The 144,179-nt window shown below is 30.5% G+C and overlaps 6 protein-coding genes across 7 annotated transcripts in view; 5 read left to right on the forward strand and 1 right to left on the reverse strand.

The window, feature by feature from the left end:
- Window positions 1-3,841: 3,841 nt before the first annotated feature.
- On the reverse strand, window positions 3,842-63,136 carry LOC145332120 (cholinesterase-like). Its single transcript, XM_080177063.1, has 24 exons — window positions 63,000-63,136; window positions 62,229-62,296; window positions 61,906-61,961; window positions 59,251-59,344; window positions 58,900-58,975; window positions 58,270-58,373; window positions 57,220-57,266; window positions 56,007-56,136; window positions 55,518-55,600; window positions 55,269-55,340; window positions 54,944-55,040; window positions 54,186-54,307; window positions 53,763-53,828; window positions 53,158-53,269; window positions 51,597-51,653; window positions 50,853-50,921; window positions 50,672-50,748; window positions 50,392-50,448; window positions 49,864-49,980; window positions 47,930-48,031; window positions 47,360-47,414; window positions 7,726-7,814; window positions 6,081-6,158; window positions 3,842-4,974 (listed from the first exon to the last, which is right to left on the reverse strand). The coding sequence occupies exons 1-24, from the start codon at window positions 63,019-63,021 to the stop codon at window positions 4,911-4,913; spliced, it is 1,914 nt and encodes a 637-aa protein (XP_080033189.1). The 5' UTR covers window positions 63,022-63,136; the 3' UTR covers window positions 3,842-4,910.
- LOC145332121 (uncharacterized protein ZK1073.1-like) lies at window positions 25,267-47,071 on the forward strand. The gene is made up of 14 exons (XM_080177064.1): window positions 25,267-25,350; window positions 35,861-35,892; window positions 36,971-37,042; window positions 37,640-37,758; window positions 38,141-38,169; window positions 38,853-38,908; window positions 39,778-39,828; window positions 40,194-40,331; window positions 40,832-40,872; window positions 41,658-41,726; window positions 43,260-43,329; window positions 44,241-44,342; window positions 44,783-44,859; window positions 45,096-47,071. The coding sequence occupies exons 2-14, from the start codon at window positions 35,881-35,883 to the stop codon at window positions 45,166-45,168; spliced, it is 909 nt and encodes a 302-aa protein (XP_080033190.1). The 5' UTR covers window positions 25,267-25,350; window positions 35,861-35,880; the 3' UTR covers window positions 45,169-47,071.
- Window positions 63,137-81,953: 18,817 nt separating the features above from the next.
- On the forward strand, window positions 81,954-116,077 carry LOC145331228 (uncharacterized). The gene is made up of 13 exons (XM_080175844.1): window positions 81,954-82,181; window positions 82,958-83,118; window positions 83,459-83,549; window positions 84,064-84,237; window positions 85,410-85,464; window positions 85,842-85,967; window positions 87,097-87,165; window positions 87,559-87,666; window positions 89,033-89,107; window positions 114,427-114,508; window positions 114,935-115,049; window positions 115,409-115,465; window positions 115,911-116,077. The coding sequence occupies exons 1-13, from the start codon at window positions 82,115-82,117 to the stop codon at window positions 116,075-116,077; spliced, it is 1,347 nt and encodes a 448-aa protein (XP_080031970.1). The 5' UTR covers window positions 81,954-82,114.
- On the forward strand, window positions 95,816-98,429 carry LOC145332122 (uncharacterized). Of its 2 annotated transcripts, XM_080177067.1 has the most exons (5): window positions 95,816-96,249; window positions 96,747-96,805; window positions 97,017-97,129; window positions 97,540-97,599; window positions 98,181-98,429. In XM_080177067.1, exons 1-5 carry the CDS (start codon window positions 96,107-96,109, stop codon window positions 98,211-98,213), a joined length of 408 nt encoding a protein of 135 aa, XP_080033193.1. In that variant the 5' UTR covers window positions 95,816-96,106; the 3' UTR covers window positions 98,214-98,429. The 2 variants fall into 2 exon arrangements, with proteins under 2 accessions (XP_080033193.1, XP_080033191.1); XM_080177065.1 differs by lacking the exon at window positions 98,181-98,429 and having other exon boundaries at window positions 97,540-97,824.
- Window positions 116,078-116,386: 309 nt separating the features above from the next.
- On the forward strand, window positions 116,387-130,572 carry LOC145331669 (putative serine carboxypeptidase CPVL). Its single transcript, XM_080176450.1, has 12 exons — window positions 116,387-116,504; window positions 118,200-118,243; window positions 120,121-120,188; window positions 120,487-120,551; window positions 121,976-122,037; window positions 123,303-123,394; window positions 123,565-123,652; window positions 124,144-124,208; window positions 125,153-125,197; window positions 126,680-126,772; window positions 127,994-128,039; window positions 128,317-130,572. The coding sequence occupies exons 1-12, from the start codon at window positions 116,441-116,443 to the stop codon at window positions 128,350-128,352; spliced, it is 768 nt and encodes a 255-aa protein (XP_080032576.1). The 5' UTR covers window positions 116,387-116,440; the 3' UTR covers window positions 128,353-130,572.
- Window positions 130,573-131,018: 446 nt separating this feature from the next.
- LOC145332641 (interleukin-1 receptor accessory protein-like 1) overlaps window positions 131,019-144,179 on the forward strand; it is a 23,707-nt gene continuing 10,546 nt past the window's right edge. Inside the window, exons 1-7 of the mRNA XM_080177651.1 lie at window positions 131,019-131,081; window positions 131,478-131,525; window positions 134,179-134,248; window positions 134,713-134,760; window positions 142,021-142,085; window positions 143,381-143,405; window positions 143,981-144,005. Coding sequence (XP_080033777.1) covers window positions 131,070-131,081; window positions 131,478-131,525; window positions 134,179-134,248; window positions 134,713-134,760; window positions 142,021-142,085; window positions 143,381-143,405; window positions 143,981-144,005 — 293 coding nt within the window. The 5' untranslated portion in view covers window positions 131,019-131,069. The remainder of the gene's footprint in view (window positions 131,082-131,477; window positions 131,526-134,178; window positions 134,249-134,712; window positions 134,761-142,020; window positions 142,086-143,380; window positions 143,406-143,980; window positions 144,006-144,179) is intronic.

Here is a 144,179-nt window from a genome sequence, read left to right on the forward strand (position 1 = left end):
CACCCCAGAAGCTATGAGAAGCTTCCTTTATAGTGAGATCTCAATCAGTTCGGGGGTAAGCGAATATTTACTATTGTTAGATTGTTTATGATATGCGTTTGATGTACATGATTGTGTTTGTTTGAAATGCCAATTTCCCAGATTATATCAAATAAAATTAAATAAACTAGAGGAAGTGAAGTGTAGTGTAAATGCAGGAAAGTTAAATTGGTACAAATCAAGGTTATAGTGATAGGAAAATTGACTAGAAATTTATCTTCCATTTCCAATTTCCCACATCCCAATTCTAATATTGAAGTGAAGAAGGGGTTGTAATAAACTGTTATGACATGTCATAAACCTTCCTGTAACAAATGTCAGAAGAAAGTGTGTATATTAAATCTTAAATTTGTATTGTTTAAACTTTTCAACTAAAATGTTTGATCTAAAATGAGTAATTTTGTTTATCATCAATGAAGATGTACATAAATTTGACGCTTGTCCCGCATCCCTGTAGATCCCTTGAGGTACCCAATGAAAATTAAGGCTACACTAAATTAAAGTAGATGGTTCATATTCAATTAGAAAATTTGTTTTTAACTTGATGTATGATTGTAAGTGAGTTTTGTACACTTTAAAAGGCGTAGGAACTCTATAATTATTACCAGAAAGTAAGTTATAATTTACATTGCATTGTATTGTATGAAATATTTATTGTGTTCTTTGAAATATTGATTCCAATGACGATTAGGTATGAGCGAAGCATTTCTATAATTAAGTCTTAAAATGTAAGTATTAAGCATCACATATTTCAGTATTTTTGGAATCATATACGGAATTTTCGGAATTTTGTTTGTGTTATTTTGTATAACCATCTGATTTGTGGAGCTTCGCTTTAATGAATGTTTTCATCTTTATTTTTGGTACAAACCTTAATAATATTTATCTACGTTTTCTCTCTCCACTTTCTCAGATTTTTCGGGAAACAATCAAAACTAGAGTCTTGATCAACCAACAATATCCCAAGAACATTGAAAAAGGGAAGGTAGTCCATTCCAATTTATTAAGTGATAGAAGCGTTTTACACCCACTACACCCCCCTACTGCACGCCCTCGGTCATGATTGTATTGGGATTATACAGATTTTCTATTAAGATTGACAAAAAGTCAAATAAACAGTTTAGTTCCAAGTAGAAACCATGTATAATAAGATATATAAGTTGGAAAGAATTTTAATGTTAGAGGGAGATTTGAAATCTGCATCAAATTTTAAGGATTTTTTTTTATAAAATTCGTTTTTGTATAATTCTTTATTTAAAAGCGAGAAGCTTAAGTGTCGTACACCATTCAACCAATTAGAGCGCAGGTAGTTTCCAATCCACCTATCCTATTGGTCAAGATTTATGAACTTATATTGTATTTCCGCATTTAGATAAATAATTATACTAAAACGAATTTTATAAAAAAAAATCCTTAAAATTTTATGCAGATTTCAAATCTTCCTCTAACATTAAAATTCCTTCCAACTTATATATCCTAATGTATAATGTATCACGTTAAAAACAGAAGAGTAACAACAAAAAGTAATTCCCAAATTAGCGGAGCTACCACAGTCAGAATTTATATACAAATTATGAGACTTATAGAGCAGATGTTAACGGTATGAATAACATTTTTCTACTATGAGCGAAATCTGTGCAATTTGAATTTTAAAAATATGCGCATTTTTTGCAAAACCTTAAAATTAATAAATCTTCGAAAATAAAGCCTTTGGAAAAACAGGTTTTTAAGGCATAATTTGTTGAAAGAATCATTTCTAAATATTTGAAACATAAATGTCCCATAACAGGTTTTCCAAATATATAAGGCATTTCATATAATTGTTTTTTTCTATGTATAATTAAGTTTTTTTAAATTATTTCTCTTGAATGACGCTTTATTTGTATTTTCTCGGCTCTCTTATAATTTTTTTTTGAAGAATCCCACCCTATGCCGCGCCGATGAGCAACCAGTACCTAATAAATCAGTCGAGATATATATTGTTTCATTTTATGAATAAGGTTTCGTGATTTTTATATATCTTTACTTCATTGTGCTTTTTCTTTTTGTTATGACAACGGAACAACTGCTCCGAATCTAGATATGTCTATATATTTTTTTGTACTTTGCTGGCTATGGATATTGTCATCATTGTTTAACAAAATAAGAGAAAAGTTTTTCAAAAATCACACACCAACTACGACATATAAAATAGTAAACCTAACAAATAAAACAAAAAAGAATTTATTATTACTTGAATCTTACATCAGATTTTCATGTTCGCTTATAAAGTGATAAAGTTCTCCTTTATCCCCCCCCTCACCTCCTCCCCTCCCATCCTATTAGATGAACGAGCTGACTAATATATGACATGGGAAATAGCAACCATTATTGACGACATTTTTCCCCCTGTAAAAATATCCACTTATATTCTACATCCATAATAAAAGCTATTCATCAGTTATGTTGTAGCCTTTGCAGAGTGTGGATGCTAAAGGGCTTGCTCCCATTATGGCTGTAATTATTCAGTCTTTCTCATACACAGTCAGCTTATATATAATACAGGTTGAAAAAATGTGTTTGAAACCAATTTATGTAAAGAAGTGAGAAAACCAGCATGAAGAAATTTCCACATACCAAAACCATTCAGTGAAGCCAGCTTAAAATATAAGAAAAAATTCTTTTTCTTGTTTCCAAGATGTTTTTCTGTGTTATCTGTTGGGGAATATACTTCCCCACAAACCCTACTTGCAGACCAACCCTCCTCCTTACCCTCCTTATGGAAGAACCTCCCTACATCATTCTACAAGAACCTGTTAACCCCTTCTCCCTCCTCCCAAGCCTGACCGCTGGGTGACGCTTGGCTGTAATCTGAACCTAACTTCGCATCATCACATTGGTAAATATGGGACAAAACAATTTAGCTTGGAGATAACTAATTTGTTTTTTACATAACTCCTGATGTTTCAGTTATTATCTCCTGGTTTTACTCATGCCAGGCAGCTGCCATTTTTTATGGGTAGAGGGTTTCTTTATTGAAACTTTGGCGTCTTGCTGTCGACGACTTGCAGTGATCTCTGACACTTTCCCTTCAATTCAAAGTCATGGTATACACTGCATAAGAAATCAGCACTGAGAAGCATTGATACCTGTCTATGTGGATCTTGTATAAAGTGTAAAAAGTGACAATAGTAAACTTCATTTAAAGCAAAGCAGACGGTTTTCCTCAATCTTTATTTCCGTGGAATCTTGACTACATCAATTTGAAGAACATATCTACTTGAAGAATAACATAAATATATTTAACTACAAATCTATTATCTTGTTGATTATCACTATTATTATCATATGTCTGCCCATGCAGAGTAACATGGGATCATTATTATTTGTCTTGGTATATGCTTACCATGAACATTATTATCCAGTATTTAATAAAAAAAAAATACTGATGAATGCTATATGTTTGTACACACTATAGCCCATTGTGAGTAGCCCCCTCACCCTACCCGAGCCTAGCGGGTCCAATGTCATATATTTTGACAATTTACTAATTACAAATTTTTAACTCTATTATTACTGTGTAGTTAAATTAATGTTTTTATTATTCTTTAAATTGTTTATGTTTTTTTTAAATTTAAATGTATGATAGTTCCTTTAAATTAATATGTGATTTAATTATGTAAAGTTTGTTCTTAAAAGAATAAATTATTAAATAAGAAAAGCTATTCAATATGTAAATTTATTTACAAAATAAAATACAAAATATAAAATTTTAAAAACACAATTAGAAGTAAAACGATAAATAATAAATATATTGCATTTCAATATATGTATCAAGATTTATTAGAAATTCCTGTCAATTAATCTAAAACCAGTGCAATTATTATTTTTTTTGTAGGTTATAGTGAATGACTTAAGATAAAGAGAAAATAATTATGTTAAAGTATTTCAGCCAAACAGCTGATAATAACTTTGGTTCTGAGAACGTTAAATTGAATAAAATATTAAGAAAACAATACAAAAATTATATTCATGTATACTAGCATACAAAATTTTAAACTAAATATAAATGATTTTAAGATAAGTTGAACATAAATCACTTTAAGATGCTGTACGTGAACTTTATTCTGATCAAGGAAGATAATAATTTTTTACTTAACCTTATCTGGAAGACCTACATTTTAATATAAATACTGGCCCTAGTTATAGAGTAGCTGCGCTATGATTAATACAATTACATTAAATAAAGAATGTTTATATTATTTACATGACTTAGTAATTGGAAGTTAGTATTCATACATCATCATCAAATCATTTGGATCATGGAAAGAAAGCTAAGTAGCAGATATAGTAGTATTTTCACAGTTGCTTTTCTCCTATTTCTAGCTCTTGTGGGGGGGGGGGGGCTCTAACCCTGAGGAGCAAACATTAACCTAACCTAACCTAAAATAACCTATCAAAAGCTACTGTGAAAATATGACGAAACCTGCTACTTCGTTTTCTGTCCATGATCCTAACATCTTTTTAAAAAGTTCTTCCCATTCTGTTTCCTGTTACTTCCTGCTTCAAAGGAGGCTAAGGATCAACTTTTTAGAATAGTAATTTTATATCTTTTAAACATGTATGAAACGTCGACCACCTTGTGAAAAGCTTTGCAGTTACAAAATTGGAAATCAATTTTAAAACATCATTGACAAATAAGTTTCAAACTACTATAAATTTTGGAAGCGCTGAAAAGTGTCATGACGTCATAAAAACACGTCTAAAATTATCTCTTTTTTTTAGGGGGTTTCCTTTCTTACTTCTCCTCTCATCCCTCTTTTTTAGACGTATTTTTTTGACGTCACACATAACACTTCTGAATTTAGGTTTAAATTGCATATTTTTGTATTTTATAGTTTGTTAGATGTAAGGGCGTCTCTCCATTTACTTCTTGGGGGAGGGGGTCCTCCATAACTGAAATTTTTTTCAAAAAATTATTAATTTAAGTATGAAAGTTTTTAAAAATATGTAGCAATTTAGGTTTGTTGAAAATTTGAATGAATTCAATAAGTCACTTGTGCCACTTGCATCTATGAAAATTCCTTAAAATCTAGAACTCAATAGGTCCAGTGGTTAACACACCTTCTTAAAGGACAAACAATAAACATACTCCTTAATGTAATAGAATAAAAGATAAAATAAAAATGTAAGTATTGTACATAGGTGTGTACATATATTCCAAATAAGTATGTCTATTATTCAGATCCAGATGAGTTACCCTGTCTAAGCATACCTTAATTTCTAATTTAGACCAATGCAATGGGCTGTTGGAATGGAAAAGTGTTGGAAGCTGACAAATATTACATTGTATAATTGTAATAATACCACGCACCTAAAATCTGGGAATTGTACGTAATATTTCTAGAGAAGAAATAAAAGTTTTTATTTACACACGTCCACAACTTCACAAATATTACAAATATATGTCAAGAACTTTTAGTAATAAATCAGAGAGGGAGGGGAAATTGGATTGTTTATTACACTAGTCTCAAAAGTTTTAAAAGAAGGTTTTATTATCAACTTTGGGGACTTTAGTGAAATTTGATTGATTCATTAAGTTGAGTGTTCAAACGTTTCAACTACTAATTTTTGGGTAATGTTGTGTAACATAATTGGGGATGTGTACATTAATATTTCAGTCATTGTCTTATCCCTTTAGATCCCTTAATAAAAATTACTTCAATATCGGATTTTAATTTTATTAAAAAAATCACGAAACCTTTTATGTTGCTAATTTTTTATTTTGAACCTACATTATAATTGACTTTGTCTATCAGTATTAAGCTGCTATTCAAGCTAGACCTCTTTTCTTGTCAATATTCCTATCATTAAGAGCACATTATAGAATACATATACTATACATACATATATTTTCATGAAGGTTTCGTAATTATCATAATTTTAATAGTTTCACTCTTTATGACTGATCATTTGCTTTGTCTGTCTATCCATGATGTTTTTATTCTTTGCTACTTATGTATGTTATCTTCTTTATCATTTGTTATTATCTATCTATTCACCTGGGTGCTGGACCTTCCACGCAAGAACCAGGAAGGCCGCTGCCAAGAGTAAAGATACTGCTGCTTCGCTGTCTTCTCCTAAGTAAAATTTAGAGTAGCCGTACGATGCTGTACGTATTGGTGCAAAAAATGGGGACAAATTTCAAATTGTTTTGGCGTGTGACGTCATACCCCCATCTCTTATCTAAGGGGTTTCTTTTCTCCTTCCCTTTTCTTTCCCCTCACTTGTGACGTAAATAAACAGCCCCGTCAAATCAATTTAAAAATTGTCCCCATTTTTTGCACCAAAACGTACAGCATCTAGCCGTACTTCTAATAATTCTTATGATAAAGTAAAAGGATCCATATCTGCCTTTGCGTCTGTCTGTCTGTTTATACAGAAGAATCTCACTAACCACTGAATCGATAGGGTTCTCCTTTACAGGGCAGCTTCTCAGAGGTCCTTGGAAGGATTTTATTTTAGGGGAGGGTACCAATACCCTCTCGAAAGAAATCGCCATTACAAAAGGGACAATTTTTTTATGTTATTTAATTTTTTATCTATTCGTTGCATAAGGCTGGTCAAATAAACACCAAAAAACTAATAAATAGTATTTATTTAATCAATTTATATGTTTCAGTAGCAAAATTATCTTAAATTAAATGACAAACTTGAGAAATATCGAGTGCGTATCTTCAGGGGAGAAGTATAACCCTGGGTACAATGATTTATAAAATCGTTTAGAAAATTATCTAATCTTAAAGGACACAAAAGAAAATTGAAAACTTGGTTAGAATGATGGGCTTAGTCAAACATTAAACCACTGCACCATTCAACCGACCCCCCCCCCCCCCTCCCCAACACCAGATAAGTGTTTTCATGTTGGTGGATGGGTTTTAAAACATAACTTATTAACTATTTATTCTTATTTTGGGACCATGTGATCCACTTACAAATCAAGGAACTTTCCTACAAGAGAAAAAGACTATTATTGAGTTCTCATAATTCATTCTGTCTACAACTTTTATAAATTCATCATCTTCAAACGTTCCAATAATTCAACACAAAATTCAAATAAGTTTGCAATATAAATGTTAAAAGTAGAAACCACTTTAGAATTCTATTTAAAAGGTAAGAAATAAATGTTAGCTGTGTATCGGCCTATAATTGGTCATTTGTATTGTAGTACGCACTATAAACAGCTTCTTAAAAGCCTATTTAATAAAGCATCTGTGATTTAAATAGAAGGAGAGAAAACTTTATCTTTTCCTCTTTCGGGATCAGTTCTGCTATGGAAAATTATGGTCGAGGGACAAGTCTAAATTGAGGTATATATGATAGATTATAAACATGGATTCGTTAAGGAAATTAAGTTACTCTTAGAAAGAAAGCTATAGTGCAAATCTTTATAAACTGTAATATAAAAATATAATTTTTGTATCAAAAGAAGAAATTGTATAACAGGCAAAGAAAATTCTTTTCAAAAATGTTTTCCGTTGCTTTCCACTTTTTTGTTTCTTAATTTCTTTTTTCCATCTTTATTTCTGTATTTTTAAAATTCATTTCTTTGTTTTTATTTCTCTCTAGTTCTAAATTTGTGCAATTATGTTTAGCTTATAATTTAAAAAGCTATGAAACATTTAACATAATCATAATAAAAATTACCTTCCATGGACCCATAGAAGAGCTAGAAGAACAAGTAAAAGTAGAACCACAGCTAGCAGCAACCATGTTAACGTTGAATAAACATCGACCTAAACAAAAATATTTGGTAATATTTAGTTTCCCAAAAGAAATTCGCAGAAAATAAGACCTACTATGTTAATCGAATGTTTTGTGAAAGTCAAAGAAACATAATTACTTCGAACACTAATTTTAAATTTATTGATATATGATTGTAGAAGTTTGAAAATTTATTACAAAGACTTTCTAAATCTATAGGATAAGAGTGTCACACAAAATTTAGGAAACATACACACAATCAAGGACGTCCTATGGGGGGAGGGGGGGGGGTAAAGATGTGATACCCCCCCCCCCTCAAAAGAAAAGCCCTTGCAAACAAAGTTTTATTTCTTTGATTTGTTATATTATATTTGTGTATTTCCTAAAATAGTGTAAAAAAGTATTGCTTTAAATCCTTTTTTTAACCAGTTAAATCTGGACTAGACAATTAGGGACCAAGTAGAATAGAATTATAAAACTTGACACAACTATTTAATTTATTTACACTTTGCACATATCTTTCAACCAGAGATATGGGACTTTTGACTTTTTAAATTTTTGGTGCTTTCAATAACAGACAACTAGCTCTATGATTGCATGATATTTTCCTGGGGGTCCCCAATTTAAATATTTATGAGTTAAAACTCTAATCAATGATGAAACTCGCCAGATCTAGCAGCAGTAAGTACAATTTTTAAGTCCAGGTTTGTCTTTCTTTAAATTAAAAGATAGAACACATGAGTTAACTATTAAAAGTAATGTACTAAAATAAAATTGATGATTGAAAGTATACTTCTAATAGGCATGACCCAGAAGGTCTCCAGAAAATTTTTAACAAATTTCTTAGGCGCTTTTCAGAACTAAGTAAAAATTCACCACCTTTTTAAAAACCATAAAATCGGATCCTTTAACCCAGACTTCTTGACAATATTTGCATTGCATGCCGCAAATTCTATTGCAAAAAATATAGGCAAATAAAACATTCTTATTTTATTTTTTTGTATAAAAAATCTACTAGTTGTTTCCGGTTTTTAAATTTTAAGTCAATTCTAAAATCCATAGGCTTAATGGTAAATTTATTGTTAAATTTTACGGACAAATTTTTACTTGTCTCAAAAAATTTTAAGTTTGAAATAATACGAAAGAATTTATCTAGTTCAAGATAGAATAATGGACGATAATATCTTTAATAAGATGGGCAAAATTTATCAAAAAATTTGTATTTTAAAAGAACAGTAAAAATAAACACTAGGAATAGAATAATCAGACATTTTTTTTAAAATCATTAAAACAGAAGGAAGTTACATTGAATTAATTAAGGATCTTATATTGTGATGGGCCGACATACCATAATAATAGAGTAGTTTCTTTACTTCAAAAATACAATTTAATTTTTAATTGATGCTCCATACATAGTGCATTTTACCTCATGTGTTAATAAATGAAAAAATAAATGTGTTTTTTTGCGTCGAGACGAACATTGTGCAATGCGTTTTATGAATTGGCTTCGCCTCCAACACTTCAAAAATGAAGGGAGGAAAAAGAACAATTGGGTAAAAACTTTTGAAGACTTAGATACAAAAATAAAATAGACTAAAATTCCCGGGATCGAAGTGGTTCATCTCCAAAATTATTAAATCATTCTAATTTTCTCCTCATATATACAGTAATCATTTTGAGCATGAAATTTTAGTGACGAAGCCCATTTTGTTCCGAATTTGTATCACTTTTGAAAAGTGCGACTCCAGTTACGTCATATTTTTCTTTCCCGAAAAAGGGAAGGGGGGAAGAAAATCTCTTCAAAAGAGATGGGGAAAACCCCCTTTTCCTCATCTCTTTTTTCTTCCCCCCTTCCCTTTTTCGGGAAAGAAAAATATGACGTAACTGGAGTAGCACTTTTCAAAAGTGATACAAATTCGGAACAAAATGGGCTTCGTCAATTTTAGTAATAAATAACGACATAGTTATTATAATAAGCCAAATATTTACGTCGTTATCATATAATAATCAAGGAGCAATATCCTATAACATAAAGTAGTAAGGTTTTTTGTCTGTAGCTTAAGATCGCAATAACTACTAGGTTATCTAATTTAGGTAAGCTTAACATAGATCCTGGGATGTTTTTTTTTCAGGTTTAAGTCTTGGAATGGTTTTAGGCTATTTCCTAGCCCTTCCCTGTTCTTTCAAATACAGAGCCTCTAGATGCTAGGAGCGAAGCCGCTAGTCTAAAATTGTACAGAAGATACTTATGTATATTGTATAAACACTTAGATTAATTTCAATAATTTGGTCGCTATTATACTAACACAAAAGATTGCCAAACACTTAAAGAGGAGAAGGGCTCTGTTATATAAACATTTATGCATCAGACAATTTTTAGACGTGAACTTATTAATGTATAGTTGTATATTTTACGTGAATTTTATATCGTCATTTAATACTTATATTTGCAGGAATTTTTGTTTAATGAAATCATCCAATTTTTAACATTTACAAAACAGCCTACTTTATTGCATCAAGATCCATGACAGATCTATATAGGAAATAAATGTCTATATTTGAGCTCAAGTTTTCCAAGCGATAAATGATTAAAACTCATAGTGCTCAAATAATCCATAATAAACTCTCATTGACCAAAACGATAAGACCTATTATTTTACTGTATGAAGAATAAATTCATTTTTTTTATTTCATGTTGCTATTTGAATTATATTGAAGTATTAAATTTCTTTCCATAAAACAGAAAATTTAAATTTATAACATAGTAAATAAAAGAAAACTTAGTTTTAAAATAATTTGATACTAGCGATACGTGCATAATGTGGTCAGATATTGAACTAAAATTTAACAGTTAACTAAACATTTTAACCCTCTCAGGACGTTAATTTGAAATAAAAAATATTAAGATCCTAAAATAGTTTAAAGAAAGAAATCGTCAGGGAGAAGATAATGGAAGAAAAGGGTTAATAGTCAGAATTCTGATAACCAAAAGAAAGTAAAACATTGAAACATTGAATAAACCTAGCTAATAGCGAGATAATTATTTCGATCCCAACTCTAGTTTTTATTAGTGAAGAATCTTTGATATCAAAATTTTGTCTGAAGATCGAGCATTTAATTCGCAACTCATGATGAAAAGGAATAATTATTTCTCGCATTGTATTATAAAACACCTTTCGCGGATATAGAATGTACAATTATAAGATTAAAACCAGTTTTTTTAGCCCTGAGGTGCCGTAGGCACGGGCAAAAATGGTTGTTTGTCTTGAATTGTTCAGGTTCTGGCCTAGTTTTGCTTACAAGATGTAAATGATTTGTCCAAGGTGTCAAGGATTCGTGGATAGGACATTAGAAAATAAATTTCATCCCTACAATTTTAAGAATAAAGATTTATTTGTTAGCTTTATGATTATTTGGGAGAAAAAAAAGGATGTAAATTAGATTAATATTTTTTTTAATTGTCCCTCTTTCCTGTAAGAGTCTAGACCTCCTAATGTGTTTTCTCACTTGAAGAAACACACACATAATTAGTATCTCCAACTAGGGTGTGCACAGATATATACAGAGGGGGAACTTTTATAGCATCCAGGAATACAACAATCTCTTAATTTTGTTTCCTTGTTGATTATAATTAAGGGATATCAAATTTCAAAAGGAAAAATGTTATTTTGTCTACTGCTATTTAAAAAAAAATTCTGAATTTTCTAGCAAAGATTTTGCTGACCAATGCGTATCTATACTTTGATTTACTTTTGTAGAAAATGCTCAAATCTAAATATTTTGGAAGAAATGTTTTTAGTAGCGAAGCTACACTATAATTCACAATGTCCGTCCGTCCGTCCGTCTATCCGTCTGTCCGTCTGTCCGTCCGTCCGTAATTAATGAATTGGGGGAAACGTGATTTTCTCGGCTCCTAGAAAAGATAGAAAGCTGAAACTTTTTGATAACATTCTCATCATTAAGGAGCACAATTAACTATAAAACATCAATGGCGGTCGGACTGCTTTTTAGCAGGTTTTAGGCTATTTTTCATATTTTCCAAATTTTCCCCATATCTTTGGTGTTTATGATCCGATTTTCAAAATTTTTTCAGTTAAAGATATCAAAATTAAATTTCCCGTCATTTGAAGAAAAAACAATGACGGTCAGACTGCCTTTTTGCAGGTTTTTGGCTATTTTTATACTTTTCACATTTTTCCCCATATCTTTGGTGTTTATGGTCTGATTTTCGAAATTTTTTCAGTTAAAGATATCAAAATTTAATTTCCTGTCGTTTGAAGAAAACAACAATGACTGTCAGACTGCCTTTTTGCATGTTTTTGGCTATTTTTGTATTTATAACATTTTTACCCATATCTTTGGTGTTTATAGTCCAATTTTCAAAAATTTTTCAGTTAAAGATTTTAACATTAAATTTCTGGTGTTTTAAGAAAAGAAACAATGGCGGCCAAACTGCCTTTGAGCAGGTTTTTGGCTATTTTTTTATGTTTGACATATTTCCCCATATCTTTGGTATTTTTGGTCCAATTTTAAAACTTTTTTGCATTAACAGTTTCAAATTTTTTTCCCCCATTGTTATGTGCATCTAGTATGTAATTTACTTTAACCGTCTTCATCATACAAAATAAAACAAGGTTTCGTGTTTATTTTCTTCAATAAATCTATTCTTGATTTTAATAAATACACTTTAAATCTACTTCTACGTATTCCCATCCACAATTTTTTGTGCTTCGCTACTTATGGATGTTGTCATCCTTGTTTTTTATCTATTTAAATGTAGGCTATGAAAGTAGTAAAATCATTAGGCATCTACTTCACAAATTATTCTGTCCGTCTGTCTGTCTGTCTCTTGTGCCATGCTGTATTTTCTTCCAAACTATGATTGTTCTCAGTTGCAGCTTTAAAATCGATGTTTTTAATTTCTAAAAATATTTCTATGAATAATGTGAACATAATCATATACACTTTAACACACTTTTTCTTCCTTGCTTCTTTATTTAAATGCTTCACTACTTATGGATGTCGTTATCATTGCTTTGAATATGTTAAGATTAACCTCTCTCATATACCCAACAACTCTCTTTCTTTCTCTCTTTTCTTTCCTGTCTATCCCTTTTATATTCAATTATCCTCTCAACTTTTTTGAAGTATTTTGTGAAGAATCCTTTTCTGTAAGAAATTGGAAATCCACTTTACATTTTCATTTTTCTTTTGTATTCATTTTTTCCAGTTCTTGTGTTGTTACTACATAAATAAAGACAATTATGTCCAAATTAACCGACATTTTTAGCAGGCATATTGAGCGAAACTCAATAGTTATGGATGAACATCCGGAAAATTTAACTATAGAGCAGTGTCATAAAAAAATAAACATTCAGCTCAATAAAAAAAATAAAAAACCTTTTATCTTATAATAACATGAAAATCTATTCAATACCTGAAAATTTCATCCGTCTGTCTTGAGTAGAAGTCGAGAAAATCATGAAAACTTGTCAATTTAGGAATGGATTTAGCACCACAACCAATAAGTACATCCAAATGCAACTTATTGGAAGTATGAAGAATGTGAACTTTTAATTCCTGAAAATTTCAGTCGTCTATCTTTAAAAGAAGCCAAGAAAATCACATTTCATACGTAAATACGGATTTTTCAAATTATAGAGTAGCTTCGCTACTAAAAAGTGAACCCATTTCAATATATAAAAACACACTTTATCTCTACCGTTTATTATCCTACTAGCGGGTTTCCCCCTAGCCTCTAGTGGCGTTGCCCCAAGAGGCAGTGAACTGGAATTGATCAACCCCATAAAGGCGAACCATATATAATTCAGTGGTTATCGAGACATCATGTTACTTTATTATAAGGTCAAACCAACTATGCGTCATAACTCTTTTAGATATGTTCTATTTTAATCCCAGAAACACACACATCAACAAACAAAAAAAAACACGAAATACTAAAACAGACAGACAGACAAAAACGCACGTGTAGTTTCCAACCTCTTCCAACCATTGAATGTTAATACAAAATTAAAAACTTTTTTGAAGCAACATCAACATAAAATTTTAGCCAAAATTTTAGACGTATCCGCCCTGAACTGTGTTATGGCAAAAATATTCCAACGGCTATGTCAACTCTAGAAGTAGAAAATAGAGGGATATAAGAAAAAGCCTTTTTTATTATAACAAAAGTACCTTATTATTACTCCAATTTTTAAAGGCTAGTTAAAGTTATCAAATTAATTTTATACTTTTACAGACCTTAAAAGCTTCAAAACTAACTTTTGCTGAAAGTTCCTTATTAGATTTTTTGTAGGGACGTTTTTCTGCTTTCCTATTTTGCGTACATAATAACGACGCAAGAAGATACGCAATAAATCTTATAATAAGATAAGATAAGATAAGATAAGATTTATTTTCCTCAAAGGTACAACATATTTTATTAAATATATATCATACGTTAAGTTACTATGCTTTGATTGGTTTGATTCTTCTTTTTTGTATGTTTGGTACAGATTTGATAGCAATATACATAATAACTATTATTAAGTACCTAGCATGGAATTGGCCGAACTTCGTCTCCACCTAGTTGCCAGGCCAGTTCGAATATGATAAAAATAACATTTTTACAAGAAAAATTCCATGCAACATTGTACCAGATAGTTGGCATAACCCATTTAGGGTTGTGGAGCCACTGGTGTACTTTGACGCTTGCCAAGCCGATACAATGTTATATGTGCAAATAAATAATAAATAATCTTAACAATGATATAATACAATATCTTGCTGTGTATTTCAGACATCCTCCTACTATCAGTTGCAACTTCTCCAAGCATAAATTCGGAACAATTAGGGAACCAAAACCTTCAAAAGAAGTCGCTATTCCCGTTGTGATCCCTTTTCAGCTCTACCTAGACAGTTTCCTTTGTAACAAATTATTTTCATTATAGAGTGGAGTTATGTCCGGGTCTAAGGACATCTCCACACCAATAATTACAGGATAACGATAAATATCGCGACAACGCTGGTCCAATCCAAAAATCCAAAAATAAAATAAGATACTCTAATATATAACTTATCATGTACCTAAGTGAACAAGGTGTAATGATTGGTTTCGATTCCTACGGAATCTGATTTTTGTTTCTTGAGAATGGATATAATAATCCTCTGATGTACAAATGTACAAAATAAAAATAGGTCATGTGCGATTCCTACGGAATCTGATTTTGGTATTTTGAGATAATGGGAATGTATCCCTAGATGTGTAAGGTTCGATTCCTCCGGAATCTGATTTTTATGTTTTGAGAACTGGTCACAGCATAGCTGTGAATGGGGCATCAATATGAGGGGGGTGGGAGAGGGGGGGGGGGGAGGTGAGGGGAGAGTGGTTTGTGCTCGAAAAAAACGTTTACATTAATCCATTAATCTCACTTTTTGAGAGGGAAGGGTAAAAGTGGGTCATGGTAAGATAAAAGATAAAAAGAAGGTGGCGTGCTATTGCGCGCACAATTTTATCATAGCTTAGCTTTTAGTGGAGTTTTAATCTTACTGTTGTTTAGGCACGAAAATGTTTGGAGAGGAAGAATACCAACAAATGTGGCAGCCGCTACGCAATAGATTGACAATAACATATCAACGACTTCTCAATATAGTTAATGGTGACAATGTCAGTGAGGAAGTGCGTCGTGAGGTAGCCCGTCTACTATACCATCAAGGTTATCTAGAAACCGAGTTGGCACTCACTCTGTACAACCCAAACAAGGACTCTGAGTATCATGAAACTAAATTAGGTGAAATTGCTCAGCGGATAACTACACAAGAGGGGGCCTGTCTCCAACTGTAGCTCCAGAAAGTGGCCATTACCGGTCGGGACCAGTTATGGTCAAGTTCTCTGCGACTTCATATACAAGATATCCGCAAAAATATCCGCGAAAACATCCGCAAACATCCACAAAAAACGACAATAATCAACAGAAAAAAAAGCTGCAAAATCGTTACAAGATGTGTCTGATATGGCTATATAAAAAAACTGTTTTGTGAGAAATAATACTTTTAAAATTTGAAAATTTTGAAAAAAAAACTTGAAAAATTTGTAAAAATATAATTTAAATTTACCATAAACTCATCGATTTGTTTTAATTAATAAATAATAAATCCTAGATATCTTGTTATGAACTTTCTTTTTATTATTTGAAAAATGTATAAAGCAATAGGATGTCTGTTAATATGTTAATATGTTGCTATGGAATAATCTTGTATTAGCATCAAAAATAAGGATAAAAAAATATAGGTTGATGAAGTGAGAGACTAGTTAATTAAGGGAGAGAAATCAAGGAATTGAAAAGGTATTGGGGAGGAGGGGGGGAAAACGAAGAGAAGAAAATGGGGCGTGGTGAGTGGTTTGTGCGCGGTCGTGGCTACCAGCCAGACAGACGGAGCGGCGCTTATCTTTTGGTATGTGCATGTATTTGGGGGGGGGGGGGGGGGGTAGAGGGAAATATGGGGTGGGGGGAAGAGTGGTTTCCTGGTATAGCACAGCAGAATAAAGAAAATAAAATGAAAATGAAAAAAGGGTAATGAAAAAAGGGCGGGAGGGAAACAATTGGTTGTAAAGCATAGGGGAAAATTGCGCGGGAAACGGAAGTGGGGAAAGTGTTATTACTAATTAATAATTTGAATTAAAGATTGCATAATGCATGGTATTAAAACACAAAGGGGGTATAAATATGGGGTAGGTAAGGTCAAGGGTCAATTGTTTCCAAGATGTCAGATCAAGAAGAAGAAGTAGGACAAGGCCAAGGTGCTATATCAGACGGGGCGCCGGAAATTCCGGAGGATGCTGGAGGTGAGGAAAATGTTCCCCTCCATGATCAGGTGCAGGAGCTCATCGCTATGCTCAATTCTAGCGATGAAGTCGATGATCCTGTACCCGTGCACGGCGTCCAGCAGCTGCTAAACCTCGCGGCAGTGCCTGATCTACTCCCATTTCCGGGGGTAGACAGGCGCTGTCTGGACCTCTGGTTTATGGTCAAGCGCAGGTTGATGGGCGTTGTGCACGAGGGCGACATGCTGATGTGGCGGAGATTCCGCAACGATGCCATCGATGAGGAAGTCCTCCGCATGCTGTATTCCAACTATGGGTTGGTCGTGAGGTTAATATCAGTAATGCCCACGTACGCCCGTTCCTTCCAGGCCAACATGGACGCCATCGCCACAATGGACCGCCTGGTCACCGTCCAGCAGGACCTTCTGGAGGAGCTGCTCCAACAGGAACCAGACGTCCTCGACGACTCCAGCGACTACGACGAGTAGATGGCTATGCCCACTACTCATGAGCTTAACCAGTCTGCGATAGTCATCATAATAAATTTCGATATCTAAATTTAAATAAATAAAATATATTTTCGGCCAAAATTCAATCAAAACTTTGTTATTTTTTTATTATATAGATAGATAGAGGTTGCGCGATTCTTTAGCTACTGGAAAGAATAATATAAAGTCAAATGTAAAATGTATAACAGTAAAATGGATAAAAAACAAACTATGCCAAGCTACTCTATACTTGGGTATGTGTGTGTCGGTTCCTACGGAACCTATTCGGTGTGATTTGAGGTTAAGGAAATGCAGTTTTAATATATTTTAACAAAATAGTTTAATGCTTACAGAAAGTCGAGGGCTAAAAAGTACTAAAAAGTACGGATAGAAACTTAGTTAAAACAAAATTCAGATTCAAAATTCAAAATTCAAAAGAGCAGAGTTTTAACATTGGAAAAGCATTTGATGAGTAAAAGAAAGAAAGAAAATATTTAGGTAATAAGTAAAACATTTTTGCTTGAAAATATTTTTATTATCAATTAGTTTAATTTCAAGTGGAAGGTTGTTAAAAATAGTTGGGAAAGAATTAAGAGGGGCGTGCAGGAGAAAGTTTCTATTGGTGCCCGGCTCGTAAGCAAAGTTGTTCCTGTTCCTTGTGCCATACGTATGTCTGTCTTGAACAAAGTTCCAAGTGTTTTCAAAGATTTTGGGAAAAATGCCTGATTTGTAGGCGTGCATGAATTTACAAACATTGAATTCAATTAATAGGTTGAATGGAAGTATGCCATTAGATTTAAAAAATTCAGCTGTGTGAGCTCTGCTTGGCAAGTTTTCAATTATTCTAATGGCTTGCTTTTGTAACTTAATAATTGGTGCTAACAGATACATAGGGCAGGCAGTGAACAGGAGACAACAATATTCGATATTCGACTTAATGTAAGACGTATAGAGTAGCTTTAGGTGTTTCTTATCCAACAAATGACGCATTACTTTCATACTATAAATTATTTTAGACACTTTGCTATAGACTTTTTCAAGATGATAAGAAAACTTCATTTTCTCGTCTAATTGAATTCCTAAATGTTTGATACTACCCTCGTTGGTACCGCTCACAAGATCCAACTTAGTGATTTTTGACTCATCATTTTCATTGTGATTGTTCATGTTTACATAAACTTCGAAGTTGGTCTTAGCAGCGAGCTCAGCGGGGGTGAGTATCTCTCGGGGGGAGGAAAAGACCATACATTTGGTCTTGCGGGGGTGTATGAGAAGCTTATTGGCATTGTACCATTGGGTCAGTCTGGGGACAAGCTCCCTTGCAAGGTTAATTAATTGAATAATATTCTGCTTTTCAATGAAGCCCACTGCGTCATCAGCAAAGAGATTGATTAGGATCTCTTCACTGCATGAAACTAGGTCATTGATAAAAATCAAAAAAAGAATTGGTCCCAGGACTGACCCCTGAAGTACGCCAATGATAATGAATTCAATAGTAGAAGAGAAAAGGCCCTTAAAAAATACACGCTGCTTCCTATTTGAATAATAACTACGGAACCACTCGAGTGCAACCCCCCTTATCCCTGAATTCTCCAGTTTGCTAAAAAGGATGTCCCTATTTATCATGTCGAAACACTTCCTTATGTCCAAAAATATGGCCATGCAGGAAGCGTTTCGACTGAGTGCTTGGGTGATCATTGTGCTTAAGTTCAGTACATTGTGAAAGGTTGAGATCCCTTTCATGAAGCCAAACTGGCGATTGCTAAAAAAAGACCTATCCTCTAAAAACTTAACCAGCGTATCACAGACATATTTTTCGATGGGTTTGGAAAAGTTATCAATGAGAGAAATGCCTCGATGATTATCTGCCTCGCTGAGTGAACCTGATTTGTGAAGGACAACTATTTTAGAAGTTTTCATTTTTTCAGGAAAAGTGCCATTTTGAAGTGATAAATTATAAACATGTGTTAGGGGAGTGGCAATGGTATCAGCACAGCGAGACAGAACATACATCGAGACATCATTGATGTCTGTGGAACGCTTAGGTTTGATGCTACGAATAATATTAATAACTTTGAAGGGGTACAATGGTTCAAAGAAGAGGGAGTCTTGACATGGGGGTGGTAAGTATTCAAAGAAATTTTTGGGGGTGGAAGGAATTTCAGGCCTTAGGGAAGACCCAATTTGACTAAAATAACGATTAAACTCGTTAGCTATTTCTTGGTCATTTTCAATTTTGTTAGGGCCTACTTGAAGGTATGTGCACTCAGGGGAAGACTTATTAAACCCAATGACTTCCTTAAGAGTTTTCCAAAGTTTTTTCCCATCCCCATTTGCATCTCTTATTTGTTTTCTATAATAGTCAATCTTTGCTCTTCTCACTTGCCTATTGTAATTATTCCTATAGACATTGTAAATACTTTCATTTTCAATTGTTTTATCTTTTAAAAAGTTGCTGTACAAAATATCTCTATGCAATCTACAACGCAATAAGTAGTCTGACATGAAAGGCTGCTGGGGCTGGGTACGTTTGTTTTTTCGTTTTTTTCTAACTGGACACTTTTCATTATAAAGTCTCAAAAAGGTTGAAATAAAGTTATCGTAAGCTATGTTTGTGTTGTCCTGACTTAAAACGTGATTCCAGTTAGTGTGGTAGAGTGCATAGTTTAAGGCATCAAAGTTTTCATCATTCAATTCTCTTTTTTCAAAAAAATCCGGAAGTTTAGGTTTATTTACTTTGTCTATTCGGAATGAATTAATAATTGGCAAGTGATCGGAAATTTTTGAAGTTAAAACAAAAGATGACATTAGGTTTTGGATAAAGTTACCTACCCCGAACAAATCAAGAAGGGTTGCAGTGGTTCTAGTAACTCTAGTGGCTCTGGTAACAGTATTTATAATACCGTTAAAAGAAAAAGATTCAATAATTCTCATGGAATTACTGTTTATATTACTTATTTTAAAAAGGTCAAAATTGAAATCTCCCACAATGAAGTAAGGTATATTTAATGCTGCTATTCTATCAATCAAGTCTAAAAAAAGTTCAAAAAATTCCTCGATTTCAGCATTGCTTTGATTGGGTGGGCGGTAGCAATTCAATATACAAAACTTTAGACCATTGTAGGAAATTTTTAAGCAAATAGATTCAAGGATATTTTCTTTAAATGAGGACTTATCAAATAGTTTGTCTACTTTATAATATTTACTTACTAGAATACCCACCCCTCCCCCCCTGTTATTTGATCGGAGTTTAACATGCCAATCATAATTATTAATTCCATAGCAATCCATATTTACATCCTTATTTAGCCATAATTCTTGAAAGCACAAAACATTTAAGTGGATATCATGTTGTCTGAAGAAGTCTACAGTGGAGACAATATCATTATATTTAGAATGTAATGACTGACAATTAATACTAAAAATATTGAGAAGGTTTTCATTGAATGTTTTCAGTTTTTGTACGATACCTTGTTCACTTGAAAAAACACAATTTATTCCGAATTCATTTTCGAAGTCGTTAAAGTAGTCACCGTAAATCGGATTCATAAGATTTAGACCAATGTTATCGTTTAAGTTACCGTTATCCTGGTTAATTTGTTCATTAGGGAGGTTTGTCATAGTCGAGCTGGTCCAGGAGCACCGCAGGAGGAATCGTTTTAACGTCAAGTATGGACATCTGAAACACAGTAGATATTAATGGATAAATAAAGATAGTTAATATACAAAATATTATCGTTGAAACGAAAAAAATTACTATATTTACTACGTTTATTCTGATTGCGTTTAGTTTATGTGTGTGTTGGGGGTGGCAACACATTTAAAAGCTAGTTTAGTTCCCCCTACTCATTTTCATACAAGTTCCATATATTTTATATGCTAATCAGCGGAAAAAAAAAAGAGACAAGAAAAGAAAACAGAGGTAATGATTGAGATCATAGTTTTAAGATTAATATGCGACATAGACGCTTTAGCAAATTTAAGTATTGTTTATATAATATTATTATTATTACTATAAAGTCCACGTCATATGGATCAGGATTTACTCAAAAATATTCAAATCGTTCCGAAAAATAATAACTATGCTGAATGTTTTTAGTTAGGTACCTTTTTTCGCTGTATAAGATACTTAACTCATGTTGAGATTACCGCCTTTGTTGCTTTCTTGCTTTCTCTAGCTTTGGCCCTCGTGGCAACAGGATCAGAAGGTGCTGAGTCAACGGTAAATGCCCTCGTGGCAACAGGATCAGAAGGTGCTGAGTCAACGGCAAGTGCAGATGCGGCAGATGCGGCAGATGTGGCGGCAGACGCGGCGGCAAGTGCGGCGGCGTGTGCGGTGGTAGGTGCGGCAATAGATGCTGCAGGTACGGCGGCAGACACGGCGGCAAGTGCGGCAGTAGATGTAGATATGGCGGCGGTCACGGCGGCGGGTGCGGCGGTGAGCGCGGCGGCAGGTGCGGCAGTGAATTCTTCGGCAGCGGCGGCGGCGGATGCGGCGGCGGCAGGTGCTGACTGTGTAGCTGGTGCAACGGCGGCATGTGCGGCACTATGTGCGGCGGTTGCGGCGGTTGCAGTTGCGGCACTACTTGCAGCAGAAACTATGGGAGGAAACACAGCCAGGTCCTCAAGAACAGGGGCAGGGGCAGACGTTAAATTGTGTTGAATCGTGCTGGCTGGGTGGGCAGTAATTGTACTAAACTGCCTTGGGAAGTCATCTTCTGTTAAATCAGCCTGGTTCGAGAAGAATGTTTTCCTTTCCTCAGGCGTTAGCTTGTTGAAATGAAGGATTGGCGGTGCTTCAGACAGAAAAAAATCTTCGCTTCCAGGTATGGGTTGAGCCATTTCCTTCAGGTCTTTGCCAAATGGGTTAAGGCAGCGTATCCAGCGGCTGCCGTTCTTGAGTTGAAATTGGACATATTGGCCAGCGACTTTGGCCCTCGAAATCTGGTTGGTGGCATATACAAAGATCATGGTCTTCCTATTGAGGTCTGACATATCTTGTTTCGCCTGGACTGATCTGTTGGGAAAGAACGGGACCGGTGATGCGTTATTCCTGGGGTTGAACCTCTTGATCTCGGCGTTGTAACGGTCAAGCACAGCCTTCTTATTGTTCATCCACGCGTCAAGGTAGGATCTAGACATAAAACGAAAGATAAAAACGGGGATCTGGCCCTTTGTATATGGGAGCATATGAGCACGCTCAACGATATCACAAAAATGTGAGGGGATATATTCTAATTCCCCTCGTTTAACGGCGGCTTCAAGGGTGGGCCTTATAATGTTTCTGAATATTATAAACTCAGTGATATTTTCACGGCTCCATGGCTGCTGAAAGTTCACTATTCTACAACTCCAATCGCGACATCTTTGCTCTCTTATCGAGTTTTGTAGAAGTTGAAACTTTACGAAATTTTCTCTCGACGATTCGACAGAGTTTAAATAGTCTTTTTGTTGTGTAATCGTGGTCCTAATCGCTTTTTGTTCACTTGCGACAGATTTAGCATCGACGAAATTTTCAATACCTTCGATAGATTGAATTTTAACATTTAAATCTGAGACTCTCAATTTAATATCGTTTATTTCGGTTTTATGACTGGCAAAAGTACTATGGATAAGCTCATCCCTTACCTTGGCTATATTCGCATCGTATTCTTTAAACTTAACATCCAAAGCTGCGTCCAAATTTGTTTTAAATTTTGACCAATATTCTGGGTTGTCACACGTACTACAGGCCATGATGAAGTGAAGATGGCGGATCCGAGGGTGCTGAGTGAGTGTGTGTCAGCTGACCAATAGTGGGACGCGAAAAAATGTTAGCCAATAGGAGAGCTTATTTGTCGGGAGTACTTTGCGCCGGTAAAATGTTGCCAGACCGATAAATTATCAAAAAATTTAGAGAGTGTTTTCACTATAAATTGTTCATTAAATTAAATTAAAGCGATTAGGTTACACATAAAATTAGATTTTTTAATTCATTAATGTTTTATTTTCACTTTTTGTGTTAACAATTGACCGATACGTTAACACATACACATTGCCAGGCCTAAATACGAGGTGCCCTCTGGCTACAGTGTCTTCCCTTTCCTCCAACTGCGGAGTGACCACGGGCAGTGGGGAGAGGGGAACTAGTTGAGAGAGAGGGGGAAGGTAGAACTGAGCTTAACACATGGGGTAGGGCGGGGAGAGCTTGCAAAATGCGTGTTCTCAGCCCGACTCTCTGAACTAAACTAAACTAAACTAAACTAAACTAAACTAATCGCTGTACTACTCTAAAAATTTGGTAAGTCCGTGGTCGTACATTCGAACAGCTTTGGTCAACTTCGTTTATGGCAATGTAGCTTTTGATAATGAACTTATAATTGACATAACTAATTTTATTAAAAATGCAGTCAGCTCGTTATTGCTGAGTAAATTATGGACAAGATTATCCTTCAATATTAAAAGGTCAAATTTTATTGTATATTGTGAAATATGACTAAATTGCCATTATTAATTTTCTCCAAAAATGTATAATTCAATGATATTTTTTAGAAAATGTAGGTTATGTTCAGATTAAGACGCAAAATATCTTCTCATAAACCTTCCTCTTTATACGAAAGAGGGTTTAAGATTTCTCCTTTTCATACCAAAACTCACGTTTCTCTATTTTCATATCATTCTCTTACTTTTCTCTCTCTCTAACTCTCTCTTTCTCTCTCTCTCTCACTCTCTCTCTCTCTCTCTCTCTCTCTCTTCTCTCTCTCTCTCTCGCTCTCTCTCTCTCTCTCTCTCTCTCTCTCTTCTCTCTCTCTCTCTCTCTCTCTCCCTTTCTCTTTCTCTTTCTCCCTCTCATTCTCTCTCTCCCTCTCTCTTTCTCATAACCTCTTTAGAACTTAGATTGCAAATACAGACACACAAACAACCTATTACTATTAGCAACTAGGTTAAAACAAAATTCTTAAAATAGTCTTATAGGTGAATAAATACAAAGTATTATCTATTTAATCTGTCCATTTTCTAGTTTCTTTTAGAGCTAAGCTATCCTTACTTTTAGTATGCTGTCAATTTGAGAAGAAAAAATTCTCATTGTGATATCAAGCCTTACTTCGCTTTGATTTTAGACTGGAAAAAATATAAATTTAAGTTTATGCTTTATTCGATCAAACAAAATCTTTTTTCCCCGTTGCATCATCTGTAAAAAATATATTGGGTTCATCCAGGTATAGAGCAACTTAAACAAGCATTTAAAATAGTCAAAATACTGTATATCTTTTAAAAATACCTAATAAAATATAGGTACCAGGTACGAACTTGCAGATCTGCAGTAAACTTTGATTAGTACCCGTGGCCTCAATTTTGGACATAAAGACATCAAATTTTACACTTTAGCTTATCTTGTGAAAATCTGCCTATTTTATGCCTCCCGCCTACTGTCGAAAAAAAATTATTTTATGTCCAAAGTCCATTCCCTTTAAATGAGAAATGGTTGGCATCTAACCCTGCTCTATTTTGTTCTGTACATGTTATTATGGTGATCACAGAAACCACTCAGACACATTCATTTTAATAAAGACTATATGAATGCAGACAATAGTCAGAGAAAGTGGATCGAGAAAATGGGCTGTTTATTACACTAGTCCCCAAACTTTTATAAAACGTTTTCTTATTCGTTGGATTAATAACTTTTGTGACTTCAGTGAAGTTTGATTGGTTGTTTCATTAGTTGAGTGTTCAAACGTTTCAACCATTAATTTTAATCACCAGAAGGGGTAATTTATTGTACCATCATTGGGGATGTAAATGAATTTTTCGGCCATTGTCTCATCCATTTAGATCCCTGGATAATAGAACTATATGACAACATTCATAAGTAGCGAATCTCAAACAATATTCAGTATGAAAGAGCAGATGTTCAGTGCTTTTGAATCAAAACAACTAAATGGAAAATTGAAAATAACTAAATCTTTCACGTATGTTTAAAAGAAAAACAGAGTGAGAGAAAAGGCTATATAAGAAGAGTTATAATGAAGGATAGAGAGAGAAAGAGCAAATGATAAAAGAGCCCTAAGAGAGAAAGAAATTGAAACAGATAAAGAATGTGAGAGAAAAGAGGAAATAAGAGAGAGAGGAGAGAGAGAAAGAGAAACAGAGGGAGACAAATATAGAGATAGAGCTAAGTAGAGAACTGAGAGAGTATGGGATATTTTGTATAGTAAGTGAGGTGTATGAGTTGAGATTATTTTCATTCAGTTATCTACAATACATTGCACAAGAAAGGTGATCATTATTACTAAAACTACTCTATAATTTAGGTTTAATTGGCTGTCTGTATGTCCATTCTCATTACACAATAAGCAATATCCTAAAGAATAATTCCAAATAGGTACTAAAAAGTGTATTTAACTAGTAGTCTAATTTGTCAATAAGTTTTTGTCCTGCGCAAGTTTTATGCTATTTTTGCAAGGGTTAGTTTATCACACACAGAAAAGGTTAATGTCCAAGGAGGGGGGGGGGGGGGCGTAGATCCTTGTTATGGGGGGTATAGGGGGTGGATTTGCCAGACTTTAAACACACACCCCCTTCTGCTCGCTTCTGTCTGTAACTTTTTATATAGTGGTTTTGGTCAAGTTTTGGGCTATTCGTGTGCTAAGGGGGAAATGTTTCTCAAAATGTGTTACCCTTCCATCTAATTTTTTTTCTAAACAAGCAAGGCTAGAGGTCCAGCTCTACTTTATCAAATTTTAAAGTTATTTTGTAATAAATGCACAAAAACATCTCACATATTTGAGAAAAAAGGGGAAAATAAGATAGTTAACCTTTTAATATATCTGTTTTTTTTAGTAGCGAAGCTACTCTATAATTCACAATGTCCGTCCGTCCGTCTGTCCGTCTGTCCGTCTGTCCGTCCGTCTGTCCGTCCGTCTGTCCGTCCGTCCGTAATTAATGAATTGGGGGAAACGTGATTTTCTCGGCTCCTATAAAAGATAGAGAGCTGAAATTTTTTGACAACATTCCCATCATTAAGGAGCACAATTAACTATAAAACATCAATGGCGGTCGGACTGCTTTAATAGAATAAAACAAGGTTTCGTGTTTATTTTCTCCAATAAATCTATTCTTGATTTTAATAAATACACTTTAAATCTACTTCTACGTATTCCCATCCACAATTTTTTGTGCTTCGCTACTTATGGATGTTGTCATCCTTGTTTTTTTCATTTCTCGCTAAAAACTGCAATACGATAGAAAAAAAAATATATACATATATACACACATAAATAAAAAATAACTACTTTTAGTTCTGAAGTTTTTAAAATTTCGTCTATTTATACAGAATAGTAAATAATCAATGCTCTTTTACGCAAAATTAATTGATATTGAAATATGATAGCAATAATATAATAATTGTTCAGCAATAAATTTAGAACAATTTATTGTGAAGTAGCTAATTATTGTTTTTAATTATATATTAAATATTTACAAATAGCGAAGTAACTCTATAATCTTTACCATAAAGTTCGTACGCCCATTTAAAACATGCTGATTTTTAACTTTTTTGACAACAAATTTTCAGCCCCCTCCCAATAGTTTTTTTGGAGAACGTAGGAGGGGGGGGGGGGAGTGGTTAGCCTGTTAAAGGTGAAAAGTATAACTGAATGGTTTTACATAAGCTTTATCAAAATATTATTATTTTTTCCCCAGTGAGATTTACACGGGGGCAAATATAATATGTCTCTAAAAAGTAATTGTAACCTCTTAGGAACAAGACAGGATATAAATATATAATTAGTTTGACCTATAAAATGTATGTTTTGAGTTAGAAATCATATTTCATAGTTCTGCATTGGGGAGTTAGGAGCTTAACGTCTGGAGGGAATATTTCCCAGGGTGGGAAAAAATTCCAACCCTACACTCATTGTCCCCTACCTACCCCCACCCTTAGAGAAATCTCCTGTGGAGATGTATCTAATCCTTCTACCGTTTTTCTGTAAATTGTTTCTCTCCACAGCCAAAGTCATGAGCTCGCCCTTGCTGTATTGTGTAAAGTCTTATATTTTTGTTGTCGGTCAAATAAAAAAGATTATACAAACTTTCAGAGTGCACAGTAATGAATTAACTCTACTGTAGTTAATATTAGATTTTGAAAATTTAAAGTCTGAAGTTGCCTAGAATTGTGCTATGTTTGCTCTTAAAGATCCCGTAAACGATAGAAAAGAGTTTTAGCTTATTTGGCGGGAAAATTAGCCGATTACTGTTGTACAACCTCTAAAAATAATTTTCTTTGTTGAAATACTATTTCTATAAAGTAAACATAAATATTTATATTGAATTTTTGAAATTTAAAATTGTCCACGTTCAAAATTGTGTTTTACGTGATTTATGACATTTACTGGAGGAAAGGCTTTTCATTTTTAAAATTTGAATGCTTGTTGATAATATTTTATTATATTTAGCTTTAAGTTTTTTAAGTACAGAATGACAATTAGTATGTTATATAGCCAGCGCATCATTAACAAGCTAACAAGTGTTTGAGCAGCGAAGCTACTCTATAATACTTTTTGTCTGGCAGTCAGTCAGTCTGTCCTTAACGCTATGGTGAATAAGATTTACTCATCTGCTCTTAAAACTAGACCTATGATTTTTTTGTCTACATTCTCATCATTATAGGCCATTATAATATCCATAGCAGTCCCAATGCTTTAAAAATTAAAATTTCAAGAATATTGAAATTCATATGACAATGGACGATGAATTAGTTTTTAACACAACTGTCAAAAATTAATGCCTCTAATTTCCTATATCTTTATAAAATACAACTGTCCAGAAAGTTTAGGTCTAGGCCGTTCTTGAGATTTTATTACCCATTTACATTCATACTATTTCGCATCAAGATTTACATATTAAAGATGACATATCTCAAAACTTGAAAATTATTTTTCCTCTAAAATCTCCAAAAATAGATAAATTTTATTTGGAAAACGTCTGAAAAATTTTGCCGCTTGATGCAATTTTAGTTTACAGGGAGGGAGTGGACATTGGCAGAGAAATAAATCTACAACCCTTTCTTATCCCCCAAATAATTACAAAGAATGTTACACCACAATATTAGGCATAAGATTTTGAGATTAATTCTTTTTCCATCCCTGAATTTCAAGTAGACATTTTTATTGTTTGCCCAGCCCCTAAATATTGAGGTGTTTTCACATTGGAACTTTATGTTTATTTTAAAAATTCCTAGCGGCTATACCCATCCATTTCCCATAAAGGCCTCTAGGGGAACTTTGGTGTGTTAGAGCGAGGGAGTCGATCCCCCTATTCAATTTTAAAAAGAAAAGATAAGAAAAATTTTATAGGTGGTTCATTTTTTCTATGGGTGATTTATTTTGGGAAAGTGGTGGCTTTTAAACCTTCCCAGAACTTAAGAAAAGCTACATTGAAAAGGAGAAACATATCGTTTGTGTTTCCGTCATGCCTTATCAATATGGAGGAAATGTGATTTCCTCGGCTGCTATTCAAGACGACTTACGGATGTTGTCATACTTGTTTATAATTCTTTGAACTTGGATTATTCCAATAAAATATGTATTAAGAAATGTAGATTTTTCGTATAGACTTCTATTTAAATTTTAAATGCGTATGATTGTAGTATGTGGAGTTTGGAATATTATGCAATTTATGGGTACATGTTAGCCAATCTTCAAATTGTCAAAAATGCTGTATTTATAACGAAAATTATAGACAAAACGAAATAAGTTAAAGTCATTACTTTTCAAAGAAAATCAAATTTTGCGTAATGCAATTTATTTGTCCTATGTAAATTTTACGCCTTTTTCTCATTTAATGGACAAAAAAAATTGTTTTTCAAAATTATCATTGAAATATATTTTCTTGTTTTATTAAAATATTATGATCTACTATAAAAAAAGCAATTGTTGTAAGTTACCCAAGCCACATTAAATTGCTTAAAATTCAAGTTGTTGTTTCTATGCGTAAAAATTTAGATCTCGGCCTCTTGTCGCTTTTTTTCTTCTGTTACTATGAGAAGCGTCAGTGATTATCTTACAATGCTACTAATTTTTTTAGATTGATAGACAATATTAATTGTAAGTTTAATTTATTATAAAAGACACAAAAAACGTGACATTGTTATTATATAAAGTAGTAATTTCTTTTGTCTTAAGCTTAATATTTCAATAAATACTGATATGATTAGGGAAACTTCTCACAGATTCTGAGATGGTTTAAAAATATTTAATTTTAAAATTTAAGCCTTGGGATGGTTTTAGGCTTTTTTTCTTTGATTATAATATTTTTGCATGATTTTCTTGTAAATCTTCCTTTAGTGATAATACATATTTGGCAGAACTAATTCAAAGCTTCTCAAAAATATTAGGTGGAGTTGAGACCTTATTGTGCATCTGACCACAAGGCTTATGCTTAATCTGATAATTTTTATTTTTATTTTTGTGTAAACATAGCGTCACATTTCTGCGTAACAATTATGAGGAAGGGGCCGGCATAGTAAAATAAGAAAGGCGTAACTGGGCGAAATTACGCATAATTTGTCTGCGTATGTGTGTCTGTCTATCTTTTTGTGCGTAGTGGTCTGCCTGTATATCTGTTTGTGTGTGTCAGTCTGTCTGCAATTTAAATTAGAAATTTACAGACAAGTAAGTTTTTTTATCAGGAAATGTTTTAAAAATAAAAGGCACGTTTTCATTGTTGACAATTTAAACATTTATTGGATAAGTGTAGCCTTGCAGAGTTAGGGCCCCTCTCAATTCAGTAGGACCTCAATATCTTGACCACTATTATAGCTAGAGGTCTAAAAATTGGTGTGTGGTTTTTTTCTGACTATAACAAGGTCAAGGTCGTTTTCTCAAGTATTTGGCAATGTTTGTTTTAGACAACTTTTTTACGTTAAAAAAAAATTTTTGACGACAATATTTACCTATTTTCCTGGCATAACAATTTCTAATTGTCAAAATTTTCATAAATAAAAAAACGAGACGAGTTTTATCTTCATCAAGTAGGGAACAAGTAAAATGTATTTATAATAATAGTAGAGTATTATACAGTAAAAATATAAGGTTTAGTAAAGTAAATACAATTTCTGACATGTATTGTAAATAAATCACCAAGAATGAAATTTTTGTTAGATCAATTATTTAATAATAGACTCTTTGGATTTTCAGTTTTTTTCTAAATCACTCAATAAACAAGACGGTCGGACAAACAGACATACCCTATTTATGCAGAAGCAGCAATTCTTTAAAAAAGGAAAAATGATTTTTTGTTACTATGAAGTGGTACAATTTTTAAAAGCGAAGCTTTTCTATAATTAGGGTAGGTCCGTACGTCCGTTCGAGATAGATAGCTTTTCTTAGTTAATTTAGGCATGTTAGAATTGTCCTATCGATTTCAAACTTTGCATGGTGATTCCTGTAGTAGTTAGGTACGATTTAGAAAGCGTAGCAACTCTATAATCATTACCAGAATTTCCGTACGTCCATTTTAAACATGTTGATTTTTCTACTTTTTTAACAACTAATTTTTATGTGATCTAATTATCCGTTTGAGCTGATTTTTGGTATATTGATTCCTGGGACAACAAAGAAGAATTTTATAAGCGAAGCAACTCTATAATCACGTACTAAAAATGTTAATATGTCCATATAAATATTATCCTGTATCAAGCAGTTTTGCAAAAAATTTACTTACACTTTTACTTCGACTCTTATACTTTTATATTCTGATTATTCAGTTCAGACACTATACAAGTGTTAATGTCCGTTTGTCCTACCGTTTCAGTGCTTCGCTTTTATGGATGTTGTCATCCTTGTTCTTTTGTAAATCAGGAAATTTATAATTTTCATATGCGTTGCATATCTTTTCATTTCTTCATTCTTTGTTGTGCAATAAGATATAATCACTAATCAGGCTAACAAGATATAAAAGTCGAATAATTATTAATGAGTAATCTTTTGGCTTTAAAAGCTAATGTTCCAATGGAGATAAATGGGTTGTAGATTGATTTTAGTGCCATTATCCAATCTTTTTTTTAGCCCTTTCTATCAGGACGGCTGACCAACTCTTACCTAAAATAGTAAATCATCTGAACTAGACCCAATTCCATTACAGTTTTGATTATCTTTATTTTGGTTATGAGACATTTCCGTTCTTGTTTCATGTTACTACGCTTTGAAATGTAAAACGAGATATGTAATTTATTAGCTTAAAGAAGGTGTGTGATAACTTCCACCAAATAATCATACACGTTTATAACATTTTTCATTCAATGCTACAGCATAAATTGCAGAGAGAGAGAGAGAGAGAGTTCATTGGACTGTTTATTATACTAGTCTCTAAAGTTATATAACAACGTTTTCTTATTCGTTGGCTTACCAACTTTGGGAACTTTTAATAAGTATTCATTGGTTACTTCATTTAGTTTAATGTCCAAACGTTTAATTCATCCAATAATTGTAATCTATAGAAGGGGTAATATTGTGTATTAACATTGGGGATGTACATCAATGTATCGGCCCTTTAGATCCTTAATTAATTGACCTTTATTTTTGCTTTAATGTCATAATAATCAGCAACATTTCTAGTTTGTTTAGCTTTATCAATAAAATAAACATCATTAATATTTTTTATATTTTTTTTATTCAACTATCCCTTGGAGAAGCAGAAAACACATAATTTCTTTTTTAAATTCTATATTCCTTTAAAAGGGATGTGTGTTTATCTGCAGGGAGTAAGGGAGGGGACAATGGATCGAATATTCAATTTTTAGGAGTCTCAGACTTTGGGGACTGGCTTAAAGGGAATGTGCAAGAATTTAGCAGTTTCTGACTGAGTTTGGGGACTTGCGCATAGAATGCCGCTACTCGTTATGTATGTTTTGAATATTGCAGACGGGGAGAAGGGAAAAGGGAAGTGGGGGAAAGGGAAATAAACACTCGTTGTGTTAGTTTGGAATGTAGCAGACGGGGAGAAAGGAGAAGGGAAGTGGGGGCAAGGAGCAAGGGAAATAAACAGAATAAAAAGGGGCAGTCATATTCTTGCTAGCAGCTGGCCGGGTCCAATAATCTTTTAATATAAAAATCACACCAAAAAACCTCAATATATTTCATCAAAAACAAGATGTGATTTCACTTTACATGACGCTATGGAAATCTATTATTCAATTAACAATCCCTTTATAATTTCCTACAAATTTATTGGATTAAACTGGATTTCATGCCCTTTCTTTGATAACTCTTATATTGAATTAATTGCCCATTGTCCCCTCCCTTACTCCCTGGTTTATCTGTAAATTTGAATTTCTTATGTCCAGTTTACCCAAACTTTGAAAATAAACCTGTGTCATATCTGCAATTTTAAATTTATCTTTCTTGTTTTTGGATGTATTTTTAAAAATCAATATCATAAATTGCTTTTACATCTATCAGCTTTATCATTTTCGTGATTTATTGACAATATCTGCCAAATTAGGTTATTTTTCAAAAAAGATTGCTTTCACATTTTTTAATAATTCCTTAAATGTTCTGCAAAATTTTTGATTGCATTTGATATTTTTCCTTTTTTACTTTTGCTGGTCCGTCCAAAACCAATAATGTTATTATTTTTTCTGTTCGTTAAGTTTTTCAATTTTTGATTGCATTTGATATTTTTCCTTTTTTACTTTTGCTGGTCCGTCCAAAACCAATAATGTTATTATTTTTTCTGTTCGTTAAGTTTTTCCCAATAAAGAATATAAGCTCTTTTAGCTTTGTTGTGTGAGGCGTAGAAAAATAAATGTTTACGCAAATTAGAAAAAGTCCATTATGTGGACGGCTAACTTTTTGTTAAGATCCAGTTTACCAATGAGCATCCATTATACAACTAACTTAATCCGTCGGTCTATCGTTCAACAATCATTCCAAAGAAGACATTGAAAATCTACAGATGAAATTTGATTTCTTAGCTTTAATCAAATATAGATTGAGGCATTTTACATTCATATGACTTCGCTACTTAGAGATGTTATTATCCTTGTTTCTTTATAGTGAAAAATTTTAAAAGGACTGCTAATTAATTAATATACAAAGATGTCACTTTAGGAATGGAGGGAGTTGTGTCACCTTTATAAAACTGAAGAATAATGCTATTAATGAAAGTATACTTTCTTATTTCTATTGGAGAAACACTGTTAAAAAAAGAATAAAGAAAAACAATAAGTCTTTTCTTGATAACACTTCAAAACTTTCAAACTCACACATAACACATATATGACATAGAAAAATCCAATACCAGCCTTAGCTGATAAATTGTTTACATTTAAAAAGCACAAAAATAGCAACCTATGTAAATTAAGAGGCATGTTGCTTTTTAGTATATTTATCAAGACTTATCTATTGATGTACCTTTAGTAATTACAATACCTATCAAAAATATTACAAAAAGTTTTTTTAGAACTTTTTTTTTCTTCAAAAATTGTCATCCTTGAAATCTATAATCTGTAAAATGTATGGAGTGATGGCATTACTATTACCAGTGTCTTTCCATCATTTCTCAATATTTTAACTATTTTTGGGAAGGGTATCTTCACTCTCCCATGAAAATACATTTTTACTTTTCTTTTAAATCTTAAATTGAAAATGAAGGGAGGGTCGACCTTTCACCTTAAGTACCCTTAGAGTCTTCTAAGGGAGTAACCACTAGTCTTATATTAAATGGTTCACATTGTATTCATACCAATCTATCTTATACATTGTGTGCTGACGTAGTTTTTTTGTGGGCTCTGTGTGAAAAGAAGAAAGATGTGGGTAGGACACATACTTATTTGGAAGCGTAGCTATCATATAATTATGGTGTTACAGTCCTTTCCTTCGTTTAAATGACATGGGACAAATCAACTATATTTATATATTAGAAAACAAATATTTTCTAATATTAGACAAGATATTGATATAAAATGTTGTCCTAATAGTATTCGGTAATTTATAAATAATGCTTGTCTGTTCATTACTTGAGTGGTACTGCTAAGCTAACTAACTATAGTCATAATTATTCTTGTATTTAACCTAAACATCTATATATTTACATAAAATTTCTTTAATGATAAGGAAAACCCAATATTAAATGTCCATTTTGGTTCAGCCTCACAAGATCTAATTATCATAAATGTAACATATTATTTGCCTTTGATGAGAAAATACAAAAATCAAAGAATGTATACAATATTCTTGTAAGATATGATTCCTTATTGGCGGAAGGTTTACCTTGAGGTTGATAAAGACCAATATATCTTACAAAATTTAGTGTGTGATTCTCCAAGGATCTGGTTTTGTGTCATGTCTTTTTTCATTCATTCAATAAGAAAGATAATTTTAAGTAAAGCTTTTTACATATTTTTTGGTGATTTTTTCAATTTTTACTTTGTCTGTGCATCAGTCCGTCCGTAACGCTAGGGGGAAATGTGTTTCTCTGCTGTTATTGAAGATAGACAGCTGAAAATTTTAGTGAAGATTCAATTATACATGCGTATCATACATTTTTTGTCCGTCTGTCTGTCGGTCAGTTCTAAAAGACATCGGTTTTCATGAAAACTTTTCTTGTTTAATGCAAAGATTTTGTACATTTAGGATATTTTGTGAAAACTCTTTTGTACACTTACAGGCTGAGAGCCAAGTAATGTGTCCTAATTATATCAACTACAGAATATATATCTAGACACTATTATAAACAGAATAATAGAATGCCGTGCCTTTTTTTCTGTTTATTTGTGTGTGTGTGTGTGTGTGTGTGTGTTGTGGGAAGGGGTGTAGAGCAAACATGGATTTTAAAGGATAAGACAATTGAGGATAGATTAATGTACATATCCGTGATTTTGAATAAAATTACCCCTTCTGTAGATTTAAATTATTAGTTGAAATGTTTATACGCTTCTAGTTTGAGCTAATTAATTCGTAATTTATAAAAGTACCCAAAGTTAGTAAGCAATAAGATAACTCTAAGTTTACAGTCAAGTGTCCCGTCCCTCTCTTATATTAAAAGATTTTTAAAGTAACAATATCTTAAATAAACAAGAATTTAAATTTATGGAGGAAGTAGAGGTCTATCCTTTCACAATCATTTTAATTCACTAAAGGTAGTAAAAAAACAATTGAGGGGGGAGAAGGGATACGATCACATTCCAATTTTGAATTTTGATCTACTTCTAAAAATAGAAATGTAAGTTTCAAAAAAAGTGTCACTTTCACGAAAAGTTCTCAATATTTACTTTTAGCTAAATAACCACAAATCATAAAATCAAAAACTTTTTTCTAGGAATAAAACACTTTTCTTTACATATCTGACTCGGGCTACTTTGGTTCCTAAATTTGTTTTTTTTTAAACACTGACGATTTATATTCAGCAGCACTAACATAGTTTACGTCAATGATAAGTTTGCGAATCTCAGGAATGTTTAAATAAATTTTAAAATGAAAATCCGTCCGGAATGATTTATTATTTTAGTTAATTTAGACAGGTTAGAATTTTCCTATCGATTTCAAACTTTGTATGATGATTCCTGTAACAGTAAGGTACAATTTAGGAAGCAGAGCAAGTATTATCGTTACCAGCAGCTTTAAAACAAATTTACTTACAAATATGTTTATACTTATACATTTATATTCTGCTTTTATCCGTTCTGACACTCTACTAGTGTATATTTCAGTTTTAAAGCTTTGCTTTTAAGGATGTTTTCATCCTTGTTTATTTATGAAATGTTCCTAATTATAATATTTTATTTCAGGTTGAGAGGAATTTAAAAGAATGGAGAAGAAGGTAAATTTTATATTGAAAGAATTGTCAATGACAATTTTAGATACCTTTTAAAGTTTACACCACATATTTGCATTGAAACTACTCTATAAATGTTTTAAGGTCCTTCTGTCTGTCAGTAATAATAGAATACATACAGAATTACAACGAAAAATTTGAGAGCAATGAAATTAATAAAGGTTATAGGCATAGACAAGGGGGGGGGGGTAAAGGGGTTATTACCCCCCCCCCCAAAATGAATTTGCAAAATTTTGGATTTTCAATTTTTACCCCCCCCCCCCAAAAAAAAAAATATAAAAATTGCCGTAGGCACCCCCAAACTTTTTAATTTCAAAATTTCCCTCCCCCCAAATAAAAAAGCTTGGACGGGGCGTTATAGGTTAACTTTTTAAAAATACTTATAAATGATTTCAGAACAGAAATGCTTCTGGAATATTGAATATTGTTGCACTATTTTAAAATTTGTAAAACATTCTTTGTAACAAGATTCAGAAAGTCCTTTTTGATTTTAGATTTTGTTTATATAAAAAATATTGTTTATAATATAGAAAAATGTTGAGTAATAACATACTTTCCAAGAGAATATTGTTAACATCAAAATATCAAGCAGGGAAAAGGGATACAGATAAATATCTTGATGTTACAATTTCAATAAAATATAAATATTCTCTGAGAAATAAGTCCTTTGTGCATAGATGTTTATTGTTTGAAAACTTTTTAAGTTTTAAAAGATAATTTAAAAGAGTGGAGAGATCATAAAAGGACGTAAACAGTTTTTTATTTAAAATTACAAGATCCATTTTGCTCCCAAGTCTAAAAATATTAGAATATTCATAATAAATACTTGGTCTTTCATCTAAGTCTTTATACTGGCAAATTTTAATTTATGTTAACTTTAAAAGAATTTTATACTTAGATATTATATGACGTCAATAGAGTATTACAATATTTTCTTTTCCTTACAGAAAAAGTAGAATATATAGATTAAGGAAAGGTTTGGTTCAAAGGTAAAACTTTAAGGCTCTACATACATTAAAATTCTAATAAACAAAGCCGTTCTTTAGATCTTATTGTACTTCAGGACGTAATCGGAGATCTGCATCATTATGTGTTTGATTTGGAAAATTGTGGCCCCATCTCAGTTTATATACAGGTAAGTATTTTTAAGGTACACAGCTACTCTATGACTAGGATATGTTTTAGTCCGTACGTCTGTTTACCTAGATCACTTACCATACTAGAATGTAATTAAAAAATAACTTATTAAGGAATGTTGATATGACTACTATCATTAGATGCCATATAGTCGACATAAAATCATTTTTATGCTGACATGTTTAAAATTCTTTAAATTGAAATAAAAAATGAGAAATGCCATATTCCTAGAAATATTTAATGTCTGTATTACAAGGCTGAAAGTCGAGTTTCTGTGTCAATTAATAATTCATTTTAAAAATTTCAGTTTCATTTCATGCAAATATTTGCAAATTTTACATCCTATTGATGTACATTTTAAATATTAAGAAGCGCAGCTACTCTATGAGAATTCCGTCAGTCTGTGAAAGTAGGCTAAGAATAACTGCACAAATTATATTACTCTTTAAAAATTCGCCCGTAAAACTACTTACCAAGTACACAAAAATACTCTTTTATCTCTTTTTTCTTTAAATTTAATAATATTTTAAAATTTTATTAGGTTATTTTTTTAGCCCTATGAATGTATGTTAATGTTAATGATTTATCTGACTAGGGAGAGCTGGAGAAGAACCGTGACGGTGTTGTATTCCTAACTGTGCACGACGTAGGACACAGTTACCTCTCCATGGTGGACTTTGTCAACACTCCAGACATGGAGGAGGTCAGACGCAGGTTGGTCACGCAGCTGGCTGTCCAGACTACATGTTAAACACACAGTAGTTTAGAAGCAGCTTATAGAGCCTAATAAAAAAGACGTCATACGATACAAAAGACCAATGATAGGCATTACTTTTATTATTTTATTAATTGCATAGTTATCAGGCCAAACGTCCTACAGACAACCAATCCTTTGCTTTATATGCCTTTTATAATTATTCAAAGCTATAATCAAGAATGAATTGCGTTTGTTTATGGGCCTAGGAATAAATAAATATAGATAAATTTTTATATTTTTGAATATCTAATTTGTACTTAAATGAAACTTTAGCAATTTAATTAATTTTGAAATAATTTTAAAATCATTTGTTCATATTGTATTATTTTCTCATTTTAGGTGCCTATTTCTACATGTGGTAATTCCGGGTAAATACTTTTTTCTCTAAATTTTTCAAATGTGTTAAATCCTATTATATATGTAGTAAGCTTTTTTTCTCTGTAGCAAATGATCTCACTAAACGCTGAACCGATATGGTTCTCCTTTACAGTGAAGCCTCTTATAGGTCCGGGGAAAAATTTACCTCCCCCCCCCCTCCAAAAAATTACTTTTTCTTTTCAAAACCTAAATTGAAATTGGTGGGAGGTCAACTAGCTTAAGTGCCCAAAAAATGCTTCTAGGGGCGTAGCCGCTAGTATTATTTAAAGAAGCAATCTTAAAATATAAAAACTTAAAATTTATTGGTATATCGTAAATCAAAATACCGTTACTTGCCTAAACTGAAATTTATAAATAGATTGTTTTTGCTGCACTACTAATGAACCAAATTCAATTGTTTTATAAACATTTGTGAAATATACGTTATTGTAATAAACTTCTTCATGCTTTACACTAGAACAGAAGAGTAAAAGTTGAACTTGAACAAACACTTTAAAAGTTGAAATGTAAAGAAAACTTATTTTTTCATGATGGGGAAGGGTAAATGTTGGCTAAAACTTTAAACTTACCAAGCCACTTACAATACTGTGGAAAATTTTAGCTACCAAAGGGAGAAGAAATTCATAAATAAAACAAATTATCTTTCAATGTCCTATCACAGTTATTTATCTAGGCCAAGAACCAAATGCCAGTCCCCTGAACAATGATTTTGTGTTTCCAACTATGCAGGTAGGATATTTATAAAAGTAATATGTAAATTGTCTGTTATGTCATTCGTTTGAGCTTCATCAATGACAAAACTCTTTCAAGATGGTTCCTATACTACTGCTTTAAGTCAAATATTAGAATAAGATGGAGATTTTAAGTCAAATAAATTAATCATAGATTAAGATTTAAGAAACCTTACTAACATAATCAAATGCTTTGTTAAATTCAAACACACACTAATATAACAAAAATGACCTAATGAATTTCAATGAAGTTTACTGAATCAAAATAGGTTTTCGTAATCAGGCAAACAATTTTTTTCTTTCATTTCTATTCTTAAAATTTACGAATTTATCATTTGGATACAAAATAAGGAAATATGATAAAAACGAAGTACTATACTTTATTTATTAATATTACTGTCTAAATAAATAATAATTGAAATATATATCTCCTTGGAGAATAATTATATTAGATATAAAAGATTACATACAAATACTATAATAATCAGATTATATTGATATATACTTTACATATATCTAAAATGAAACAAGCCGCGTAAGGTCATAACACACAAAGACAAAAAGAATAGTAATTAAATTATATTTGAACTGTTTAAGTTAAAAAATTATCACTTTTAAATAATTGCAGATACAAACTTTTATAGAGCATATTTGTGTTATTATTAGATTCAAGAATAAAAAATATATATTTTTTACATTTTCTATAATTTAAACAATTGTTTCTACATTTAAAATAATTAAGAAGTATATTCAAAAGCATTAATTTGATTTAAGTCGACCTTTACGTCCCTAACCAAAGTGTTAATTGATGACTATTATCAACAAACAAAAATGAGAAGCGTTGCTACAAAGAATGAATATTTTTAGGACCTGGGATTGAATTTGGTAACAATTCTTGACCTGCTAAGAATAAATCAGGTACAAACTATTAAATTTGATTGAAATCAAGTACCATTCGGTTCCTAACCAGGGCAAAATTTACATCTATAAATTTTTTTAATGAATACCAGTTAAGTAATCAGAGACGTCCAATCTTTTTATAGTGATGTGGGTAATATAAAGGGTTTCATCGGCATTAAGGGGACAATCTAATTTTTGGGAGTAATTGTTGGAGTAAAATGAGGCCTCATGAGGGGTTAAACGTTTGGGGTGTGTGTGTGTGGGGGTAAACACCTCTTTACTACCATCCTTTTGAAGTATTGTACATAGAATTTTTTTTGACAAAATTACAATTGGAAAGAATATTTAAGTCTTTTTATCTGATTTAAAAAATAAATTTTCAGGTTGTTCTGTTAGGTGAAGGAGCAGGTGCAAATATTCTGCTAAGATTTGCTCTGTGTCACTATAAACGAGTGTATGGACTAATTGCCGTCAACTGTGTCGCTGGACCCAATGTTGGAGCATTGTTTGATGCTATTAAGGTCAGATTTGTTATATATGTTTTTAAAGCAAAGCTTTCCAAAAAATTTTAGTCGACCCGTCTGTAGCAAAAGGGTCTGATATCGTTAATTTAGGCGTGTTTGGATTGTTAATGTTGACGAAGCCCAATCTGTCCTACTTTTGATTAATGTGACGCCATAAAAATGAAGGATTATCCATCTCTTTCTTAGGGGTTTTCTTTCCCACTTCTCCTCTTATCTCCCTCATTTTTACGACGTAACAGGAATCAAAAGTTAGATGTTAGATTTAGTTATGTCATATGAGTTCAGTAGTGTAACATTTAAAAAATGGCATGATGATTCCTGTAAAGGATAGGTACAATTTAATATAAACTGGACAAAGGAATAATTTCAATATTATCTTTAGCATTTTTTTAGCCATTTTCTAGCGATGTATATGAATTTCTAAAAGCACCAATAGTGTAATAAATGTAATGAAGTTAAGTCTTCGTTCTGAGAATAAAGAAAATATTTTTTTACAGGAAAAGTTCAAGAGACGTGGTGACAACTCTTTGAACAAATCGTAAGTACTTCTTATTTAGAAACACGACACAAAATCGATATATAATTACTTAGATATTGCACCATATTTTCGCCTACTCTAAAATATTAGCCATTCCAGCTGGCTAATAAAACGAATACGATACAACCCACTCTACCCCTTTTACCCCATCCCCTCCCCTCCTACTGAAGGAAGATACTGACCAAGAGGAATACTGTTTCAACCTAAATTGGTGACCAAATATCCCCTATTATAATATCCTCGTATATTATATCCATTACTGCATGTAAGCTCAGCTTTACGATGAAAATAAGAGGTTTTTAAGGTGGGGTCTTAAAAAGGTAATAAAATTTTTTTTTATTATGACAAAACTATAAAAATAAAATAAATTGATCGATATGAATTTCTTAGAATATTACATCTGTTTTTTTGTTTGTATATATTTGAATTTATATTGTAAACAGTTTTAGAATTTGTTTATTATGTTTAATCCTTTGATTAGGTGGAAAAAATTATATTTAAAAGAGATTTATATTTGTCGTAATAGCAACGTTACTTAGGTCCCATAAGTTGGTTGTTTGTTGGCAAATTATTCATATAACAATGACATTTGTATCTATAAGGAGAGCAGCTATAACTGGCTATTCATATATATAATACAAAGTAGTGGTTAATGGTTTAGGGTATAAAGACAAATCACATTTATTGTCTTGGAGTGATTATTTCTTTAAATTAAGAAGAGGTTATTATTATTGGTAGCAATATAATCATGAAGTTTGACATTAATTGGACGATTTTTTGTTTAGAAATGTTGACATGTATGCCGAAGCATTTAAGAGAAGAACAGATTTGATGGCCTCACTAGAGAAACTCAAGTAAGAAAGATAGATAAGTACAGGGGGGGTAGAAAGAGGATGTAAAGTAAAAAAGGCACACCCACTTAAAAATAAGGGATTTGTGAAGTAAAAAAAAAATTTGCGCGCTAATTTACTAATCCATTTCGAAAACCTTTGGCATTTATCTGATTTTTTCCACAACTGTTTGTCTGTCTAAATAAATCAATATATGTAAGAATATCTTATAATATTCAGGATATGTATTTTATTTTTTTTTAAACTGGCAAAATCCTGCGCAGGAAACTAGATATATAGATAGATATTATATTTTGTTATATGTTAATGTAGTTGTTACTGTGAAAGCATTTCAATGTATTTTTTTATTTTACTACAAATAAAGTCTAAGCATACATTTGTGTCTTTTAAATGTGGGCAAAAATGAAATTGAAATTTTAAATAGATAAAAGATGGGGAAATTTAATAGTAAATTTTATGTAAGATTTGTTATTTATCCATCCCTTAAACATATAAAAACCTACTCTGACTCAATTTAAATTTTCTCTGAAAATAACAAGCCAATTTTTCAATTGAAAATACAAATTGTTAAAGATATACACTTTCTGCTTTATGTAGTTTTATATCAATTCTTGATATTTAAATGTTAGAAATATTAAGAAAAAGTTGAAGTTTGTTGCTTTTAAAATAATGTCACATAAAACTCCTCACAGCAAAGCAACAAATGAAAAATAAGACATTAAATTTGCACTTCTTGAGAGAATCTCACAAATTGAAATAGATGGATGGTCAGGTACTTTATTTGGCTTTGGGTAACCTAGGCATAAGACAATTTGAAGCAGCGTTTAGCGCCTAATAAAAAATGACGTCATACAATACAAATGACCAATGATAGGCCAGTTTACATTTTAATTGACCAATGGTAAAATGTATACTGGCCTATCATTGGTCATTTATATTGTATGGCGTCATTTATTAAGGCAATATAAGCCGCCTGAGACAATTTTCTTTAATCTTAAAATTTAAATATAACTTCTTTCTCATGCAACCTTTCTTTTATTTATTTTTAATAATTGTGATTTAGAGCATAATTCTGTTTCTTTAGATTTTTCTAAGTTGAATATTTTCACTTTGTGCATTTCCTAGGATGTTTATTTGTCTGACAATTGAAAATATTTGTGTAAACAGGAACGAACTGTCATATATGTTGTAGTAATAACAAAATAACAACACGAGCTTTAACAAAGTAACATAGAAACATTTAAAGGCATTTTTTTGTTTATTTAGTATTGTTATTAAATATTATACAAAATAAGAAGTGATAAAAGCATTTTTGAAACAAATTAAGTAGTACAATTTCTGTCAACAATCAATTATTGATACATCTTATATTTAGAATAGCTACTCTACCAAACCTGTTGCTATTTTTCAAGATATATGCACATTTAGATTTGTTGGATAGCAAAAAAACTAAATAAATGTTCACATAAAAACAAGTCTAGAGCAAAAATTGCATTTAAAAGTTTATTCATTCCACAACTTATTTGTATATTATAGGGTTGACGTTCTGCTGTTGGTTGGAATGAAATCAAATGTCATTTCTTGCACTGAAAACATTCATCAAGAGGTAATTTTTAAATTTATAGAAGGTTATAGTGCTAGATAGGCTAGAATATATTGTATTTGATTGACAAATGGTAAAATGTATACTGTCCTATTATTGGTCATTTGTATTGTATGACTTTATTTTTAATCATGCACTATAAGCTGCTTCTTTAAAGTTTATCGGAGTAACAATATTAGAACAAGATAAGAATGGTATATATAGATAGAACCAATTGATGATCTTAGCAGTACAAAAGCAGGTATGTATGTATAACATTATGAAACTCATCTGGGAAATCATAGTTTGATTCTACGCTTCTTTTCATTTGCATAACAATTTTTGTGTCTTTTTAAATATTACATATCTCAAAATAAGATATTTTTCATAGACTTCATTTAGCATCAACAAAACTAAAGAATAGAACATAGAAAGGTACAGTTTGAGTAGAGGGTTAGGTGAAGCCAAATTATTCCAATAACTTTGCCAAGAAATAAAAATACTTCCGGCAGTTGTGACATTCAAGAGGGAGAGGCTTTATTAACCATTATCCATTTTTCCCCAAAAAGACAAAATCTTTCCGAAAGTATATTCAAAACAAGAAATAGGGCGTAAGATTAATTTCTCTACAATAGTGCTCTACCTGTATCCCTGGGTGGAATTACTCTCCATATAATTACTACTAGAAATGTATGAAGCTTGCCAATAATTAAGACAATTCTTTTCTACACAGTTAATAGGCTTTCTTTGTAATCTAAGGAAATAAATTGTTATTATTTTGTGGTCAATTTTAATCTAGAATATTAGGGAAAATTTAAGGTTAGAAAAAATTCTTTTGGGGCCAGGAGGTAATATAAGACAAAAAAAGAGAAAAAGAAAACCTAAAAAATAGAGAAAAATTAACTTTACGGTATATTATAAAATATAATTTTCAGTTGAAGCCCGGAATTTGTTCCATCATCAAGATTGAAGATGTAAATGATGTACTTGGAGATGCTCCTGTGAAAGCTGCTGATGCCATCATTCTATTCTGCCAGGTATACAACAACAGACATCATAAAAAGCAAATTTTAAAGTTATTTTTAAAAATATTTGCATAGAATGTCATTTATCATATTGGAGACTCATATAAGTCCATAAAAAGCAGGGTTTGTCATCCCCGAGTCAGTTGCCTATAATCTTTAGGGAAATCAACCTCTTTAGTTTCTAAAAATCCGCTGGAAGTCTAAACCTGACCAAAATATGGCAAAAAAATGAGAATTTAAACGATTTAAATTTGAGGCTTAGTCGCGACTTAAACGCTGCTACAATTAAAGCCATGCTCGAAAAACGCCCATACCCATTTACACAAAGATAAGATTATTGTGTTGCTGAACACTTAACTTTTATATCAGAAGAAATACTTTGATAATAGTTGTAAATCTAGGTTGAATAATTAAAAATCTTAAACTTAAATTAACAATAATGGCATATTCAGGGCCAAAGCCTGCTGCCAACTGCACAAAGAAGCATCAGCAGATGTAACAGCAGAAGCTCTGAGGGCTCTGACTGTGGGTTAGTTATTTTTTCATTTTCATTTAGTATCTAATTTTACTAAATATATTAAAATGGTACCTACTGCACCTATTTTATTCAAATTAGTATGACTTTGTTGTTTAACTGTTGCAACAACTAAACATAGTAACCCTCTATTTAAATACTATTTTGATAAATATATCAGCTAAACTTAAAGGACACTGCAATGTACCAAACAAACAAAAAAAGATTCGAATTAACATATTTTTATTTAGGGCTGGAAGAAAGAAGTCAATGTCCGAGTATGATCAGCCCAATCTAAGACGCCTTTCTTTGACTTCTGCTTAAATCTTTGTAAATTAAATGTTGAGTAATTTGTATTTGGTAGATTTTCATACTTAGATTTGAGTAAATAGAAATAAATTGACGTTTTTAATTTGGCCTCAATTCTAAAAAATTCAGTCGAATTAGAAAAACTTGCACTATTTCCTTCCTTTTCTTTGAATCATGAAATAACTGGCTGAAATCATAAAATGTGTAGGTATACCAATCTTAATAAATGTGCACTTACTTATATCATAAAGTAAAATGTTTATTTTTCACATAGGTTATTCTATTTCAATGTAGGTAAATATATCTTTACAGATTGGTATACCTAAGGCCTTTAAATTTATTTACTCAATACTCATTATATCTTCTATTATTTTTCATAATGTAGCAATAACATTAAGAGGATGACAACGTCCATAAAACAAAGCTGAACAAATTTAACAGTCAAACAAACAAACATTAATAAATATAAAGTGGCAGTTTTTCTTCAATTAGGAAAAAAAATACTAATTGGAAAATTTTACATGATATATCTTGGACGTACGAACCATTCAAATAAGAGGAAAGCTTCGCTTTAAAAATAATTTTTATTAACTTTAATTTTCTTACTTTATCTGATTATGTATTATTTTTTAATATTTATAATTTTATTGTGAAAACCAGGGATCGGAAGCCGCGCCTCAGCCGCGCATAAGCCTCAGTTTTAAACCTGCTTGTGAGCATAAAAAGAAATTTCAGAAAGAAGGATTGTCTGCTAAAGAGCAGTTTTATACATCCAGCTGAATTTTATAGTGATAACATGAAGATTTCACTGAGGCTTACACGCGGCTTACGCGCGGCTTCCGATCCCTGGTGAAAACTAAAAAATGAGAAAAAATATTAAAGTACAAAATTTTACCTAAGAATTATCTATTTGTAAGTACAAGCCAAAAAACGCCCAAAAAGAAAATCTTAATCAATATGCCTATGAAAATTCTTTATTTTATTGGAATTGTAGTATTTAATAGAAAGTTATATTATTTTATTTTATTATGTTAAAGATTTAATATTCTTTCAATGATCTTTTGTAAATTAAAATTTTTATAGTGTATTAGAAAAGAGCTTTATAATAACAAAACCTTTTTTTTACTTTTTACTTTACTATATGTACTAAAACCTAATATACAGAGGCAGGATGGTGTTGGGAACCCCCCCTGGCAATTAATATACCCTCATTAGTGTTCATACCCCTCTCCAGCCCCCTAAAACAACCAAGAGGGGTGTCAAGGTATAAAAGTCACACCCGACTCAAATTTATGGTGGGTGTTAAAAAGAATTCGGTCGCTCCGATCGCCTATTTACCATAGCACACTTTTAAGTCATTTAAAAGTGTTGATTATGATGTAGATTGTGGACACCTAGGGGGTGTGTCAGCACCCCTGACTCTGAAATAATAATACCCACTTGTTGTCTATGATACATCCCCTATCACCCATCTTGATTTTGGTATAAAAAATTTGTAAGGGTGATATTAATATATTTGTATTATTTAATTTGAAAAAAATTTTTAAAAAATTCAATATACACTTTGAAATGATATTAAATATTGTATGAAAAAAATTGTTTCAATTTAATCTTAAGAGAAAAATATAACTAATAATATCCTATTACTAGATTATAAAGTACAAACTCTTTTTTGTAAATAAATAACTAGTTTATCTAACCTAAGTTGCATGGATAGGACGATTGAAATTAAATTTATCTCCTTGCGTTATAATTAAAAAAAAATTGTGTTTTAAAAAAAATGTAGATTTCTTCACAAATTAGAAGCGGTTTGATTAGTTATACATATACATAATTGTATGCTGGATGTACAATGTAAATATTGACAACAAATATTAGACATAATGTAAAATTTGTATTAATAAAATATTATATTATTTTTTTTACTTATCTGGCTAAAAGAAAAACTTAGTAGCTCTGTGTTTAGTGACCCAGGAATATGGAGATATATGTCACAGGACTTCCTATTTTATTGACGTCATAGTGGAGGGAAAGAGAAAGGCAAGGGGGAAAGAAACCAACTAGAAAAAAGATGGGGTATAGGGTATTTCCTGACGTAAATAGAATAGGTAGGCCAAAAGCATTGACATCCATCGCCATTTTGCTAGGGCACTATATATAGATAGCTAAAAACCTTGCTGCAGAGTGCATTATGAAAGTATCCTACCTCATATTCGGTTGTGTTTGGTGATGGAGAATTTGGTTCTGCCATTTCATTCAACCTTTAAACATTCAGCTGTAACTGTTTGTAAGAATTTATAACTCTAAAAAACTCTTAGAAAAGCAAAAATCCGTCAAAAATGAATAATGTAATTATTTTACTAATAATAAATAGGGATATTTTTGCAGACGAAAACCGTTTTTTACATTTTGTTATGTACGAGATACGGGTAACGAAATTTGAGACGATTTTTTTACTTATAATTTTTAGAAACCTGACCTTATCCAAAGAATTTTATAACTAACTATTATATAAAATGTCATACGCTTTACATTATACGAAGGAAGAAAATTTTACATGAATTTATTTACCAAAGAAAAGCATTATCCTAGGATATGCGACAATTTATAGCTAACTCATGCGAACGAAAGGAAAAGATTTGTAAAATGTTTCAACCAATGAGATGTCTTGAATGTACTGTCTGTATTCTCCTATTGTCTTATTTGGACAATATGTCTCTAGAGTATCTCTATTCTGTTTTATGTAACAACTTTATTATCAACATGATGCACAAACCTTGAAAGTAGATTATTCCAAAAGTTGGCAACTCTATCTTTGTATTTGGTTTCAGGGCTGCCAGAAACTAAGTTTATATAACTCTGTCCCTCACTCTCATACCTAGAGGTTTGTTCACTTTTATTTAATTGGTAACTCTGTCTTTGTTTTAGGGGTGCCAGGATTATCAGGGATATAAAAGGATAAGACAATTGTCAATAGCCGATAAATTGATGTACATTCCCAATAATGATTCACAAAATTACCCGTCCTGTAGCGTAAAATTAGTTTTTGAAACGTTTAAACACTCAACTTAATAAACCAACCCATCAAAATTTACTAAAGTCTCCAAAGACGTGACTATAAAACTTTGGGGTTTATTGTAATAAACAGCCCATTGTCCCCTCTCTCTCTCTGGGTGCCAGGTTTATGTAGTTATGTCCCACACTGATATACTTGAATTAATAAAATGGTTCTACAAACCTCCTAATATTTAATGGGATGGAGAAATATTGAAATTAATGAGTTAATTAATTGGCAAATAAGTGTATGGTAACAAACTTTTGATTTATTTTTTCTCGTCCAAAAGCTGCTGTTCTACTCTTTATTTGAAGTCAAGGCAATATTTTCAGATGAATCATTCAAAATCCTAACAAAATATTAATAATATTTCTAATTTAAAAACATTTTTGATGGATGGCATAATGGCATTCATATAAACATGTCTTTATGTGTGATATTAATAATAATAATGAAAGAGTTGGATCATATTTCCTAATATTACTCAGCTTATGCAAATACATTCAAGTTCAGTTTATTCAGGTCACAAAATTATGAATATCGGAAAAGTTTTATAACATCTCTGTCTCGTAGTTCTATTGGCATGTTATAATCTGCCTAACGATTAAGGTTTTGCATGACTTTCATAAAGATCAAACTCCATTCCCTATACAACTTCTTGTCTTAAAAAAGATTTTATGGGAAAATATACAAAACTTTGACACGTTTCTTAATGGCTAGTTTAAGTATTCAACCTCACTAACAGAGAAAATTCGGCTTCATTGAAAGTGTGACAATATTGAAATTGTATCGCGTATGCCAAACATGAATGGGGAATAATACGCTGGGTTAGCAACCGCCAGGGATTCAACTATCCACAGTCCGCCTGGAGTATTTTTATTAATCTGTAGCCACCAACGCTAATGTGTTGATTATGGCAGCCTAAAATTCAACTTCAGCCACGCATTTTTTAAAAATCTTAGCTACAGCCGCTAAAAACTAAAACATTACTCTACCGTCTCTCAAAATCTTCAGTAAAATTGCAATTTTTTTGAATAATCCGTACTTAAAAAGGAGGCTGCCGAGCTATTATATCCTGATTATATGATAATGTCCGACGATGTAAATGTTTTTAATAATATTTACGTATTATGAAAACCTTATGTAAGATAGTAAATTATTGCCATTTATTAAATATTTAGGGGACTAGCTTTCACATTACTCTGTAGGATATTTTTGGGCATGATGAGACAGTTGGGAGTTTGGGTTGTAGTTACATATGGTTCTCCTTTACAGTGTAAATCGCCCTTGAAAAAAACTTTTAAAAATCTTATTAATACTTAATTGGAAAGTTGAGAGTCGACTTACATCCACCCCTCTTCCCTTAATTTAAGTGCTACTTAAGTTATACCCGAGTAGTAAGCTTGTATAGGTATGATGATAGTTATTTTATCGCATCTAATTATGGACAGCTTTTAGTATATATAAAAAAAATTAAAGATTAAAACTAGTTTTTTAGCCCCTAGGGGCTGAGGGCCGGGCTAAAAACTTATTTAAATTTTTGATTTTTATTATATTTTAATACGATGCTACACATGATTTTTAGTATGGCAGAAACCGGTGCTAATTCACCGGATTTTTATCGGTTCGAAGCGATACTGGAAAATGTTTTATACCTATTCCATTGTGTTGATGTGGATGGTTTGCCAAATTTTACAAACTGAATGATCCAATCCTGCACCCTCAGGCTTTCCCTCTCTTCATCTCGTGTCATTTGTCTACCTCCATTTAGCCTGATAAAAAAAGTGTCATTATTATAAAATAAATCTAAAAATATATATGTAAAACCAGACAACTATCTGTAACCCCTTGTTTGGGTCCTTTTTCGTGTGCTAGCAAATTGTTTTTTGCTAATTTTGAGCGACTTGTCTGTGTTAGAACTACCGACGCTATTGAATTATTTTCAAATACCCAATTGAAAGTCTGCACAGGGTCCTCTGGGTGGGGACATACAGTTATTTAACCACTTTCCAATAATATCTACTTTTTCTCTAATATCATGCCAAATTATTCTACAAACATGTCTCTTTGCCTAAAGATATATTCCCCCATCCCTTTACAACCCCAAAAAAAGTTTGAACGTCTTTGATTGATAAGTATAAAAGCTTTACTTTTTCTCGGCCGCTTGATATAATAATCATTACCTTGTGTATTGAGAGTTTCCAAATAAAAGGGAATAAAATGACTTTAGGTCTGCAGTTCTATAAATATATGAATATTTGTTAAAAATGTTAATTTCGTTGATTTTCTATTGTTGCAAAACTTTTGTAGATTTTTTTGTACTTGATTACAAGCCATTGAAAAAATAAGATATCAATGATTTTTTCCTTTAGAGGGTAAATAGGTTAAATTTAAGCAATACTTAGACTATTAGAAGAAGAAAAAAACTCCTTGAACAAATACAAAATATTTTTAACATTATACCTAAAGGTTGAAAATTTGTAATCATTTACAAAATGAAACACCTCAAATCTTGCATCAGAAAGTTGATTAAGAGTTGCCTGAAATTTTAGAAAATATAGAACAAGTATAATGCATTGCATACATAATATTTATACGGTTTTATTTCCTCATCTGATTTATAACTAATAATGGTGAAACTTACCTTTATTGGAGAAACAAAAGCATAATCAGTGAAAAATTGTTCCAACCTCTCCAATAACTTTTCTTTTTCCTAAGATAGCATTTTTTCAAGGATAAGTATTCTCATATTTGTGTTGAGGCAAATTGTAAATTCAAAAAAGATGATAAAAATTCTCACAAAAGAAAATAGTTCTGTGTGAAGTTTTAATAAAACATTAGAAGATTTTTACAAAAATAATACTTTTCCTGTCTGTTTTTTCATGAATGTCAAAACTGTATTAATGAAATATATTTTAATTTCCTCTAGGTCAAAGGATACAAAAGGAATTAGAAATAATTTTTTTTATATTTTTAACATTTTTTTTTTTTTGATAATAGTTAATAGTTGATTAAAAATTACACTGACTGTTTTTATATGAAAAACAATATTTTATAAACTATCAGATTTAAGTTTTAATTAAGTATCAAATAAGTATCTTTTTTGATCATACTAAAACGTTTAATCATTGGACTTTATGCGTTTTAGTCTTTTATTTAGTTTATTTAGAAAATATCTATTATATTTAAATTCCAAGAAAATAGCTTAAAACCACTGTAGGGCCATTAGCTATATTCCCTGAAGAGTAGAGCCCAATCGGTTTAGTGGTTACTGAGATCTTAAGCTTCAGACGGACGGACAGACAAACTGACAGACGGACGGACAGCTATCGTTCTACTTTGTGTTTTAGACTATTTTATTCTAAGTACCACAGGATATATGAAGTACCTGACTGATCTGATATTGATTGTCAGCTTCAGGGAAATATTGTTGCATCAGCATCTCCTAGAATAGATAGTTAGATAGATAGTTAGGTAGATAGTTAGATAGATAGTTATATAGATAGTTAGATAGATATTTAGAAAGACAGTTAGATTAGTTAAATAAGTTTGATAGATAAATAGATATAATACATACATACACTAGATAGTGAGATAGATAAAAAAGAAACATACACAATATAAACTAGATGGTTAAATGAATACGCATAAAAATACATAGGGGTTAGGCACTTTAAAAACCTATAAGATGGTCTAAAATAGGTTAAGTTAGGTTAAGTGTCCACTCTGACGTTTGTCCACTCCGACGTTTGGGACTCCTGCGTTTGTCGTAGGACCAGATACATTAATTTACTAAATAGATGGTTGGGTAGAAAAAAATGTATTTTTAAATAGATGGATGGATTGAAAACTAGATGGATTCATGAATACATATGTTTAATATAATTTTTAAATTGTAGGAAGTCAATGCTGAATAGACATTAAGTAGACACTTGGCAAAAGATAATATAATAAAAGAATTGATAAATCAGCACATCCTAAATTTGATTCTTCAAGTTGCCATAGAAAGTTATGTAAAAGAATTTTAATTGAAAAGTTGTGAATAGCGAAGTTACTCAAATAATCCTAATATCTTTCTGTCAGCCAGGTAAATGAAAATTTCTTTACAAATGATCTACTAAATAACTTACTTGATTCGTCAGTCTGTCTGCAATGCTCTAGAGGACATAAAATTTCTATAGGGGAAATGTGTTTTTCTTTCCTACTAAAGGGTGTTTAAAAAAAGACCAATCGCTTCACTCTTTTCAATATAAACCCTAGAGTTTTGGTCAAAAACTAACAAAAAATGACCCAAATCAAGTCCAAGAAATGATTATGAGGAAGCACTATTGAATTTTGATTTCTACTCACCTCTTCTGAGCACTACAGCTCGAGTCCTAGCCCTTGTGGAAAATTTATCTCTACGTGGAGAGCGCATATTTTATTACAAATTAAAACAGTTTAGTCTTTTTTTAAAAGAATAAACTGTCTAAAGTTCTTGAAATCTTGTAGATAGACCCTATAATGTTTAGAGTTTTTGATGGGGCATATAAAGACCTTTCTATAGACGCCTTAATCAGATTTCTGACTCAATCATTGCCAGTTTGGCATAAAAAAGACAGACCCATCAAACATTGAGCCATGACTGCTCTGACTTTTTAAAAAAGAACAAACAGTCTTAAGTACTTAAAATCTTGTAGATACAACACATAATGTTTCTTTTTAAGGATTTTTCTTTCCCACTTCTTCTCTCATCTCCCACATTTCTATGACGTCACTTGGCTGATTTTTGAGTCACTTTGTCCGACTACGTTAATCTAGATCCTCTGAGTCTCAAGAAAACTTTAGACGGTCCGATGGCTTTTATAAAACATTTCACTTTGAGACTTAAAACATTGAAACTAAGCTTATGCGTACTACTTAACAATTTGGTTTGAAAATCAATTAAAGATTAAAATTAAAATACTTACATGTATCATTCTGTTATTGACCAGGTTGAAATTATTATGCAATGCTGCTGGTATAAAAGTATTTTCAATTCTGTATGATATGTCCTGGGCCCGAGCAGAATCCAGAAAATAACTAAATAGATAAAAAGTTGGTTTCACAAGAGAGTTAGGCATTATTTTATACAAGTATCAATATATTTTACTAAAATCAATTTGGAACTATTTTTATCTGGCCACTCTTGAGTGTTTAGTACCGCAGTTAAAATATGTGATATTGTTGAATATTCAACCGAACAATTTACATTATTTTTTTTAAATACACATCCTTTCATGCTCCTATTGGGGCTTAGTAATAAGCAAGCCTGTTGAAGGTATTTGATTCTCCTTACTAACTCATGCAACTATAAACTTAAGCATTGAGTCTTTTGTGTGTTAATATTCTTTTTTAAATATAAATAATTCACTTTTTCCTTTTTCTTCTATGAATTTTTAGAGCTTCGCTACTTATGGATAGTGTCATCCTTGTTGTAAGTATAATTTAAATCATCCAAATATCTCTTAACAATTATAAACAGACCAATTTAAACATCAGACTTTTAAAGAAACCCCTCTACTAAATAATTAACCTTAAATATTGAATAACACTTTCTCCATCTTGAATGTTTTCTCCAAACATTATTGGCAATTGATTACTAAATAAAGGAATTTATTATTTAACAGTGCAGCTTCTCTCTAAAAATCTAATAACAACTGTATTTTACAATAACTGCTAAGCCATTAGGGATGTCTAGAAACACTTTCTAGTGAGGGGGGGGGGACGATTCACCATCGTAAATTTTGTAATTATATATTTTTGAAAGGGAAGTTATTGAAGGAACCCTCACTTAAAACAGAAATAAACGTAAAGGGGCTTATAAGAAACTTTAACCATAAATAAGAACAGTATTGCTGGTATCAAGATCTTTTGGTACAAACAGATATTATGTAAGAATTGTTGTAACCCCCATAAAAAACATAAATCATGATATATTTAATAAATAAACAATTACCTGTAAGCAAATCTTTGAACCAATGTTGAAAAGTTAGCTCCCAGATATTGATCTTTAGGATTCAGAAATGTATCATCTACTGGACCAAATAACTGGCTAACATTTCCTCGGGATAAATGGCTCTAAATAAATACATTGTTAGATAAATTCAAAATAATTGGCCTACGTTTTTCTTAAAAATATGGCTATAAATCAATAGATATATAGATCGATAAACTATTGTATTTACACATTAAACAATAATACATTACAATTGATTAATACATAGTTAAAGAGCTAGAATATGCAACTGAAATAAAGTTTGGTACAAAGATAATTTTAGGGATATGTTATCTACAGGACAAAATAATTAACTTACATTTCCCCTTAAAAGGTAGCTATAAATAGATAGATAGATGAATATACATAATATTTAATATATTATTTCATAGATTTATCTAGACATTGCTTGATAGATTGATCAATAGGTTGATAAATATTTTTATAGATAAATTGAATGATCAATTGCTTGATAGCATTATTGATGAATTCATTTGATATATTGATCAATAAATAGTTTATGATCTATAGATTGATTGATAGATTGGTTGATAGATTTATGGATAATTTGATTGATAGATTGATCGGGAAATTGGATATATTGATCAAAAAATATTTAATAGATTGGTTTAAAAATTATTGAAAGATTGTTCTATATGTTGATCTAGAAATTGATTGATATATTGTTATGTATATTATTAGCTATGATATTAATAAACCTCTAAAGCCATGATGATATCTTTAGTAGAAACTTGTTGTAAACAATCCAAAACTTCATTAGTTGATTCTCTTACACAGTCTAGCAGCTGGATAAATCTTAAATAAATAAAATTGCATATATAATATTTTAATGCATATAAATTCAAAATTATTATACTTTTTATTATCATACTAAAAATAAAATTATAGAGAAAAACAATAAGTTAGGTAAATAGATTGGTAGATAGAAATTCTTGACCATGATTGGTATACACTATACAGACATATGGACAGAAAAAATGGATAGCAAGAAAGATATAGATATATATATTTATAAGATATAACCTCAATGCATTATCTTGAGGTTTAACTGAAGTTCCCCAGGGAGAAAGAGGACTTCCTGACACAGATATTACTCTAAATTAAATTAATTTAAATTAAAATGATAATTCTTAATATGATTTTCAATGGTCGAAATTCATTAAATTTACTTGAAATTTTTATAAGATTTCAATAAGAAAGTAATCAATAAATATCTAATTTACGATTCATATAGGAACTCTGTTATCTAATAATGCATTAAATTAAACTGACCTCTTTATGTATGGTGTAGATATTGGAGACAATGCATGGTACAGAGCATCAGATGCGCCTGAACCTGTCCCTAGCACTGTTATCTAAAATAAAGACATGTACAAATAATGTAGCCATCCACTTGGCAAATCCACCTCTGACCAACCCATCTACACCCCCTTGTTGTATATTACTCGGGTTTGGTTTAAGGAGTATCAAAAATCGCAACGGGTTTCTCAAATTTTCGAGTTCTATTCTGACAACCACCTGGTAAAAGTCTGTGCAAGCCACTGGTCTGAAGCCAATAGTTGATTATAGTGACAAGCTACAAATTGCTCACTGTTAAAAAAAAGCATATGAAAAGAAATAAAAGGTTACCAATGCGGTTAAAAAACTTTTTGATTGATCAATAAAAATTAAACCTACAGCTAAGTTCATATTTTTAGCAGCCAGCGGGCATAGCTTTTAATGTTTTGTGTGCACTGATTAAATAATATGATTTGTTTTAACCTGATTAGGATCCCCTCCCAGGTATTGTATATACAGATAAACCCAATAAAGAGCATAATACTGGTCCAGCAGGCCAAGGTTTCCAGGCATTACTGGATTCTCTAGGCTCAGAAATCCAAACACATTCAGTCTATAAAAAAATATGTTGAAATCTTAGAGCTTTAAGATTTTTTTTTAATGTTTCAATGCCTTTTTTAACATTTTTTTAGATATAAGATAACCTAAAATTAGAAACATAGAATTTTTGTATTATGTATTCTATGTAGAAAACAAGACAGTTGTTTGAAATAGAAGGATATGTTATTGGTGAAGTCCCTTTCGTGGCAACGCTTCTAAATGGTCGATTCTTCGTTTTTTTTCACAGTAGCTTTTCTCCTATTTCTAGCCCCGGCAGGGGGATCAAACCCTGCGGGACCAATTGCCTAACCCTGTGGGGCAATCACCTAACTCAATATAACCAAACCTAACCTAAAATAACCTATCAAAAGCCATTTTAAAAATACGACGAAAGGGACTATTCCCGATTTCTCTAACCAATTTGCAACCATTCTATCACTTTGTATATAAACTAGCGGCTTCGTTCCTAGCCTCTAGGGGCTTTGCCCCAAGAGGTGATAAAAAAAATTAAGGCGAAATTCGTTTAAGGACCAAGAAAATCTTAAGAAAAGAAAAAAATGGGGGGGGGGATTTTTTTGTTTTTTGGGGGGGTTAGGGGTGTCCCACCCCCCAAGAAAATAGCTTAAAACCACCACAGGACCAATAGGTATATACCCTGAAGAGTAGAATCCGATCGGTTCAGTGGTTACCGAGATCTTAAGGGACAGACAGACAGACAGACAGACGGACAGACAGACATCGTTTTACTTTGTATTATAGATTTGAAGAATAGTTTATGAAAAAAAAGGATCAACTTATCTTTAACACTTATCTGTCTACTTCAGAAATTTGCTTTTTATGGGTTTTATCATCCTTTAAATTATTCTTTAATATAAAGTAGCAAGCTGTTTTGTTTGTCCTATAAGATCACGCTTAAAACTTAAGCCTAATAAAGCCTCACATAGGTCCCGGGATGATTATGCTTTTATTAAAACTAAGTCTTCGAATGGTTTTCAGATATTTTTCTGAATGCAGAGCTCTTAGATGTTAGGGACGCAGCTACCAGTGTATATGTGAATAAAACAAAACAAAAAAACACAAATCTGGATAATATTACCTATATGAAACTTTGACAACAACAACATTCTGGTAGCTTACTAAATCCTGAATAAAAATATATTGGTAAAATCTCTCGTATTTATTTTGAACACCCATTTCCCATAAAGCCAAATTAGATTTTATATAGTCAAAAAAAACTGTTTAATGGTATTGGAAATAATTAGGATTTGTTTCTTTAAATTTGCTTTATGCCTAGCAATGCAGGCTTTTCTCAACGATTCTAACCTAGCAGCATGGAGTATGGAGTGGGGTTTTGGGGGTATCTTATGGTCTTTTAAGAAATAGTGCCAAAGATACATTAATTTCAAACTTGGATCAATTTATCTACCAAAAGCTAGACAAATTTACAACAAAACAATTTATCTATAAAATGTTTTAAGCCTTTAAGATGAAAATATAATGATTTTTTCGGGTCATGTGAAGGAAACAAAACTGCGGGTTTCGCCGTAATTTTACAGTATCTTTTAAAAGGTTATTTTAGGTTAGGTTAGGGGATTTCCCATCAGGGTTAGGTAATTGGCCTAGCAGGGTTAGAGCCCCCGCAGTGGCTAGAAATAGTAGAAAAGCTACTGTGAAAATATGACGAAACACGCAACTTCGTTTCCTACACATGGCCCTATATATTTTTCTTCCTAGCAGCGCAACTACCCTGGTATATATTTTTAAGATTAAAAACGTATCTTGTATAAACCTAATTTTACTTTTGTTATTCTATTATATACATCAGTAAGTTTTTTTTGTCTGAACTTTAAGAATTAAATATTTATCAATCTGATTAGATATTCCTTTTAAGGGAAGCCTCACATAGAAACAAGGATGGTTTCATGCTATTTTATTTTTTATTCAAGTCTTGGGATGGCGTTTCTTTCTTAGTTTTTTTTCTGCCCTTCTTTACACATATAAAACTAGTAGATGCTAGGGATTCGTCCGTTAGTTATTCAATAATATTAATCAATGATCTAATTTCAGATAATTTTTTTAAAGTTCTACTTTTAGCAAATTGGTACTTTTAGCCAACTAATTGATATAGTTTTTATGGGTAATTTACCTCTGGATATAATTGAATATTATCCTGTGTATGAAGGTCTCCATGTATCACAAATATGACAGCAAGAAGTTCATCTCTACCAGAAGGCAACGTTGGGGTCCAAACTGTAATCAAATAATGAATTCTTAATTACAGGAAAATTATTTTTTGAAGACAGTTAAAGATTAATTATTGTTGGTCATGCTACTATTGTTATCAATCTAGAAATGGGTAATGACAAGAAGTCAAATCTTTGATAATGACAATTTAAAAGATAGAGTAAAAATGAAAAATGGGTTGTAAAATTTTGGACGCTAAACTATGATGGAAAAAAGTAGTTCTTAAAATAACTGAGGGAATGAATAAATAAAAGCCCTACCGTCGGTTAATCACTGAAGATAAAAGACACTTGTAAAGATGCAATATATCACAGCGATGCTTTCCCTTAAAGTGCCCGTTAAGCACTAAAACAGCCCCTCTCTTATTCTTTAAAACGATTAAAAATAACATGGGTTGGTTAGTTTTTTTTTCTTCTATGCCTGAGCCCTAAAAGTACCCTCACCCTTCACATTATTTCCAATTTATTTTTAAACAAAAAGAGGGGTTCCAGTGCTCAATATCAACTTTGATGGAATACGCCAAAAAGTGTACCTGTCAAATGTAGACAATCTTCTCTGTAATTGGTGATTGTGTTAACAAATGGTTGAGGACAGGGTGGACCGTCTTCCTACAGAACAACAAGTATATCAGAGGTAATAAAACTATAAATATGCATTTTTGTGGGTCAAATCTTTTATATGTGTATGTACTATCGGCCACTAGGGGCACTTGAGGACGGGGGGAGTTGAATTTTGTAACTCAATATTTTATCTTAGATTTAAAAAGAAACGGAATAAAAAAAATTTTATCGGAGATTTTTTTTTTTTTTTTTGGGGGGGGAGGTCAATCTTCCAATAATTTTATGTCTATCTATCCGCCTATCTACAAACTATCTTTGCTTACCTGGACAGCCTTAGTACTACTCCAGGAGCTGGTAAAAGGACCTGCAGGACGAAATCTTTTGTTCCCTTCTGGAATCTCGGCATATTGAATTCCCCTTTTTCATAAAATAAATATGTTTTTTATTATATTTCTGGCGGCCATAAGTGTAGTAGACCCTATTCGCTTAAACTGTATAAAGGCATAATACATAATTTGAACAAAACTGTACTGCCACTATTGGTCCCTGTCAACATATTTAAAAAGCCACACCCGTCAAAGGAAGTGATTATGTCCTACCCGTCCTTGATCTATACACAATGGAGTGTGTATAGATGTATCAAAAACATGATTTGGTTTAATCATGTTAAGGTAACAAAGTCGTGCTATTACATGGTTTGTAACCCCCCCCCCATGCTCCCTTTTACTGCACATAAATTAGTTCTAATATTTTTGAGATTTGAGAAATAAGGTAGTTAAATGAAAGTATGAAGTCTTAAATTGCCTTAATCTACAGACAATTGAGTAATAATAGAAATGTCATAATAATAATTTATTCAGAATTTGTTTTATGTTCGAATCTTGGTTGAACTAAGTAAGAAATAAAATCTAACAATTCTAATTGGGAAGCAATGTAATTTATAACTAAAAAGAAAGTATCTATAGCAATTATGATTTTTAAAGTTATAAAAATCCGTTTATAAACATAGATGTTTCAAATATTTGATACTCGTCAGTCAGATGTACTTACCAATTTGTTAAGTAGATTCGATATTAAAAATAACTTATTCTGTACTTATGGAGCAGCTTTCAAAATGATTTGAAATCTATGATACATAGGGGACACAGAGATGGGTTTTTGAGTCAAGAATGCCGCGTTTTTTCGACATTTTTTTAGACCTGTCGTCTTCCGTCAATCAATTATTATTATGAAAATGCCTCGAAGTATTTAAACAGAGTATACAACTATTTATTTAATTATTTCGCTTTTGTTGTTACGGCTTTTATAGAAGAAAAATAAATAAACTTAAATCCATTTTGGCTTTATATTAGTTAATGCATCTTTTTAGAGCTTTATTAGACATTATGCAAATGGCTAAAATAAATTTTTTAAAATTTTTAATTTCTAAGTTGTATACTCTGTTTATATCCTACGAGGCATTTTCATAATAATGATTGATTGACGGAAGACGACAGGTCTAAAAAATGTCGAAAAAAACGCGGCATTCTTGACTTATTATAAACGGATGAAGTAATATCTACTCATCATAAAACACATCTATACTTCAACATATGGATTTAGTACATAACAGGTGTTTATTTATGTAAATTTATCTTTTCACAAAAACTTTCATTTTCAAAATTATGTTCATATAAAAAAATTCTAAATACAACAAGAAGGGCTTTGATTCAAAAATGTCCAAGCTGTTAATCTTTTTTTATTTAACAACTGGAGTTTAATTTTTAATAGATGGGAGGGTTAATATCTAATATACTTGTAATTATATGTTGGGCCAGATGATAATAACCCCCTTTTACCCCTCCCCCAGGTCCAACTTACTTTGTCTGCCAGTCCTTGGGTCATGCAACAAAAGACATGAACATGTAAAAAAAAATTTAAATACAACAAGAAGGGCTTTGATTCAAGGACGTCCAAGCTGTCATTTTTATTTTTTGTTGGGAAAAAGTCTTAATATGGGGGGAGGTAATAACCAGGTTCAACTTACTTTGTTCATGGATCATGCAAAAAAAGACATATAAACATTTTTGATCAGGGTGTCGTGATTTTTTATCAGTCTTAATATCTTCTATCCTAATTTCCACCTTTCTCTTATTTTTACTTTCTTCTTTATGACCACTGAACATTTTCTTGATTTACTTTGTCTGTTTGTAAATCCATGTTTTTGTGCTTCGCTACTTATGAATGTTGTCATTCTTGTTATTATGTAATTAATTAAATTTAGTTAAGAATCTTTAATTAGCAGATTTTCACCTAACAAAATCATCTTGTTATAGTATTTTGTTCCATTTTTGATGTCTAATGATGAAAAATAAGAAAATGAGACAAACATTGATTAATCAAACAATAGAAAATATACAGAGACAGAGGGGAGAATGGGCTGTTTATTACACTAGTCCCAAAAGTTTTACAATAAAGTTGGCTTATTAACTTTGGGGACTTTTCATTTGTTGGCTGCTTAAGTTGATTGTTCAAAGGTTTCAACCAATACTTGCAATTTACAGATTGAGTAATTTTGTATATTGAGGAGGATGGAAGTCAATTTATCGGCGATAGTCTCATGTCTTTAGATCCCTGGAAAATATAACTTGACAAATAAAAATTTAAAAAAAAATAAAAAAGAATTTATTCTTTTTGACATTTAAACCAACAGAAATCCAATTTCTTGTATTCAAAGCCACTAATTTAAGAAATCAAATTGTATATTTGTCTTAAATGTTGTACATCCCAAATGATGATAAACAAAATAATCATTTCTGTGAATTTAAAATAGTGGTTGAAACGTTTGGACACTCAACTTAATGAACCGACCAATCAAAATTCGATAAAAGTCCCCGTGGTTGTTAAGTCTATGAATAAGAAAACTTTATTAAATATAAGACATTGAGGACTAGTGTAATAAACACCCCAATGTCCCCTCCCTCCCTGCCCTTTCTTACCTAAATGAGTAGATGTACTTTCCATTCACATAATCCTCTCTCCCAAGGAGGCTTCCCTGAAAGTATTAAGAAATAAGAAAAGTATCTGATTTATGAAGTTTAATTTTAGCGACAAAAATTCAATAACTAAACACTTTTCTTTTGTAACGATTCTATAACTAAGGCTAGTCCGTCTGTCTGTGTAAAAAAAAACAGAGGTTAGCTAAGATTGAGGTCTGATTTTTTTAAAATTAAATTCCCTTAATAATAGCATATTTTACATTAATAAGCTTAAAGGCCAACTAATATATTCGTTTATGTTCCATACCTAACTCTAAAATTACCTTTGGAGTATTAACAGTAACTGGTCTATATTGGCCATCAGCATAACTCAATATTATTAAAAGTATACCTATAGTAAACAAGAATTAAGCAGCTTATAGTACTGATAAAAAATAACGTCATATAATACAAATGATCAATGATAGGCAAGTAAACATTTTACCATTGGTCAATATAGATGTATTCTGGCCTATCATTGGCTATTTGTATTGTCAATTTATTAGGCACTATAAGCTGCTTCAACAAGATTGACACATGAAATTGTAAATATTAAAAGCAGCTGATAAGTACTAACTTTTCCTCATAAAATTTGATGTCCACAAGAGAATTGAAGACATATGAACACTGAACCAAGTGAGTTATGGAAGAGATAATTATAGGTTTGTGGAAACTTCACCAAAACATTCAGCCATTTGTCTTTAATAGTAACAGATAAGATGTATTTTCCATATAGACGTTTGATACCCCATTGGGTAAAACAGACAGACCGACTAACCAAGTGAGATATAGAGTAGATGCATCCATTTTATAAGCATAACTACTAAAATTTCATTAAAGTAAATAAAACTTTTCTTACACAAATAAAAAAATTCTTCATAAAATTACAGACAGATAGACGTACCAAGTAAATTAAATAGAAGATAACCAATGACAAGTTTAGACGATCATCATAAAAATTAGGCAACTTTCTTCGATAGTAGCCGAGAAATTCGCCTTTATGTTTTGTTAATGGAATATTTGTTCAAATAAATAAAGATTTTATGTTGACTTACCAAGACAACTGAAAAACTTCATAATGTCAAGGTTTTACATTTTTCTCCATTTATTATAATCTTATTTAATAATTTTATCATTAATTCATTTCATTTAACTTGTACTACTTTCTTACTTCACATAAACCATTAAGCTTAAATCTGAAAACAAGGATGACAACATCCATAAGTAGCGAAGCTCAAAAAGTATGAAATGAAGTTGAGAAAATCACAAAAACGCAAAAATCTAGGAATCAATCTAGCACCCCAAATAACAGACAGATGGACAAAACAATGTATATATTAGATGGGCATATATAATGGAAATCTTCACTAAAAATTTCAGCTGTCTATCTTGAATAGCGTTACGGACGGACTGATTGACGCACTGACTGACGGACGGACTGACGGACAGACAAAGTGAATTATAGAGTAGCTTTGCTACTAAAAAAGAAACTTATGTCAGTTTAGGCAGAGAGAGAGGGGAGACTGTTTATTACGCAAGTCCTCAAAGTTTTTTAATAACGTTTTCTTATTAGTTGGCTAAACAACTTTGGCGACTTTTAATGAATTTTGAATGGTTTGTTTATTAAATGGAATATTCATACGTTTCAATCACTAATTGTAATCTACAGAAGGGTTAATTTTGTGTATCAACATTGGGGATGTACATCAATTAGTCGTCAATTGTCATAGTTTTGTTTAAATCTACCTACACAAATATTGAGACTAGTAAATTGAATTTATTATTATTGCAATTCATGAAAAAAAAAAGTAAATCGAATACTGATAAACAAACACTGAATTTTGTTTGAATTAGACATTTTTAAAAATGTTGCTTTAAATAATTGGTATGTTACGTAATATTTAAATAAGAACATCATTCTAGTTAAAATAGGAAACGGAATGATTATTTGCAGAATTGGCGAAGCCATATACTTCTAAAAGATATTAAACTAAAGGCGTAACTTTGTAATCATAATAAGCAGAAAATTAAAGTGATTTGAACGGACTAATAGAAAACTACATTGCAATATGGTAGACATTTTCACATGTTGATAATTATTTGGTTTATGGTTTTTAAATTAAGCTTAATAGTTGATCTAATATGAAGGTTATTTACGTCAACATTATTAGCCATTGTTGTACATATACTACATTACTTTAGGTAGGGGGTAGGCAGGTCTATCCTGCACTTTCATTTTTAGTTTTAAAAGAAAAAGTGAAAAGAATCTTTAGGGTACTTCATCCCAAGACAAGTTCTTTGAAGGACGGAGGCACCCTTCCCCAAAATAGTTAAAACCCTCCCACGACCTAGAAAGCTTCACTGTAAAGGAGAACCATATTGGACAAGCAGATCTAGATCTTAAGCTACAGACACATAGACAAACATCATGTTACTTTTATGGATAATTGGAATCATAAAACACTAGCGGAAAATCAACAATGACAGGCATATTGACATACAAATTCAATTATAGAAAATCCATACTTTATTTAACTAAATTGTCACTAAATGTTATGTAAGGTAGAATAAAAATATTACTACCTCAATATCATTACATAAACATTTAATTTTGTCAGATAAAATAGAATAAAAAGTGTTCCTTTTAAATAGCAGACAAACTTAATTTTTATAGCAAATATTTTTGTTTACGCTAATGCTACTGTTTAGATAAGGCAATTGTTATTAAATCTTTATTATAATAACGTTATATCGTTTAATAATGCAAAATAATCACAAGACTGAAAAAAATGTTTGACAGTTCAGCTCCAATGACAACAATTTTCTAATACATGCAACAAATCTAGATAAGTTATTAAAACTGCATGTCAACATGTTACTTTCTGTACCCAAAATATTATATCTGTTAATAGGAAAAAATTGGGGTATGCCTAGACTGTATCTTTTAGCTATTTAATGATATTGACAGTTTTCTAAGATGACCGGATGAAAAAAATGGAAATAGACTAGTAGTAGAGTAGATGTGCATACACTTACGCGAAATGAAATTTGTAAGGGATGTGATAATTTTTGCCTTATTAAATGTTTAGGGAGGAGAGATTTAATTAAAAATTTTATTGAAATCCTAAGTTTACAAACATGTTCTGTCATTTGTTGGCTTACAAACTTGTATCTAAGTTGATTTATGTTTGTTCTGTAGTAAGTAACTGGTGATTTTGTTGATTATCGCTCATTTTCCCATCCCTACATAACCTTGGGTTCAGATAAAACTATATTTTTGTGGGAGCATTGTTACTCTAATATAGCGTAGTAGGATAGGAAGGACCGGAAATGACCAAGAGGAAGGGTCGGCCATAGTATAATCATGTTTATACCTAAAAGCTAAAGTTATTTCCATTACAACTAGCGCATACGATATTTTTACAAATAAAATTGTTGAAATTAAGTGAATAATGTTCATAATACTAATTATTTTCGATTAATAACTAAATACGGAATTTGCTTTTATACCTTAAACTAAAGTTTTGTATTCAAAAAATAAATAAATTTAATTTGATTGGATTTATTAAGCTAATAGGTGAAATAATCATTTTAACATTTTATTGATTATGCCTTCCAAAAACTTTGTATGTAATTTGATAGAAACAGTATAGGAACATAAATAAAAGTAAAACAAGTTGGATATGAATGTTTGTTTATGCGATTCAGCTAAACTGGGCATATAGCACATAAAACGACCCAATAAATATTCTTAACTTAGGTGTTTCAACGTTTCATACACAATTTTAGGTCGAAGGAAATTGTTTTAAAAAAAGATATTTTGGAAAATTAACCTGTAAAGCTAAAATTTAAGTTATTTTATTACATTATTTTTATTTGAATAATTATTTTTGTCAGTAGCTATTAAAAAATATCTCAATCGAGACAGCTGCTTTATGAGCTTCAGAAAAAAATAAAATGAAAATTTGTTTTTCATTATTAGAATATCTACAGTTGTTTATAAATATTTATTTAAAGCGTAAAAAAGAGAGGAAAATCTATATCTTTCTTTGTATCATGCGTATGAAAGATTCAAACAGATGAAAAAAGTTCCAGGTAGCTAATTCAATTGGTCTGAACAAAACAGCAACCCACTGTCATTTTTAAAAGCGAAGCTTTTCTTTAATTAAGCTCGGTCCGTCCGTCCGTCCGAGACGGATAGCTTTTTTCGTTAAATTAGGCATGTTAGAATTGACCTATAGATTTCAAACTTTGCATGCTGATTTCGTAGCAGTTAGGAACGATTTAGAAAGTGGAGCAACCTTTTAATCATTGTATGAATGTCTGTATGTCCATTTTAAACATTTTAAACAAGAGCGGGCCTTAGTAGGCCTTCTCCCCCCTTTTTACGCTCTATTGGTTTCACACAGCTCTTGTAAATAATTGGGCAGATATATCGGATTCAAGATCCATTTTATTTATATGCCAAACAAAATTGCATGCCAAATGTCGTCATAAATTGTCTATTTCTTTAAATGGTATTTTACATATTCTTAGACTAGAGTTGGCTCGATATAATTATCTCCCTATTGGCTAGTTTTCTATATGCATATCTATTTCTCAATAAATCTAATAAATCCTCACCCGGCATTACTATCTAAAAGAATCTAAATATTTAATAATCTAAATGATTTTAAAAAGATTTTTTAAATTATATTTTTTTCTTTACATTACCATCACCAAAGGGTTAATGATGATGATTACAATTTTAGTTTAATATTTGAACACACAAAGTGTCGCCACAATCGAATTCTTTTAAAATAGAGTTTTCTTAAATTCATTATATTATAAATCTAAATTTTCTTTTTTATGATTAGAAATTAAATACATTGATATAAGGTAAATAGCAACATGAAATTAAAAAAAGGAATTTATTTTTAATAAAGTAAAATAATGGGTCTTATCGTTCTGGGCAATGGGAGTTTATTATGGATTATTGGATCACTATGAGTTTTAAACAAATATTCCTTGGAAAACTTGAGCTCGTTTATAGACATTTATTTCCTATATAGATCTGACATGGATCTTGAAGCAATTAAGCAGGCCGTTTTGTACATGTTAAAAATTGGAAGATTTCATTAAATAAAAGTTATCGCAAATATACTTAGTAAATGAAATATTTTGGTCACATAAAGAGCTTTGTTTAAGTCAAAAATTATTTTTGCATTTTACCTGGCATCCTGAGCCCGCCAGGAGATATTAAAACAATATCAACTCATAGTTATGTGTAATCCCAACATTTGAAAACCACTTAGTTATAGTTATCTTTTAAACACGGAAAATGCATACTCGAATTACTTTGCCCTTTCGATCCATTATAACTCAATTCAAGATTTCTACGAAAATTATTTGTTATTAAATAAAACAAGGATGACAACATCCATAAAAGCGAAGCTCTGAAACGGTGGGACAAATGAACATTAACACTTTAGTAAAGTGTCAGAACTGAATAATCAGAATATAAATGTACTAAAGTCGTACGAAACCAAATTGTAAGTAGATCTGTTGAAAAACTGCTTAAATAAAGGATATTGTTTAAGGACATACTTACATTCTTAAGACTTGAATATAAAGATGCTTCGCTTGTATAATGTACTTGGTTGTCCTAGGAATTAGTATACCAAAAATCAGACCAATCGGATAATTTTATCACATAAAAATTTGTTGTTAAAAAAAATCAAAAGCAACATGTTTTAAATGGACGTATGGACGGACCGACCCTAATTATAGAAAAGCTTCGCCTTTAAATATTAAAAGAGGTTTATCAATTTGTTATATCTTCCCGTAATAGAATTTAGATATAGTTATTTCTCGTGTCGTATTATAAACGGCTTTCCGTGGATATAGAATGTACAATTATAAGATTAAAACCAGTTTTTTTAGCCGGTGCCTTCGGCTTTAATCTTATGATTGTACATTCCTATATTCGTAGAAAACTGGATATAATACGATGCTAGACATAGTTTTTTCGTATGGATGAGAACCGGTTCCTATCCACCGGATTCGAATGAATACGAGAAAAATTATTCTAAAACTTATTAATAACAGGTGCAATAGTAATTACTAATTATAAAATATTTTTATTTTATAATTTTTGTTTTAGTTTGTTGTTTAATATTGTGACAATTAAGTTATAAAATAATAAAGTTTAAATCAAATTAAAATTTAAAAAACAATTTTTGGTTGGTTGTGACAACGTAAAGAAGGTGCAAATGCACAAAAATCTGATAAATTAAAGACAACCATCTATTTGATTGATAAACCTTTTCTAATAGTTCAACAGTAATGAAGTGTGTGTGTTTTTTTTGCCAAGGCATTATCTTCTACTCTTACTATTAATGTCGCGCATCTGTCAGCAATAGTTCAACTTTTATCGCTTTTATCAACTTCCAGACGACGTGCGGGATGCAATAAGTTTTACTTTACAGTCGCGTGTTATATGCTTAGCTGCTTAGTAATTTTACTACAGTACATCAGAGATGCAGCTCAGTAGAAATTGGTAGCTGAGATGGACAAAAACAAAGAAGACGACATCCATAAGTAGCAAAGCTAAAACAATTATGAATGAATATGGAGAAAATATTTACTATAGAGCAGTGTCATACGATAATTCAATCCCTGAAGATTTCAATCCTGAATAGGAATCGTGAAAAAACACCTAAAAATCTAGGAATCAATCTAGCACCCCAATTAATAAACAAATTTTAATAAATAAAACTTAGTGAAAATATGTAGAATGGAAAATAAATTAATCTCTGAAAGTTTCAGCCTTCTATCTGGAGAAAATCATTAAAACTTGAAAATCTAGGAATCAGATGGACAAAACAATGTATAGATTAAATGGGCATATGTCATAGGAATCTTCACTAAAAATTTCAGCTGTCTATCTTGAATAGGAGCCGAGAAAACCACACTTCCCCCATAGCATTACAAACAGACTGACGGACTGACAAAGTGAATTATAGAGTAGCTTTTTGCTATTAAAACATAAATTTGCAAAGCCCAATAAACCTATTTTTTACAAAGCTAGTTTATGAAACTTAGTAAGAAACTATAGATTTATATATACAAATGATTCAAATTTTTACATATAAGTATTATATAAATCATCCAAGTTTAAGATTATAAATAATTTTCTCATTCATGAATTGTCATATTATTTAGTGTTATCACCTTCAACAGAAATAATGTGATCCAAATATGCGCAGCTTTTCAAAAACAAAACCTAAAATACATTTACAAGGTTCATTAATGTTCTTTCTTGTAGGATATTTAGAAAAATATTATTCGTATTTAAGTAGTGAGTACTGGTAGCAATGAGATTATATTTTTTTGTAAAAAATATTAGATTTAACATATTTATAATAAAAAGTAGAATGTTTATAGCTTAAGTTTTCGGCAACCACTTAACTGGTTGGGCTTTACTCTTCTGGGAATATAACTAATGGTCCTACGAGGGTTTAAGCTATTTTGAATGAAAAAAATCACCCCAAAAACTAGGGTTGGGCCGGATATTTTTTTGGCCGGATACCGGATATCCGGCTGATATCAAATGCTGGATATCCGGTATCCGAACGGATATCCGGCCAACGCCGGATATTTAACAAATATCCGGTTATCCGGCCAAATTGCCGGATAACCGGCCAAATTACTACATATTAAAGTATCAAAAAAGGATATAGTCTTATTCGTCGCAACGCACCTTTAGGGGCGATTCATTGTATTTTTAAAATTGCTTTTAATAGGTTATTTTAGGTAGGTTAGGTTATATTCGGTTAGGTGATTGCCCCGAAGGGTTAGGCAATTGGCCCCGCAAGGTTAGAGTCCCCCGCGAGGGGCTAGAAAAAGGAGGAAAGCTACTGTGAAAATACGAATAATCGCTTCTTAAGGGGCATTGCCACGAAAGGGACTATACCCGCAAAAAAATTTCTTCATAAACTGGTATTTTATATTATACTAGCGGTTGCGTCCCTAGTATCTATACTTCTTTATATAATAGGAGGATAAAATTAAGGTTAAAACTTAAAATTAAGTAACTATTAAATGATCTTTCTTCTTAGCAAATAAATCTAATTAACTATTACTACCCTCAATCTGTAATATCAACCCCTAACGGTTGGAGGATGGGCGGGGAGGTGGCGTTGAATGCCTGCCCCCTTCCCCCTCTGTTTTTTTCTATCCCATTTTCTGTGTATAAAAGGGAGAGGGCTATAACTAAGTGACTTTCGAAATATGGGTATGACACATAACTGAGAATTAAATTTTTTTAATACCTCCTTCCTGGCGGGCACAGGATGCCAGCAAATCTGGTAAGGTCATTCAGGTAAAAAGTAAAAAGCATTTCATGTTATCTAATACTAAAATATCCTATAGTCGTACATCCTCATATGTAATATAGGTGTTCAAGTCGATTTCAGGTTCCAGGTATAATCCTGCAAGTCCTGAACCTCCAGGTCTCTAGGAATCTTTAAACGGTTCCTATTACCGCAAATTGTTACTTGAAGATTTTAAATTTTAAACTTAGGGTTTTTTATATATCTTCATGACATATTACAATTTCATAAAATCCGTTGCCGTTTACCTGCCAACCGTCGGTTTGCGGCTGGCAGCTGCCAAGTACTGCTGCCACTGCCAAAATTTAAGTTTTGAGATTTCTAATATAAAATTTACATAAAGATAAACATATTCAGAGAAAATTGTTCTTCTAGCTTCAATAATAAAAAATTACAGCCATTTAAGATTTTAAATTTTAAAGATTATATTGCCGGATATCCAGCCGGATAGTTTCAATATCCGGTATCCGGCTGGAGATTGAAAATGGCCGGATATCCGGCCCAACCCTACCAAAAACCACCCCCCACCCCTCAAAAAAGAAATTGTGTATCCTGCGATAAACCTGGCCGTTAATTTTGCCAAAGAGTAATATTACAAAGATTTTTTATAAAGGCTAGGGGCGGACTCGCTAGTAGACTTATACAACAGTGCTATAATCAAGAAAAATTACATTTATTTTACCTTTTTTTCTTTCGAAGGACATTTTCAGTCCAAAGGAACATAAGTTAATGAGAAGCTCAGTTCTGTATGTATTTTATATTTCACATAATATTATCAAAAACATATTGACATGAATTTTTATCTTTTGATACATCCTGAATCTCTAGAATAATCAGGGATATATACTATATAGGGATAGGACGATGGATATTGATTTTACTTTGGTAGCTCATTTCTGGGTGATAAAAATGGCGTAGACATTGATTTCAGCGTCATAGGCTTTCTTACTCGTGAAATCATTGGAAAACTCTAATTGATTATATTTTTCACAATGTTTTTTTAATAACCAAAGTTAATCTACAAGACAAAACTTAGTATCGCAGCAATGAAACTTTAACAGCAATTCTGGTTAAAGTAAACACCAATTTATTTCTTTAAAATGCACATGTTTAGTCACCGTTATGTAAAAAATATTTCTGCAAGATAGGACAAACCCTATTTATTGGTTATAGAGTAGTCATAATCAAAAAAATTACATATTGTATGTAATTGACGCTTGACAATTGTTTGCATTTGGTTCCTTTATTTTTCTGATAAAGATAGAATAATTAATGATGACTCTGCTGCCGCATAGCCACAATTTTCAATGCAGCCATCCATCTACATAATAATGGAAATGTTACCAAGAAGTTTTAGCCGTCGATCGTAAATAGGAGCTAGAAAAAACAAGATTCTAAAAAGCCTTTTCTTACGGACGGACAGTCAGACAGACAAAGATTCATACAGAGAAATTCGCAATACAAGATAGTTTTGAGAATTCTTAAATCCAATAGTTTTTGCTAGATCGAGGTTGCGTGTTTAAAAAAAAATTAGCTATTGAAATACCTGTATATATGTTTAAGAGTGTTTTGTGGCTTTTCACTTTCAAATTATAATTAATTTTACAGGGAGCCTAATGTGGGTCAGAAATTTTCGAGTGGAATACTTTTATCTAAACTGTTAAGCATTAAGTGGTCATACCTATTCAAACAAAGTGGTCATTGCTGACACATTATTGACAAGACTCTGTTTAATGACTAATCTAAGTTTTAGATTGATAAAATATCAGCATAGAATTATACAAGAATTTATAAACAAGAATACATTTTTTGACAAATCCGGATATACAAAAAAAAATTATGTTATAGATTCGCCACGCTGATATAGTACCGTGTACAAGGGCGTTCAAGCTTTTTGATTGGGGGAGGGAGAGGAGTAAAAAACTGAAAATTAAATTTCAGTTTTTTTTTTTTTGGGGGGGGGGGGTAATCTTTATTTCATAGAGCAAAAGACGTCCAAGCTTTTTTGTTTGTTTTTTGGAAGTCCTTGACCGTGTAAATCTGTTGTTAACCGTAATATTGACTTAATAAGTTGCAAAAAGTAAATAAACATTGAAATTTGATGTAGAACATTATATATTTAATGTTTGTAGAGCCAAAGCAAGGACGATAAGATCTAAAGTAGCTCTATCAAAACCCAAACACATTACATGCGAAATTTTGTAAGCGTTGTAACATAAGAGTACCTAATATTGTTTGGCCGACATATTCAAGTGTTTCTTTTTCATTTAAAAATGCTGCAGACTAAGCCTCATTATTGATTTTTCTAGATTTTGTTTTTGTAAAGCAATTATCAGTTTTTCTTCCGACAGTAAGAATAATAACACTATTAGTAGCTAAAAATAAATTCCTAATATAAAAATTGAAATTGGAAAATTTCGCCACTGTTTTGGAGCAATGTTTTAGGCTAGCTCAGCTCACTCTAAATGTACCTATATTCCTTGTTTATGTCCATATACTATGTGCTAATGTTGATATTTATTTATCGTGTAAAATGTAAATGTGGGATTTGAGGATACAAAATGACAGGAATCTGCCAAGTTATCCTAGTTAACCCACCCTAACTTTGGGTATTTAGTGGGTTAAGCAGGACCATGTCCCTGTCTCCCAACTGAGGTTGAGGGACAGGGACATTGTATAGTCATTTTAACCTGTTCTAACTTGTATACATGAGAATTTGTAACGCTACATAAAGCTCTATCAAAATGATGTCTTGTACATTTTTTTAATGTTCTGCAATGATTATAATTCTTATCATTTTCAATTGAATGAAAAGGCGAGAAAGTATTATTTATAGTTTTATTTATTTTTTAAATATACTTTTATGACGTTTTCTTTGCAATAGTTTTTTTCGCGATAAAAGTAATAAAAGTCTATAAAAAAAAGTTAACAACAAAATTGAGACAAGCATAATTGTATTCGCATCGATGGGATGGGAAAGGTTAAAAATCTTAATATTGTTAGGACAATAGTAGTTACACGTCCAAAAGCATTTTCTACAATTGAATATTTTGTATTTTCAACGATTCGGATCTCTAGATAGTAGATAACATTTGAAAATTGCTGGACAGCTTGAAGATCAGGACCTGCAAGATAATACAGGGAACCTGGAATTGACCTAGACATATATTGTTCCTTACCATTGTAGTATTTTTGGCCATTTTCAATGCTTTGCTGAAGTCACAAAAATGTCTCTTTACCTGTATGACCCTGCTATATGATCCTGTATCAAAATATTTCAATACTCACGTGTATCTCAATACTTTATTTAAACAGACCTCTATCATCTACAAATAGAAATTGTGATTTAAAAAAAGAGGAAAGGGGCTGGTCTGCTAGGAGCTCCTTTTTTATAATAGTGTATTATTTTGTATGATTTTGTATGCTGTTTTAGGGTAATTAAAATATTTGGTAGATTAAATCTATGCTCCATTGTCCTCTCTCTCTCTCTCTTTCTGGGATTAATAGACATAATATACCTAGATGTTCCATCTGACCCCATTTTTCGTAAAACATTAAACTTTGTTTACTTAGAAATTTTTTACTGTAAAACTTTACTGTAAAAAATTAAACTTTTCATAACTATAGTTTTGTAATATGCTTCACATTATACGAATGAAGAAATTTTTACACGAAATAATTTATCCAAGATAGCTTTATCCTAAGATATGCGTTATTTTATAGTTTACTCATCAAGCGAGCAGTATGAAAAAAAATTATGCCCTTACGTATTACGTTTTAAGATATCTAAAAATGTTTAAACCAGTAACATGCTTGAATGTGCCCTAAGTATTCTTCTATTGGCTCATTTAGACAGTATATGTCTCTAGGTTATCTCTATTCTGGGAATAAACATAAAAAACTAAAAAGTGAAACCTCATTCACAGATTACACGAATAAAATGGTAAATTTATTCACGTTAACATATTTTATGCAGGATTTGGCTGCCCAAAACAAAGTCAAACTTTTAAGGCTGTAGCTTTTGAAATATCAAAACAATATTAAAACCACCAGTAATTAAATGATTTTTGTCATGGTGCGTTTTTGTCAATTCAGACACAAAAATGGCATATAACACCGAAAAAACTTTATTTTGCACTTTAAAAAATAGAAGACGTGTGTGATTACGATCAAATCATGGAGTTACCTTATCCTAAAATAGGCAACGTTTGGCACACGACATCATATTATTTGGAATTACATGCATAGCCAAAATGTTTTGATAATAATGTGTTACATATTTTCATTTGTTACACAGTAGAATGGCAACATTCGATTTATATGGAAAAATTTAAAACATTTTAGAACATTTTACCTACTGATTGTTAAAAACTGACAATTAAGACTTAAATTGACTGCTAAGTCTGAGGCTAAACAGAACTTTTGGCAGCTGCAGTGAGTCCTCCTCCATATATTTAGATTTTATTTTAAGTCTAGCCGTTTAGGTAAATACAGACATCCTGTTCCCTTAGTATAAGGAATTATTTGAACTGTGTATGGTAATAGTTGTTACTCCTTTCAACATAATCATCTATAATAAAAAGATGCCTTTCTGTCCGCCAGAACCTAAAGATCTCGATAACCAATGAACATACCAGGTTGTTCTTCTCAGGGAATGTATACGAATAACATTTTTTTTCCAAAACAGGGTAGAGGCGAAGTCACTAGTATTTAATATACTGAAAATTTTAACGTATTTGAGTATAAAAATGGTTTGTGCTGGTAAAGTCTATAACCCCAAGGTTTAATAATTATGAGAAACACACAACTACTCTACGAAATCTCTGAGATATTTTGTGTAGCCAAAAAGTAAGAAGAAAAATACAAATATATGTTTGTCTTTATTGGTTTTGTTACACTTATACAATCCTTTAACATACACACAATATCATATGCAAAACAAGGTCAAATATATCCATAAGTAGCGCAGCAATAATTTTCCCAATTACATTTTTTCTTGTATACTGTTCACTATGTTTTAAGTTTCAAATACTGTGTAATTTAATACAACATTAATATGTAATATATATAATTATTGAACAAAGATGCCAACATTAGCTAGAGCAAAAAAACGGCAAGTAAACACGAAAAAAAGTTTATATTAAAGTAAATTCGTATAGGACAAATTAAAGAATCTCATATTTATGTAGGAAATTTTTGAAATAGCAAAAAAGCTTCTACAGAAAAGAAAAGTTTGACGAACAACTGACAAAGTTAGTTATGGATTAGCTTAGCTTCTATAATCCTTTATTATGAAAGACATCACAACTTCTTTATGAGCTTTGATAAGAATCTGAATCAAAGGGAAACTCATTCATTGCTACTTATTTATAATGATTTTTTTTGTATATTTTTATGTGTCAATCCATGCGTCATAAAGTCGTTTTATTTATTAAAATTGGCAGTTTTTGGATCTTAATGATTTTTGTTTAAGCAAACAAAAAAGTAGATTAGAAGTTTCTATTAAAAAAGTAAGTGAATTTAAATGGAAGTAACAAAAACATACTTACATAAAATTTAAATCATGTACTGTCCTATAAGCCTTAAGCTTTAGAATATTTAATTACACACAATATTTTTATAGCTGAATTAATTATGCTGGTGGCTTTGCCTCTATCCCAAATTTTAGAATTTTAATATAAAAAAAATCATTTAAATAGGGAGATTTTTAATCACACTTCGACTTTTTAACACAAGCTTAGATGTATATAGTTTCTCTAGTTTGGGTTTTAAAAATATTTCTAGTTAAATCTTTTTATTCCTTATAGAATTTTGTCTGCCTTGCCTTGATTCTTGTTTTAAGTTTTATATTAACGAAGAACCTTCATAATTTCTAAATCAATAAGATTGGACTCGTTTAATCTAATATCATGAAGAAATGTCTGAGTCAAACCAATCTATTCCTAAAAATTTTTCATTCATTTGTAGCTCTGAAATGATATTCGAATAAGTTTGAAAATAATTTCAAGTCAAAAATTGCGGCCACATGAGCCTTTTAAAGATTTCTGGAGACCTGGAGCATCAGGACCTGCAGGATCATACCTGGAACCTGAAATTGACTTAAACACCTGTATTTAGTATGAGGATGTACTACTAGAGGATATTTTGGTATTACAGAAAATGAGATAGAAAAAACCGGAGGGGGGGCGTTCAACGCTCCCCCCCCCCCTTCCACGACCGTTAAGGGTTAATTTGAAAAGAAAATAAATGGCTTCAAATCCCTAAAGAAAACAATGAAAATTATTTCCATAAGTAGCACAATAACTTAAAGAGTTGACAATCCAACAGATTTATTAAAAATAGTAGTAACTGCAGTCATAGGCGTATGAAGAGGTTTTACGTATCGACAAGGAGTTGTGGTGGCCTTATGGGCAAGCTTTCTCCTTTATTCACGCAATCACCCCCTGACTAAACCCCATGCAAACCACTAACTGTAAAACATTAACAATATAAAGAAGCTTTTTATAGTGCCTTTAAAATAGACGTTATACTGGCCTACCATTGGTAAATTGAAATGTGTATTTGCCTAGCATTTGTCATTTGTATTGCATGACGTCATTTTTTAAGGCACTAATAGGTTTTCCAATAAAAAAAAAATTAAAAATAGAAATTGAGTAAATAATTTTTTTTGAAGGTCTGTAAAATCTAACAATAGTCATACGTACAAGATAGCTTATAGAGGAGGTATGCACTAATAAAACAGGCAGAAAAGCAGTGACACATGGATAAAACAATGATTATTAAATTAAATATCTCCCTTATTGGATCTCGGGATATTCTGTATTTAGGAGCTGGTAAACATTTGGGAGTGAGAGTTCTAAACTAATCTATTTATGATTGTCCTCTTCATCCCTGCAGAAATGATAATATGAGTTTGTGTGTTGAAAAAAGTACGTGTGAGAAAAATAGAATGTTGTGGAGTTTAGGTAATGTAACTAAATTTTGTTTACAGCCAAAAGTTGAAGCTGCTTGTAGTGCCTAATAAAAAATGATGTCATACAGTACAAAAGACCAGGATTGGCCAGTATACATTTTTAATTGGTCAATGGTAAAATGTATACGCGCTTATCATTGGTCATTTGTGTTGTAAGACGTCATTTATATTCACGGCATTACTATAAGCTCCTTCCCAAAAGTTATTCAGATATAAACTTCTTCAAAAAGAAGAAGATATATTTATTTTGGGGAGACACACTGATTGTAATGTCCTATGAGTTATTATAATTAAAAAGATAAAAAAAAATTGTTTTTGGCCTATCTATAATTAGGGTCTTTTTGTGCGAGTGTTTTACTTAGCTTGACACTTACGTAAAATCACCTCAACTTATTTGTTTGTTGATTAATTTCTAAAATTAAGTTGTATGTTCAAATCTAAATTTTAATGAGCTATCTTACGAAATGAATTATTCAGTGTTTTATTTAAAATGATTTACCAAATTTCATATTCAAGTCAATACTTTATTGTCCTTTATTGTTATTTTCTTCTTATTACTGAGCTAAACAAAGAAATAGTGTTATTCTATTTTAGCTAAAGCAGTTAATATTTGTTGCTGTTTTCAATGTCCACCGTAAGATATTACTCTGTTTTGGTCCGACTAACTTTACTCTACCTAATAAATATACACATAGAAAGATAGATAGATACACATATTATACTTTATTCTCTTAAACATATCAGTAGTAAGTAGTTAGACAGTAGTTATAGGTTAGATAATAGTGAAACATCATTGAACATGGATATTTAGATCCATAAAAGCACATCTTAGCATATGAGACTAAGTAAAAATTATAGAATACATTCGTTAATTCAGAAATATTGGGTAAAAGAATGCTTTCTAGTAATTTATATAAGATCCATAAATATCAACCAAATGTCAGAGTTTTAACATTGCAATCGTCACAGAAAATAAGGAATCACCATTATCTTAAGTGTGAACAAACAGACACTCTTAAAATAGAAAAGTTCTATTAAAAAGGCCAGATATTTCATGCCAGTAATTTTTTTAAATTTTAGTTAAGAGCTTTTTTATGAATTTTTTATTTAAATACTTCAATGAACAAAAATTTAGAAAGAAAGAATAAACTAAAAGTTGTTTCGACCATGTCAAAGCAGTTGATAACCTAATTTGAATCTTTCTTTAAGCCTTAACATCTAAATGCAAAATCTGACAAAAAAAGTACTGAAAAAATAAAAGGTAAAAAACAACCCTAATAAAACCAGTGAAAAATAACCAAAGAATCACAAAACCTGGTTTTACTTTACTTTTATATAATTGCAAATCAAGCCGGATTTGAAAAAAGAATTTTTTTAACTTTATTTACTGGTCTGATGGCAAAATAGTTTGGCGAATAATCTTCGTCTGTATAAAATAAGACCGGCAAAACAAAACTTTCCAAAGTATTTAATATGAAATATCCAAGGCTTTGGCTTTATGGGGATAAAAGTTGAATGACAAGCCTTTACATTTTTAATATTCAGAGGGGTCAATAAATCTCCCTTCCCCACATGTATTGTGAATTTGTAAGAACTTCAGATGTCTAGAAGTTATATCAAAATACCATTTCTGTGTTTTCTATCTGATCCAATAATATTGAATGATATTTTAGACTTAAAATTCGAACATTATAATATAAATATTTTAGTAGCCGTTAGATTTTATTCTTTTGAAATTTATATTTTCAATAAATGTGTTTTCATCCAAAAATGTATTAAAGGTACATACATTATTTTTACACAATATGTTAGGATATGTAAAAAAAAACAGTTAATCAAAGTAAATATCTGATCTCTTAATAGTAAAAGTTTTCGGATTAATCATATTTGAATGTATGGTTATATAATCTTTTCAAGAAGATTTGCTTGCATTGTTTAGATATAAGTTATAATGTGACAAAATTGAATAGCATAAACTTAATATTTGAAAAAGCATATTTACTGAACTTTATGCATAATCAACAAATTCAAAAATTTACCTAAAATTAAAATCTTTCAATATGTTTAAAATAATTTGAATGTAAACAAATCTGCGAACTTTCTTTCAATAGATGTTTTCACATTTCAATAACAGAATATCTGATACAATTCCTCATTGATGGCACATTGAACCACATAATCATCCCACCCCTTTCATTCTAACTTTTGACAAGGATTACATTATCCATAAAAAGCAAGGTTCTGGAGTGGTAGGACAAACAAAAATTATCACTTGTAAATAGAGTGTAAGAACAGAATATAAATGTATAAAAGCCGAAACAAAATTGTAAGAAATTTGTTGAAAAACTGCTTAAATACACTGTGAAAGTTATAAATTTTAATTTTCCAGATATAATGCAATGTTGATAATTTTAGTCTTTATGTATTTTAAATGTGTTACAGATATGAAAGAATAATAAAAATGTTACCCATTTTCAACGATGATAAGTACCTTCCGAAACTGTTAAATCAAAAGAAATGTGATTACTTTAAGATCAGATTCTATGGTAGCAATATTCTTTAAATAACACACAAAGAGGTGAAGTAAAAATTAACCAAAGGAATGAATCTCTATCAATTACTTTATACCTATTAAGTAAACTTTAAAGTGGGACAAAACTATAATAGAGCGTACTTAGGTTTAGAGAAAATATACCTTGATCCAACTTAATTCATAATAAAATCAATATTAGAATATTGATATATATGCACAATGTTTACATTAATATATATTTTATGCTCATTAAAGCATCTTGTCTTTTTATTTATAAACCAACTGAAGATTGTTTTAACATGAAACACTGTGTATTGGACTTGTCAAATAGAAATAACATGTTTAATTAAACTGTGTTGATCACTCTATGTAAATATGATATTAGGCAGATTTGATATAAAACAGTGTGTCAATGATGATTAAGCAATGGATACTTTTATTAAATGTCGATAAAACTGTTAAAATTGCAAACTGGAATAATTGAACAGGATATTAAGTATAACAAATGAATAAAACATAAAATTGTAAGTCAAGTGACTAAATGACGTTGTAAGCTAGTGCAATTATTAATCTGTCTTTATAACTATCCTTAGATAAATCGTCATCATTTTAATTTATTTTATCTTCTATATATAAGAACAAAAGAGGTTATTTTTAAAATATAATTAGGACAACGAATCTTTTTCATTGTGTTTTCTTGTCTAGTTTGAACAAATAATTGTTATTTAAAAATAACTTATAATAAATATGAACGAGTGTTTGTGCAAAAAAATATCCATTCATTACTTTAGTCAGAAAAAATAATGCAAAGATAAAGAATTCTAGGCATTGATTAAACGAAGTAAAAACAATGAAATGAAAAACAAAATATTCAGATTTTAGTTTGATTTTTTTAAAATCTTAAATTCTAACTACAGATAAATTAGATTAAAGTATGATAATTATTCTATTTACATAATAAGAAAATCACCAATTTTTAACCACCACACCCCCCCCCCCTCCCTTCATTTGATTTTTTAAAAAGTATAGTTTGTTTTATATATTGCAGGTTATTTAGAGCACTCCAACTGTATAGTTAAATGATAAACTTTAATTTAAATTAATTAAGATGTTCATTATATTAACAGAAAAGAAAACTTTTGTAGAGCTATAATATGACAGGAATGAGATAATATAATAACTAAATGTTTATTCGGAGTAGGGTGAAGACTAACAGGACCAACAAAACAGGATCTGTCCTGTTTTATTTAATTTGTTGTAGTTTTAAAAGCTATTGATCCATCTCAACCCAAGACTACTTTATCAAACTAACATCTTTGTACAGGCCATATATATATTTCAATAACTAAGGTTATCATTCTCAATCGTCCTGTAAAGGAAAAAAACACAAATCAGTAAATAATACATACAAAAAGTCTATTTTTGAAGAATCTGAATAATTATTTAATTTGCTTGCCGTGGAAAACTTTCTACATGCATAATCATATATCATATCCTATAATATAAAGTAGTAAGGATTTTTGTCTGAAGCTAAAAATCTCAAGAATTATTGGTAAGAGTTGTTAAAACTTCTCAGGTGAGCTTTATAAATGTCTTGTTGTGGTTTAAGCCATTTTCCTGACCTCTTCAGCCGTCCTAGAAAAGCTAAGGGCAAAGCAACTAGTATAATACATTACAATAAAATTTACCTATTACTACTTTCTTAAGTTCCTTAGCCCTAAATTATCCGATTTTTTGGTAAAAATTTTTGAAACGTGTAAGTTTTTTCCTGATTATTACAGTGCAGTGGTTATTTTCTAGGGATTTTTTTTCTCTTCAAATTAGATAAATACTATTGTATATTTTTAACATAATACAAATTTATCCAGACAATTTAGGCAATAATTAGATAATCAATACTTAGAAAATAATAATTTTTTGTCTTAATAAACTGTTATCTAAAAATCAAATGTCTGATTATGGCTGCAATTGAGAGTAGTTGAGGTTTCAGCTCAGGACTTAGAGTGGCTGATTATTCCTGAAAGTGATCCAGCTTTCTCGAAGATGAATTGATAAATTCGGATTTGTATCCACTGTATTTGTATTACTGTGGATGACTGCGGGTAACTGAAACTTATTTGGTGGTCGAATAACCTCGTAACTTAGGGCGGATAAGAAAGGAGCGTGGCTGAAGGGTAGTAGAATTGAAATTTGGCGGCTCTGAAGTTTTGCTAAAAAATACAAATGTCTTTCTATGGCCAGTTTGTAAATATTATTCAATTATTATCTGTATGAACAGAACCCACAGATAAAATGGAAAGTGATTCCTTGCCAGTCAGTTCTACCAGAAACAGAGATACTTGGCGCTCCAGAAAACCAGGTACAACACTTAGTTTTTGTTGCAAAACTTTTCTATACATAGACTTTAACGTTCGTCAGTATCTCCTAGTTTATTTTAACACTTTTTTAAACAGATTTTTATATCGTTTATTTAAACTTAGAAACAATCTATCACTGATATTTTTCTTACAAAATTTTACAGCTTTATAAAGCTTCACTAACTTACGGATATGATCATCCTTTTATTTTGCATTATGGTTACCAAACAATATTTTTTAAAATTTATCTTTGTCATTATGTAGAAATTGAGGCTATTTAGTATAATTCCCAAATTCAATATGTGTCCTGTGGTGCTTTCCAACCAATAAATGACCCAACATTACCTAAAACAAGCATAAATTAAAACATGGGGGATGGGTTAGTCCATAATTTATTTCTCTTGGAGAGGTTTACACATTTCCCCCCAGCTTATACCAACAACGAAATTAATTCAGAGAAAACACGAAACCTAAACGTGATTTTCAGGTGTCGTTGGGGCGCAACACATAGTAGAATTAACGACCTTTTTATCTGCTCCCCAAATATTATTTTAGATTAATTTCGCTTGTTGGCTATACCTTATTTCTGACTTCCCCCTTCCACCCCTCACCCTAATAGTTGTAACCTACCCATGACCAATAGAAAGTTTCCCTGAACATTGTGGTATGATTGGATCCATAGCAGTATAGAAGATATTATGAAACATATGCACACATCTCGTTACTGCTCTATACATAAGTAGAAACAATAACGTGGTAAAGCACCAAATATTCTCAGGTGCCCCATCCAGTGATACTGAAACCGTAGAACTGTTACCCCATCAACATCTGGACACTGGAAGATATACAGTGCGACCCCCACCACCGCCAATACCAAGTGATGGGTATGACTGCCCCCTGTTACCTTCCCCGGGGACCATACCTCCGCCTGAAATTGTCTCAGGAACATAGATAACTATAGAAAATAAGTGCTACTTTAACTGATTCAAAGTGGAAAATTATGATTAATAAAAAGCTTGAAATGGCTTATATAAAGTAATTTTTAAATTAATTTTCTGCGTAATATGCAATAATAGATTTGTAATCAATAAAGAAAACAGTAACATTTGAAAACAAATTGTTGTTTTCATTGAAGGAAATGTTTTGGGCAGAGATGTAATTTCTTCAGGTGTTATATTGATATATATATCTTTTTTTATAAGCACAAAATTACCATTTGCTTTATTGGAATGAAAGGAAAGCTGTAATTGTAATTGAATAGTTATGGATGTTATGATTATCAGGGCCAATACCCACCTCTACATCCTCCCAAGGTACAAATACTCCTCCAGAAACACCGGGAAGGCCTCCACCACCCCCTGTTCCTATAGGTAATGTCTTAGTTCAACTTAAAATTTGTCTTTGATAAAAGATATGTATTTATTTGGGTTTGTAAATATGATATATCTTGTCCTTTTTTTGCTTATAATTTTAAAAAATAATTCAAAGCTCTTAAAATGAAAGTCTATGGATAGCAATGAACGTCTCACTTTGATTCCATCAAAAATTTAATAGCTTTAAGCCTATACTTTTTATGATACAAGCGGGTACGCCCTAAGCATCTAGATGCTCTGTATTCAAAGAACAGAGTAGGGCTATAAAAATAACTTAAACCCAAGAATTAAATCTGAAAATGAAATAGCCCACTATTTATAAATATTATTTTATAAATAAGGATACCTATTGTAAAAAGTAGTAAGATCTTTTAGTCTGTAGCTTAAGATTTCGACAACTACTAAACTGTTTGAGTTCTTCATTGTTGAGAATTTTCACAAGTATTAAGTCTTGGGATTGTTTAGGATACTTCAGAAAATCTTTGCCGGTAAAAAAAAGAACCACTTTCAGGACATTGCAGCAGGCTGCAGGATCCAAGTTGTGGCAGCTTCCAGCTCCAATTAGTGCCTCCAACTTCCACCCAACACAACTCACCAAGTGTACAAAATAAGATATTACCCAAGAAACCTTGCGCTATCAGGAAATTATTATTTCATTCCATTTTTTTACAGTTGGCTACTGCAGGTAGTCGCTAATCAGCCAATTCCTTCAAAAAGTATATTCTAATGATGATTGATTACTATTTTCTTTGTCAAACAGTTGCTTGATTCTTTCTTTTTAATAAAGGTTTACAAATTTTGCAATCACAATATTTTCATTCTTGATGACTTTCTAAATTTAATATCCTCTAAGAATGATATAATCTATGATATATAGAAATTTGCTAAATAGAACAACTCTTGTTATTGTGTTAGTATCCCTAGTACTAGGCAGGTAAAATCAACAATCAAAGAAATAAATAATGATCAAAATAAAGAACAATATGAATTTTACTGATGAATGCCTTAAGAGCAAATATTTTTTTAATTTCCATGTCGATCATATGTCAGCCACGACCATTATTAAAGCTTAAATGTTTAAAATATAATATTTTATGTAAAACATAATGTAAATAGTTTAAGTAGCTTTGTTCCTAAAAGAATATATAAATATCATTTACTATATTACAGTACAACCAATCAATTAATAGTTAACAAATTATACTCAAAACAAGGAAAACAAAATCCAAAAGTAAAAAGCTCAAAAAATTATGGATGGAATTACGGACAAAGTGAATTAAAAGGGAAATGTGTAATGATTATAAATAAAAAATAAAAAAAATAGACAAAAATCCTGAAACATTTCACATATAATTTTATATGTATATTTTGATATTTATATTGTTCAAACATTTTGTATTAATACGGATTGACAGAAGTACAAAGACGTTATTATATAGTAGCTTCGATACTAAAAATCAATCTGAATTTGCCAAACTTTATTCATCAAATTAAAGTTTGATAATTAAGCTTAGAAACTAATTATCTTTAATCTATTTTGAAATATACTGTTTACTTTGTAAATTAATACGTGACAAGGACATTCATGTTTATAAGTTGCTCAGCAAAGATAAGCAAAAACCAATTATAGTAATATGCTAATCTAATAAAGAAAATTCCGCTGTTTCAATTAAAGTTAGTTGGTCTCAGCCCCTGCATCGGATCGATGCTTGTATAAGCCATCTATTAAGACTCTTCCGCGCGGTATAGATAAAAGAGCTGCTACTCTAAGCTGTACTTTATCCTAATCTTTCCTCCACTATAGTCTAAGCCGCCGCCAATATTTTGATTGTTGATTGATTGATTGATTTGTGTCAGGTGAACTTGTTGGAATTGTTTTTCTTATTCAAGATAAATTTAACAAAAATCATAGGTAAAGTTTTTTCGTAAAGCTACTCAATAATAAGCAGTATTTTTTATCATTTTGTAAATAAACACTATATCTTTTTAACTAGCTCTTTTACTAAACTTAATATTTATTTTTATTTTACTTTTTCATTTCAATCACAAAAAGACAACCTAACGGCACCCCGAAAATGATAGAGTTGCCGTGTTAAATTATAAGGAAATTGAAAGAAAAAACAAATTGATTTCTAGGGAATAGAAACATTTAAAATTAATCAAAGTTAAATTGATTTTCTGGCATTATTGAATTCTGAACTATGTTAAATAGTATAATAGTACTTTAAAGAACATTAGATTAAAAGATTCATTGACAAATCATTTTTGATATAATATTAATAAATTTAGTCCAAAAGGGTCCGAGTCAAGTATTGGTGATTCTGTGAGCCTGCCAGAGAACTATCAACCATTTTCAGAGTTTGCTCTTCAGCCAAGATGTTTTTCTATGTGTGAGTCACCTGATATATTCTACAGGTAAAGTCAAAAACTCAAATCCTATCAATCACTGAAAGATCACAAATCTGCAGGCAATGATATTCGAAACGGCAGCTGCTGTTTAGTGACCTATCAAAAGTAATCCGTAGCTGTTATTCTAACTCCCTGAATGAAAGTTCTAAACTTAGATTAAAAATTCAGCCGTAGCAACTACTTTTTTAGCCATTCACCCTAAAGATAACCTTCTTCTTTTGTTTTATGACATAACCTGGAAATAATGTTAACTTGCCTTAGATACAAATTAACTGAATGTTTCTTCTCATATTATTTTTTTAACAGCCCGTTAGTTTTTGATGCCATTATGAACAAAAATAGTAAGATCTTTAATTTGACACCTTACTTTTTAAATTCTGTTGAGTAATTATTGAAAAAGTCTATTCTTTTTTAACCCAGGAGAATAAAAACTATGAACTTAAATATATCATTACAAAGGCATAAGAAATAGGTGTTTATATATATTTTTAGAATGAGAAAAATATTACAAATCCATTCTAAGCAAAATTGAAAATAAAAATTTAAAAAATAGTAAATAAACTACAATAAAAGAAATTATATGAAAATATTATACATCTTAAATCCATATTTTGAGAGTGAAAATGGGAAAGGGGTAAAGAGGGGGTTAAAGTAAGTGTTGCCTGTTTAATATAATATATTGGCCATTTTTTTTATTTAAATTTTTTTACTTTTTTTCAATTTTGCTTACAATTGATTCGTAATATTTTTCTGATTCTAAAGGTATAAATGGATCCACATTTTTTATGCCTATGTTAGGATATATTTATGTTCAAAGTTTTGATTAAACCGAGGTTTTAAACAATCGATTTTTTCAATAATTACCTGACAGAATTTTAAAAATAAGGTGTCAAATTAAAGATCTTACCATTTTTGTTCATAATGGCAATTTTCTTCTTTTTTTTTGTGCGTTTTAGTACCTTAAAACCGACTTAATTATTTTTTTTAAACTTAAATTACTTAAGAAATAAGAGGCCTACAAAAAAAAACGATTACATATCTAAATTCTATGGAAAATTTTATATCTACTACTTACTAAATACACCGACTAGCTATTTAAAATAAAAATTTAAAAAGTTAAGACACCTTCTTTCAGGGATGACAAACTGATCAAAACTGTGGTAACTTATTCAAATACTGAGTCTCAAAGATATAAGCCTGTAAGGTAACCTTAAGAATTTCAGGATAATATTGGTAATCACTGAGCCTATTTTGGCTTCACCGAATATATATGTAATAACTGGTCCTGTAGTGTGTTTAAGCTATTAGGAGTGTGACATCCAACAACGCAAAAAGAGAAAAAATTACCACCCATTTTTTTTTAAACGTCAAGCTCCATTAAAAGAAAAAATATCTATTTACGCTTAGTAAAAATTTATAATGATTTTTCAAGTGTTTAATTGTTGGTTTCAGTTTTCACAGTTTGCCATTAATTGTGCCAAAGAGTAACTTAAATAGAGAATTTTTTGATGATATCTCTAAAGCTTAAAAAATATCTATTTAAGATCTCTTGTGGCGAACCTCTTAGTACTAAATTAAGCACATTGTATATTTTTAGGCATTATATGTTCCTTTTTCCTGACCCTCCAAAATATTTAAATTCATCAGTTGGTTCTGCTCTCTTCTTGACCCCGCACATTAAAAAAGGACACCTAGAAAAAGCCAGGTAAGTTAAAAAAAAAGTGTAACTACTGCATAACTAGTTTATGTTTGCAAGACTATCCCTCGGCGCATCAATAAAAGATTTTTTTTCTGCTTCTCGTTTATTTGCAGATTTCGAAAATTTACTTCCATAAACTGCATACAAATTATCAAAGAATTTATTGACAATGTTTTTTTTAGTTTGATTTACATGTGCTAAAATCATTTTTGCTCTCATATTTTAATCTAAAAATTATGTGCTTGTTGTAATCGCAATACTCTTATAAACATAATTGCAAAGCTACTCTATAATTGCTTGTGTCTGTCTGTCTGTACATATTTATACAAGCTCTAAATATTTATGATTGTTAGAATACTATAAAATGATGTTTTAAGTTTAGTAATTATACATCGGCAAGAGTTGATTTTATAAGGATATCTGGTCTCTGTCGGTCGTGGTGTCCGGTCAAAGTCGGTTAGGTAGCACAAAATTAGAAAAAAATTCTAAATAAGTCTTAATTTCTACATTATGACTTTTATGTATAAGGTAGAGACCTAAAATTTTTTTTGGTGAATACTTAGATATCAATGAACATCTGAGAAAAGTAGTGTTATGACCAATTGACCGTTTGACCGCTCCCTGACCGATTTTATTGCCGATTTTTTGTCCATCTTTTACTATTGACATATATCATGAATATCGTGGTTTCTATCACAGTTAGAGACCTATAATTTTTTTGTTAAATCCTTGAGCAATAATGAAAAGTAATGTCATGACCGTTTAACCACTCCTTGACCGATTTTTGACCGATTTTCTATTTCCTACCTGTAATTTTGCCGTTTGTAAGCTGCCAGCTGCCGAATTTCAAAACAGCTCTAGACCAGCCAAATTTTTTATCTAGTTTTTTATTGTGACAAGAAACAGATAAAAATATTAATTGGCGCCTCCAACCGCTGTTTTACCGCCGTAACCGCCGAAAATAGCGGTTTCCGTAATTTGCCGTTTTTCGGCGATGGTAAGAAAAAGTAATTTTTTGTTATGAAAATAAAAGTTTGTCCTAAAATTTGGTTATCCTAGCTTAAAAATTGGCCGCTCTACAGCTGTTTTGAAATTTAGCTGATAGCCGCTATAAAGCGGTTAAGGAGCGGTCTGACCGCTATGACTAGAAAGAGTAATTTTCTCTAAAAGTACACTTGAACCACCAGAAAAAAAAATTACGTCTCTATCTGTAACAGGAGCCGAGATAGAGGTGGGGCTAAATTAGCCCCCCCCCCCCTCCCGATCTATTAAGGTAGGAATTGGGTCCCGATCTGTAAGGGTTAACTTCTTGGTAGGTCGTGTTTTGCTTACAATTTAAAACGGATTCCCTACTAATCGTCCTTGTGTTTAGGTCACTGGCAGAAGTAACCAATCTTGAATGTTTTGACACTATGAAATCCTTTAGTGGTTATATAACAGTACACCAAGGAAATTATTTTAAACCAAAATTTTATTATTTTTAGTAACCAAGTTAATTTAAAGTGTGAAAAACTGTAGTTATTGAGGAGTTAACCTTTTAATGATTTATTAATGATTAAAATCAGGTATATAGATAAATACTCTTACCGATTAAATGAAGCAATCGTTTATCCTAATCAAAATATTGAAGTATTATTGAATGTCTTTTGACAAAGGAGACTTATGCAATTTGTTCATTTTATCGGCAAATTATAAATTCAAAAATTCAAATCTGTATTATGAAATATTATTATAAATAACTTAAATTTGTGTATATCAAATTTTTCAAAAAAAATATTGTACATTGTGTATTATTTACAAAATTATTAGCATTTAATAAAATAATAAAAGCAAATAATTCAAATATCTTAAATAATAATAAATTTGTTGTGAAAAAAAAAATTTCTTAAAAATCAAAGATTTTATAAAATCACCCTTTAAACCATACTTACATTGGGAATTCATTAATTTAAGGCTCAAAACTTTGCAAAAAAAAATTATCTTTATTATATCCTTATATAAAAGTAATACATGCCGTTTTTGTATATGTCTGTGTGAAGGATCCTGCTAACTAATTTGGAGAAGTGTAACTTCACCCTACCAAGAAAATATGCCCCCCCCCCCCCCCCACACTACAAGAAATATTATTTTTCTAAACTAAAATTGAAAATGTATGGTTGACTTACCTTCCCCCCCTCAATCCTCCAAGTGCCTCCTGGGGCTTCTAGTATATATATTAAAACTTTTCTTTCCCTACTTTGTATAATTGTATATAAAGTGTGTTACCTTTTTATTTGTTTTATTATTATTTGGCCACAACTTGGTCAAAAATACTCACAAATCAGACCTTTTTCGACCGAAGATACTCAAATGGTTCCTTTGATATGTTTTCTCCCAATTCTAATAAAACGTGCCAAGTTTCAGAACAAGAAGAGAATACCAACCAAGTTGAAGCCAATCTCCAACTCATATGACAAAGCATAAACTTAGCTACCAAACCGAATAAGTTAAACGCAATATTGTCAAAATTTACAACATTTAGCTGGTTAGGCTAAATTGATTCAAGTGATAGATGTGATAAACAATTCAACTTTGCCAAAGAAAAAGCAGTTCAATTCAATACTTTAAACTTAGATTAAAATTATGTTATGAAGTACTTATAAGCTGTAATTTGTGAGAATATTAAATAAAGCTAGATTTTCCAAGAATAAATAAATAAAGATTTATCCAATGCTTAATTAAACTCTAGCAAGCTACCAGATGTATTTAGCTTTTCTTATAACAATAGAAACTCAGAGTAAACTGCATAGCCGGCTTATACAAGTACAACTTGATGCGCTACCGTACCCTTACTCCTAGAATCCAAGCTATTAAGCTACAGAGCTGTACTAATCAGTGTCCCAAAATCTAATTTAGCATGTATTATACAACTTAATATTTCTTATCAAGCATCCTTAAAGAGAGGTACAACTATAGAGGTTCCCATGTTCCGGTATGCTCCAGGGCCTCTGGAGTGTCAACCGGTGCGAGTGTCCCCCTAGGGCCGCGACCAATGGCCACAAATATACTAGCATTCTCTAGGGCCTCTAGAGTGTCATCTAGTTGCAATTGCTTGTACACAAGGTTCTCAATTGCATTTGTGTCGTGCGTTTCAGTCCCTAAAGCTCCAAACGCCTACAGATAGCTGTCCTTTAATCTCTAGTAATTTTACAAGACTTAAAATATTTGTATCTACTATATATGTAATTGCTAACCACGTTGATTCCTAACCCTCAACTAAGAATGATTCTATTTTTGCACTTGAATAATTCCTAATCAAGTTGGAGGAAAGAACTCCACTCTTTACTAACGTTTTCCAAAGGTACTAGGGCTTTCTAACAAGCTTTGATATTAGCAACTACTTTGAATTTCTAAATAAAAGAAATCATCAAAGTATTTTTGAAGTTACTTTATATTTAGACAATATAGTAGCAAAAGTCCTTTAATAAGTTGTACATGTAGACTATCATAACCTAATGAATATCAACTATATACATAACCACTAATCACGCTATTCCCTCCGCAGGAATAACTCCGCTCTTTACTAACCGCTTCCAAAGGTACTAGGGCTTTCTAACAAGCTTTAAATTAGTAATTATTTTGCTTTCTAAGAAAAAGTCTATTAGATAAAGAATATTTAAATAATAAACATTTACCAAGATAATATAGAGGCAAAGGTCCTTTAGTAAGTTATGATATGCTTATAAGTTAAGTTTTTAAATTAGTTTTACTTTTACTCTTAAACTGCTTAAGTAATGGCAAAATTAATACAAAGACCTAAGTGTTGTAAACACTTCCACGCGAAGATCTCCCATTATTTATTAACTTTTGTGCAATAAAGAATTGTTGTCTCACAACTTCAAGTTCAAATTATTCAATATATACCAAAGTGAAAAATGTACTAAGTGTTTATTGTTTATACTTTATTGTTGATTAAATGTGAGTATCATAGTTTAGTATTGTATTCTAACATAAGTATAATAATGTTTTTTAAGTTATTTTCAATTATTTTATATAAGGTTAAATATGTTTTATGACAGTTAAAACATATCTTTGGATTTGCAAAGTGTAAACCATAAGTTCTTAATAAGAAAGTAAACTTTAAACTTATAATATTTGATTCTTTAAGATTTTCTTTACACTTGACATGTAATTGTTTGTTATCCAAATACTTTGAAAAATAATCATCAAACTTCATTATGTTTTGTAAATTTACAAGTCCAAAGATATAATAGTTAAACTTAGATAAATTTGCTAAAGATAGTTTTTTTTAAAGCAGCATAAGTATATGATTTTTCAGAACTTAGCCTATTTCTCTAGTTTTGAGTTTCATTTGATTTTTACAAGTCCCAACAGGGAACTTGTAAAATTTCTATAAATCTCAATAAGAGTAAAACAGAAATTAAGATAAATGAAAAATTGATACACATAAAAATAAACACCATCCTTATAAAAACTAACAGAATGGTTAAGAAAAGAGATAGTATACAGATAAACACATTAGATAGGTTAAACATTAAGAGATACAGAGGTTAAATAAAAGATTACGAGTGAATGAGTGTGCAAGGCTCATTGAGAACCAAATACTTTGCTGCTCTATTTATACTGAGATCTTAGAATGTTCTAGAATTTAGTTAATGGCATAATCTGATGCAATCCTAGCTTTTTGTGCAATAAAAAGTATAACAAAAACTTCTACATCAGTTTTTGTCATATAATAAAGAAGATTCTGGAAACTTACACATGATGCAATATTAGCTGTTTATGTCATAATAAAACTTCTACATCAGTTTTTGTCATATAATAAAGAAGATTCTAGAAACTTACACATGATGCAATATTAGCTTTTTATGTATGACAAAAACTTATTCATTGGTTTTTGCTTGTATAATTAAAGTGTTTCTAAGAACATTCTAGTATCTATATACAATTACATAATACAAAATAATGATGAAATTATTGAATCACAGTAAATAACTATACTCTTGTTTCCTACAAAAAGTCTAGAATATTCTAGATATAAAACACAATTATATAACTTTGAATTGTTGTGCAATCCTAGTTTTTGCTCTTGTAAAATTGTAGCAAAAACTGCACTTTCTGTGGGAAACTCAAAATATACTAATACTTGGTTTTTTTTTTATGTATTTTAAAACTACAATTCTTTTTATGTTTTTTTTTATTTTTAGAACTTTTTTATTTAGTTTACTGGACATTAGTCAAATTGATTTTTTTTTGTATATTTTTTAATAAAAAGTAAATCATCCTTCCCTCTCTGCATAAAAAACAAAAAAAATTTTCAATTGACGAGGGTGAAATCATTTTGTCTATGTTTCAAAACAAGGGTAAAAATTAGAGCAGGAGTCAGTCTCAGGATACTTCCACTTGGAAGAGAGACAAAAAGTAAGTTGAATCCTGAGTCACTGAACAAATTTCTGATATTGACCAGAGATAAATCCAGAAACCTATCAACGTTCATTTTTCCCTCCCCTGAGAATTTAGCTCTAATCTTTGAGCGAATCTCGTCCCTTGTATGCGGCATCCAAAAAATGTCCTCAGGGAAATACCCATACAATTTGAGACACTGGGCACTCATGTACCCAGAGTCCACGAGATATAGCTCTTCCCCTTGACTAAGAAGCACATTCAGGTCTCTAGGATTGTCCACTGGTACAATCCCATAGACCTTATCCACGAAGGTACATGAGTCAAGAATTTCCTGATCCTGTGCTCCAAGGCAAATATATTGGGAGCTGGGTATTGTTGTAGGACAACCATACACTTGGATCAGGTTTGTCTTAGTCTCATACAACTTCTGGTAATAACTGCTTCTATAGTGCTGTCTAATTACTAATTGATTACTTTCACTATCTTTAGTACTGGCATTAAAGAAACAATAATGGGGTGGGGGTGGTTGAGCAAAGAGATGGATATACTTCTTAGTCATGCTTTGTAATGCTGGCCTAAACCCCCCGCTACTTATGCTTGCCTGTTGAACTCTATGGATTCCCCAAGTTTCCCTAAACCTACTGAGAAGATTGAGTTCAACATTATTCTCATCAATTCTGAGCATGCAAGGAAGTATAGCTGCTCTTTTTTCAACAGCCCCTGTGAGTACAGCAATTTTATCGTAGTAGAGATTGTGTTTGAACAATGTTTCACTATCTATGTCTGTCAACTTATAATTAAATTTTTGTGTACAAGCTAAATAGGGTGATAGAGCATAACTTGGTTTAAAAATCAATGACGTGTTTGTAATTTCTGACAGTGTTGACTTCTCAGAAAAGGGGAGTGAGAAGTAAAAAGGTGAGTAAAGAGCCCGCCTATTCTGAATCTTTCTTTCAAGAAGATTTTTCTCTGCTGGGATGGAAAAAGACGTATTACAGTGATCGCCGATGAGGACAGGGAAGCTTTTTCTAATCAATCTTGGACTATCAAACCCCTCTAAAATTTCGAAGTCGTCGAAATCTTCAGCTACCTCATACGAATTTTCACTAACCTCCTTGTTCTCTGACTCTCCCTGACCATTCTCCTTGTTGACAACATGATGGCCGTTTGTTGTTGCAGGTGTACAGACCTCCATGTCTTCAGTTACATCTGAGGCTTCAACAGCTGCTCCATCCTCTGTATTCTCACCAACCTCATCAGCTTCTTTGCTTTCAGTAGGGTCACCCTTATCCTCAGCAACCACTTTAGAATCTGATGTAGCAACGCTGTCTTCTCCGTTGCCAACGCCCACAACTTCGCCTCCATCATCAAGAGTGGTCTCATCTCCGTCCACCACGATGATAACTTCAGGTTCCGGTCTCTCAATTATCTCTATGTCTACCTCCACCTCCTCCTCTCTCCGGGTCTTGGAGGCAGATTCTGAGGAACTTTCTGAGCCTGAAATTCGAAAAAATTTTAGGACCCAAGAAGTGGTTTCAACTCCTTTTAAAGAAGTGAAATTGGATCCTCTAACCACTTATCTACCAAAAGTTCCTACCACTAAAATACCTTCTCCTAAACTCAGTGGTAAAGTTACAAATAAGCGAAAACTTAAATCTGGTTCTCAAACCCAGGTTGGAAACTTTTCTACAAAAACTTATAGTTTACCAAATATTCCCAGTTTTACCCCAAAACCGAGTCCTGCCTATAACAAATCTATCCACCGTGATTATGGTTTGGCTGCCAAGAATTCCTATCAGTCAATTTATGAAATAATCAGCAGGTAAATTTTAAAAGAAAAAAAATTGTTTACCTATCATTTTTAATAAAATGTATTTTTTTTATAGCCCAGGTTATTTCTCCATTTTGGTTATTGGTGGTACAATTCTAGTGGCCCTATTTCTTATCCTAATATTACTTGCTTTGCTTGCATTGGGTAAGATTTTATTTTATGCTATTTTATGAAATTAATTTGCAGACTTTTTTATTGGGTGCGAACGATTTTATAGTCTGTTAGTCTATATAGATTATATATATTTATGATACTATTATCAAAAAGATCAAATTTCAATTTTTAAAATGGCCAACATTGATAGCGTGTGTCCAAAAAATTGTGAGAATAAGATAAAAATTAAAATTAAACCAATAGATATTATTTTTAGACTTTAATTTGGTTTATTTTGCTTTTGTTATATTTTCTTTTACTTTAATTAAATTTCCTTATTCATAATGTCGTCTTCGTGTATAGGTTTCGCGATTTTCATTTTTCAAACTTCATAATTATCAGCGGCATTCTTAATTTCTATTGCGTATTTACTAGAACGGTTAAATTTAAAAGAAAAACTTATTATTTTTGTTGTTAATTGATTTTTTATTCGTAGGTCAAAAGTGTACTAAAAAGATTAAACGGCGTTCCCAGCAGAGTCAAACGGCTAACTCAAGAGTTCATCGTGCTACCCAGAAAAACCTTGATCCTACCAAATATTTTAATACTACTAATTTTGGCCCCAATTTGTCAACTATCCCTCCTGACTCTGTTGTGAATAATCTGCAAAAATCTTTTTCAATTTAAAGTTTACTTAGTGTTTCCTATTGTTCTTGAGATAAACTAAGTTCATACTTTCTATTACAGTTTAGAATTTTCATCTCTTGTGTAACTGAAAAGTACCAACTGCTAATAAGTTTTTTTTACAGTAGTATCAACAAAACAATTAAGCCCTGTAAGAACTATAAAAAAATTGCCAACCTATGTTTTAACAAGGCGAATCCCCCTATTATACAGTTGTACATTATCCCAAAAAAAATGTTCTTTAAACACTATTATCTCTCTACTAATATTATCAATGCTTAAACTAATAAACACAAACATCAGTATGGATTATGCTTACCTATATATCTTTACTAATAATGTCAATAGATAAATTAATACCTATAATTATTGAGTTTAGATTTACTTACCTATTACTATAAAAAATTTTAATTTCAGATTTTTTTTACAACAATGAGTATCCCGGATGGAAGTTCCCAGATTATCTTAAATAAAATTAAAACAATTCTCAATTCCCTTCTGCAAGAAGAACGCGATGAGGCTACGACCGATAAGTTATTTCTTGGTGCTGTTGCCCTTGGACTTTTGGCTCTCGGGTAAGTTTATTATTTTATTCTCCCCCTCTATTTCATTACTAGAACCAAATCCCCTTTCTCCTCTTTCCTCTCTTAAATATTTTAATTCTGACATTTGCTTATTTGCATTTTCAGCCCCAAAACTGCGTATGGTTAATATTTTTGGATAGCAGCTTTTTAGAAATATCATTTGACCTATTTTTTCACCCTTTTGGATGACATATGTTTTCCCTGATAAGTTATGAAGTATGAAATAAACATTACCCAAATAATCAGGATCTATGATCCCACCAGTGCATATTATATTTTTTAAACTTAAACTTGATCTCTCCCTAAGCATAGTAAAATGACTTTCGGGTGCTTTAATCTGGAAACGCAAATCTATCTTGACGCAATTTCTTGGTAAAATCTTTATGAGTCCAGGACTATAAAAGTCCAGGCCTACAGATAGCTTTGTAGCCCGGGTAGGCTTTTTGATACTAGCATCCGAAGTAATTATAGCTGTCATTTTTTTTTAGAACGGCGGCGGTATTGAGGTTATGTTTTAAGAAGAGAAGACAAAATATTTCCCAACCAGGTAAAGTTTTTTTTATCTCCTTTCTAATATGTTAATGACAATTATAAAAAATATGAGTATAGTAGTATAGATTATAATTAGATTTTTATTTAGTTTATGGTATTGACAGCTGTTTAAAACCCAATATTCGCTATAAGTGATGTTACAGGGATGTAAATATTCTTTAATAATCATTTAATATAGTTTAGTTAAAAGTCTTTTTATATTTTAGATCCCGAACGAGATGAGAGCCAAGAACTAGAGTTGCGTCACCATCACCAACAACCCCCTCGGACAAATCAGGCGATTGAAATGATGCCCCAACCCCCTGAGATAAATCTAGAGGTATATCAAATAAGGCTTTTATATCTTCTGAAAGAAATTATTATTTTTACTTTCATAAAAGTCATTCTAAACTTAAATAAACTTTGATATACAGTAGGCTATTTTTTTTTTATTCGATTGCATAGAATCCCTGCTAATTATTTATAGGTGTATTAAACTAATTATTAGCTACCTAATTCATTAAGTTTTACTTCGCTTCTGTAACTTTAATATACTAAAATTTTATACTAGGTTTTTGGTAATTTAAACTTCTTTAATTCAAATGATTTAATTTACTTCCTTCTAATTTACTTTAAACTCCTCAAATCTTAAGTACCCTTTCTATAATATATACTGACTTTTTTTCTGATCATATATACTTTCAGATATTAAAACATAAATTCCTACCTAATAAAAATTTTTATTTATAGGCTCGTCTATCTGCGGAACTGGGACAGTCAAGAAACCCTTTCTTGCTGCCCGTGAATAGAGTAAGAAAAGTTTTCCTTATAAAACAAATCTTAACTACAGTACCTAGCTTACTATATGTGTAATTACAAATTTTATAAAAGTTTTACAGTATTTTAAAATTAAACTTTTCACCTATTATTTTCTAACAAATTATTTGGTAAAGCTAGTATTGTTTTTAAGTTTTTAAAGTTTTTCATTAAAGTTTTAACTACGCTAAGAAGCATTGCCCTCTGTACTTGCTTAGCTAAACGCATATTAACTTCAATGTATTCAAAAAATGTTGATGACTTATTTAAATCATCAGTTTGCTTATTCTTTCTAATGCAATGTTTACTTTTTTCCTTATTCTTTAAGTTACTAATTTTCTGCATTAATCTTAATCGGGTTTGTTGAATAAGCCATAATAAAACTTCTTCCATGAGTCGTAAATCTATATTGGAAGCTCTAACTATAACTTCATCCCTGCCCCTTGAATTAGAGGAGTTATTTCTAACTATAAGTTTATAGTTCTTTAGTTTGCACATCTTAAAGTTTTTTTTACTAAAAAAATTATTTCCTTATTACAATAAATGAATGCTAATCAATTTTAATTTTGTTTCAGATGGTTCCAAACCCCAACATACATAACTGGTAAAAACTGCTTTCGGACCCACCTTTTCGGACTTTCAACTTTTGGACTCAATCTGTGATGAAAATTGTGATATACAAATTCAAAATTCTTTAAATTTCAATATACATAACTGGTAAAAAAAACTCTGCTTTCGGACTTTTTTTTATTCGGACTTTCAACTTTTGGACTTAATCTGTGATAAAAATTGTGATAAAAATATACAAATTCAAAATTCTCTAAATTTCACCACCAAAAATCTCATAAAATTAGTGAAAAAAAATTTCTTAAATCAAAAGAAATTCTTCATAAATTGTAACTACTCTAAATTTCACCACCAAAAATCTCATAAAATTAGTGAAAAAAAAAGTTTTTTAAATCAAAAGAAATTCTTCATAAATTGTAACTAAACATTTCGGTTTAAAGTTTCTGGCTTAAGTGATAAATATTATTTTTTTTAACTACCTCAATAATTCAAACATAATAAACTACCTCGTGTCTTTTCGTGATATTAAGTAAACTAAGATCTCAAAGTTTAAATACCTATTATTCTATTTTCTTATATAATTTGGCATGTATAATAAAGATTTCAAAATTTCAAAATTCCTCCATCAAATTCTTATAAAAACAGTGATAAAATTATAAACTAATTCAATTACTATGTAATTTATGAATAATGTTTTGTTTTAAAGTTTTTGGCCTAAATAATAACTATATTTTTTTTCTACCTCAGAAAATTCAATTTTGATAAACTACCTTATATATTCTTTACTCAAATTTATACTTTAAAAATTGTAAATAACCTTTTGTTTTAAACTTAAACTAAATCTTTCAAAAATTTGTAAATAATATTCAAACTTAACTTAAGTACAGTGTTGTTTTTAAAACGTGATTCTTCTTAACAAATATTTAACCTCCTCAGTGGTAAAAACTTATTATTTTTTTTAAATTAACGCAAAACTTATAACTAAATGTTTCGGTTCAAGCTTTCGATATAAATTTTAAGTTCCTTTTAAATTTAAAATTCCAATCATACAAAAAATGTTAATTATGTAATAATCTTTTAATATACATTTTGTTTATAGGAAAAGTCTTAGTCTAGATAATTAAAGAATTAAGTTAAACCTGCTAATTGGATAAATATGTTTATAAAATCTTGCTTCTTGATAAAATTTTCCCGCTATAATTATTCAAAATCTTTTTTCTGTACTTCAATTCTATTTTAATTACCTTTTTATATCCTAATATATCTTAACCTAATCTTAATCTAACAAACTCAATATATAAAGTCTTATTTCAATAAACTTAATTAAACTTTCTTTTGGGGAGGCATTTAAGTTCAAACTAATATTTCTCTTACACTAGAATTCAGTTTTTAAAGTATTGTCCTCTCTCTTTCTTGTAGCATTTGTTAAGATCTTTACAACCTAGGTGTATTCAATCTTAAGTAGGTGTAGATATTCTACTACAGCTAATCAATTTAATGATTATTATATAGTTGATTTTCATTTTCGAGATATGTGAACAATTTTATTTAACTAAAGGTCTTTACAACCTGGTGTATTTAACCTATAGATAATGTCATTCTTTTTGTTAGGTATTCTTTTTGCCATTTTTAGAGGGAATATACTTGGGTTCCAAAATTGTACTGCTTAAAGAAACACTAGAATTTATACTTTCATTGCCTCAACATATAAGAGTCTAATTAAGATGCTTAAAGGTCCTCTATATATATCTATTTATTTAAAGTTTAAATTTTACTTTAATAATTACTTAGATAAATTTTTTTTATGTTTTCAACTAAAACTCAACAGTTATTATATTTGGAAATAAAAAACTGGCTTTGTTAAATTTAAATGAAATAAACTTTCCTATATTGCTCTTTAATTTGTTGAAGATCATAGGGAATATTACATTAAAATATTTTTCTAATTTTACTTAGGAATCTACAATTTCAAACGTAAATCTAAAATCTTTTAATTAGGAGAAAAAATTAAAGGAATTTTAATAGTCTTTCAAAAATTTTCACTATGCAAAAATTATGATAAAACTCAAGGCAATAGTTCTATACTTTTGTATTACATATATCTAGTTCTAGACTCCTTCCTAAAACATAAAATCCTATCTAATGTAAGCTATATACTCTATCTTATAAAATTTATTGAAAATTCAAATGATATTATAAAATTAAGCCTACCAGAAAATCTCTTCATTCTTTAATCACTTAAAGTTTTATGTTTCACCGACAAAAGTTAGTTCTAAACATAACTGCTTAAATAATTTTTCCGCCTTATATATTAAAACCAAAATATGATTGAAACAAAGAAAAGTTTTTATTTGTAGTTTCTCTTTAATCGAGCCCGGTCTTTAAAATTCTATTACAATGTTGAAAACACATATGATATTAGTTTTAAAGTTACTCAATATTTTCTGAAAGAAAACTTTTATCGAAAACCCGAAAACGCTTAAAACTAGTTAAGATTAACAGTTGTTTCCATGTATAGGGATGAGATACACTTTACTTTGAATATTTTAAATGCATTGGAATGAGATACACTTTACTTTGGATATTTTAAATGCATAAGGATGAGATATTTTCACCTTGTTAGATTACCTATTTTGATTCAAACTGGTTTTTTTTTAAATTTAGTATATTTCTTAAATTATATTCTATATTTCAGAATAGATAATTTGCTTTTTAGGTTATTGACTGGAAGAAGGATTCTACTGGAAGAAGAATAACAAATGGTTAAAACATTGTTTTAACTAAAAGTTGTCAACCCCCCCAAAAAAATATTGTAAAATTTACTTTTAAAACTGATACCCAGAACTACTTTTCAACTATAACATTGCTTAAATTTTAACGTCTACTTCTAGATCTTAAAGGTATTGTTTCCAATCTGTTTATTATAAGTTTTTTAGAGCTATTTCGAGGCTTGTAATGTGCTTTAATTTTTTCATATAATTCCTTGGATCCAACTCCCAAAAACGCTATTGAGGTAAACACAAAAATATTAATGAATATCTGATAATATGAATTTCTGAAGTAGTTACTTATATGTTTAATAATTGTAGCTTGTTCCAGATTACTTCTGGTATCATTAACTTTTAATTCCAATAGATGTCTTTGATCAGATGTTAACGAGGAAGAAATTACTTTAAAATTAGATTGTATTTTTATTACCACATCTCCTTTGTGAGGTAGATTAAATTCCAATTTCCCATTAAACATAATATGTACCGGGTAATTTGAACTATTTAAATCCTTTTGAAGCCCTATCACAAATGCTTTACCTATTTTATCATCATGTTTAAAAAGCAAAATTCCCTTGTTTGTAATTTGAAATAATTTTGTATTGCTAATAAAAGGACAATATTGAATAATAAGGTCATTTATCATTTCTTATCATTTATATGTTTTAAACAAAAAGTTATAGCTTCATTTAGTCCCAATTGTTTTCATCTTCTGTGATAAATTTAGCAATCTTTTGGTTTTCTGTATTGTAGTAATAATAAGAATCTAAAGAAATCCCCGAGTATGAAATAGCAATCAAAGAATTATATTTAATTTTGTTTGATAAAATATTCAATTCTAAATAAAATGTTGGTTTACTATCAACCAGACCTGATCCTATAAAATTGATATTTACTAAGTCAGGCTGTTTATTTTCAGGAGTCAATTTTCTTCTAAGATCATTTGTTACAACCCCTTGGAAACAATATTTGAAAGTTACTATCCAATTTTCCAGAAAACTTATTAAAATTCTTGCAGGAATATAGAGATTATTAAATGTAAGATCTACCCCTCTAATAAAAGCATTATCTTTTTTCATTGCTTCAGTTATCGAAGGTATAGGTTCAAAAGCTTCTTTTAGAAATTGTTGATGCTTTTTTTAAAATTGTCTAAATGGAAAGACTGTTTATTTTCATCTATTATATAATTTACTTCGAAATCTGAGTTAATTTGTTGATCTAGAGCTGTCATATGCGAAATTATTATATCAATTTCTTTTGATAATTGATCATATCTATTTGTAAGTACAAGAAATTTATTCAGACTAATAGCTATATTTGAACCTTTTGCTTCAATTTCAGCATTATTAGTATTTAGTTCAGTTTTTAAATCATTAAAAGATGTTCGGAAGAGTGTGTTTACATCCTTCATATTTTGGTTGTAGTCAAAAACGATCTTAATGACTGATTTAGTTGAGTCTAAATATTTATCACGGTTTATTTTTCATGATAGAAAAACTCTATTACCTCTTCCGAATATGAAAAGGTTATAAAAGTAGCTAAAAATATAAGATTCTTCATGATTGAGTTTTTTAAATTTATTTTGAGTCAAAAATATTTGTTGCACTATTATGTTGTTGCTCGTGTGGGTTAAATAATTATATTTAAAGCATGAAGCAATTTTAAAGGAATTTTAAAACAAGAAATTGACACTTGTCATTTACATTTCTGGTTTGTGTCTACTAGAGATATCACAAATAGAATGAGCAACAAAAATTTTAATTTTATCCTATTTTAATGGAACTAAATATTTTAGATAGCATATAGTGTATTTTTATTTACTTACTGCATAAATTAAGGCCTTTATCATTACTTAAAATTATAAAACTAAAGAACTTTAGACAAAAATTTGATTAAATAAGACTTTAAAGTAATGAATCTAATCTATACTTTTGCTCGTCTGTTTGAATGTCAAATGTTATTTGTTTTGGTGTTTCTTCAGTCCTTACAGAAGAAAGTAAATTTTGAATTAATTAGAAAGAGGTATATTTTTTTAAAAGATTAAATGGACTGATAATAGTTAATTCGTGATATCCAGGCAGAGGCTGGATTTAATTTTACAATAACAAAAAAAAACAGAGAATGATAATATGTTTTAAGTGGTTGTGTACTACATAAAATTTTACTCATATCTTCTACAAAATTACATCTCCTACTTGAAACGCTCTAGTGATTTTATTTCTATTGGCCTTTGTTTTATAATAAATTTTCTCGTAGCTTCCAAACTTTTTGTCAAGCTTAATTATTGTTTCAAAGAATTATACACGGCGAGAAATTATAGGATAAAATTTTGGTACTAAAGGTTAATATAAAATCATTTACTAAAATGTGACTCAATACTAATTGATTAAGTGTAAAACCTGTCTTTGTTATACGATTATAGTTATGTAATTGAGCGCCTATAGATGGTAAAAAAAAGTGTCCAATTTAAATTAGGTTGATTAGCTAATATCTTTTTCATTATTTACTTAACTAGCCCCACGTATCTCTCTGCTGTTCAATTAGACATTTTAAAGAAATTTGATAAATAAATAAATTGACAACCCAAAAGTGCTAATAATTTGATTGTTTTATTTGCGCGAAGTAAACCAGCGTTATTTGCTGTTCCTAAACTTTTAGTAAAATCCATGTGTATCTATTTCAGAACTCTAGCTGTTTGTGGGAAAACCATTAACTTTTTGCCTTTATAAAAACATACATGCTACACATATACTTGCATATTTATGACGCAATTTCTGTAAGTTTGAATTACAGTAATTTATTAAATTGTCAATCATTTTCTTAGGACCGCCATGGTTTACAGATGTATAAACCATAGCTAGATATTTATCCAAAATACTATCAGGCATATCAATTCTGGAATTAAATACTGTTCTAGCATTATGTTCAGCTAAATTCTTTAAGAAATGCTAACCCAAAAATTTAAGAATCTAATTCATTTCTTATTATATTTTCCATCTATGTAGAAAGTAGAACGATGTCTGTCTGTCTGTCTAAAAATTAAGATCTCAGTAATTACTGAACCGATTGGGCTCTTTTCTTCAGGGAATAAACCTAATGGTCCTGTGATGGTTTTGAGCTATTTTTCTTTTAAACTAAAATTTAAAAAAGTTGAAGCCCCCCCGAAATTCTAAAATGCAAAGAATTATGTCTATCAAACTATTTAGGACAAGGCCCCTAGAGGCTAGTGGTAAAGCCGCTAGTTGCTTTTAAACTACTAATTTTATAATTAACTAGAAAATTGTTAAATTTTATTTTCTTTGTCTCTTATCTACTACATTACTTTCTATTGTTTTTCATTATTTACGATTTTACTTGGAACTGGGAACTGTTTTTCTGTCAATTTTGATCTGTCAATCTCAATAAATGGCAAATTATTTTCTACCCATACACGTCACTCTTTTCCAGTCATTATAATTTGTTTAGACCTGTAGTCATTTAAAGAATCTTTTAACAATATATGGCTATTTAATATGAGCAATGTCAGGTTTACTAACTTGAAAAACGCGACTTAGAAAATTCGTTGGATTATTTTCAAACTTTATGAAAACTAAACCTAAATTTGTCTGGTTATATTCTAGCTTAACAATCCTAATTACTAATTTTAGTATGACTGTCTTAGACATCTTAATTATACAGATAATAAAGACATTTATTGTCACAGGCTAAAGTAGTTCATAAGAAGTTACTATTTTTCTAGTGGCTTGTAATAACCCTAAAATTGCATATAAAATAAGACAATAATTAGAAACTTTTTATAGTCATTATGAAAATTGCTTTATACTGCCCTATCATTGGTCAATTGATATGTATACTGACCTACCATTGGTAATAAAGATAATAACTTTAGAAACCTTTCACAGTCATTATAAAATTACTTCATACTGGCCTATCATTGGTCAATTGATATGTATACTGGCCTACCATTGGTAATAATAATAATAACTCTAGAAACCTTTTACAGTCATTATAAAATTACTTCAAGCTGGCCTATCATTGGTCAATTGATATGTATACTGGCCTGTCATTAGTAATAATAATAATTTCGTATTATACTTATTGCCATTATGCTCAGTATCTAAAATATGTTTGTACATAATATGTTCTCTAATAGTTCAATACAAATGTTCTCAAATTTTGTTGCACAATTTTAGAGCTGCAACATTTGCTCCAAACATATAAATAGTATTTATATAGTTTTTAGATTATTGTTGATACCCTATTATTATTGAGTAAATTTAGGTTATTTTGTATCGTTTTTTCAATAAATTTGTAGGAAAGGGCTTATTATCATGTACTTTAGTAGATAATGAATTTTCATAAAGTACGCTCTCTCTATTTCGTTTTATTAATAATACTTTATTGGGCTTTAAAATAATTGTCATTTGAGTTTTTTGAAAAGATTTGAATAGTAAAGAAGATTTTTCAATATGACTTTGATAAGCGCTGGTAGTAACCCAAAAAGGAATTGAATTTTCATCAAAATTAAAAATATATTCTCTATCTTCAAATTCAGGATAGATACCATTAAGTCTCATTGCTATATTTAAGGTATCTCTAAAATATTGGGCCTGTTGCCTTGGTAGTTTTTTCCTTTGTAAAATAAGGTCAGTCAAATAGTTACATATAGTTTCAATTTCCATTTTAAGGTGATACATTTCCATGTTTAATTTTTTTGATATACTATGTATGTGAGAGTATTTATGAATACTTCCAAGCTTAGAAATGTATACTTTTTTATATATTACAGTATTAATTGTTTATTTTCAAAGGCTAGAATAGAATGATCAAAAAGCTACTATAAATATGGCAAGGACTTGGCCAATGGTTCCAAAAATCGTTAAATTTCAATTTAATTGATGATGGGATATCATAATATGATTCCAATTAATTTAGAATCCAAATTGAACTGAATGTTCAACATCATAATAATTTTTTTTAAGTTCATAGTTTGGTATTACTTTTTATTTAATGTTTATCTGTTAAACTGACCTTTGGATCATTTACATTAACATTTATTGCTGTATAATCTAATAGATCTGGCGAATGATTTGAAAAGCTAATATCAACCTTATAACATTTAGATTTTATCTTTAACTTTTCTTTGAAAACTAGAGGTTCATTTATGACAATATTTTTAACTGAAACCTCTTTTTAACATCGATTAATTTACTTTTTGATATAATAGATACTTTATCTGTTTTAAGCCTTTTCATTTATCGTTTAATGTGTTTTGAATTATCTTTACTAAGATACAATGTGTATTGCTTATTAAATAAATCAATTATTGCTTTAATTACCCAAGAAAAAGTTTTATTACTTAAATTTTCAACTAAGGCATTTACTACATACTGATATTGTTATAAATTTTTACTAAAGTTGCTATTATTTTTAGTCTATCCATATCATCATATAGAACTTTATATTGTAAAACTAATGATTTGATTTTGAAAATACAGAAGCATTTAAATTACCAAAATATCTGTAGCATATGGACTGTTTATTATCCTATTCCCATATTTATTACGTTGAATTACTTTAATAGTATTTTCTAGACTACTAGGCATTAGTATAAGACCAAATAATGTTTGCATTCTTGATGCAATAATAAAGGTGATTCAGTTAGAAATTGATCAAATTAATCAACTATAAAAATTCTATACTAAGTACTGGCCCTCTCGTAAAAAAAAACATGGACATATAAACTGAGCCAATAACATCAATATTTCTATTTGTTATACCAGATACTTCATTATTACTTTCTTTTTATTTAAGACAAGATATTTTGTTTACTTTATTCAGAACAAAGTCTTAGAAAAAATATGAGAATCTCATTATACAGGTGTCAGTTCCTGTATCATACATGCCTGTGGTTTGTTTAGATTTCGAATCTTTAAAGGAAAATTTACATGGTATATATATATTTTTTGTCCTATATCTACAGAAATATTTACACTTTTCAGCTCCCCAGAGGGTGGGTTTTGAAAAGATTTGTTTTTTAAATCTAGATATCTTTTATGCTAAGTTACTCCCTAATTGCTTACTAAGTTGCCACCACTCTTCAGCATTAGGATATTTCCATCTACCCTGCATTTTAAGTTGTTTTGCAACTGGCCTTATAAAACACCTGTAAGATGGATGAAATAAAGTTTTACCAATCTCATTTTTACAGACAAGACAAGGTTCAGAAATTGGGGCCGTAAATTTTATAATTCTTTCATTATTTTTTGTTTCATAACAAACTTTACTGCTAGTGTGGGTGCCTTTACCACATAAATTATATTTTAATCTACCATTTACTTTAATATGGTTTCCATAATCTTTACTGTTAGTATTCTTATCATTATTTCTGCTATTTTATTTCAGAGCTATCTCTTAAAGGAATATGATTAGGATTTTATTTTATGTTATCTCTATAATAATAATCTTTATATCTTTGCTGACTATCATTATTATATATAGTGCCGGCCGGGCTTATATTGTTAAAAGACTGAGAATTAAAGTTGTGATAATTTCCATTCCCTAACAATTCTGCTTGTGATTGATCTTAGATATTTTTGCATGCATATTGTTTCTTGCAGAAAATATAGGTGCAGGGATATCACTTACTTTTGACTTCTCAACCCTATTATACCTTTTTCTGTTGTTATCTCTTTTGTAGTTTAAATCAATAGCACCAGCATACTTTCTAAGTGCTTGTACTTATTCAGAAAATGTTGGGAAACTACCTAACTCTGTAACTAAATCAGCTCTAATCTTTACCCCGTCATTTATTGATCCATCGGGTAAATTTTTTAATAAGTATCCAATAGCAGTTAAATTATAAATTTGAGTCCTAGCAGGCTCTTCATGTTCTAAACAAGCTCTTTGACATAGAGCCAAAATTTTACTAACAACTTTATTAAATGTAGGATCCTTAGGCAAAACAAAATTCTCAAGTTCCAATTGGGCATGCTCAGGCCTTAATCTTGTATCATATTTAGTCAATAACGCGTTATATATTTCTAAAAGTGGTATTTTTCCATCTACCATTGTAGCTACACTATCATATACTTCTCCTGTTGTGTATCTTAGGAGTGTTTCTTTAAATGTATGCTCAGATAATTTACATTGAGCTTGTGCCGCATTCATATTTCTCAAAAATTCTACAACGGAAGGAGTGCCAAAACCGCTAAATTTATGTCTAGTAGGAAAAGTGTGATTGATTAGACCTAGCTTTTCATCAGAAATAACTGAAATAGAACTGCAATCAAAACTTGGGGGGTAAATTGTTTCAGCATGATTGATATAGTTACTAAAAGCTTTTTCTCTAACATGTTTCTGTAAGGCCTCATTAACACGTTGTTCTACTAAGTCTTTAATCTTACCCACTCTCCTATTGACATTATCATTAATACTAGTTTCTAAGTCCTTTAAATGTTCATTAAAATCATTAACAGTTTATTTACTGATTTACCTTTAGGTAGATTTGTTTTCTTATTCAAATCATTTATTTGAGCAGTTAATTCAAGCAATATACGGCCTAAGTTATTATCAATAGTATTATTAAACTTAATTTCTTGTTTTAGTATCTCAACAGTATCATTCATATCATTTACTAAGTCTATGTCTTCTGCATTTCTAGACATAACTCTTTCAGTAATATTAAACTCAGGGCTAGTTTCATCTTCTACTAAATCCTGAGATGAGATTGGTAAACTTTCTAAGTCTCCTTGTCCGTCGGACTTAATAAGATTTGACATATTTCTCAAATAGTCAATATATTTTTCCCTACTCTTACTACGTTTTCTTAGTGATTTCATTTTGAATAAGTATAAAAAGATCCTTAATAGATGTTAAAATATGACTGACTAAAACCACTATTGGTTTAAAAATTGTGGGATCAAAAATTAATAAAGTAATGAAAAATATAGATGTTAATGAAATTATTAAACTTGAGATACAAATATAAAAATGAATTTTGCTGGCTAAAATTTCTTTCAATTAAAACTTGAGATACTAAATTTTAATACTTGATATACAATTATAGAAGTTAGTCTAACTGATATAAAACTTCTTATTAAAGCTTATTAAAGAAGCTAATCTAGTTGATATAAAACTTCTTAAAGGATTCCTCCCAATTTTCTTTGGTACAATAATGCAAAAAGAACCCTTTACTTAAAATTCGCCGCGGACTTAATATACAAATGTAAAATTACTCTAACTGATATCAGAACTTTTTATAAGATTCCTCCCAAAATTTTTTTTGGTACAGTAATGCAAAAAGAATCTATCTCAAAACTTGCGGACTTAAAAGTGGAAATATAAAATTATTCTAATTGATATAAAACTTATTAGAAGATTCCTCCCAAAAATTTATTTTGGTACAGTAATGCAAAAAGAATCTATCTACACTCCTTTTTTAAAATATTCTTACCAACTGTCTGGTACAATAATGCAAAAAGAATATATCTATAAAAATTGTACTTTAGAAACATTCTTACCAATTTTCTAGTACAATAATGCAAAAATAATGTACCTGGAAAAATTGTACTTTAGAAATATTCTTACCAATTTTCTAGTACAATAATGCAAAAATAATATACCTGGAAAAATTGTACTTTAGAAATATTCTTACCAATTTTCTAGTACAATAATGCAAAAAGAATATACCTGAAAAATTTGCACTTTAAAATATTCTTACCAATTTTCTTGTAAACTATTGAAAAAAAAATATATGTATAAACTTCACTTTAAGATATTCTCACCAATTTTCTAATACACTATTCACTATTGAAAAAAAATATATGTATAAACTTCACTTTAAGATATTCTCACCAATTTTCTAATACACTATTCACTATTGAAAAAAATATATATGTAAGAATTTGCACTTCACTTTTTAGTTATATTACTTTGCACTTCACTTTTTAGTTATATTACTTTGCACTTGCACTTTAACCCTTCTGCATCTCTTTATAATGTAAAACCTGTTCAGCTTTAGTTTTTTTTTTTTGATGTAAAAAACAAACTAATATGCACCCCCCTTTACACCAAAAAAAAATATTGAACAACCCGATGTTGCACCAAATGATATGTTTTCTCCCAATTCTAATAAAACGTGCCAAGTTTCAGAACAAGAAGAGAATACCAACCAAGTTGAAGCCAATCTCCAACTCATATGACAAAGCATAAACTTAGCTACCAAACCGAATAAGTTAAACGCAATATTGTCAAAATTTACAACATTTAGCTGGTTAGGCTAAATTGATTCAAGTGATAGATGTGATAAACAATTCAACTTTGCCAAAGAAAAAGCAGTTCAATTCAATACTTTAAACTTAGATTAAAATTATGTTATGAAGTACTTATAAGCTGTAATTTGTGAGAATATTAAATAAAGCTAGATTTTCCAAGAATAAATAAATAAAGATTTATCCAATGCTTAATTAAACTCTAGCAAGCTACCAGATGTATTTAGCTTTTCTTATAACAATAGAAACTCAGAGTAAACTGCATAGCCGGCTTATACAAGTACAACTTGATGCGCTACCGTACCCTTACTCCTAGAATCCAAGCTATTAAGCTACAGAGCTGTACTAATCAGTGTCCCAAAATCTAATTTAGCATGTATTATACAACTTAATATTTCTTATCAAGCATCCTTAAAGAGAGGTACAACTATAGAGGTTCCCATGTTCCGGTATGCTCCAGGGCCTCTGGAGTGTCAACCGGTGCGAGTGTCCCCCTAGGGCCGCGACCAATGGCCACAAATATACTAGCATTCTCTAGGGCCTCTAGAGTGTCATCTAGTTGCAATTGCTTGTACACAAGGTTCTCAATTGCATTTGTGTCGTGCGTTTCAGTCCCTAAAGCTCCAAACGCCTACAGATAGCTGTCCTTTAATCTCTAGTAATTTTACAAGACTTAAAATATTTGTATCTACTATATATGTAATTGCTAACCACGTTGATTCCTAACCCTCAACTAAGAATGATTCTATTTTTGCACTTGAATAATTCCTAATCAAGTTGGAGGAAAGAACTCCACTCTTTACTAACGTTTTCCAAAGGTACTAGGGCTTTCTAACAAGCTTTGATATTAGCAACTACTTTGAATTTCTAAATAAAAGAAATCATCAAAGTATTTTTGAAGTTACTTTATATTTAGACAATATAGTAGCAAAAGTCCTTTAATAAGTTGTACATGTAGACTATCATAACCTAATGAATATCAACTATATACATAACCACTAATCACGCTATTCCCTCCGCAGGAATAACTCCGCTCTTTACTAACCGCTTCCAAAGGTACTAGGGCTTTCTAACAAGCTTTAAATTAGTAATTATTTTGCTTTCTAAGAAAAAGTCTATTAGATAAAGAATATTTAAATAATAAACATTTACCAAGATAATATAGAGGCAAAGGTCCTTTAGTAAGTTATGATATGCTTATAAGTTAAGTTTTTAAATTAGTTTTACTTTTACTCTTAAACTGCTTAAGTAATGGCAAAATTAATACAAAGACCTAAGTGTTGTAAACACTTCCACGCGAAGATCTCCCATTATTTATTAACTTTTGTGCAATAAAGAATTGTTGTCTCACAGCTTCAAGTTCAAATTATTCAATATATACCAAAGTGAAAAATGTACTAAGTGTTTATTGTTTATACTTTATTGTTGATTAAATGTGAGTATCATAGTTTAGTATTGTATTCTAACATAAGTATAATAATGTTTTTTAAGTTATTTTCAATTATTTTATATAAGGTTAAATATGTTTTATGACAGTTAAAACATATCTTTGGATTTGCAAAGTGTAAACCATAAGTTCTTAATAAGAAAGTAAACTTTAAACTTATAATATTTGATTCTTTAAGATTTTCTTTACACTTGACATGTAATTGTTTGTTATCCAAATACTTTGAAAAATAATCATCAAACTTCATTATGTTTTGTAAATTTACAAGTCCAAAGATATAATAGTTAAACTTAGATAAATTTGCTAAAGATAGTTTTTTTTAAAGCAGCATAAGTATATGATTTTTCAGAACTTAGCCTATTTCTCTAGTTTTGAGTTTCATTTGATTTTTACAAGTCCCAACAGGGAACTTGTAAAATTTCTATAAATCTCAATAAGAGTAAAACAGAAATTAAGATAAATGAAAAATTGATACACATAAAAATAAACACCATCCTTATAAAAACTAACAGAATGGTTAAGAAAAGAGATAGTATACAGATAAACACATTAGATAGGTTAAACATTAAGAGATACAGAGGTTAAATAAAAGATTACGAGTGAATGAGTGTGCAAGGCTCATTGAGAACCAAATACTTTGCTGCTCTATTTATACTGAGATCTTAGAATGTTCTAGAATTTAGTTAATGGCATAATCTGATGCAATCCTAGCTTTTTGTGCAATAAAAAGTATAACAAAAACTTCTACATCAGTTTTTGTCATATAATAAAGAAGATTCTGGAAACTTACACATGATGCAATATTAGCTGTTTATGTCATAATAAAACTTCTACATCAGTTTTTGTCATATAATAAAGAAGATTCTAGAAACTTACACATGATGCAATATTAGCTTTTTATGTATGACAAAAACTTATTCATTGGTTTTTGCTTGTATAATTAAAGTGTTTCTAAGAACATTCTAGTATCTATATACAATTACATAATACAAAATAATGATGAAATTATTGAATCACAGTAAATAACTATACTCTTGTTTCCTACAAAAAGTCTAGAATATTCTAGATATAAAACACAATTATATAACTTTGAATTGTTGTGCAATCCTAGTTTTTGCTCTTGTAAAATTGTAGCAAAAACTGCACTTTCTGTGGGAAACTCAAAATATACTAATACTTGGTTTTTTTTTTATGTATTTTAAAACTACAATTCTTTTTATGTTTTTTTTTATTTTTAGAACTTTTTTATTTAGTTTACTGGACATTAGTCAAATTGATTTTTTTTGTATATTTTTTAATAAAAAGTAAATCACCTTTACAAACCCAATCAATCAGTTTTAAGATATCTTTATATTTCAAGGAAAATTGATAAAAATACCAAAAAAGGGAAAATTTGGGTTTTACCATTTATATGCACAGATACCATAAAATCAACAGAAAAATACTTATTTTATGGATTTATGCATTGATTATACTAAAACAAAATATTGGGTAGAAATTAATGTATTTCAAATAAAGAAAATTTGGAAAATAAGAAATTCTACCTCTATCACTTCAGAGGACAGCTGCCAACCTCTGGTTGACAGGATGTAGTTAAATACTTGTTAGCGATAATACTTAGACCAAAAAGTAAAACAAAAAGTTTTTTAATATGGTAATAGTTATTTCTTTCATCGTATTATAAACGGCTTTCCGCGGATATAGAATGTAAAATTATAAGATTAAAACCAATTTTTTTAGCCCTGAGGTGCCGAAAGCACGGGCTAAAAAAACTGGTTTTTAATCTTATGATTGTACATTTTTATATTCATAGAAAGCTGGATATAATACGATGCTAGACATAGTTTTTTCGTAAGCATGAGAACCGGTTCCTATCAACCGAATTCGAATGAATACGAGAAAAAAATGATAATCTAAATCTTAATTTTAGGGATGATGATCTTAAAGACACTCTTATTGGTGGTGATGATGACCCAGATGGTATCAAAATACATGAGCATTATGACAACTTGTCTATTAAACTACGGTCCGATTTTTGTATTTGTAGCATTCTCCAATCAAGAGAAATCCCAAAACATACAATCATGGTTTTTAAATTCTCCAATTCATAAGGGAAATACAGTAGTTTTTTAAAGATGGTTATATTTCTTGTTACAACTGTTTATTGGAGGCTGCTACAAATACAAAAATTGGACAATAGTTCAATAGATGAGTTGTCATAACGCTCATGTACTTTGATACCATCTGGGTCATCATCACCACCAGTAAGAGCGTCTTTAAGATCATCATCCTCAAAATTAAGATTTAGATTATCATTTTTTTACCATTTAAAAAAAAAAATTTCTTTGAAATACATTAATTTCTACCCAATATTATGTTTCATTATAATCAATGCCTAAATCCCTTGAAGAATAGACAATTTTACAGAATCAAACTTTAAAAATGAGAGAATAGTAAAAATAAGTATTTTTCTGTTGATTTTATGGTATCTGTGCATATAAAAGGTAACACCCAAATTTGCCTTTTTTTGGTATTTTCATCAATTTTCCTTGAAATATAAAGATATCTTAAAACTGATTGATTGGGCTTGTAAAGGAACCATTTGAGTATCTTCGGTCTAAAAAGGTCTGATTTGTGAGCATTTTTGACCAAGTTGTGGCCAAATAATAATGAAACATATGAAAAGGTAACACACTTTATCTTGATTAGAATGCTCAAGGTTAGCAACACTCAAAGAAGAATTTGTTTTAAAAATTGAATTATATACAGAGCACAATGCGAATATTTATTTTTGGTATTTTCCTGCACGGAATCTTGATCCAAATTCTGCTCTAATCCTTTGGTTACAGGTAATAAAACGAATGTTTGATGTAAAAAGTTCCTTGAGAATATTCCCTTGCCCTATAGGTATCTAATCTTATCCACTATGCAAATTGCACTACCGTACATACGAGTAGTAGCGTATAGTGACTAATAAAAATAACGTCACACAATACAAATGATCAATGATAGGCCAATATACATTTTACTATTGGTAAATTACAATGTATACTGGCCTATCATTGGTCATTTGTATTGTATGACGTCATTTTTTATTATAATCTATAAGCTGCTTCTGCATATAATGCTGAATATATGCTGTGACATTAAATAGGCTGCTATATGAGATAGTCTTTTGTTAATTCTTGTATTGGTTGCACTTGTTTTGTAATTTATCACCGACTTTATCTGACCCTCTATAAGGAAACATATCTAACTTATCTTATAATTTATAGGGTGGTCCCGGTTCTTCAGGATTCTTTGGATTGTTGAAGGAACACGGACCCTGTTTAGCTGACTTAGACCCATCTGGAAAACCTTTTGTTAAGCAGAATCCATTCTCGTGGAACCAGGAATTAATTCTTGATGGTTTAAGTAGCGCAGCTATAACATGACAATGTCAGTAGGTTTTTTTGGATCATGGAGAGAAAACGAAGTAGCTGGTTTCCTCGTATTTTCACAGCCTCCTATTTCTAGCACCTGCGGGGGGCTCTAACCCTGCGGTGCCTGTTTCCCAACTCTGCGAATCAATCAATAACAATTAACTAACCTAAACTAAAATAATCTTTCAAAATCTACTGTGAAAAGACGACGAAACCCGCTAATTCGTTTTCTTTCCATGATACGGTTTTTCCCCAAGCCAAAAAATTACTTTGGGCCAAAATAGTTTCAGTAACACAGGATACTTTATTATTAAAGGATTAATTTTTAGAGACACGGCATTATTTACGTGGACAATCCAGTTGGGAGCGGTTTTTCTTTCATAGGCAATTTTATATAAATTATAGCTGATAATGTGTATCCACCCCCCACCCACCCACTTACACCCCTATACAGCTACCCCATCCCAGTAGTGTCTATATCGCACTATTCCACCCTTCCCAAACAGCCAATGGGGTTGTGAATTTAAAAAAATTAGGTGGTGTAATTTTTTTGGACTTCGCGCGTCCGTTTACAAATACTTGGAGGCTCTTTTGACTTTGCAGTATGTAAGGGGGTGTATCCATCTGTTTTGACTTTGCAGTATGTAAGGGGGTTCATCCATCTGTTTTGACTTTGCAGTATGTAAGGGGGTGTATCCATCTGTTTGACAATAAAACCCCTATTGTCGTCTTTTTAACCCATAAAGCTCACATCCCCCCTTTTTAATTAGAAAGATTTAATAAGATTTATGTGATTTTAAATAGGAATAAGATATAAAATTGTGTGTAGACGATCCTAAGGGGTACCCAAGATATGTGAACGAGTCCACAGAACATCTGTATGAGTTTTTACAACAGTTCCTAACTCTTTTCCCAGATCAGGAATTTTTACAGAGGCATTACCAGTACACTCTTAATGTATTATTTTGGTGGTCTGAATATCTGATTTTCGTCTGAATATATGTAGAAAATCTAAGAATGTTATATATTAGTTAGCTAGAGCATTCATTTTTTAATCAATTTTGATTTTGCTTCAACATTAATTATAGGCTTGCAAAGGAACATTGTAGAAGCAGCTTATAGCATACGTCATAAAATGACGTCATACAACAAATGGTAAAATGTATTCTGGCCTATGATTGAAATCATTGGCTATTTGTATTGTATTACGTCATTTTTATTGGGCATATAAGCTGCTTCAACATTGTATTGATATAATCTATCTGCGCTACAAAGGAAAATAATCTGTTAAAATTGTTGCAGCAAAAGAAAAAATTCTTCGTGTTTGGAGAGAGCTATGGAGGAAAATATGCCCCAAACATGGCAGCAAAAATACATAATGAAAATTTAAACATCAATGATAACAAAATATTTATCAATTTAGGTATAATTTCTTTTAAATTTATTCAAAACAAGATCGATTATGTCCAAAAGTAGAGATTTAGGAAAATATGATCCTATCAACTCAGCTAAAAATAGAATGAAAATATGTTAATAAAAGGTAAAAATAAGGATTAGATCCGTTTGACCATTAGAAAATGTTATTTATATAACTGATTTATGATGGGTTTTTTAAAACTTTATGTAAAGAAACTTTGGAAAAATAATAATAGCAATAGAAATGTATATGCAGTCACTATTTTATTTGCAATGTAAGATTTAAAACATAATAATATGACTGATAGGAGGCCTTATAATACTTGTAGAGCAGCATCACCACCAGAATCTAGCTGTACTATGGACAGACTTAATTTGCAATAAATATCAAGATTATGAACATAAATTTATATTCCTATAAATCAATAGATTTTAATATGACCCAAATAGAGTCTTTATTCAATGATGCACATTTTAGCATTTTTAATTCCACAATCTAAATTGTTCTTATTTAAATTAGCTATGTGTTAGTCTATGTGCCAATTTTATATTTCGTTTGTTTACATAAACTAACAAGGGAACTTGGAATTTCAACATTTATATTCAATTCTATTTATTGTCATTTTAACTTTTCTTCTAAAAATTTTGACCCAACAAAAAACAATGCTGTTTTGTATTAGCACTATTTTAATATCCTATAAAACTTTCATAAAATATCTCTTATCAATAATTTTACCATGCGTATATAAACTTTTTACACTTTGTAAAAGTTTTGGTATTAATTTATTGAAAGGTTGCTGCACGATTCTATATTACATGCAGGGAGTAAGGGATCGAATATTCAATTTTTAAGAGTCTCAGACTTTGGGTACTGGCTTAAAGGGAATGTGCAAGAATTCAGCAGTGTCTGACTGACTTTGGGTACTAGCGCATCAATGCCCCGCTAATCAGCTGAGTTAGTTTTGAATATAGCAGACAGAAAAATTTGTTATTAGATGGCTGGTTTAAAAAATACTTTTTCCAAGAAAATGTCATTTAATGTAGAGAAACACTTCTGTGATATTTATGTATTAAACAATCTAAGAACTCCTTAAATTTAGGTGGCAGTTAAAAATATATGAGAAGGTTTCACAAAGTTCCAAACACGATTTTTCTAGTGATTAATTACAGAATGTTTACTACATTGTGATGTACTGGTAATTAAATTTTCAAGTAAATGATTTTTTTCCTAGAACTAATTTTGTTCTAAATTATATTACCATGATCCCTTTACAATTTTGGTAAAATTTTCTGAATAAATCCCCTCCCTTACTCCCTGATTACATGTCTAATTGAATGTTTGGTTTTGCCTATTAGTGGGTGCTATAGAGACATAAATATGTCTCTATAGCACCCACTAATAGGCAAAACCAAGGAAAAGAAAGTGAATTTATTGCTATTACAGTATATCTCACGTTATCAAGTTTTTAAACCCTTTTTACTCCATTAATGTTTAAAATAAAATGAAAAACAACAGAAAAAAACAACAAAAAGGTAAATTAAGTAGATTTTAAGGTATTTAAGAGTAAAGTAGAGGACAACCTTGGCGTGAAGTAATTTGACTAACACCATTAAAACTGGCGAATTTGGCTATGCTACAGTCTCGGGTAACAACATGTTTGGCTTAATTACTAAGCAAAAGTAATCTTAATTTCTTTTTTAGGTGGAATCGCAATTGGCAATGGCTGGATGAGCCCAGAACATCAGGTATTTAAATCATTTCTGGAAATTAACAATAATTCAATTTTTAGCATGGCTTCCCAACTAATTGACATCTACAGTATTAGGACCGTTTCTCAGCCATAGTGAAAAATCATGTATAGCATCGTATTACACAGAATACTGAAATAAAAATCTTAAAATCAATACTCGGGGCTAACAAAACTGCTTTTATTTCAATGATTTTTCATTTGCGAATCTGCGGAAAGCTGTCTATAATACGAAGCAATAAATAACAATTCTTACATGTAATGATCTACCTTTGGTTAGTTTTGTATGTAGGGTAGAAAACACATAACCATTAAACACTTTACTAAAGTCTAAAATACACTAAATATATAAATAATAATTATTCATATTAGAAAAATAAAATGTATCTTTTTACATACTTGGCAAATTTAAAAATTTACTATTTAACTTGTTTTTAAAGATTATCATTGGAAGATGTTAGATTTTAGACTTTTAGCCAAAAGTGATTCATATGTCTATCCAATTATATCTGGATATATCTGTATTTAAATATTGGAGGAAATTAATTTTATTTCTTTATCCGTATTTCAAACAGGACATGTATTCAAAATCGGGGATTTTAAGGGATAAGACATTAAATGATAAATTGATATATATATACAAATACATATCCAACGATGATAAACAAGATTAACCCGTCTGTAGATCAAAATTATGGACACTACTTATTTTTAACTATCAAATGAAAGTACAATAATGATTACTAAACTTTTTTAGCCAACAATAACATGATGTGGTTATAAAACTTTGGTAACTAGTGCAATTAACAGATCTATTTTCCCTCCCTACCTCATTTATATTCCTTAGATGCAAAGTTATTCTACAAGTGTAATATGTAATATGTAAATGATATTTATAATATATTTAGCTCAAGAAATTTAGGATTTGGCCCAATATATATAAATTTTGTATTCAATAGAACGATTCTAACATGCCTAATCTAATAATTTTCAAAAGAATAGATTCATCATCCAGGCTGATTTCAAAATTATGAAAACACTTACGGGCAAATTTTACATTTTTTGTAGACGCTGTGCCGCTATTTCTAATAATTGTCCTTGTTGTTGATATTAATAAGAATTGGTACGGATATTAAATTCCTGGAATATTCGTACACCAAGGAAATAATTAAAAACATGTGGGATGTCTTTTCAAAGCATAAGTTTTAACTTTTCTGATATAAGATTTTGTCTTCATGCTCATCGCTCTGAAAAAGGATAAATATGACCTTTTTCAAACCTTGTAAACTGGTTCCTGTTACAGTTTGGTAGAAAAGGAAAAGTTAGCAACTTTAAAAGCCTGTATCTCTACTATTTTTTACAGAAAGGGGTAGTTGCACGAAATGCATTTGAACTTAATTTAGTGACCCGCATATTTTTTCATAGTTAATTGGTTAAACTACATTTATATGGCATATATTTGAAAGAATTTCAATTTTCTACCACGTAGTTTTTAAAATATCAAGACTTAAAAATATGCCATATAAATGTAGTTTAACCCATTAACCAGGAAAAATATGCGGTTCACTAAATTAAGTTCAAATGCGTTTCGTGCAACTACCCCTTTAAAAATTGTGTATCTTAAGACAAATTTGAATAATTAAGTCTCAAAATAATAATTAACATTTCTATATAAATGTGTATTTGTCCGACAACCTTTGTTGAGGGCGCTTTTTATGGATGTTGTCACCCATGTGTATTATTAATTATTAGACCTTCTCTCCGTCTGGCTTATCAAATGTACTGAGACCGTTAAATTTACAGGGAAGTATTTAGAGGCTTTTTATTTAGGGGGGAGGAAGAACACTTTTTCTAAATTAAATTTTTTTAATTTAGGGGAGGTATGCCGATTTTTTAAAGAACCATGGACTCATTGATCACAAACAATATCAAGATCTTGACAAGTAAGATATTCAGATTCTCTTTGATTCTTATTCATATTCAGAAAAGTAAAATCCATTAGTTAAGTAATAAGTAGTAAGGTTTTTTTTGTTCACCAATAATTAGGCCTCTTAAGGCTAGTGGCGCATCCGCTAGTGATTATAATACAATTAATGATGCTGTAAAAGATAAGGAAACGTTACCAAAATGTATTAAAGAAAATATGAAGTTGAGCAAAATGGTGTACAATTTCTATTTCAAATTTGATTTTATTAGATATATTTTTCCTGGTGTTGGTTATATAATGTAAAATTGTTAAAGGTTAGATCTGGATTTGGTATCCAAAGTGCAAGAAATGAAATGGAGAGAAGCCTGGCAGTTTTCAGGTAACTTCGTTACAATTTTGATAGGTAGTTCAGTTAAATATTATTATAGTTCCTGTAAAAAATGACTTCATACTGGCCTATTATTGGTAAATTAAAATGTATACTGACCTGCTTTTGGTAATTTAGTCTTTGTATGTCCTATCATTGGCCATTTGTATTATATTATATATTTTTTATAGGCACTGTTAGAAAAAAAGCTTTCGTTCTGATACGGCATAAACGGATAGCTAAATCAAGGCCAATTAGAAAAGATTAAAATCATGTTTTTTTTGTTTAAATGATTGATTTTAAAGATGAAAAGACAGTTCTCTTACAATTTTTATCGACGTATGTCTATACAAAGTGGGGTACGTTCATACCAAACACAATTAGAATTTATAAATAAGTCTTAAAAAGAATATTCTCATTTTCTAAGGCTTTAAAGTTCCTTCTTCTATTTTTTATGATTTTGTACTTTTGTGAATAGGATATGTTTTTAACCTTTTCTCGTTTTTTTCCATTAACTGTTTGATAAGGAAACTGTAATATAAATAGTTGTTATGTAATAAACATAGGAAGAAAAAAACATGTTTTTCATATATATTTTTATTAGTAAGGTGGTCAATTGCAGCTGTGGATTTTTCACTTCATAGTGAGTGTTTTTGAAGGCTAAGGCTAAAGCATAGTTTAAAATCGAATTTACAAAAATATGGATTGACATTTTTGCGGCTATAAATTTTTCTTTTGTGTCGGTTTACAATTATTGGCTACAGATTGTCTTTAAGCAAGAAAGGCTTAGGGCTAGGACTGCTAGGATATTTTTATTTCTAAATGTCTTATCTAATCATATTTTAAGTTATAATCCCTTCATTGTTATTTGATATTTCCTCTTTCTTGTATAAATCAACTTTGAATAAAAAATTTTCCACTTCCACTTTTCATCTTTTACTAGTTAATCCGAAGTTCAAAAAAAAACAAAGCATTGTTAAATATAAATATAACAAGGATGACAACACCGCGTCACAACTAAAGACGGTTCAATGGTTCCTACTGCTGCCATGTCAGGTGCGCGATATAAAAATTAAGAGTAGGGGGAATGCATTGACCCATAAACAGGCGCAACTCACTACCATGCACAGTTAAGACTTCTCAGACAAAGGTCGTGCAATCAAAGGGTTGGTTGTCTGACGGATGTTACTTAACCTAATATCCTTGGATGTTAGAGTATTGCATCCCATTACACGTGGATGTTGTTCTGGATGCACTAGATAATCACTTAAATCGAAGGAGAATTTCGTCCTTACGAGGTAAAATTATTAATAGTTATTTCTTTCTTTATAAAGTAACTACTTTAGAATAACGTCCTTGTTTTAGGTGCCAAATTAAACTTAATATCTCTAGACCTTTGAACTTCAGAAATCTCTGACATAAATTGTTTTATTTAGATACTCAACTTAACTTTATACTGACAGCTTTAAACTACAGCAATCTCTATGATTATACTCAGGTATAACTTATTTTGAGGATATAACCAAAACCATACGTCCGAAGCTCTTTATAGTGCCCATAAAAAATGGGATAAATTAAAAAACTTTTGGCCGAAGTATCCCGCATGGCGTCACATTTGTTGCTGCTATCCATGGATAAGCAGCAACACATTAAAATAGTCCATTATTCTACAGTATGACCCTCGAAAAAGTATTTTTAAGCATCTGCAGCCCTTATTTCTCAATGAATTATTAAAAAATGCATATGTCCTTGTTCTCCATAGTATTCCACGTAAGTAGATATAAAAATATTTTTTTTACCTCCATTAACACCGGAGATTTTTAGTGCTAAAGTTTTGAAAAAGTGACTGAGGAAAAAGTAACTTTTAACATGAAACGACTTTTTTAGCAAAATTAAGCTAGAAATCCTTTTATTTTTGTTACTAGCAGAAACTTTATACAAAAATGAAATAAAAAATTTTGTTTTTGAGTAAAAAGCATTTTTTTACACATATTTTTTGAGTCTTTTTAGTTTAATGATATTTTGAAAAACTTACTTATTAGGCAAAATTGTTTAAGATTAAAAAACCAAATAAATCTCTATGAATATAGCAGGAAAATTGTTTTTGTTTCACAATCCTAACTTTAATAACAAAAAAGTTATAAAGAAAATAAATATAAAACATAATGATTTTTTAGTCTAAAAAGCTTAATTTACCCCCTATTAAATAATTGAGATGTCAGAAAAGTAGGCGGAGCAACTGTCATAATTAATCCTTTTCTATAAATAAGGGTTAATAAATAACCTAAAATTTGCAATTAATCAATTCATTCAGTAGTATTTTTTGCCATTAAAAATTTATATTTTTTGGTGGAATAAAAAAGAAATATTTAGTTAACTTGTTTTTCTTTGTGTCTCATTATTCAGTTGCCAGAAAAACATAATATAACAATCCAAAAAATAAGAGAAACAAAAAAAATTCTTTTTCTCAGTCACTTTTTCAAAACTTTAGCTCTAAAAATCTCCGGTGTTAATGGAGGTAAAAAAAATATTTTTATATCTACTTACGTGGAATACTATGGAGAACAAGGACATATGCATTTTTTAATAATTCATTGAGAAATAAGGGCTGCAGATGCTTAAAAATACTTTTTCGAGGGTCATACTGTAATATGACGTCATTTATGGATGTTTGGGCCAAAAGTTTTTTAAATTATCCCCTTTTTTATCCTCTTTGATTGTGATATCAAAGTATTTTTCATCGGTGTTGTTTTCTATGTTTAGGATCAATACAGACCCTCATCAATGAATTTTTGGTACTGGATGTCCCAGCCACAAGTTAGAAAAGCTTTGCATGTTGGTACTCAACATTTTAGGTAATGTAATTTGTTTTGTCCTATTTATGTAATAATTGTCCTAGTACATCTGATAAATTAATAATTATTCACTAAATAAATATTACATTTAAAATGAATTTCGGCATATTTAGGAACATATAGCATTTAATAAAAATACTTTCAAAATTCCAATTATTTATATTTGTCAGTGATGGACTTGATATTTACATGTCAATGGTTGGAGATACAATGACTTCTTCTGTTCCAGAACTTATGCTAACATTAGAAAATTATAAGGTAAAGATAATTTCAAGATTAGATTTAGGGGATTGTGGAAAAAAACGTAGCGGGTTTTATCGTATTTTTACAGTAGCTTTTCTGTAGGGCCTTTTTCCTAACCCTGCGGGGTAATCATTAACCTAACCTATCCTAAAATAACCTATCAAAAGCTACTGTGAAAATATGACAAAATGATCCAATTAGGTATAAGATTCATGTTTATAAAATATACATTTTAATACTTTAAAAGGCCAAAGTTGTGCAGATATATAAAGCCAAAACAAGTCGTCATTTCATGTTAATCAGGCTTACATCTCTCTTACAAACAAATAATTTGGGTTTATCAGCATCTGCAGCCTTGAATATGCTAGCGGACATATTTTCATCCAACCTTCAACTCTCTCCAATCTTAAATAAGCTGCCAATAAATCAAAATTTCGAACTGACATTTTCCCACAGTCTTACAATTACCGGCTGCCAAGCTCTTGACGATAAAAATATTTTTTTAGGTTTTAGCATTTCATGGGGCTTTAGATATTATTTGCCATTATCCTGGAGCTGATCTTCTTTTCAGGTGAAAAAAAAACAATTAGACATACATATTTAGATAGGGTTCTATTTGCCAAAATCTGCGTAATTACGAGATCATCAATTTTCCTATTATTTTATTCTATTTTGCTCTATAGAATACTAGTTGCTTTGACCCTAGCCTCCAGGCCGGGGAGGTCACGAATATAGCCTAAACCTACCCCAAGACGTTTATAATGCTTTCCTGTAAAGAACTGCATTTTCCATTATCTTAACTTTCTGATAAAGAAAACATTACTTCTTTATATCAGAGTAAGAATACATATACTTTACGTTTAATGGTACCATTTTTAATACACGACAGTATAATTAAACAAGGATGACAACATCCATAAAAGCCAAGCTCTGAAACGGTATGACAGACGAACATTAACTCTTGTAGAGTGTCAGAACTGAATATATAAGTTTTGACAAAATTATACGTAAATTTGTTGCAAAACTTATTAAATACAGGATTCTGTTTAAGGGCATACTGACATTTTAATACTTGATTATAGAGATGCTTCGCTCAAAATATTGTACCTTATTGTAATAGGAATCAGTAATTCAAAAATCAGATCAATCGGATGATTTTATCACATAAAAACTAGTTGTTAAAAAAGTTAAAAAATCAACATGTTTAAAATGGACGTACGGACATTCTGGTAACGATTATAGAGTTGTTACGATTTCTAAATCGTACCTAACTCCTACTGGAATCACCATGCAAAGTTTGAAATCAATAGGACAATTCTATCATGCCTAAATTAACGAAAAAAGCTATCCGTTACGGACGGACGGACTGACGGACGGACAGACGGACAGATGGACTGGCGGACTGACTGACCGACCCTAATTATAGAAAAGATTCGCTTTAATAAATGACTGTGTATGACGTATTCCTGCAGTTTTGTGCTTTACTCTAAATAAAGTAATATTATTATTTTTTAGTAATTCTAATTGGACGAGAAAAGGCGAATATGAAGCGGCTGAACGGTAAGAAATGCTAACAAAAATGATACTATACACAAATAGCTTTTCACAAAAAGGGCCAACTTTTAAATAAAAATTAATGACCAAAAGGATAATGGCAAAATTTACTAAAAGAATGGTTACTTTCCAGTCGGGAAAATTCCAGAGACTAATCTCTTACAAATAAATTCTATTTAATCTGACAAACAGACAAGAATGATAATTGTATAGTAGCATCACAATTACAATAATTAATTGAAATAATTGTAATAGTTTTATTTTCAAGCTCTTACTAAAAGTGTTTTGTATTTTTTTCTCAGTCTTGTTCTATGTAGTAAAGCATCCCTGTTTCTATTTTAAGTAATGTATTCATGCAAATAAGCTTTCCACATTATTTTGGTAATAAATTTGTTCTCTAAAGCATATTTCTAACTGAATTTGTTTTTTTATTTTGCGTAAATGTGTAACGCATAAAAACAAAATTGAAATTAACATTCTATGAAACAAGGATGTTACCTATCATGGTATGGAAATTAAAAATAGTAATACCCTTACTAACTGTTGAAATAGTATTTTTATTTCTCTAAATAATTAAAATCTGTCAGAATCTTTATAAAAACTTCTTAAAACCCCTTGATTACATGTAAGTCACGGTAATCTTTATTCAGCCTCTTTATGAATTGCTTTTCTGGTTTGTCAGATTTAACATGTCATAAGCATATTTTATTTTTTTGGTTAAAACTTTATTGACCACTACACTGAATGTTAAATAGAAAAGCTTTGCACTTAAAAATTAGCATTTGAATTAGAGTTTTCATTATTTCACTAAATAATAGTAAACCAAAGGCCCCTAGACAGCTCTTTCAACTTTTTTCGCGCTTTAATTAACATCCCAGAACAAATTTTCTAATTTATTTAAAACAAAAATCAAAGTTGTCTATATTTTTCTGTTACTCTCCATAAGATTTTGTAAACAAGACTTATATTTTTTCTAAAGGGAGTTATCACATATTAGTAATTTGTTGTATTTTAATTTTGAAAAAAGAGATAATTTTTGAGTCAATGTTTTTTCAAGTGAACATGCAAGTTTTTTTATTGTTTTTGAGTGATCAATCTAAATATTTTGTATCTATAAACTAGGAGTATAGTACATTTAAACATTATTTGCATACATTTGCATTTTTTGGAGAGAATAAAGTGACACACTCAATTTAAGGATTTTTAGTTAAAGGTCAGAAATTCCAAATCTGTATTGTTTATAATCATCAAATGGTTAATTTATTTTTTGAATTTCACCTAAATTATGACATGTATGATCTACTTTTGCTTCTATTTGGAATATGTAGCTTGCATAGAAAGCAATAAAAAGGTGAATACCACTCCCAACTTCAGAAGAGTTACTGATATTTTTGAATTGCAGATCTATTTGTTAATTGTTTTGAAAATTTAATGAAACAAAATACAGCTTTTAAAATTCAAATTTATTTATTCCTATTTGAAATTTAGAAAATCTTGGTGGGTTTGGAATGACAATACGCAGGTTCATGAGCTAGGAGGATATGTTAAGACTGGCGGAAACCTTAGCCTTATGCTTATTAGGTAGGTAAAGTGACATTTAGATAGATAGATTGATACAGGGTGTCCCACGTAAACTGGTTTTTTTTTTCAAACGCTTATTACTCCCTTAATTTTTGAGCTATCTTCGTAATATAAAAAGTATTTGGCAGCAAACTACTGACCATTTAATGATATAGTGATGAAAAATCCGCAAAGTTAACAGAAAAAGAAAAAATAAGCCTTAGTTAACTTTTAAAGCAGCTGGTGGTCAATCAGTGGATCACAAAGACTTACTTTGACATTATAAGAACTGGCATTGTAGTTTAATTAAAAAATCTGATATATTTCAGGTTCTTGTGTGCATTTAAAGCGAGCTCACATGAAAAATTAACAAAAAAGATCAATATTATGCCTATGTTTACATATTGTTCACTTATATTACACTTCAGATTCTTGAATATTGAGAATTTCTAGTATGCCATGTCAAGATTGTTCTATTTTTGTGCTTAGAAAGTCTGAGCGACCAGCAGTTTGGACCCAAACTAATCTTAAAGTTCGCATAGCAAATATTTTCTTGTGGGTTAGTCTAAATTCAATAAAATGAACCTCTTATGTAATACCTCATAGATTTTTCCTGTTTATTTTGTGGATTTTTCATCATAATCCTATAAAATGGTCAGTAGTAAGCTGCCAAATACTTTTTATTTTACTAAGATAGCTCAAATATTAAGGGAGTAATAAGCGTTTCAAAAAAACACTTTTACGTGGGACACCCTGTAGATAGGGAGTTAGACAATTGAAAAGATATATATGAAAAAGAAATAAAACTGATTTTTTATACTCCACTTCTAATACGAGCTGACAAACACAAAATTGTTCTTGTTTTGGTGCAATGCATCAAAAATACATTTACTTAATCAAAAAAAGAGGCCATATCAATAATAATTGTCATTATTGCTTATGATTATTAATAGAAGATACAGTACAAATTTTAAGTACTGGTTTTTAAGTAAATAACCCACCAAAAAATAATGTTAAGTCAATGGCATTAATAAATTTAAAAGCAATGAATAAGAGATAGTTTTTGAACGGTTTAATTGAAAAAGAAAGACTTTGGGAAATTTGGGAGACTTTTTTATTCCTAGAAAAGCATAAGGTTCACATACAGTTTCCATAATTCTAATAGCCATATTCCAGGAGGGTGTAGGGGGTGCTACCTAAATTATAAATTTTGCTAAATGAAATTACGATCTTTCTTTTCAGAAATGCTGGTCATTCAGTGCCTGTGAAACAACCCCTCTGGGCTCTTAGGAAATTATTTAACAAAATTAAAGTGTACCTAAAATGTCACACATGAGTTGTGTAATCAATTTTTGTTTTTATGAACATATTTTATTTATTTAGAAGTAAAAAAATTACTTTCACATTATTAAAAAAAATAAAATAAGGGGATGCCGTAGTCCCTAAAATTAGTCCTAGAACCCCCCCCCCCCCCCAAAAAAAAAAGGTTGTAAATTAAGTTTTATGTTATCCATTGTTTCTGGATTTTTAAAAATAATAAATATGGTTAAATATTACACTATTTCAGACTAATGGAAGATTTTATAAATGGAAATATTTAAGAAGATGGAAAATATTAAATTTGTTTTGTTGTTTATTTTTATCAAATTAAATATCTATATATCAATATAGATTAGCTTAAAAAGTAGCTAAGCCTTTTAATAAAATGATCCACAATTTATACAGATATTGTAATCATAATTTTCAGAATAATCTAACAAGCTGGTATTTTTTGCCATTTATCCCTTAAAATGCTTTTTGCTTGATTCAAAATATTGGTGAAAATGTAACTGACTGAATAACTTGTAAAGTAATTTTTATAATTTTTAGATACATATATTATTCATATTCTAATTAAGCATCCTAGCTATTGTTTCAACGAAATTATAAGCTAAGCTTTCTAGGATGTTTAAACTGTTTTTAACCTATTTTTGAAAAGTATATTAAAAATATACTCTGACACTAGTAATCATACTGCAGAGCTAAAAATGAGAATAATAGCCCACATCGATTTTTATTAGGATTTTAAAGTTTGTTTTTTACTATGGATTAAGTAAATTTTACTGAATTGTGATGTGTCTTTTCTTTTTGGGTAAAATTCTTGTTTACAAAGCATTTTTCTTCATAATATAATTAAAAGATAATGATAGTAAAAAATAGCTCTTTTGATTTTATATTTATAGTAATTCATTAAAAGTTAAAGATGTAGGATATATCTTTGAATTGACATAAAAACTATGAGGATTCAGCATTAACCAATGACGAAACTATAAATCTTTAAATTTTAAATATAGTGTTTTCACAAAGTGACTTATTTCCTATATAATAGAATAATTTTTATTTAATAAAAATGAAAAGAATGAAAACTATACACATTAAAGATATATACTTTTACTTTTTAAAAATATTTTAAAAAATAAGTTTAAATAATCTTATTTTTTATCATATTTGTAGTTGTGATAAAGATAAATTTGTTGAATTGCATAATACATTTACTTTCAAATTACAGATGGAGCCCTCTATAGCCGACTTTTATGTGTTTTAAATGGATAATAGACATGAAACATTTTTATGTTAATTTATTGATATATTGTAAAAGATCAATTTTTAATTAGTTTTGATAGATGAAATCAAAAGACCTAACTTTTCTCTATACTAGCATACAATATTTATGAAGCAAAACACTCTAAAAGCTGAGAATTTTACCCACAATGGAAAGACACATCACGATTCAGCAAAATTTACTTAATCCATAGTAAAAAAATAAACTTTAAAATCCTAATAAAATTGATGTGGGCTATTGTTCTCATTTTTAGCTTAGCAGTATGATTCTACAGGTGTCAGAGTATGTTATTGATATACCTTTCAAAAATAGGTTAAAAACAGTTTAAAAGAACAAACACGTGTTATTGGATCTCTACATAAACAAACAATCATTTTGTTAGCTTATTAATGTTGCGCTACTAAGATCAATCTATTTCACCTTATTTATATTTTATATAACATAATTGTATGGAAAAATCCTAATAATATTGCTAATTAATAATCAGTCAATTATTTTGTGATTTTTAATATTATTTTATAAATTTTATGAAAAGAATTCTAATTATGTTAGTTTGGTAAATATGATTATGCTTAATATAAATATTATTAGAAATTTTTGTGGTAATCAAAACCTAAAAATGTCTAATATGTTCATAGAACAATTTGCACAAGCCACATTATTTTGTCAGTGTAGAGGGCTAAGCGTACCAAAAACAATGATTTTTATAAATTCAGCACACAAAACATGGGTTTGATTAAAGGTTTTATAGGGGATAGAAAAATTTGACTGAAATATTGTGAGTGTATTTAAATACCCGTTACTCATAATAATTTTAATTTAGGGGTATGTGCCCCTCCAATTCATTAAGCTGTTTTCATCATTTAAATCACTGTTCTAAACCTATAATTCTTTTACTTGTCAAGTATATCACTTTAAGCAAATGATTCGCTTTAATCAAATAAGATAAAATTTAATAAAAATTTGTTTGTAAATTTTATAATAACAAACTTTCTCGTTTTAGAATTTAAAATTTTTCTTATTAAATTTTATGGAAAGAAATGTTAATTAATGTTAATTTGACTTAATCACTGCGTTTGATGCTTCAAACTTATTTACCTTTCATAAACTGTCTGTTTTTCTATTACATTGTAAATAAATATCCATGTTGATTTCAATAAGTATATTTTATTGGCTCATTCTAAATAATAATATATCAAATTTAATACTTTGATTTAAATTTTGTCTCTATCCTTATATAAAAGTAACAGGATGGATGTCTGTGTGTCTATCTTGCTACTTTAAACCAAAAGATTTCGCTAACTGCTGAACCATGGTTCCTAATTACAGCGTAGCTTCTCATTGGTCCAGGGAAGGTTAGTATTTATTTTGGAGGAGGGTATCACCTACCCCATTAGAAAAATCGCACCTAGAAAAAAAAATGTTAATGGTGGTTTTAAATAAAACTTTTAAAACTTCTCTAAACCATAGTTTAGAAAATTAATCAATATGCCGGAAATTTAAAAGGAATAATTCTAACCCATACACAAAAGATAAATAAATTTTGCTCTCTTAACGATTGATTATTTGCATGTTTCATCATTTTTCTTGATTGCATTTATTGTCACTATTTTGTGTACAACTTGTGAAGACAATAATCCTTGTTATGTTGAATAAGATTTAGAGAAGCCATAGAGTACTTTAGTCAGAAATAAACAACCAAGCTACAATAATATTATGTTTCAAAAGGTGAATTTTATAAAGATATATCAATCAAGAATATTATCTTAATTGATTTATGCATATTGAATATACAAACAAATCATTTTTGTGACTTCTTTGACGTTGTTTAACTAAGAACATTTTTTTCGGGCGGTGGGGGGGGGGGGATACTTAGTAAAATGTCATGATCATAGAATAATTATAATGTAAAATTTGATGTTAAAAATAAAATAAAACATAACAATAAATTTAAAGTGAATGTACAGACTTTGAGGTAATACATATAGAACTGCCTTACTTCACTGTTAAAAGAATCAAAATTTTTAATCTATAAGACGATTCTAACATGCCTATTATGTCAAGCTAAATGTAGAAAATCTTCCCTTATAACAATATAATTTTAATATTTGAACTTTATTATAGATATATTTTCTTCTTTTTCTGGGAGTCTGCAATTTTGGAATTATAGAGGTAAGCATTCTTGCAACGTGTATTCTTTTTAACCAATACAAGTAATTCTGTAAGTCTTATCAATTACGAGAATGTACTTAAATAGCAGCAAAGCTGATATATGATACAAGGATGACAACATCCATAAGTAGCGAAGCACAAAAAATCGTGGATGGAAATACGTAAAAGTAGATTTAAAATGTATTTATTAAAAACAAGAATAGATTTATTGGAGAAAATAAACGCGAAACCTTGTTTTATTTTTAATGATGATGACAGTCAAAAAATTTTTGATACTGATATCCCAAAAAAAGTTTGAAAATGGGACCAAAAACATCAAATATATGGGATAATATGTAAAACATATAAAAATAGCCAAAAACCTGATAAAAGGCAGTCTGACCGCCATGGTTGTTTTCTTTAAACGACGGGAAATTTAATTTTGATATCTATAACTGAAAAAATTTTGAAAATCGGACCATAAACACTGAAGATATGGAGAATAATGTGAAAAATAAAAAAATAGCCTAAAACCTGCAAAAAGGCAGTCTGGCCGTCATGGTTGTTTTCTTTAAACGACGGGAAATTTAATTCTTATATCTATAATTAAAAAGTTTTTGAAAATTGGACCATAAACACTGAAGATATGGTGAAAATGTTAAAAATACAAAAATAGCCTAAAACCTGCAAATGGCAGTGTGGCCGTCATGGTTGTTTTTGTAAATGACAGGAAATTTAATTTTGATATCAATAACTGAAAAAATTTTGAAAATCGGACCATAAACACTGAAGATATGGAGAAAAATGTGAAAAATACAAAAATAGCCTAAAACCTGCTAAAAAGCGGTCCGTTCGCCCTTGATGTTTTATAGTTAATTGTGCTCCTTAATAATGGGAATGTTGTCAAAAAATTTCAGCCGTCTATCTTTAATAGGAGCCGAGAAAATCACGTTTTCCCTATTCTGTCTCAGACGGACGGAAGGACAGACGGACGGACGGACGGACATTTCGAATTATAAAGTAGCTTCGCTACTAATAAGATAATAAGGAAATAAGAAAAAAGAACAATAAAAGAGTATGAAAATAATAATGTAGGAGAAGTAGGAAAGAGAACAGATCTATAGTATAGATGTATATACAGACAACTACCTCCCTTCATTTTTCAAAGACCTCTTTCGTCTGCTTCTAAATAATTTTCTGCTACTTAGCTGTGTTAACATAAGCGATACCATTGGTTGATTTTCAATGATCCAATAGGAAGGTTGCACAAGACGATTGCGATGGGGAGATACAGTTAATTAACCCTTTCTCCCTCTAGTGTTTTACTCTAATGGAAAGAGATCAAGACGGGTCGAGGTACCCTCCCCAAAATAGTCCTAAACCTTCCCAATTTACCAATTGGCGCAATTTTATGTTGGCGGAAATTGGTGCACAGAATTGTTTAATACAATACTTAGCCATTTGGGACCAACCCTTTATAGTTGTTGAGAGCCACAAATACTAGGTAGAGAAAATTAAATTATTTATATTATTATCACTGGGGGACAGATAACTTTTTATACACAAACTAGCACTCATACATATAAACAATGACAATTTTATCCAAAAAAATTAAGCTTACAATATATTTTTATTTGAACAGCAACTTATGCAGTCAAGGACCTCCAAGCCTTTTTTTGTAAAGGGTGAATTGAGGGGTTCAAATGTTTTTTTTGTGAGATCTTTTGTACTTTAAACATTTTGAACGGGGTAAAATGAAGGGGTTCCAAAGTTTGAGGGGGCTAAATACCCCGTTACCCCACCTCCCTCTTTGACGTCTATGGAGTTGTTAAATTGTTTACAGTAAATAAGTTAGAAACGGACAATTCTAGGTATTTTAACTTGAACCGAAAATAGAATGAATAGAGATAGAAACAGACCATATTTATACATTAGCTGTGTTACTAAAGATAAACCTGGATTCATAAAAATAGTTAAAGCACAATCAATAAAAAAACAAGGATGACAACATCCATAAAAGCGAAGCACTGAAACGGTAGGACAAACGGACATTAACACTTGTATAGTGTCAGAACTGAATAATCATAATATAAATGTATAAGAGTCAAAGCAAAATTGTAAGTAAATTTGTTGAAAAACTGCTTGATTCAGGATAATGTTTATGGACATACTTACATTTTTTGGACTTGATTATAGAGTTGCTTCGCTTATTACATTATACTTTGTTGTCTCAAGAATCAATATACCAAAACTCATATCAATCGGATGATTAGATCACATAAATATTTGTTGTTAAAAAAGTAAAAAAATCAACATGTTTAAAATGGACGTACGGACATTTTGGTGATGATTAAATAGTTGCTACGCTATCGAAATCGTACCTAACTATTAAAGGAACACCATGCAAAATTTGAAAACGATAGGACAATTCTAACATGCCTAAATTAACAAAAAAAGCTATCCGTTACGGACGGACGTACGGACGGACCGACCCTAATTATAGAAAAGCTTCGCTTTTAAAAATGGTTAATTATTTATTATAAGGTTAAAAAGAAGCCTTGAATAAAAATGGGAAACTTTTCAAATCAGTATCAAGCATAATATCAAAATTTTATAACAGAACAGTTAGAAAAATCTTTTGAATAGCGTCAATCGAAAAAAAATTGTTTCGGAGGTTGCTGGAGATTTATGCGGTCTCCAACATTTCTGTGAATGTCCTCCATACCTCCAACCCGTTAAGCCAGGTACATAAATAAAATAGATGGTTGATAGATAGATAGTAAGTTTTAGATTTATCATATAAAGAGCTGAAAACATTAACACAATAATTACATTGAATAAAAAGATATTGAAGAATAAAATACTGCGTAAATAATATTGTACAGAATATTAGTTCTACAGAAAACTGCGCACATCATGACGTTCGGACAAATATCAATGCTACCCATTACACTTTAACTGTATAGTCCAACAATCTAGAAAAGTCCTAATTGTGCAGGAAGTTGTACCTTTTCTTTGCCAAGGCATTCCCCCAACTCTATCTATTAAAGTCAGGCAACAGTGAGAACAATTTTTAACGGTTTTAGTTATGACGCTGTGTTGAACTGAACTTCCCGAAGACGAGAGGCGGCGCTTTGTTTCGTGGGTGTGATACATATCTGTGAATCTACACTATTAAAAATTCGATAAATGCATCATTTTATTTTAGGCCACCTACACTTTTCCAAGCATAATTATAACAAGCAATATGGTTTAGGTAAGTTGCTTTTATTTATACACACTATTAGAGAGCAAAGTAAAAAAATTGTCTGCCCTCCAATCGTCTCGAGGGAAATACTCATAATTATCGTTGCAATGCAAAAAAAATAATAATTTTAGGTGCTTTCATTTCTACATCTTGTTGAAGTCACTTTGTAGTAAGGTTTTTTTTGTCTGTAGCAAAGGATCTCGCTAACCACGGGACGATATGGTCAGTGGCGTGCGAACCGAAGGGGGCATTTGGGGCAAACGCCCCCCCCCTGCCCCCCCCCTAGCAACCGCCCCCCCTGCCCCCCCCTAAATGTTAAAAAATGCCCCATTTTGCCCCCCCCTGGTCAACAAAAATGCCCCTTTTTGCCCCCTACCCTACAAAAAGCAAAACTATCCCAGTTTCCAAAAAAAAAGATCAAGAAATACTCAAAAAAAAATTTTTGGCGCTTCGCGCCAACCAGACAGTTACTATTCATTTAACCTTACCAAATTTTTTTATTAGTGTAGAAATTAGGTTATAATCTTTTTTCACTGAACATAACAAACCAGGTTATAGGAAGTATTTTATTTGGTATAATATAAACTTTTTCCTAAAGAAATTTTGTACATCCCCAATGATGATACACAAAATTACCCCTTATATAGATTACAATTAGTGGATGAAATGTATGGAAACTCGACTTAATTAACCAACCAATCAAAATTCCATTAAAGTCCCCAAAGTTGTTGAGCCAACGAATAAGAAAATTTTATATGAAATATTGGGGACTAGTGTAATAAATAGCCCAAAAACCCCTCCCTCCCTGCATATTTGAAGAAAAAAATTTGCGCTTCGCGCCCTTCCAAATGGTTTCTGCTATGAAATATTGGGGACTAGTGTAATAAATAGCCCAAAAACCCCTCCCTCCCTGCATATTTGAAGAAAAAAATTTGCGCTTCGCGCCCTTCGAACTGGTTTCTGCTATGAAATATTGGGGACTAGTGCAATAAATAGCCCAAAAACCACTCCCTCCCTGCATATTTGAAGAAAAAAATTTGCGCTTCGCGCCCTTCCAAATGGTTTCTGCTATGAAATATTGGGGACTAGTGTAATAAATAGCCCAGAAACCCCTCCCTCCCTGCATATTTGAAGAATAAAATTTGCGCTTCGCGCTTTCCAAATGGTTTCTGCTATGAAATATTGGGGACTAGTGTAATAAATAGCCCAGAAACCCCTCCCTCCCTGCATATTTGAAGGACAAGTAATTTTTTTTTATTTTTTACCCAGTTCATTATATCTTTGGTTTTTATGGTACGATAAATTTTTTTGAGGATTATAATATATATTTATTTCAACAGATGCTCTTTAAATCTACTTGTCTGTATTCTTATTAATGATTTTTGTGCTTTGCTACTTAAAGATGTTGTCATCCTTGTTGTCAAACAATAAAGAAATATTTAATATCATTTTTTCATATTAGGTTAATTTTTGGTAAATTATTTCCAAAATGAGTGTTTTTATCTCCCCCCCCCCAAATTTTTTTTAATGGGGTTATTCATCCTTCCTGCTGAGATTTTATAATATCCCCTTCCACCCATTAAAAATGTTTTGTGGTGGAGGGGGGGGGGGAAAGGTTAGTTTATCTTCTGTACTATTTTTTCGAAGATGCTTTCTAGCTCCCTTCCCTTCGGTCATTGCAGGGTGGGGAGAAGGGATGGGGGAGAAGAGATGGGGGGGGGGAAGAGGTGGGGGATATAAATGGGAAATAGGGATGGGGGAAGGGATGGGGAAGAAGGGATAAGGACTAGGAGGCCCATAATCAAATAATCCGATTGAGTATAGATTAATTCTATATTGTGTTGGATATGTTGAAACCGGTTTGTGGCCATTTCCCTCTCCCCCTTTATGGCCTGAAAATGGGGAACACTTTCGCTTTCATGAAAAATCTTAAAAATGGTTTCAATAAGTGGGCTCGTATTAACCCCTTAGCTGACGATAACGTCAACAGTCTTAAATAATTTATTTTAAAAATGTTTTTTTATTTTCATTTGGGGTTTATGGTTTTTAGTGTTGTTTTTTACGATTGTAATAAGTTTTTTTGTATTCATGTGATATTAATGAAATTTCATACAGAGACTACTAACTACTTTAACTAGCTATGTTTAAAATTTCATCGATCTACATTGAAAGGCCAACGAGTTAACGACACTCAAAGACAATCAACATTTTTTATTTAATAGTATAAAAAAAGACTTTTTTAAATGTAGTACCTACGGACAAAGATTGCAAAATTAAAGGGATTTAAACGTAAAAATTGATCATGAAGCATGAAAAACTGCGATTGTCATTTGTCTAAAGAATCTACACAAAAAATTTCAGACTCCTATCTTTATTTTAAGTGTTTTTTTTTGCACGAAAAGTTAACGTTAATTTTGTGAAAGGAAAAAAATAATTGATCCGAAATTTAAACGAAAATCCTACGGACAAAGATTACATAACTATAGGGGTTTAAACGTAAAAATCGGGCACAAAGCATAATAGAACTGCGATTCTTATTTGCCTAAGGAATCTACACAAAAAAATTCAGACTCCTTTCTTTAATTTTAGTGGTTTTTTTTTGCACAAAAAGTTAATGTAAATTTTGTTACAGGAAAAAAGTAATTGATCCGAAATTTAAACCTAGTAAATGAAAACTAGCATAAATCCTGCCATGTGGGTCTGCCCCCAACCCCTTACCCCTTACGAATAAATGAGGTCCATATTAGCAACCTAACTATACAACATGTTCTACCTTGTAAATATTTCCATGAATGAGGGATCTTTTATTTTTTCAGTACAGCTTTGCAACGGATAAATATCCGCTAGATTAAAATCAGTTCTCAGTCATACTGAAAAGCATCATATTACAGGCAATTTTCTCTCTATTAATAAACCTATAATAAATCAGGCAAACAATATTAAATCAGGACTAATTGGTACCCAAACTTTTATAACCATTAGTAAAAATTGGTTTGTAAATTACATTCGGTACCCAAAGTTTTATAACCATTTGTAAACATTGGACTGTAAATTACACTCAGTACCCAAAGTTTCATAACCTTTAGTAAACATTGGACTGTAAATTACATTTGGTACCCAAAGTTTTATAAACCTATATGGCTATATCCGCTAGATTATAATTGGTTCTCTGCCATACTGAAATGCATCATATTACAGACAATTTGGCACAAATATTGTAAGTAATTTAACGGCTTTAGAATCGTTTTACACGTTGTTTTTATGTTAAAAATCGTCCAATTTAACAATACTTTTCAACAAATATTAGTAATTTAATGGCTATAGAATAATGTCTTTTTAATCCTTTTTTACATTGTCTTTACGTTAAAACCGTCCAATTTAACGATACTTTTTATAAAAATATTTTTAGTAATTTAATAACTATAGTATAACGGTTTTTTTAAATAGTTTTTTACATCATGTTTACGTTAAAACCGTCCAATTTAACAATACTTTTTAACAAATATTGTTAGCAATATAATGGCTATAGAATAACCGTTATTTTAATGAATTTTTTTACGTTGTTTTTACGTTACAAACCATCCAATTTAACGATACTTTTTAACAAATATTGTTAGTAATTTAATGGCTATAGAATAACATTTTTCACTTCGTTTTTAAGTTTTTAACTCTTGTATTTCTATTTTAATATCTGCGGACAGCTGTCTATAATACGATGTGATAAATAACTATTCCAGTAAGGCTTCCAAACCGATTTATATCCGCTGGATAAGAACCTGTTCTAAGCCATATTGAAAAAGTCATGTATAGCATTGTATTACAGACATTTTCCCACAATTACTAAAATAAAAATCCTAAAGAATAATGTCAGTTTTTTTAGCACAGGCCTTCGGCCATTTGGAGCCCACAAAACTGGTTTTAATTGTATAATTTTCCATTTTAATATCCGTGGACAGCTGTCTATAATACAATGCAATAAATAACTATTCCAGTATGACTTCCAAACCAATTTATTTCCGCTGGATAAGAACCGGTTCTAAGCCATACTGAAAAATCATGTTTAGCTTCGTATTACAGTCAAATTTCCACATTTTCCCACGATTACTAAAATAAAAATCATAAATAATAATGTCAGTTTTTTTATCACAGGCCTTTATTACAAAACTGGTTTTAATCTTATAATTTTCCATTTTAATATCCGCAGACAGCTGTCTATAATACAATGCAATAAATAACTATTCCAGTATGGCTTCAAACTGATTTATATCCAATGGATTAGAACTGGCTCTAAGCAATACTGAAAAATCATGTTTAGCTTCATATTACAGTCAAATTTCCACGATTATTAAAATAAAAATCATAAAATTAATGTTAATTTTTTTACCACGGGCCTTAGGCACATCAGGGCCCACAAAACTGGTTTTATTTGTATATTTTTTCATTATAAATAACTGTGGAAAGCTGTCTATAATACAATGCGATAAATATATATTCCAGTATAGCTTCATGCAAACCGATTTATATCAGATGGATTAGAACTGGCTCTAAGCAATACTGAAAAATCATGTTTAGCTTCGTTTTACAGTCAAATTTCCAATTATTAAAATAGAAATAATAAAATAATGTTTAATTTTTTAGCATGGGTCTTAGGCACCTCAGGGCAAACAAAACTGGTTTTATTTGTATATTTTTTTATTCTAAATAACTGCGGAAAGCTGGCTATAATACCTATAAATACCTATTCCAGTATGGCTTCCAAATCGATTTATATCCGCTGGATTAGAACCAGCTCTATGCAATACTGAAAAATAATGTTTAGCTTGGTATTACAGTCAAATTTCCACAATTATTAAAATAAAAATCATAAAATTAATGTTAATTTTTTTAGCATGGGCCTTAGGCACCTCAGGGCCCACAAAACTGGTTTTATTTGTATATTTTTTCATTCTAAATTACCGCGGAAAGCTGTCTATAATACAATGCGATAAATACCTATTCCAGTATGGCTTCCAAACCAATTTATATCCGCTGGATTAGAACCAGCTCTATGCAATACTGAAAAATAATGTTTAGCTTGGTATAACAATCAAATTTCCACAATTATTAAAATAAAAATCATAAAATTAATGCTAATTTTTTTACCATGGGCCTTAGGCACCTCAGGGCCCACAAAACTGGTTTTATTTGTATATGTTTTCATTCTAAATAACCATGGAAAGCTGTCTATAATATGATGCGATAAATTGATTAATTTAAGCATGTTAGAATTGTCCTATAATTTTTAAACTATGGATTTCCAGCCAAAAAATTGTTGATCAACAGAGCAGTTACTCTTTAATTTATTTGCCTTGTGGCTTTTCTTGGATGTAATTAAATATATAGGTTTACAATTCAAATATTATGCTTATTTTATTCTAAAATCTTTTTATCATTTTTAGTCTTTTAAAATCGCTAGGATTTGTAGTTGCACTTAAAAAAAAGCGAATAATGAGATTTTCCTTTTATTATTGTTATTATCATAAACCGGTTAGAAGATATATTTTTCATGTCAGATATACTTTATCTACAACCAATAATCCCACCCCTTAAAACGCCCTTATCTAAAATTAGTATATATAATCAAAATGCCCCCCCCTAAAGCAAAGTGCCCCCCCGGGGCACTTTGATTTAGGGGGGGGGGCAAAATTTTACAAAATCTTCAAAATGCCCCCCCCCCCTAGACAAAGTACTTCGCACGCCACTGGATATGGTTCTCCTTCAAAATGTAGCTTCTCATAGGTCCAGTGAAGGTTTATTATTATTTTCGTCCAGCCCCATTTTTTTTTACTTTTTCTCTTTAAAACTAAAATTGAAAATAGACAGGGGTTAACATCCTACCCTACCCTTAAGTTCCCCCACAGAGCTATAGGGGCCAATCAATTAGTATTTATATATAAGCGAAGCAAATTAGTCTTTTACACCTGAAGATAAAATAAATGTGCGCAGAAAGAGAATACTCACAGTTTCCTAACAATCATTGAGTCTGTTGGATGGAAATACCTAAATTCTGTATAATCTTCACTACTATAAATACCAAAAGCACAGAAAACTCATGTTAGTTCGTATTAGTCTTTAATTACCATAAGAACCAGTCATAAAGATTCCAAGCAAATTTTCTAAACTTGAAATTATTGAGTTGTTAATATTAATTGTTTTTTAGCATAATATTTTGACAAGACAAGCTGCAATTAGTTACTAATAATTAGGATAAATCTAAACTAAAAATAATACTGGTGCTTTTACCGGCGAATAATTTGCGTAGGATAGTTTTATTTAGATGCTATATCTCTTGTCTCTGTTGTAATTACATGTTATCCAATTAGTTAGCTAAGATAAGTCAAGGTATTTGTTTCTATTAACTAAACAAGGTTCAAATATTCATCAATGGCAAGGGTCCAAAATTTTTAAACAAGAAGTTAGAAATCGAGAGGACAATTCTAACATGGAAATATTAACGATACTAACTATGTACATTCCATAATGAAAGAAAAAATTGGTTTTAGGAAATTGTAAGGTTCACTACTTGACTTATACATGTTTAACTATATCTATCATAAATGAGGGGTCAACAATTATTTATTCCATCAATAATGTGACAATAAAGCGAAGCTTTTCTATAATTAGGGTAGGTCCGTCCGTACATCCGTATCGGTTAGCTCTTTTGTAATTTATGCATGTTAGAATTGTCCTATTGATTTCAAACTTTGCATGGTGATTCCTGTAGTAGTTAGGTACGATTTAGAAAGCGTAGCAACTCTGTAATTTACCAGAATGTTCGTACGTCTATTTTAGACATGTTGATTTTTAACTTACTTAACCAAAAAAATTTATGCATTATGATTATACGATTGATCTCATTTTTGGAATACTGATTTCTAGGAAAAAAATGTACAATGATATAAGCGAATCATCTCTATAATCAAGCCTCAAAAATATAAGTAATAATTATTTCCTGAAACATCATCTTGCATGTACGTAGTTTTTCAACTAATTTACTTACAATTTTGTTTCGAATAATATACATTATTTTTTACACTCTAAAAGTGTTACTGTTCGTTTTTCCGTTTCAGAGCATCGCTTTTATGGATGTTGTCATCCTTGTTTGTCGATATTTTGTGTTGTTTTCATTGTCACAGGTTTGACTTTGACAACAAATATGTATCAAAATGTTGGTTTATATTAGAATAAATAGATACAAAAAATGTAACGTCTCATTAATCTTTAATTTAGTTGGTCAGGCTAAAGAGCTTCACTGTTGTGTGGCTCCATTCTTTACAGAGTTAATTTGGTTTAAGGTAATTTGTTACAAGCAGAGCAACACTAATATAGAGATGTTTTCTATCCCTCTGTTTGTGTGTTCTTTAATAAAGAGAAAAAGAATTTGTTGTTTCCTACAGGGATCTAAAGGATAAGACAATAGCTGATAAGTTGATGTACATCCACAAAGGTGATACACAAAATTACCCCTTCTGTAGATTAAAATTAGTGGATAAAACGTTTAAACACTCAACTCAATAAACCCACCAATCAAAATTCATTAAAGTCCCTAAAGTTACTGAGCTGAGGAATGAGTAAACGCTATTATAAAAGTTTGGAGACTAGTGCAATAATCAGCTCATTGTCACCTCTTTCTTTGTGTTTCATAGTAACTTTCTTAGGGAGTAAACTTGAAGTTGAGCTTCTTCATAATTATTGTTAGTTTATCTATCATAATCAAAACTATCTATCTGTCTTCTTTTTAAATCTCTTTCTTTTATTTCGCTCTCTTTTTATCTCGATGATTTTCATTTTTGCAAATATTAACCACTAAATATGTCTATTTTGAAAATAGTCAGGGATAAGTCAATACATTTTTTTAATTTCCCCAAATTAATTAAACATCATAGATGTATCTTAGTTTTTTTTACTTCTGACACTTAAAGTTAATTAAAATAGTATATAACTTTAATTGTAGAATATAAATTTAAAAATTTTGAATTATATAAACAATTGACCAGTTTAAATAAAAACAAGTATTTAAATTTTTATTGCAATTCATGATATTTTTAAGGTACATAGTCCTTCACTTAAGGCCTAGAAAGAAATTTGATTAGGATTAGGTCTTATATCCTTGATTAAAGTACAATATGGAACTTACATATTTAACATTTTGTGAAAGAAACTTGTACGACTTTATTTCTTTAGAAACATAGAAAATAGAAAATACATGTCTTTTCACTTATTTATAATCTGCAAAGTATTTTTAGACAACATTTTTGGTGCCTTTCATTTGATTTCTACAATAGTTGGGTATATTCATATATAGAAAAGGTTTTTTATCATTAAAATGTGTAGTCTCTACAATAAGCAAAGCACTAAAAGGATATTTGCTATATCCTTCTTGTCTATAAAATATAAACAACACGTTCGGAATATGATATTTAATGATTATATTCAGTGATTTCAATACCTGCCAAAAATTAAAAATGTAGCCTTTACATTTACATTTTAAATTTAACATTTTAAACATCAAATGACTAGAAATTCCTTTATCGATACTGCTTAACTGTATTTAAATGTTCTTTCTTCATGTTGCCATTTTGAATTTTAGGATGAAGAAATTTTTCCTTGGGACAAGGGATTATCAATTTATTTAATTAAATACAAATGCGTTACAATGTATCATTAGGATTTAAGAAACTGATGGATTCAACCTAGAGGGACTTCGGCCCTGTAAAGTTGGAGACGTAGTCATTTTTAGGCGGTTTCGCTCCGGTCGGCTTCAAGACAAAAAATAGTGGCTCTAATCAGGCTAAAGCTCATACTTGCGACTCTAGTATAAAACTTTACAAATTTATAAATTCATCATTCATGTCAAATACAATTTAAAAATGTAAACAATTTGGTTTTACAAATAAAACTTCATAGGATTATTTACCTTTAGAACTTTCCTTTTCTATTTCTTAATTGTGCCATTATCATCATGCATAAAGAGCATCGTCATTATGTCATTTGTAAAGGACGTATAAAAATTTTATGTTCACTGATAAACTTGGTGTTAAAATAGAAAGGAAAATGCAATTGTCAAACAATATTAATATAATTGTAAACTTTAGAGATTATACGTTAAAACTGGCTTTTAAAATTTTACAAAAACCCAATAAGGTTGTTTCAAATTAAGAAGATAAATAAATTGATATCCCTGTTATTCAGAACAGACATGCTATATTATACAGGTAACATTTAATTTTGTTTACAGGAGATTTCTCAGGTTTTACACCTTTAGTTCACGGACAAACAGGCTATGCCATAATGTAGTGATAGAGTAGCTGTGCTACTTAGAGAATTATAACATTGCTTTTTCTTTAATTAGATCCTTTTATATAACTATTGCTTCCTATTCTAAAAAT

The sequence above is a fragment of the Acartia tonsa genome, chromosome 11, assembly GCF_053477335.1.
Source record: "Acartia tonsa isolate MP-2025a chromosome 11, ASM5347733v1, whole genome shotgun sequence".
Lineage (NCBI taxonomy): Eukaryota > Metazoa > Arthropoda > Copepoda > Calanoida > Acartiidae > Acartia > Acartia tonsa.

Bases quoted from the DNA above. Each gene is read 5' to 3' on its own strand.
- LOC145331228 (XM_080175844.1), top strand. From the start codon at position 82,115: ATGGAAAGTGATTCCTTGCCAGTCAGTTCTACCAGAAACAGAGATACT. The intron at 82,182-82,957 runs GTACAACACTTA...AAATATTCTCAG, and splicing joins TTGGCGCTCCAGAAAACCAG to GTGCCCCATCCAGTGATACT. The intron at 115,466-115,910 runs GCAATTTTATAT...AATTGTGTGTAG, and splicing joins GAGCGGTTTTTCTTTCATAG to ACGATCCTAAGGGGTACCCA.
- LOC145332121 (XM_080177064.1), top strand. The intron at 37,759-38,140 runs GTTGGTCACGCA...TTCTCATTTTAG, and splicing joins ATGGAGGAGGTCAGACGCAG to GTGCCTATTTCTACATGTGG. The intron at 39,829-40,193 runs GTACAAACTATT...ATAAATTTTCAG, and splicing joins ACCTGCTAAGAATAAATCAG to GTTGTTCTGTTAGGTGAAGG.
- LOC145331669 (XM_080176450.1), top strand. From the start codon at position 116,441: ATGGCAGCAAAAATACATAATGAAAATTTAAACATCAATGATAACAAA. The intron at 116,505-118,199 runs GTATAATTTCTT...TTTCTTTTTTAG, and splicing joins CAAAATATTTATCAATTTAG to GTGGAATCGCAATTGGCAAT. The intron at 118,244-120,120 runs GTATTTAAATCA...TTTTTAATTTAG, and splicing joins GGATGAGCCCAGAACATCAG to GGGAGGTATGCCGATTTTTT.
- LOC145332120 (XM_080177063.1), bottom strand. From the start codon at position 63,021: ATGAAGTTTTTCAGTTGTCTTG. The intron at 56,137-57,219 runs GTAATATTATCC...ATTTTTTTATAG, and splicing joins GTTGTCAAAGTTTCATATAG to ACTGAATGTGTTTGGATTTC. The intron at 55,341-55,517 runs GTCAGTTTAATT...AATTTAATTTAG, and splicing joins TCTACACCATACATAAAGAG to AGTAATATCTGTGTCAGGAA.
- LOC145332122 (XM_080177065.1), top strand. From the start codon at position 96,107: ATGAGTATCCCGGATGGAAGTTCCCAGATTATCTTAAATAAAATTAAA. The intron at 96,806-97,016 runs GTAAAGTTTTTT...TTTATATTTTAG, and splicing joins ACAAAATATTTCCCAACCAG to ATCCCGAACGAGATGAGAGC. The intron at 97,130-97,539 runs GTATATCAAATA...TTTTATTTATAG, and splicing joins CCCCTGAGATAAATCTAGAG to GCTCGTCTATCTGCGGAACT.